This window comes from Desmodus rotundus, chromosome 2, assembly GCF_022682495.2.
Source record: "Desmodus rotundus isolate HL8 chromosome 2, HLdesRot8A.1, whole genome shotgun sequence".
Classification (NCBI taxonomy): Eukaryota; Metazoa; Chordata; class Mammalia; order Chiroptera; family Phyllostomidae; genus Desmodus; species Desmodus rotundus.
In genome coordinates, this window is record NC_071388.1 from 186,626,409 (window position 1) to 186,770,587 (window position 144,179).

General features: G+C 40.2%; 2 protein-coding genes, 1 non-coding gene and 1 pseudogene across 16 annotated transcripts; 1 reads left to right on the forward strand and 3 right to left on the reverse strand.

Moving 5' to 3' along the window:
* Nucleotides 1-24,865: 24,865 nt before the first annotated feature.
* Nucleotides 24,866-64,086, forward strand: CREB1 (cAMP responsive element binding protein 1). 3 transcript variants are annotated; one of them, XM_024564165.3, is made up of 8 exons: nt 24,866-24,987; nt 31,530-31,676; nt 32,439-32,480; nt 39,264-39,364; nt 44,490-44,632; nt 49,009-49,191; nt 51,003-51,153; nt 59,856-64,086. In XM_024564165.3, the coding sequence occupies exons 1-8, from the start codon at nt 24,874-24,876 to the stop codon at nt 59,998-60,000; spliced, it is 1,026 nt and encodes a 341-aa protein (XP_024419933.1). In that variant the 5' UTR covers nt 24,866-24,873; the 3' UTR covers nt 60,001-64,086. The 3 variants fall into 3 exon arrangements, with proteins under 3 accessions (XP_024419933.1, XP_024419935.1, XP_024419936.1); XM_024564167.3 differs by lacking the exon at nt 32,439-32,480; XM_024564168.4 differs by lacking the exons at nt 24,866-24,987; nt 31,530-31,676; nt 32,439-32,480 and adding an exon at nt 34,376-34,477.
* Nucleotides 24,985-83,457, reverse strand: METTL21A (methyltransferase 21A, HSPA lysine). Of its 12 annotated transcripts, XR_008426208.2 has the most exons (6): nt 82,350-82,549; nt 81,221-81,399; nt 79,481-79,592; nt 72,723-73,039; nt 33,092-33,232; nt 24,985-27,732 (listed from the first exon to the last, which is right to left on the reverse strand). XR_008426208.2 is itself a non-coding variant. In XM_053919013.2 (5 exons), exons 2-5 carry the CDS (start codon nt 81,365-81,367, stop codon nt 27,713-27,715), a joined length of 420 nt encoding a protein of 139 aa, XP_053774988.1. In that variant the 5' UTR covers nt 81,368-81,399; nt 82,350-83,456; the 3' UTR covers nt 24,985-27,712. The 12 variants fall into 12 exon arrangements, 11 of the variants coding, with proteins under 11 accessions (XP_053774988.1, XP_053774985.1, XP_053774990.1 ...); XM_053919013.2 differs by lacking the exon at nt 72,723-73,039 and having other exon boundaries at nt 82,350-83,456; XM_053919010.2 differs by lacking the exon at nt 33,092-33,232 and having other exon boundaries at nt 82,350-82,547.
* Nucleotides 83,458-114,023: 30,566 nt separating this feature from the next.
* On the reverse strand, nt 114,024-114,153 carry LOC112308091 (small nucleolar RNA SNORA11). Its single transcript, XR_002975102.2, has one exon. It is a non-coding gene; the product is annotated as a small nucleolar RNA SNORA11 (small nucleolar RNA).
* Nucleotides 114,154-118,651: 4,498 nt separating this feature from the next.
* On the reverse strand, nt 118,652-124,502 carry LOC128780316 (homeobox protein NANOG pseudogene; annotated as a pseudogene).
* Nucleotides 124,503-144,179: the final 19,677 nt, after the last annotated feature.

The window sequence follows — 144,179 nt, forward strand, 5'->3', positions numbered from 1 at the left end:
TGAATGTTAGTTGAATCAGAAGCAAAGGAAGCACTAATGAAAGCTGGCACTACGGCACAGGCATCATAACACAAAAACCCAACAGCTGGAAGGCAGACTAAAAGAAAATTATTTTTTCCATTTCTAAAAAGATGGACTAGCCTGGACACAAGAAAACTCTTCCTAATGCATGGTTACAATTGTAGATATTCTATGGAAATACTACTTTTTTAAATATATTTTATTGATTATGCTATTACAGTTGTCCCATTTTCTTCCCTTTATTCCCCTCTGCCCTGCACACCCTCTCCTTCTGGTATCCCTGCCCCCCCCCCCAGTTAGTTCATATCTGTGGGGCATACATACAAGTTCTTTGGCTTCTACATTTCCTGTACTATTCTTAACCTCCCCCTGTCTTTTTTATACCTACCATTTATGCTACTTATTCCCTGTACCTTTTCCCCACTCCTGCCCTCTCCCTCCCCACTGATAACCCTCCATGTGATCTCCATTTCTGTGATTCTTTCCTGTTCTAGTTGTTTGCTTAGTTTGGTTTTGCTTGCTTTAGTTTTGGTGTTGTTTTTTTAGGTTCGGTTGTTGATAGTTGTGAGTTTGTTGTCATTTCAGTGTTCATAGAAATACTACTTTTTTATTCAATTGAAACAATTGTACTGAACTCCGTCCCCTCACGTAGACTGCAATCTAGAGAACTAGACCATTACACAAATAACAAGTTATGATAGGTGCTTTGATGGAAACAAAAACAGAATTCAAGCACCTAAACCAGACTAGGGTGTTGTCTTAGGAAGTTGGGAGGGGTAGTTAGGTAAGGCACTCAGAGGTAACGACACACCCTTCAGAGCTCAGCTAAAAAGTAGGAGATAGTGAAGCGAAGACAAGGGGAATGGTTTGGCAGAGTGTTTCAAGGAGCCTACTCCTTTGCCTAGGAAGAGTGACGAGGTATCTTGGAAGGTAGTTAGCCTGATTCCCGCATCATTTATGAAAATGGCAGTAAGGCTGATGTCAGAAAAAAATGCATGAAGTACTATGGTGCTTTTCAGATGACAGAATTACATGGCTGGAATTATTACTTTGCTTTCTTTTCAAAGTAAAGTCTGCCCCCGCCCCCCCTTTTCTATTCTACACCCAGGCAGTGAAGCACCATGGTTAAGAATGTAGGCTCTGGAGCTGCCTGCCTACCACCAAACTAGCTCTAAGGCCTCGGAACATTTATTCACCCCTCTGTGCTGCAGCTTACTTATCTATAAAATGTTTCTAAAATTAATATTTTCCTCATTCAGTTACTATGAGGATTAGTTAACATATCAAAAATGTTAGAACAGTACCTGGAACAAAATCTTAACTTGCACTCAATAAATCTTAATTTGCTCCTGCTCCTGGTTTTAATTGCTAACCATTGGCCTTCCTGACATTTCTAGGAGGATGAGAGGCCAGCTTTGTTTACATGGCATTGCTTTCGGTCACAAGGAAGATGAGACTGCAGCTTACAGTTTGGTCCTCAAAATAGAAATTAAAAGCAACCAGAATCTTGCTGATTAGTTCCTTAATTCTTACTCTGGGACGTGGGAAACCAGAAAGCTTCAAAGAGGCCCTCATCTCTTTCAAGTTACAGTTGCCCCCCTTATCTGCAGGGGATGCATCCCAAGACCCCCAGTGGATGCCTGAAACCACAGAGTACCAAACCGTATATGTACTGTTTTTTCCTGTGCATACATATATACCTATGATACAGTTCAATTTATAAATTAGCATAAGAAATTAACAATAAATCATAATAAAATACAATTGTGACAACATACTATAATAAGTTATGTGATTGTGGCACTCAGTAAAATGAGGATTACCTGAACACTTGTAAGACCTGTTTATTTAAACAAACCAAGTGTCAGGAGATCAGACAGAAAAAGGGGCTTGTAGACCTAACTGTAAGAAGTGTGGCTTTTTCTACGTGAGACGAGACACTACTGGATAGTTCTGAAGAGAATGGGGGGGGGGGGTGGTTGGCTTTAGGCTTTGAAAGGATCATGCTAACTGCTGTACTGAGAACAAAATGAAGGTTAAAGGTGGCTGACATAAAATCCTAGTCAAAGGTGACAGTGGCTTGAACGAAGGTGCTATCAGTGGAAATGGGAAGAGTGGTCATATATTTTGAAGAGACTGAACAGGATTTGATGACCGATTGGGTGTGGGCGGGAAGAGTTGCTCAGCTGGCCTCTGCAGTGGGAACGATGGAGTTGCCATAAACTGAGCTAGAGGTTGTAGGCAGAGAAGGGTTTTGGTTTTTTGTTTGTTTGTTTTGGAGGGGAGGCAATCAGTTTAGTTTTGGACAAAATAAAATGGAGAGGTCTATTAAACACCCAAGTAAAGATGCTGAGGTACTTGGATATACAAGTGTGGATCTGAGACTAGGGAGTTGTGAGCATATTTATCATATCTAATGTCATAAAAACTGAATGAGATCACTAAGGGAGAGAGGAAAGAAACAGAAGAGGTACGGGAGTCCTGGGACATTCCAATATTAAGAGGTCAGTGAGCAAAGGAGATGGGGAAGAGTGACAGTAGCTAGGAAAGACCAGGAAAATGTGAAGTGTTCTGTAACACTAAAGAAACAAGTGTAACAAGTGAAGGAACTGTTACAGGGCGGTGGGAGTAATCAACTGTGTCAATTGCAGCTGATGCAGCTAGAGATGAAGACTGAGATCAGGCCCTCGGATTAAGTAACAGGGAGAACAGTTTTGGTGGAACTCTGGGGGCAAGAACTAGCTAGAACATGAGAGAAAAAGGAACTGGAGCTGAGAAGGGAGTACTCTTTCAAGGATATTTTCTGCACAGAGAGCAAAAATAAATGGGACAGTAGCTAGAAAAAGAAGTAAAGTCAAGGGTTGGTTGCTTTTTTGTTTTTGGTTGTTATAGTTTAAGATTAATTTGAAGCAAATAAGCAAATATATTAATTTACACGTGAACCGTAACAGGTAAACACCAGGAATAGTTGTAACAGATCAGTTCTTCCCTCTTCTCTGTTGGAAAACCATTTGGAAAGTACAATTCAAATCACGAGATTATTTCATGAGCATTGATAACATTGATAGCACTGATGCCCAGTTTCTAAGGGGACAGGCACAAGGCAGGTGCTCAACAGATATTTTTAGAACTAATGAGAAAGGTCACCGTGGCCTTGGGGTTAGGTAAGGAAAGCAAATTAAGTCATGAGAGGTGATGCAGCAGAATAGGCAGGTTCATGGAACTTGAGTTTGTAGTGAGGGTAAAAATTAGCTTCTACAGCGGAAGCAAGAGAAAAAAATAACAGGAAAAGGAAGACATTGTCAGAGGAAAGCTCTCAAATACCACTTTCTCCTTGAAGCCTTTTATAATCACTCCATGTGACCACTCTCGAGGCACTTATACTACAATGTAGGTGCTATTATCACCTTTATTTTACACATGGGGAAATCAAGGCACAAGAATGAACAACTCGCCCAAAGTCACATTGTTATTAAGTGGATGAGCCAGGATTTGAATCCAAAGATATTAAGGAACTTATCCTGGGACCACGCAGACATTCTTTTATTCAATAAATATTTCACAAGTTTCACTACATTCTAGACAATGTGCTGGTGCTAGGGATAAAAGCGAAGGGGAAAGCTGCTGGTGAACAAGGCAGACATTGTCCCCACCTGCACAGACCTTCCGTGAATATTAAATTCCAATTATGATAAATCAGAAAAGAAAATGTTAAGTTACAGTTAGGTAGGAGGGATGGGTGCCAGAAAAGAATTCCAGGGGAAAGGGAATGGCATGTGTCCATAACTAGAGGTGAAAGCCTACAGTAGAAAAAAAAGAGAGAGAGAGAAGGGCCTGTAAAAAATAAAAAAGATTAATGTGGTTGGAGTGCAGAGGGCTAGAGAGGCTGGGGAGAATGACAAGCCTGTAGAGGGCCTGGTTTCCATGATAAGGAACTTAGGCTATATTCAGTGAGCAAAGGGAAGCCACTGAAGGATCTCAAGCAGGGTAGTGACCTGGTCAGATTTGTATTTTAAACGTTACTGTAGCTGCAGTTTGGCAGATGAATAGGAATGAGCCAAGAATAGTTTTGTAGGCCCTGGATGGTTGTTATTTGTAGTATTTCAAGCAAGAAATGAAGGTGGCTTAGACTGACGTGGGATGTGGAAAAGTGGCCACAGTCCAATTTTTTAAGGCACACAGGTGATTCTGATGTGTCAGAAGCATGTTGGGTTTCTGGCTTGAGCTGACTAGGTAAGTAGGATGCCCTTTACTGACCCCAGGGCAGTGGGAGGAAGGTTTTGTAGGGAATATACAGTTTGAGTTTGACATACCCCAGTCATCCAAATACTGTAGCAATGGCAGTTAGAAATATGAATCTAGAGTTCAAGAACAAGATCTAGATTTGAGCATGGGATGGAAAGTCTTTGGCAGAGGGTATGTGAAGCTACTGGAAGAGAATGAGACCAGGTAGGATATGGTGGGACTCAAGAAGAGGGCTCAGCTCAGTAGGATTCCAATATTTAAGAGTTGGATAGAGGAGGAGAAGCTGGTTATTGAAAAGCAACCAGAGCCGTGGCCAGTGTGGCTTGGTTGGTTGGGGCGTCATGCCATGGACTGAAAAGCTGAAGGTTCTGTTCCTGGTAGGGGCACATACCAAGGTTTCCAATTTGATCCCTGGTCAGGCACGTGTGAGAAGGCAACCAATCAATGTTTCTCTCTCTCCCTCTCTAAAAAGCAATGAAAGTGCTGAGGGTGGGGGGTATAAGGGGACTAGTGGTAATGTAAAAAAATATAATAAAGATTATATATTTAAAATAATAATTAAATAAAATACAGGGTCCAGCATAACAAATGCCCTTTTGTATTACAAAATTATAAGCGTGTAATTCTGTAACATAACAATATCACACTCAAGCACAGCATATGATATTTTAGGTGAAAAAAACAAAATGAAAAAATGTTCTCAGATGAAAATTAAAAGACAGCGTCCAACCACAGGAGACAACTTTGATATAAGAGCAGAGTAGTGTCAAATGCTCTAATAAAATCTTGTAAGATGATGACTGAAGCCTGTCTGTGACAAATGAGAGCTGCTTCAGGTGAATGGTAGGAACAGAAGTCACACTGGAAAGGGTTAAGAAGTGGGACGTGAGAGAATGCCCATGGGGTGAGGGACAACTGGAATCACAGTTGGAGAGGGACTTAAGGAGAGAAACCTTTTTAAAGAAATGAGAGACGTGAGCGTGTTAAAATACTAGACGGGAAAGCTAATACAGTCGGAAAGGTTGAAAAATAACAGAAGGTGGGTATTCTTCAGCCCAAAGTCCCCGAAAGCAGGTGATTGATCAAGAGACCAGGAAGGGCGACCGTTTCTTTGTAACAGGAAGCCAGTACGGGGCGGAGCTCCGATTTCTACCTTCTGGGCGCGCTTCCTAAAGGGCAGGTTTGCTTTAACCGGCAGAAAGAGAATTATGAAAGAGGACTGCAGAGTTCCATAAAAAGAATGAAAAGTCAGTATCATGACCTTGGGTGACCTATGAGAAATTTCAGTAGCCTCGAGGCAACGGAAGTCACACTGGCTGGTTTAGGGTGGGAGTGGGTGGTGAAGAAAAGGGTGCAGGGGGTGCAAACCGCTGCTGTAGAAAACCGGCTGTGACACAGGATGGTGCCAGAAAAGAGGCGGGCAGACATTTAGAAAAAGTGTCCGAGACACTGGGTCAGAACAGATCATTGTTCAGAGGCTCTGGATGACCCTCTGCAGAGGCTGCCCACGCAGCCGGTTGAACCCCGCGAGGTGCCAGAAGTCCCCACCCCCCACCCCCGAAATAGAACAGTCCTGCGAGCGGCCGCCAGGTTTCTCAGCTGATTCTCGGAGCCAGACTGCTGCGCGGCCCAGAAAGGCGGAAAACCCTCCCCGCAGGAGCTCCGAGCCGCTCTGGGGCTGCACAGCAGCCTCGCGTTGCAGCCCGGCCTTGCCCTAGGCGTTCGGGGCGTTTGCAGAGCCGCAGCTGACTTCCACACTCAGCCGCGTCCCCGCAGCGTTCGAAACTTCCCGGGCCGACCGCGCTCCGAAGCACCGGCCCGGCAGGCCGCAGCCGCCCTAGAGCCCGCCGCTTACGGCCGCAGAGCCAGAACCGCGCGGGGGTTTCCATCCAGTCGTTCACACCCCTCGGGAATTCCCCACCCGGCCACACGCGAGCCCCACTTCCTCCTTCAAGTTTCCGCCGCCAGGTTTCCTCCATCACAACGGCGCGGCGGGGCCTACATCCCTCCTCCCCCGGCGGGTTCCAGCCCACCTTCGCCGTCCCATTGCCGGCGGAACCCCTTCGCCTCGGCCGAAGGATCCCGAAGAGCTTCGGCAAGTTCCGCCTCCAGGGCGGGGGCGGGGCCGCTCGAGCTCCTCCGGGCCGAACTCGGCTGTTTCCGTGCGCAGCCGTTGCGCATTCGGCACTGGGCGGCGCTGGCTGGCTCCCTGGCTGCGGCTCCTCAGTCCGCGGCGGCTGCTGCTGCCTGTGGCCCGGGCGGCTGGGAGAAGCGGAGTGTTGGTGAGTGACGCGGCGGAGGTGTAGTTTGACGCGGTGTGTTACGTGGGGGAGAGAATAAAACTCCAGCGAGATCCGGGCCGCGAACGAAAGCAGTGACGGAGGAGCTTGTACCACCGGTAAGAGGAGCAGGAGGAGGAGGCAGGAGCCGGAGAGAGCCGGGGGGACGGAGGGGGGACGGGGAGGCGCCGGACACCCGCGCTCGGGGCCTTCCCATCGCAGGAGGGGCCGCGGTAAAGATGGAGCCTCCGCCCGAGCCCCACAACCTCGCCGCCGCTCGCAGCGAACAAAGAATAATGGCGGCGGACTGGAGCCAGCGGCGGCCGGGGCGGCAGCCACTCTGCCTGCAGCCAGCGGCGGCGCTCATGGCGGGGGGCGGCGGGCCGCGGGCGGGGTGGGAGCCGGGGCCGGGGTGGCGTGCGGGCGGCCGGCCGCGGCGAGCAGGCGCCCGCGTTCCCGCCGCCGCCGGATCGGGCCGGGCGCGGAGCCGGGGACCGGGAGCCGCCCCGGGGGAGGCCGCCCGCCCGGCCCGATCTGGCTGGGCGCTGCTGCCCCCCGCGCCGCCCCCGCCGCCCGCCTCGCCCCCGGCCCGGCCCGGCCGTCCTCCTGGGCAGCGCCGCCGGGGTGCCCGCGGGGGGTGGAGGAGGAAAGAGGCGACTGTCGAGGGCAGGGGAGGTGAAGGTGCCTGCCTTCGCGGCAGCCTCCGTGTCCGCCCTGCCCGCTTCGCGAGGAGGAGCGCGGCAACGTCTGACCTACTCTTCTCCGCTCTCTTTGTGCAATAAAGTTCGAAACCAAAGGTTTCTTCTCGTGCTGTATTTTATTCCTGCCCTTTCCCTTGCTCCCACTCCATTGGGGAAACACCGTTTTTTCCTCCATAGTTGAAATGAGGAGGGCTTGTGCATTTTTAGATAATTTTGACTCTTTCCCTCACTCTTTCTTTTTTTTTCAAAGTCAGTAGTCATGGAAATGCATTCTTTTTTGGGGAGGAAGGGGGTGTTAAGAAAAAACATTTGCAATAACTTTAAAACTGTTGGGATCTTGTAAAAGGGAAGCTGGTGTTTGAAAACAGTTTCGCTTTTAACCCTTTTCAATAAGGTAATCACTTGAGATCTATCATTATGAAACACTTCGTTTATACTCGATGTACTTTTGCTTTACATCACTTTTTATATTTTTTTGCTAACCAAGCCAACGGCGTTTGGGTCCTCTGGATCTCTGCACCCCACCTCCTACCATTTTCCCACCTATTTCTGTTTAAACATTAGTACTAATTAGTACTATTAGTACTAATTCCAAAAATAGGCACTTAAAAATTTCATTATTTGTCTTCAATGCGGTGGTAACTCCAGGCTGAGACTGACAATAATTTAAGCCACAAGGCTTATTTTTCTTTGCCTATTAGGAAAAGGCACAGCACAAAAGTCATTGACACATTAAAGATTAAAATAAAAACTTTTGAAGGACCTGCAATATGACCTATTTAAGTTCGCCATACCTTAAGTTAGAATATCATTCTGGCCTTAACTTACATCAGTTCTCCTTACAAAGGTTTAGTATAAAAGATGATTTTGGTTGCCAGCTATTAAAAGCTTTTTACACTCACTGCTTGTTTCCTGATGTAGAGTCAAAACGGTTATTTTTAGGGGTACAAAAGATGAACGGATTATTTATTTTAAAAATACTTGGTCTGTCACAGTATGAGAGAATTGTGGTTAATACATACAAGGATTCTGATTAGGAATAAATACTTATTGGCGGTGGAAACACTGTCTTGTTTTTCTGTAGCTAAGTCACTTTTCCAAAACTTTGTTGTATTGCAGGTTTTTAAAAAATTACATTAGCAATTTGTCACTGATGAAAAACTTAAGATGCAATAAAGAGTTTTTCCATAAGGATTGGTAAGATGATTTTATTGCTAAACACTGACAAAGACACAGTACTGATGGTGCTATAAATTAACTGTTTTTCCTTGAGAAAGATTTTCTGCAAGCCAGCAGCATCAGTTGAGTCCATCTTCCCCCTACAGAGAATATAGGACAGTAACTCTTTGTGAAATTTCTTTTTAAAAAAGTTTCCTGATGGATTCTTTCTTCAGTCTTACCCCAAAGATCATTTCAACTTTGTTTTATTTACAAATTCGTAATCTGCAATTCATAGCAATTCAAGGTGAAACTTGTCCAGCTTTTATATTCATTAATATTTGAACACTCACTTGGAGCATGGTACTAAATTATACTGTTCCCCCCTCTCAGGGATCAGTAAAAATTACAGTTAATCTGCTTGAACTTTATTTAATGGACACGTGTTCAGAAAGTTAATGAATCTTTGACACAAATTGAAAATGTTAAAAGACACTTCATGTGATTTAAAACTCTATAGTACCCTTGTTGAATTACTTTTTTTTCACATAAGAGCCCAAGGAAATTTAGAAACCTGATCCATAAAAGGCACCTTCCTTTTTTTGTTTTCAAAATTTATTTTCTTGATTAGATCTGATAAATAGAAGTTTTTTGTTCAGAGAAGTAGCTTTATCTTGTCTCGTTCTAAGATACTGGGTTTTGTTTTTTTGGAGTATAATATGGTTATAGTAAAACCAAGTACGAGGTGAGGCAAAAGTAGGTTTACAGTTGTGAGCACATGAAACAGTTTATTGTGTTATCTGTTAATTATTGTATTGTTTTCCTTATTACTAACTGTAAACCTACTTTTGCCCCACCCTATATGTATTTCCCACTTCACTTCAATTTAAAAATCTTCCACAGTAGAAAAAATTTTCTTGTAACTTAATGTTTACAATGTATCACTGAAATTTACAATTTTATTTAATCAGTACCTCACTAGATACATACACTTGTTTATAGTAGCCTGTGACACATTCTTATAAGTCTATCTTTCTTGATGTACAGTGTCAGTCCCAGTGATGGCCTTTTTATTGAAAGAGCTCAAATCTGAATGTAAGGATATAATAGATAGGGGATGGAAAAAAGGCTGGATTTTTTTTTTCCCCTTATGTGTGAACTTATTTCTACTACAGCATCACTTGAGACAACAGTTGGTGGTAATTAAAATATTTAGTTAGCGTTTACTGTGACAGAATGTACTTAGTGGAAAGAGCATTAGAATTGGAATCCCTGCTGTCACTACTGGTCATGTGCCTACCCTCACGGAAATTAGTGAGTTACTGGAAGTTCCTTAAAATCTTTCTCAGCCTCAGTTTCCTTATTAAGTTAGAATAGTCCCCCCTATTTGATAGGGCCATGAGATAAAGCACCTCCTTAGGGACTCAGCGATAAGCACTCATTTTAAAGCTTTATTTTAACTTCCTAGCTGTGGGAACACTGGGCAGGTTTCTTCTCCATACTTCAATTTGCTTGGTCATAAACGTACAATATCCACCTTGTAGAAATGTGGGGTGAAATAAGTTAACACATATTAAATGGCAGGCATTTCACAAGTACTCAACCAATGTTTACTATTTTAAAATTATTCATAATTAATATTACTATGTTTAATACACTGGAGCAGAAGTTGCAGCAAATCCAAAGATGAATTACACTTTTATTTCTATCCTGAAGGAACTTGAGGACGCCATGACTAATAAGGCAGAATATTGTCATAATAAAGCAATCAAAGGAAAGATCATACTTGGTGAAATAACGGAAAAGAGGAATATTACAGTTTTATATTTCCAATTTTATTTTTTTAATAAGTAATTCAGATAATTCATAATTCAAACCATAAAATATATGGGAAAAGTCCAGTGCACATGTGTGTGTCATCCCCTACCCAGTGTTCCATGTGTTACCAATTTCTTATCCTTTCAGAGGTATTCCATCCATACACAAGCAAATATGTGTGTAGTTTGCCCCCATTTTTATACACATGGTAGTGTAACACATACACTATCATGTATCTTCTCTCTCACTTAATATCACTTAGCAGTTCGTTCACAAAAAAAGAGCTTTGTGCTTTTTTTAAATTATGAGGCATTTCATCATGTAGATGTACCTGTATTTATTACCCAGTTAGCAGATTTTATTTTTTGGTTTTATGTGACCCCAAAGGAATATGGCATTATGCCTTTATTTCTTTAAATGAAAGATACTTCACTTGAGTGGGAGATAGCAGTTTGTAACAGGAAATTGCTGATTTGACCTGCCTCATTACCTTTTTATCCTTAGTGCATGAAAAGGCAAGTAAGCTGTGTAAGAGTTAACTATGAAAGTGAATTTAGTCTGAATTTAACTTCTATTGAGGTTCTTACAGTCCTAAATAGACTACTACCTCCTTGTATTACTGTTTCAGCCAAAAAAGTCTCAATAGTTTTTTCTCTAAATGAGAAAACATTGGTGTTGTTCAGTCCTTGTTTTTTTAAAGCAGGCTATTTTCATGGGATATTATAATCCAGTAATCCTGATAAGTGTACTAGCTTTCTTCCTGTGTTTATTTTTTACATAGTCATTAACTTAATCTTTGGTGATTTTCTAAATTTTTTAGTATAGTTATCACTGAGATTTATATTTTATACCTACATAAATAGTGAGTTTCACCTGATTCTGTACTGAGACTTTACTGCTTAGATGATCCTCCCACACTGCCAGCCCCCTGCCCCCCGCCCCGGAAGTCCTTGGTCAACCAATTGGAGGTAATACTTCAGCTAGGGCACAAAATAAGCTTCAGTATCTCTCTTTTTCTTTTTTGGCTCTTCTAAGCAGCATTTAACCATTTTAAATAAACATGCTATTAGTGTATTTATCTTTAAAATACACCTGCTATAAACTTTTTACGTTGACTAAACTTGGAAAGAAAATGATAACTAATAATCCAGCACCAGGGACATAGATAAGCTTCTTATCTTTCAAAAAACACATCATTAATTGAAGCTGTCGTGGTGTATCTCATTCTTTGTATGCTCTAGTTGACAGTTACATGTTCTAAAGTTTTTAATGTAAAATATCGCCTTACTACTATTTTGAGGATTTATTAGTATTTCATATAAAATACTAATATGTGCTTTTTGATTTTTTTACCTGCTCAGTGACTGAAATGTTTACAAAGCACTTTTTACAGATTTGGGGCGATAGAGATAATGAAAGTTTGTAAAGGCAGAACATTTTTCTTTGGAACATATCTGTACACTACCAGGGAAGTAAGTGATTTCTCAGGGAGTCATGGAACAGTGGATTACCTTTTGTGGGGATGGGGGTGGGAGCAAAGATAATGAACTAAAGTAACAGACTGATAATGTGAAAATGGCTGTTTCCCTCTGCCATTTAATACATATGCTAACTCAGTCATTATGTAGAGGTTAGCCCTGGTCAAATTTCTGAAGTCAGAAGAAAGTATGGTTTTAAACTTAATCTACACTATCATATCTGTAAATACAGGTTTTTGAGACATAGTTGAAACTTAGATAAGGGTAATCATTTGTTTTTCTTACTCAGAATGCTTCTCTCCCCTTAAAATATACACACAATTTTCTCCTGTTTTGTTTTGCCTTTTTTCTTAGCTCTGCCAGACATGGCCCTGTGAAGATGTTTTGTTACATTTTACCCAGAGTTTTGTTCACCTGTCCTACTAGGTTACCAAAAAGAAGGGGGGAAAAGATTAACCATTTACATTCTGATGTTTATCCTAATAGAGAAGTAAAAGACAGTATTTTATGTTTTCAGTGATGAGAAATTACCTCACATATTTATTCTTGAGGCTAGTTACATGAATCTCAAGTTTAAAAGAAAAAAAAAGAAAGTAGGGCTTCTTGAAAAACTTTGAAATACCTGAGTTGCGTCTCCTCAGGGCTGAGGTGAGGTAGTACAGGAGTTTACCATGTGTGAGATGGACTGTCTGAACAAAGATGAAAAGGACTCAGGAGTTTTCTTCCTGCTGCTGGGTTAATCTAGGATCGCTGAGGAATCTAACAAGGGGCAAGGTTTGGAATGTAAGAGATCGATGTTGAGGGTTTGCGCCCCCCCCCCCCCGCAAAAAAAAAAAAAAGGAGAATTAAAAACTGACATTTGGTTGGAGAAGAAAGAATTAAGCAGAAGTTAAAAGAGCCAAGTAATGGCTAGAGTGCAGGGCGAGTCTAAAAGTTAACTTAGGCCGATAGTAATTGTGCCTTTACCAAACATTAGTGAGTCTTCTCTAAAATTAATATTTCTTTAAGTGTATTCCTAATGAGCTAGTTGTCTGCATGTGAGTTTCTGGTTTATTTATATATTCATATTTATATTTATATATTTATATGACAGTATAGATGTAGCTAAAAATGTAGTTCAGCTGAAGCTGATAACCATTATTTTTGAGGGTTTTTATCCCTATTTGTGTAAGTGATTGGTAGTAGGAGACTGAGAAGTATCTTGTCTTTTTATTATTGAAGTAAAAATTGTTGCTTGTTCTGACTCTGTACTCTTAAAAGGGTATTATTTTTATAGCATCAGCAGCTTTATTGTTTGCACTGACCAGTAATAGTAATATCTTGGTTTTACTTAACTGGCATTTATCAATCTAGGTATTTTTATAGTTGGTGGGATAATCATAAGAAAATTTAATCAGTTAAGTATTTTTGTATGTATTAAATGAAGGATTGTTCTAGTTTCTATAAATAATAAACCCTGATTATGTGGCTCCAACCCTCAAGGTGTAGTTGAGGTGATGAAAACAATGTAAGAGAATTTAAACATGGCAGAATATCAGCTTTCACTATTGTGTTAAAGGGCTGTAGGAGCTTAAAAGAGGCAATTTAGTGAGGGAAAGTTTTGTGAGAAAGAACTTGAATTGCATACTGAAGAACTTGAATAGGTAGAGATAAAAAGGTGTGTATTCTATCTAGGTGGTGGCATGGACACTAGAAAGGAAGGCATGGAAGTAGAGTGAACCTAGTGTGCTCACAAGTTGGTGAAGAAAGTATTACATTAACTATAAATTCACGTAATGAGGAACCCTGAGTGTGAGGCAGGAAGTTTTAAATTTCATGTAAGAGGAGGAACAGTATAAACAGGAATGACATAAAATGGGCTAAAACATAGATTTCCTGACTTACAATACTCTCTCCTTTGTGGTAGATTGTATTACAGTTTAAAAATTGGACATCATAGGTTGTTTTTTTTTTTTTTTGCAGCTTTATTGAAATATTCACATACATTATAATCTACCAGTTTCAAGTGTACAGTTCACTGGTCTTTAGCATGTTCACAAAGTTGAGCATCTGTCAGTTTTAGGACATTCTCATTACCCCCCAAAGAAACCCAGCGTCTAGTAGCCATCACCCCTCAATCTCTGCATACCCCTAGCACTAGCAACCACTATGTCTGCTTTAGAGATTTACCAATTCTGGTCATTGCATATAAATGGACTTATGCAATAAGTTTTTCATTGTGATGAGCTTTTTTTACTTAGCACAGTGTTTTCAAAGTTCAAGTTGTTGTATGTGTCAGTACTTCATTCCTTTATATTGCTAAATAATACTACATTTTATGGATACACAACATTTATCAATAAATTCATGGACATTTGGACTTTTTGGCTCTTTTGAACAAAGCTTCCATGAATTTTCATTTATTGCTAATGTTTTTATTTTCCCTGGGTATATGCTTAGGAATTGAATTGTTGCATTATATGGTAACTATGTTTAACCATTTGAGGAACTTCCGTACTGTTTGGCAAAGCTACTGTACCTTTTTACATTCCTGAAGCAATGTATGAGGGTCCTGATTTCTCTACATCCTTACCAACACTTGGTATTATTTTTCATTATAGTCATCTTAGTGGGTGAAAAGTGGTATCTCGTTGTGGTTTTGATTTGCATTTTCCTGATGATTAATGACACTAGCATTCTCTTCATGTACTTATTGGCCATTTGTACATCTTCCTTTAAGAAATGTCTATTCTGATCCTTTGCCCATTTTTAAATTGAGTTAATTGTCTTTCTGCTGAATTGTAGTTCTTATTATTCTAGATACAAGATACATGATTTTAAAAATTTTCTTTCATTCTCTGGATTGTTTTTTCACTTTTTTCCTCAGCCAAGAAAATAAAGGTTCAGTGATTGAGGAAATGGTGCCATACCCGGAGTCACAGGTGAGCTCATGTTCAAAGACCTGGCTCCCTGATGGCCTCTATGGGATGGGTCATATAGGGGGCTGAGGGAGTTAGGGTGGTGATTAGGGTCATGGTCTCTACTGATTGGTCGGTCATTTCACTTTCTTAATGGTGCCCTTTGAGGCACAGAAGTTTTTGATGTCGATGATTTCCAGTTCGTACATTTTTTCGTTTGTTGCTTGTGCTTTTGGTGTCCCTATCTTGGACATCATGAATTCTTATTTAATTATTACAAGCATTTTCTAAATACCCCCGAAAGCCCAGGCAAACAGGAGACCATTATTAAAGAAACAACTAAAACCACTAATACAAATTTTGACTTACACCTTGCTGCCTCTGAACTTCCCTTTATTTTGTGTCCAGATCCCTTAGTTGGAGTAACTGATGAAAAGAAGCAAAGATAAACATCAAGAATAACAACTTTAAGTGAAACATTAATAAGTGCTCTATTTTGAGAATTATTTGTTATGAGATAATTTATTATGCTGCTTGTGTGGGTGTAGTGTATGACTCATAAACTCTACTATATTTGGGGAATTCACACTTCACAAACTTTTACCATGAAGAGAGTAGTAACTCCTTGATTGTTCTTTTTTACAAATAACTAAACTGAGCCCTGAAGAATTTTAATAATTTACTTGCTGATAGAGCCTTTTTCCTGGGCAAGAAATAACAGTAAAAGCATAGCCTTCATCACTTTTTTGTAGCATTGTCTCTTTGTGAAGAAAGTTTTCAAAGCTCTGGCTTTATGATTATTAGAAATTTTATTTCTAAACAGTAGTTTTGGTTTATAAAGTTAACGTGGAGGAAGTCATTCTAGTCATGGTCTTGAAAAAATACACTGATTTTATTATTTATTACTCAAGTCTGTATCGCATGATTAGAAAGATTACCATAAATGGCCAGCCTATGCTTTCCTTTTTTCCATAATTTGTTGTATTCCTATCATTTCAAAATAGTTTATGATTTTAAATCATTGTTACTAAATACATGTTTGGAGGAATTTACAGGTAAACTGGTTACACTTGCACAACTTTTTCATATATATAATACATACAGTGTAGGGTAAAAGTAGGTTTACAGTTACTTGTATGGAGAATAATATAATAAATAATAATAGAAGAACAAACTTTTGTGTACTCACAGCTATAAACCTACTTTTGTTCCACCCTGTATTTTATTTATTATTAGCTTGTAGGCTCATTGACAGAAAGATTCTTGTCTGCTTTTTTTTAGTTCCAATAGTTTTTAGCAGAATACTTGTTGTATAGTAGGCACAGAAAATTTGTTTAATAAATGATTCCCTCTTACAGGATCACAGATTTAAAAGGCAGCATTAAAAACAGTGCTCCTCTAGAGTTGCACAGATTAAAGGAAGTGGACATACAAACTTTAGACAATTAAAACATACTGAAATTACAGATTTATTATTTAAAATCCAAGGAAATTAGTTTCATTTTCCATTACTTAAAAAGTTTTCATACTTTGACTTCTTATTAACGTTGATGCTTTGCTAACACTTCCCACCTCTGTGACATGAGAAATAGCGTGAGCTTGTATTAATCAAAGGGACCTTACCAGGAGTCACTACCAGCTTGGTAAAAAAAAAAATGGTACATCTACCTGAAAAGTTGCACTTGATGCTGATTTTTTCAGAATTAAAAATAAAGATTCCTAAATTTGAAGTGAGCCTTTTATCAAAACTGTACATAAAGTCTTTGCTGTTGTCTGTGCATTGCTTATCATCTTTATAGATTAACCACAGCTAATTTTTATTTATTTATTTAAATTTTTTTTTAAGATTTTATTTTTAGAGAGAGATGAAGGGAGGGAGAAAGAGGGGAGGAGTACACGTTGCTTCCCATATGCCCCCAGCCAGGAACCTGGCTTGCAACCCAGGCATGTGCCCCAACTGGGAATCAACCAGCGACCCTTCAGTTCACAGGCTGGTGCTCAATCCACTGAGCCACATCAGCCAGGGCAACCACGACTAATTTTTAAATGTAGTCCCAAAATATCCTTAGTGCCATGAATATTTGGGCTTTTTCTAGTAAGCAAAACATAGCTTAAAGTGGTTAGCATGTTGCTTCATAGTCCATGTAGTCCCATTGCCAAATACCAAGAATTCTTCACTTTTTATAGTATTTGAAGCTATGTGGTATAGCCCTGAACATTCTTGTAAGTATTTTAACGTCACTGGTTCTTCATCTATGAAGTCAGAGCTAAAAGCAGAATTCCTGTCTTATTCCTACTATACTGTGCTGACTCGCTTGAGGAAAACTGATTTTTCACTCTTCGATGTCTAATTTGTAAATGACTAAGAATAGTGTTTCAAATTTAGTTCAAAACAGAATTGTCAAAATAATAAATGTTAATTTTACAAACATTTTTCAAAAATATTTGGATATTTATTTCCACCTGAATAGTGATTTTCGAATAGTCCCTCAGGTTTTGTTGAGTAAATGAAATAGGAAATGGAAATGGAAATGGAATATTTACAGAAAATGGCTGTAAATATTTAACTCTGGGCACAACTTCGGTGGATCCTTAACAATTTCAGCATTGAATTAGTTCATGAAGCAGAACTTTAATTTGTAGACAGTTTCATTCTTTAGTCAACACAAAAATTGTTTTAGTAGAACAAAAATCCATTTAGTAGAACTTCATATATAGAAGTTTATGTAGGATTACTTCTTTGAAAGGCTGAAGGTGTAAAAATCTAGAAACATCATATCACATGGATGTGTGGAAAGAAAGGAGAATGGGAAAAGATGGGATAAAATGTTAATCTAAAATAATGCATAGTCCTGGTTGCTGCTTTGCTAAGCAACAGTTTTTGTCTCTTGGTTACCAGATACGAAGGCTTATTTCAGAGCCTTGGGTAGTGGTACCTGAAGGAAAACAAAGCATCTACAATTTGCCAATACTTAAAAAAAATAACAACAGCAGCTTTGGTTTAATAAAGTACTAAGGTTTCTTATTGAAAGATACTATAGAATCAATTAGTCACATATTCTAGGATGGCTGCCATAAATCATGCAGTACATTTCTATAAATCAAATAATGTTTTTCTAATTCACTTCCTTTGAGGGGACACTACCTTTCTCATAGTGCATGCTCTACGTTTAAAAGTAACTTCGTTTATTAAAAATCACATTCAAATATGCTGGTAATCACAAACTGCAATAAATTATAAAATATAAATATTGAACTTGAAAACAGTTTCTGAGTTTGATCCAACAAACCAATCAGTCAAGTAATTAATTTTATTTAATAATGTTGAAAAGATTCTCCCTTGCTGTATGCTGCCTTTTTTGGGTAGCAGTGGTTCGGTTATACTGTTGTTCACTGTTAATACAAAGAATTTAAAAAATACATGTAAACACATTTTCAGATTTTGTCTTCTAAATGATTAAAGCTTATCAATTCAAATTACAGAGAATTAACTTCATATGTAACTTTTCTTGCCTTCCTCTAATATCTAGACTACAGGCTGAGGTATGGATTTGTTCTCCAATTAAGGGAGAAAGAGCTTGGTAAGTGCACATAGAAAACTATTTTTGAAAACTATGTCAGAATTTATTTATCATTACCGGGTTTTTTGTTTTTTGTTTTTTGAGGTTTTTTTGCTGTTTCCCTAAAAATGTGTATAACTTCACTTTGTCAAGGTCTGATCAGTATAATATAATAAAGTTTTTATAGTTGAAGTTGGTATGTGTGTTGAATTGAGGGGATTGTGTGTAAATTTATATGTAGTTATGTGTACATATATACATATACAACATTTGAATATGCAGTTTATCTGATTTCAGTGGAGATAGGTTGTATTTAATACCAAAAAACCATTATTAGCATCAGGAACCTGGAGCATTATTAAGTTTCCATTATTGGTTGCAAACATCTAAGTTCTGCTAGATTGAACATACGATAAAGATAAATGGCAAGTGTTCTAGGTTAACAACCAAGGGAAAAAAATTGTACAGGGAAGAAAAGTAAAGGGAAAGAGGCAGTGCCAACTTAGCTATTAATTTCTGGAAAGCTAAAGTCTACTGTGTAGCACCTGAACATTTTAACACTTTCTTTATTAAATTAATCTTAACACTTTAGGAAATTAAGACATGTTGAAGGTGTTAAGAATGTGTTAGCAAGGCTTTCAAACAGTTATAATATCCTAAAAACTAAGTAATAAGTACCAAATAACTGTGTAGAAAGTATTATGTATTATTCAGATGTTTCTAGGTATACTTCTATAAAATATCTTTGGTAATACATTTGAGTATGACCAAATAGTTATTTAGTTTTAAAGTAACGTGCCTTTTGCGATGGTTACCCTGGAGACTTCAAACTTCTGCTTATGTGATTTCCTTAAATCCGTTGACTTTTGGATTGGTAAAGGAGTGCAGGAGGAATCTACTTGGTGTGGGATGCAGAGGAAAGTTTTTTCCTCATTTATAATTGATGTCCATTTGCATTTTAAAAAGTCAGTGCATTTATATGTTGTTTGTAATTTGGTCATAGATTTAAGGGATTAAAAAGTAGAGTAGATTCTTGGGGAGATCGGTCTATTTTTTATAAACTCAAACTAGAATGTTTAGGATTGTAAGGACTGGGGCACTTCTTTTTAAAGATGAAAATGTTTTAGGAAAAAGAACAAAGTGAAGATCTGTAGTATTCTTTCCTTTTGCTTAATGCTTGTTAGCAAAACTGATGAGATGGGCTTGCTTTCTTGTTTGATTAGCTTTAGTTAACTTGATAGAGGCAGGAAGGTACAGAAATAGTGCTGCCAGAAATTTGTCCCTGACTTGGTGTATAGTTGTGTATAGAATTTAAATGCTATTTTAAATTAATGAAGGTTTCACTGGTCAGCTATTAGAATATTAAAAATCCCTCAAACATCCTTCCCAGCTTTATTTTTTTCCACAGCACCTATCACCATCTGATTTGTTATACATTTTATTTTTTAAAAAAGATTTTATTTCTCTTTTTTTAGGGAGAGGGTTAGGGAGGGAGAAAGAGAGGGAGAAAAACATCCATGTGTGGTTGTCTCTTGAGTGCCCCACAACCAGGATCTGGCCTGCAACCCAGGCATGTGCCCTGACTGGAAATTGAACTGGCGACTTTTTGGTTTGTAGGCTAGCACTCAGTCCACTGAGCCACACCAGCCAGGGCTGACTTGTTATACATTTTACTTGTTACACTTTCCTCCCCTGCTCCCACACACTAGAGTATAAGCATGCAAAGTCAAAGATTTGTACATTTTTATTTTGTTTATTTCTTTATCCCCAGTAGTTTGAATAGTGCCTGATATATAAGTACTCAGATATGATACTATAATAGAAATACAATGTAAATGGTTCAAATTGAAGATATTGTTGGTTTTAGAAAAGTGAATCATTCATGAGTGAATTCCCTCAGGATATATTGTTATATAGAGTAGAAGTAAATCCATTGTACTACAAAAATTCTGAACCCATTACTTACCTTAAAAGACATCATTCTTATATTCTTATTTTGCTTATTAATAATTGCTGATTGCTTTGGAGTGACCATTCTGTATTATGAGTCTTTTCTCTTTGCTTCTGTACAAAATCTGACACCAGCCAACGACAGTCATTTCTCTAAAGGTCTACCATAATTTAAGCCTTTTTTCTATATTTTTCTTACCAGAAAAGTTATCCTTTCCCCCCTTATTTATCAGTACTATTGATCCCCAGTGCCTTTTTCAAATGCCCTCACTCTGCCTTTTGCAGAACATATCCTCTTCTTTTAAATGTCTTGGAAGTGCTCGTTCAATATTTGGGATGTTTAAACTGCATTTTAAACTTTTAACTATCTACTGTCTTTACTGTGTAAAGGGTACAAAAGTGATATAGCCCTACTCAGATAAGTTCCTTGAAGATTTCTAAGATGAAAGAAAAAATGTCTATCTTTGAAAATTAATAAACGGGACTTAAATTTTTAAATAACTATAATAGTTATGATAAGAGCAATATAATGAGTAAAAAACACGATCTCCAGTTGTGTTGCATTATCAAGATTTTATATATATAAATGAGTGGTAGTACTGCTATATTTGCCCACATTCAGTAGGCTCGATGACCTAGTCTTAGTCAGTCATCTTTTATCAGATATATATGGAAAATACTTCCTTTACTATATATATTATTTTATTAAGTGGCCTGCATAATATGTGTGTGTACATATATCTTGTGTCAGTTCCTAGGATCAGAGCATTTAAATATCTTTTAATCCACCTCCCTTATTACAGGTGAGGAAATTAAAACACAAAAAGTTTAATTTGTCCAACAGCCACTTGGTGACAGATCCAGAATTCCCTTTCTCAACTACTTATAGCAACATTCATCGTTTCTCTCAGGATTGGATGAATAATACTACAGGATCACTTCGCTTCTTATTTTTCATATTAAGAAGTAGAACTCAGATGATTATAGCATAATGATATGTGTCTTTCTAATTGGTTTAAATTTTGTCACTTGTTTTAGGTATCTCAGTATTTTATTTGTTATAAATTCATAATTTCCAAAGGATTATGTTCATTTTTAAGGGTAAGTCATGAAAATCTCCAAATCTTATATATTGAACCCAAATAAATTTTAATATTCAGAATTATTGGAAGAACAAGAATCAAAACCATCAAGCTAATACTAGATTTTCAGTGATTTCTAAATTCTATTCTTTTTCTAAAGTTCTGGGCCCATTATTTATACAACATTTTCTCTTGAGTTCATATAGGCATGGTCTTTTCCTTATTTTATGTTTTGCACCCATTGATTTGTGTAGTGAATTAGGTGGGACTCTCCTTTCTTCAAACGACTTTGGAAATGCACATTTTGGCTCTGTAATTAATCCTGTGTCTGTGTACTACACTGCTGGCTAGACTGCTGCAGAGTCAATAGAAAAATAAAGATTGTACACATGATACTGCAGCATCTCTTCCCTCTCCATCTGAAGATACAAACCAAAAGAACAGAAGTTTTCGAAGTCCAAAATTAATGCACCTACTTCAGATGCTAGTTTAGTCTAGTTGGGATGCTGCTACTTCAGTACCTTCTAGGTGCAAACCAAAGAAAAATGTCTGTTTTAGGTGAGTGATGAGTGAGTTTCTCATCTGATACAGGTTTTCTTTTGATTTTTTTTTTTTTTAAACTTTTAAAGTAAACTTTTATTTATTTTTCAGAGAGAGGGGAAAGGAGGAAGACGGGACTGGGGTGGGGGAGAGGAACTTACATGTGTGACAGATACATCAACATCAATTGGTTGACTCGCACACTCTTAGCCGGGGACCTGGCCCACAACCCAGGCAGGTGCCTTGACTGGAAATCAAACTGCAGACCTTTCAGTTTGCAGGCCTGCGCCTAACCCACTGAGCCACATCAGCCAGGGCCACAATTTGTTTTAAAAAGAAAAAATATTGTCTAGTTGGGGGAGGAAGGATATAAGTCACACTTCTGTCTTGAATGCAGCTATAATTAACTTATGTTAGATAATGGCTTTATTCCTTTATTAAAATACAATCATAAATATTTTCTAAAACAAAAGTTGTAATGATACCTTATGTCTCAAATGTCAAAAAATTTAAGTATCCCAGATATCAAATGGTGGAGTAAAACTATTATCAGTGACAGCTTAGGTTAGAAAAATGTGGCTATAAATAAAGTCTTTTTAAAATGGTTGCATATACTTGGAAAGGTGGCATTGTGATAATAAATTGTATTAATCTTCATTTTCATTAAAACGATGACGGGGAGAAGTAGAAAAATAAATGGATTTCTGCTCATATTTGGTTTGACTCAGTATTGTTCTCAAATGGATTTATTTACCTATGTTATTAAAGTTAGGTTTTTTATTTTCACATCTATTTCGTTCCAGACCAAAAGTATGCACAACATTTAGGGTACACACACTGCTTTGTTGTTACTGCTGCTTTCTATTACTTTTGATGTCTTTCTTAAATTTTTTCATTTAAAAGAGCACAGCTTGTAAGTATAAACTTAATAAATCATCATAAATGCTAATCAAAATTATTTGATAACTTTTAAAATAGTTACTCTTTGGAAATGTAAGGTAAACAATTTAGGCAAAAATTTAAACAAAAATAATAATTTCATGTAAAAAGTGTCTGGGATTTAAAAATTTTTTGTAAACAGGTATCTCAAAATCATGATGGAAATAATAGTTTTTGGTTCATAGTTTCAAAATGTTATCCATGATTTCTGGTATTAATATTTTTTGTATTGTACAAGTAATCCTGACATTGCTCATGGGAAGAAAAAAATAATACTAAAATATGTAAAAAGAGGTGAAAGCCATCATCCTATACACGTCTACCAAATCTTCCTCTATTTATAGCTACCACTTAAAGTTAGTATATAACCTTCCACATCTTTTTCCATGCATATAGCTTTACAACAATTTGGTTTACTTGTTTTTAACATAAATGAGGGGTCTGTTTTATAGTATGTTCTGTGACTCACCATTTCACTCTGTCTTGGAAAGCTTTATGTGTTATTACATTATAGATAGATTTCTTTTTTATTGCTGTAAATTCTTTAATGGTCCTCCTAATGGTGAACACTTGCTTCTAGTTTTTTGCTATTATAAAAAATTTCTTTGAACATATACCTTTGTGAACTAGTCAGTAATAGTTCAATAAGATTTCTTATTGACTAGTACTTTCTCTGTATTTTAGATGTTACTGTGTTAATTGTATATGTGGCAGATATTTTCTCCCTGTGCACTTGTCTTAGTGGCTTTTGCCATATAAGTGTTGAAAGTAATCATGTAGTTAAGTTGTTGATCTTTTCCTTTGTTATCTGTTTCATGGATTCTGTATTTCTAAATTATTTATATTCATTTCCAGAGATACTTTTACTTTCATTTTTAACTGATACTTGTAAAACACTTTTTTTTATAGAACCCTGTAAATGATGGCAAAATGTACTAGTATGTGATACATTCTGATGGTATGTAGTAATCATATAAGGAACAATGACAATTTTTATTATTTTCAGAGTTATAAAATAAATGTAATAAATTCTGGAAAAGCATTTGGGTTTTGTGTTATTTATGGAATCACTATGGGTAATCCTTACTATTAATAAATTCTTTTTTGACAGGTAATATGCTAGGCACTGAATGATAACAGTAGTACACAAGAAGTAATCCCATTCATTTATACATGGCTTTCCCAGTTATCAGAAAATTTCTCTAACCTTCATGTGTAGCTGCTACTAAGACGATTTCCATTTACTTTTGCTGCCATCCAGTGCCAGATTACCCAACAAATATACTAAGCCAGGGGTGTCCAACTCACGGCCCATGGGCCGCATACAACCCAACACAAAATTGTAAATTTACTTAAAATATTTTGAGATTTTTTTGTTTTCATTAGTGTTTGTGTATTTAATGTGTGGCCCAAGACAACTCTTCTTCCAGTGTGGCCCAGAGATGCCAAAAGGGTCCAAAAGTAAAAAAGGTTAACCTTAATTAACTTAACCACAATTTTGCAATTTAATATTTAAAACTTTTCATTTTGTGTGTGTGTGTGCATGAACATAGTGTTACATACTATACATAGGGGGAGTAATCAGAACACTAATGTTTTCAGTGACTGGAGCCTCTAACTTGGCTCTGTGGATAATGATCCCACCTTTCTATCTTGATACCCCAAAACCTGGGCTCTTGAAACTTGTGCTGATTTTGTCCTACCTCCAGTAATTTCCTGTGGAAGTAGCTTAAATTTTTCTGCTTCTTCCCTATGATAGGAGGGAATACCCTTACAGAATGTATCATGAAGCCCATATGTCACAGACCATGTCATCAGTTCACTTCTCTCTACCCTTGCTTCATACCTAATTGGTACAGTTTGAAAAAATTATAACTTTGCTGTCAGCCCTCCTCTTGTTTATAGGGCAGATTCATGGAAGAGAAGAAATCTCTTAATCTAGATAGAATAGTATCTCCTCAGGAAGAAATGATAAGGGAAAAAGCTTTTTCTTTTTTGAAGGGACTAAAACTTTTACAGCTCAGCAAATTTGGACAAGTTTTATTATAATTAAGCTACATTGTGTTTTAATTAGATTTCTTAGTGCATTTGCTAACCTAACCACCACATGTACATACTTATAACTTGAAATTTGCCTTTAAAGTCACAAAAGCACAAAGCACTGTAGTGCTTGTAACACTCTTCCATATTATTGTAGGTGACTAAATGACCATGGAATCTGGAGCAGAGAACCAGCAGAGTGGAGATGCAGCTGTAACAGAAGCTGAAAACCAGCAAATGACAGTTCAAGCCCAGCCACAGATTGCCACATTAGCCCAGGTATAAAATACGTGGAGAGATGCCAAGTTGCATCTCTTCCAAGAGGAATATGTTTGAGACCAGAGAATTTAGGTTTTGGGGGTTTTTTTTGATATATACATAGAATGAGCAGAGACATTCTTAGAACATCAAAATTCCTATTTTACTTAAATAGTATTAATTTTAGAAATGACAATATTCAGTAATATAAACAAAATGTATTGTTAAACACTAATACACTTTATATCACCATGATTCAGAAATAATGACATTTTAATTGATGGGTAGATTGATTGCATCTCTTAAACAAGGGAAGAAAACTTGATAATTTTTTTTCCATATCACACAGGTTTATTTCGGAACATGGAAATGCAGATAGTCTGAAAGGCTAGGTTTACATGTGCCTAAACTAAAAAAATAGGATAAGTAAATAAATTGACACACAGGAAAGTATTAAGGATGATAGTTTTTGTTTTTCGTATATTTTAAATGAAATTCATCATTCATTTTGTCTTTGAAACATTCTATATCTAAAGTTATATTCTCTCATCCTTATTTTTTATATATTTTTCCTCAAGTTTTTTTTTTTTAAGATTTTATTTATTTATTTATTTTAGAGAGAAGGGAAGGGAGGGAGAAAGAGAAGAAGAGAAACATCAATGTGTGGTTGGCTCTCATGCACCCCCTCCTGGGTACCTGGCCTGCAACCCAGGCATGTGTCCTGACTGGGAATCGAACCAGCAATGCTTTGCTTCACAGTCTGGAGCTCAATACACTGAGCTACACCAGCCAAGTATTATATTTTATTAACAACTATTTGAATATATATGAGAAAGGTGGTTAATATAAAAACCAAATAGCAAACAAACCTGCTAGGTAAGAGTATGATATTGCCTCTTTCAGGTGAAGGCTCCCAGGAGAAAGTAATCCTAGCAGAGGCTCTGGAATGTTTAGCATCAGCTTTCCAAAGAGTTTTAAAGCTCTCCCAGGGGCCAGAGGAGTCACTGAGCAAGAATAGGGTCTTGGCAAATAGAGGGTCAACCACAGATAGAGTTACCACTGAACTAAAGTGTGGGCCAAAACTGGACCTCCAGCAGAAGGAGTGGGCAGCTTTGTTTTCTCTTAAGATCACTAAGGCTCACCTCCAGCCCTTAGGAAGAAAAGACACTTGGGGATGAAGTAAATGTACTCGGATGAAGCAGGTGCAGGAACAAAGTGGGAGAGCCAGGACTTGATCAGTACTTGGTCAAGGAGAGCATACACTAATAGGAATCTGGGCTCATCCAAGCATTCAGCCCGCTGGTAAATTATAACACCAATGGTGATTTTGATGGTGACAGCCTTCAACGTATCTTTCTCTTGTGTCACACTGTTCTCTGGTCCAGTTGTCCTCTAAGTCTGCCATATAATATCATTCTGGAAATTCCTTCCCCCCTACTGACTTTCTCTTGAGAGTTTTGTGTTCTTTAGATAGTTAAACATGTTCTTCAGTGGTTTCTTGAACAAAGTTTAGGTAAAGAATTCTTTATAAAGAAATCGTTCTTCTTTCAAATTTTGAATTTTGAATTTTGAAGTTGATCTAGTCAACTTCCAGTGTTGCTGTTTGAAAGACTAAATACATTTCTTACTTTGTATCTCTGGTATCTTATAAAAATCTTGTCTGTGACCATACTGCTTCATTATCTCATTGTCAAGTTCATAGGACCTTGATTTGAATAATTTTTATCCATTTTCCTACGTATTCAGAGGGTTCTTCTGTAGTGGAAACTCACGTTTTCCACTACAATTTGTTTGGTGATTTCTCTCTTTTATTCTCTAGGATCCTTGTGATACAAGTGTTATACCTGTAAGACTCTTTATCTGATTTCCTCATCTCTTTCCTGTTTTTAATCTCTTTGTCTTTTTGTTCTGTTTTCTGGGAGATTTCCTCAAATTCACATTGCAACCTATCTGTTGAAACTTATTTATACTGTCATGTTTCTAAGAGTTCTTTTTGTTCTCTGAATAGTCCTCTTGTGTTTATATTTCACAAAGGCAGTATTTTCTATCAGAATATTAATTAGATTTTGGGTTTTTTTTTTTTTTTATGTTTTCTTCTTCCCACATAGGTTTTTCTCTATCGCTTTTTCCCCCTTTCCATTTGTTCTGGTCTCCATCTTCCTTATTAGAAACTTTCCTCAATAATTAGTGGTTGTCTGCTCAGGTTTAAAAGTAGGGGACCAAAAAGCTCTGGATACGTTTGGGGTCTAACATGAGTTGTGAGCTTTACTTAGGTTCATTGTGGCAGATTCTTCAAGTTTTTCTTCTGGCCCTTGGTGTTGGTCAGGTTCCCCAGAGAAAGCTTTACTACTACCTTGCCCATACGTAAAGGCCTGGGAGCCAAGTGAGAAGAAGACTGAGGTTCAGTACCCTACCTTCAGGAACGCCTGGTGTTAGTGCCCGTCAAGGGAGGCCCTGTATCCAGAAAATAAATCTCCACTTCAGCATGGCCTATGTTAGTTGTGTTCCCCACAGGGAGTTGAGGAGGGGATCCAAATGCTTCTGAAACAGCTTCCTTATTTTCAGCTTTCCCTTTCACCCCACCTTCCAGGGTGTTTTAGATCCTGAGCCACTTAAGGATTTTGTGGTGGAAATCAGTCTGTCCCTGCCTCCTCCTCTGGAATTGCCTTTCTGAGGTCTTCCAAGTTTAATACCATTCATTCATCCGCTTTCTGGCCTCCAAAATTCTTACTCTTTCCCATTCTTCTTATGCTTGCATGGTTATACCTATAAAAAACAAAATCAGTTTCGTGAAGTTTAATTGAAGATTCAGAAAAGGAACAAAATTATATACACATGTTCAGGCTGTCATTCTTATCAAGCAGTCCTTTAGCATTTAAGACTGAAGCAGAATGGCATGATATTTGAGTTTTACTTTGTTTATTCCTAATTACGGAGGTTTTTTCACTTGTTCATCCACATTCTTAACACATATATCATACATTTTGACATAATTTCCTCATAATTTTGATGCCTGCTATTTTTTTATTGTCAGTCTTTTTTTTTAAAGATTTTATTCATTTATTCTTAGAGAGAGGGGAAGGGAGGGAGAAAGGGAGGGAGAAAAACATCATAGGTTACAGCATGCACCCCAGCTGGAGACCAGGCCCACAACCCAAGAATGTGCCCTGACCAGCAATTGTACTGGCAACCTTTTGCTTTGCTGGACAACACCTAACCAACTGAGCCACATTGGTCGGGGCTATTGTCAGTTTTTAATACTAGAAAAAGATAATAAAATTGTCAAATCCAAGATCATTGTAATTTAATAAATAGGAAAAAAATTCAGCCTAATAAAGAAAATTTAAAACGACGATGTCTTAATTTACTTTTGGAATTCACACAAATTTTTTTTAGTGAAAAAAATGTTTGTTTTGACTGTGAAAGTGTAAATTTTTGTGGACTTAGCTAAAGAATTGAATAAAAGGATGATAGTTGTAACTATTTGAAATAGGCAAATTTGAAAACCTAAATATGCATAAGGAATTTATGCAGTCATTAAAATGAAAACTGTTAATGGAATGGAAAGATATTTATAATGGATTTGAAAGATAAAATAGATTCCATGGTAATGTGTTATAAAACTTGAATGTATATATGTACCTTGAAAAACACCTAGATTTACAGCAAAAATATTAAGAGTGATTAGCTCTGAGTGGTAGGAATATAAGTGATTTTTATCTTATTTTTGTGTATCTGTATTTTAAAACTTAAGAGAAGAGTCATTATGTAGAATGATCAGGATAAAAGAGGGATTATTCATTGAGTTAGCATGTTATATTCACCTTAGAGAATACTCAGAAAGGACATAACAGTTGCTTCAAATATTAGGAGGCCTTTTATATGAAATTGAGATGAAATACTCTGAATAACTTAAGGTGGTGGTTCGGTGTAGGGAAAAGTGTCTTTGGGTCTATCAGAGTTTATAAACGGGTCCCTGTGTAACTCTAATAGAGGTGTAGTCCACAGATCACATTTTGAGAATCAGTGAAACTAAACAATATTTATAGTGGCCAGAGAGAAAGTGATTTAATAGTGATTAACTGTCCAAAGATGGAAAGCTTATGATTTTAACCTCTGCCCTAACAGGGATCTTCCCCCTAAGCTTCACAATCAAGTATTTAACTGCCTGCTAAATATCCGCAAATTCAGATGGCAGATCAATTGTCATCTTCCACCACCACGCCAATCACTCAAAAGTTTCTCGTTACTTGTCGTGTTCTCTGTTTCAATTGATAATATAGCCTACCAATTCTTACCCAAACATGAAATACTGGGATCATCATTGATTCCTTTCTCCTGCATCAAACAACCATTCATAAAGCCCTTACTGGTCTGCCTCCTGAACTTTCATTAAATCAATTCTCTCATTCCCATTTCTACCACTTGTAGTGCCTTCTTTCTGCCCTTCATCCTCTCACCTTAACTACTATATAGGTTTTCTCAGTTGTTCTCTTTGCCTGCGCTTTTTTCTTCCTGTGACATAAATATTTTTCACCTTGCCACAAAAAAAGATCTATTTAAAGTACAAACCTCACCATGAATTTCAGGAGTTCAAAACCCTTCAATGCATTTCCCAGTCTCCTCAGGATAAAATACAAGTTCTTTAATAGGACATCCATAAGATTTTTCCTGACTAGCACGTCTAGCCCCTGCCTGACTTTGTTCTTTCACCTATCCCCACTGTCCACATCATGGAGGGAGGAAACACGTACGTGTGCTCGTCAGCCCTCTCTGCCATGTATGGGTCATGCTGTTTCTGCTTTCACCAGTGCTCGCCTCTCTGCCTGGAATTCTGTGCTTATAACAACATGTCTGATTTGTTTTCTTCATTTCAAATTCATATTCTTTCCTGGTAGCCTCCTCTCTTTAGTGGGGTGGTTTAGCTCTCAGTGTGTTCAATTTTATCTTTGCAGACCTCATTACTTCACTGAATTATATTTTTGTTCTTTTCCCCATTTCTTTACACATACCCCAATAATATCCATAAGGGCAGGGATCTATGTCTTTACCATTTTTGTAGTTTCAAGTCTAACATTGCTCTTGGTATATAAGTCCCCAGTAACTTTACTAAATGGGCAAATACAAATCCCTACCCATAAACATGTACGAGCATAGGAACAGTTAAGTACCACCTGATAAGACATGTACCTGGATATTTACTCATTAAAATTGCTGCCTTTGTGGGTCAGGAAAAATTGGTTTCTCTTATATTTTCTAAACTCTGCTTTATTAGAGAAAAATAAATCTTAAAAATATCAACTATTTCCAGTTGTGATTTATTTGGGTAGGGTAGCAATTTTCAGATTATAATTCCTATTAATACTTTCTCACCAGTGAAAGGCATACTTGTAATTAGTTTAAGATAAAACTATACTGTATATTATAAAATGTGTATTTGTTCTAGACATACTAGCTAAGTTTGCCCAAGATTGACAGCAGTTATATTTTAGAACATGGGTTATTTAATACATGATATTAAGTCTTTTCTTTCTTAAAGTCTAGCATATCACCTAAACTTCATTAAATTACTTAATCTCTTTGAGCACTTAATAGTTCTATTTCTAAAATGGAAATAATCCTGGTTACCTGGTTTTGATATCCTTGAAGAACAAAATGAGAAATTGGGTATGAAAGCAGGTGGGAAAATGTAAAGCACCATACAAATAAAGTAGTATTTAGTGTTCAAAGGAAGTCTGTTACATATTGGTTTGGCCAGAAAGTCCGTTAAATTTTTTCCATAAAATAAGACACATTTTTCATTTTCACCAATAACTTTATCGATGTGGATATTTTGAGTATGTCGGCTATCTCCTCCTGTTGGCTTCTCGTGGGTAGAGGCGAAGGGTACTGCTAAACATCTTCCAGTGCATAAATAAGACAGCCCCACAGCAAAGAATTATTTGGCCAAAATGTCAATAGGACCAAGAAACTTTGCAAACCATTTTTGACACGTTTAATCAGTAATAGCACCTTCTCCATACACTGCACAAATCTTTTTTCATTTCAGTTGCATTTTTACCTTTCTTGAAATAATAAAATATAATATGCCGCAAATGTTGCCTATCTTCTTCCATTTTCAATATTAAAATGCCTACACAAAAATTTACCAATTTGGTAAAGTTTTTTTTAATGCACACTGATATGGCAGCTGTCACAATACAATCTAACAATTGTTTCAAATGAAGTTAAAGACTAAGCATCACTAGAGCCATTGTACGAAAAAAACGTAATGGACTTTTTGGCTAACCCAATATATTGATATTACATTAAAATAGTATTTGGGTTTTCTCATTTGGAAGGAGTTGAAAAGTGGGGTGGGGGAGGCATTTGTAGTCTTCTTTTTTTTTTTTTTTTTTTTTTTGAGAATGTTAAATTTAATAATTAGTTTCTTTTACATCAATGAAATAATTACCAAGCAAAAAGGTCATCTTTTTGCTGCTAAAATCTTGCTTTATATTGAACATGAGTACTCCCAAGAAGGTATCTGTGATGGTAATTTTTTTCCATGTTCAACACAATAGGTATCTATGCCAGCAGCTCATGCAACATCATCTGCTCCCACCGTAACATTAGTACAGCTGCCCAATGGGCAGACAGTTCAAGTCCATGGAGTTATTCAGGCGGCCCAGCCATCAGTTATTCAGTCTCCACAAGTCCAGACAGTTCAGGTATGTGTATAAAAAGTTCTGCATCTACTTTTATAACTGTGGTTTATAGTCATATCTCTCTCCTTTCATTAGTTACGAAAATAGGGACATAATCTAGTTCAGAGTTTATTTTACTTTACAGTAAAGGAATATGCTGCATCTGTATAGTCACCTTATGTATCGGAACATATACTCAAGAACAGACATGTAAGAAAAAGACTTTTTCTTAAGCTATAGAAGAAAAAAATTGATTGGGGAAAATCATTAAGTACATGGGATAAAATGAAAAATGTTTGGGAGAGACTGTAAGGCTGATCTACCTCAATTAAGGAAAATAGAGATAAAAAAATAATACCTTTGTAGTAATTTTCTAAACATGCAACTGAAAAAAAATAAACCCTTGTTAAAAAGTAACCAATAACCTTACCTAAGATATTACTTCAATTTCGAGATTACATAAAGCATTTGTAATACCAGCTATGTTTAGGGTTCTAAGTTACAGTGTATAACTGTGAAATAATGATATATTCAGAAAATGCACCTTAAGAATCAGCGATTATACTATACATTATCTCGTTCTGTGGAGAGATTATTCCTTTGGTTGGATCCAAAGGAATTAAAGGCTTGTAGACCTCTGAAGGTGACTACTGTACTTAATTGTAGGGAAAACCTAGAGCAGTATACATCTTTGCAGTCAGCTTATTAAAGAAAAAAAAAAAACTTTAACATTCATTCAAGTAGGCCATAACCCCAGCCTCCCATTTCATATTTTTTGCTTCACAGTCTTCCTGTAAGGACTTAAAAAGACTTTTCTCCGGAACTCAGGTGAGTCCTAGGTCCTAGATTTGGAGAGAACTGTATATAGAAAGGAAGGTGAGAAATTATTCTTTATGTCTTTGTCCTTCTCTGTAAACATGGGATTCAAGTTTGAATAGAAATCTTAAACATCTAGGTGTAGGCCAGACTTGTTGCTTACCCAGCCCTTAGTTTGTTGCTTGATTTCCCTACATGTCTTTTCTTCTGCCCTCCAAATGGTAGCCCAGCATTACCTGGACACTTTCAGAGGAAGGAAGTTCATACTATCTCCTGAGGTAACCGATTTATAATTAGGGGTAATTGCTAAAATATTGTTCCACGTGATAAACCAGGATAGGCCCTTATAAAATTTTCCTGGTGGTCCTAGGTCTCTCAGAAAACTGGTTAAGCAAGTTTAACCCCTTTTTTGTTGGACTGCTTTCTTTTCCTCATCTCCCACTCCCTTTCCATTAAAAAAAAAAAAGTCCAGACTAAACAATTGTTTTTTTCTTCAGCCATTTATTGTATGATATAGCTTTGATTCCTCATTGCCATCCTTACTGTCTTTTTGTGGGTGAGCTGTTGTGTTTTCTTTGGGTATGGTAGCTAGACTGATTAATATTTGTAGAGGGGAGAAGTACCTCCTTTTTCCCGGAAGCATTCTGCTAACATTGAAAGGACATGTTGGGGTTTGTTAGCCATATAGTGTACTGTTGGGTATTGAGCTGCCGGTATCTCCCTCTGCTTCATTCTGTCCTTGTGCTTTTGGCTAGCTTGAACACCTAGTGGGGGGAAAAAGAATGTTTTCGTGAGAAATCACTAATTTGTATGAATTTCCATACTTAAAGTTACCAGGAATGGAATTTGTTACCAAGTAGGTGTCAGTGTTGTCCATGTAAAGACCTAAGAATTTAATATTTCTGTGGAATCACAGTGGCTGTATTGTAGTCTCTTACCCTTTGCCTCGGTTTTCATTTCACTGAATGCTACCTTACATTCTCCATCCTATGCCATTACTAATTCCCTGCTATATCTTCCTCCTGGTAATAGTGGAAAGAAACTTAGTTAGGAGACTAGATTTCAAACCTCACATTAATCTTTACTTTTTCTTTTTCACTTATAGTAGGAGGTCTTTCTATAAAGAACACAAAAAAGTTATACCCACAAATTTGTTAAGATTACAGTTTTTAGTTAGAATATGTGATGTTTACTGTATTCTTAATTTTAACCTTTGTGGCAATAATAATAATAATGTGGACCTGGGGGTTATGTGGCCATTAACTACAGAAATGTGTTCATCTTTTCAAGAACACATTTTCCTGTTAAGGTGAGCTATGTCTATAATTGAAAGCCTGAATTCTACAAATAGAGACATACAGTGTTTTTTCTTTAAAGGGCCTAAACCATAAAGAATCTATTAAATTTTAATGGTCACATCAGTGATAATAATCCTAACAGTGATTAGTATTAACATAACTAGGAAGAAGTTTACAGCAAAGAGGTGATCAAACAAGGAGAGGAATGGTTCCTCAAACTTCTAGGTGGGAGAATATTATTATTCTAGAATAGCATTTCCAAAATGTACTAGGTACATTTCCACAGGTGCAAAAATAAGATATTAGGACTTCTGTTTATATTTTTTAATCAAAGAATATTAGAGACTAAGCTGTAGTCATATTTATGGCTTACATTGGTGCCCTAACTTAATCCTTATGTATGAGTCAAATCTCACAGATTATGGGAGTGACATAAATGCATAGAAGTTAATAGTGGCATCCTCGCTTTTCATTTGTTGGTTTTGGATGCATTTTTAATACAGTGTAGTTTAAACGTATCAGAGGATATATGGATTATGTTACCTTAAGTTACTACATTCATTCCTTCGACGAATTCTTATTGATCACATGCTATGTGCCAGTCACTGTTCTAGGTGCTTTGAAAGACAGCAGTGAACAAATAATACTTCCCTATTCTCATGAAGATCACAGTTGAGCGAAGAGAAACAATGAAAAAATAAAATGTGTCAGGTGAGGATAAGAGCTGGGAAGATGATTAAAGCAGGGGAAAGTGATGGAGAATGATTTGGAGAGAAGGGTGTTCTGTTTTATGTTGGCTGGTCAGGGAACATGGTAAGCAGAAGGCAGTAAGTGAAGCTAACCCATATAAATAATAAAAGCAAGTCCCCAGGCTCAGAAGTGAGCATATGCACCACATATCAAAGAATAGCAAGATGTGACTCAAACAGTGAGCGAGGGGAAGAGTGGTTGTAGGTAAAATTTTTGATGGAATCTTTACTTCGTAATGTGATGGGAGCAATGATAAAAATCTCTTGTGAAACTTAGAGGTACAGTGGTTATCATGTGTTTAAGAGTTATCAAATGAAAGGATGAATTACTTGTTTTTCATGTAAGACAAGTGTTCAAAAAGTTTTGATATTTTTAGTGATGGCAAGTAAAGACTTGCAAGTGATATATTACCTAATATGTTTTTGGAAAGAAAATCCCTTTCAACTATTTTTTTGGGAGGAAAAGTGACATTTTAATGAGTGAGAGAGTAAATGTTTTATATACTATATATTTTTTAATTGATTGCTTTTAGAGAGAGGAAGAGAAAGAGAGGTATCGATTTGTTGTTCCACTTATTTATGTATTCCTTGATTGATTCCTATATGTGTCCTGACCGGGAATGGAACCCGCAGTCTTGCTATATCAGAACAACACTCTAACCAACTGAGCTACCTGGCCAGGGCTGAGAGTAACTACTTTTTGAAAGAAACCTGTGCTGTGGAGACAGCATTTTGAAAATAAAAGTTTGGTCCTGAGCAGGCAGCTCAGGTGGTTGGGTGTTCTACTTCAAAGCGAAAGGTCCCAACCAGCAGGCCTAGGTTGTGGGTTCTGTCCCCAGTCAAGGCCTATATGGGGCGCAAACTGATTGATGTATCTCTTACTTCGATGTTTCTCTCCCTCTCTTTCTTCTTCTCTTCTCTTTCTAAAAATAAATAAATAAAATCTTAAAGAAAGAGAAGTTTGGAAATGTTTCCATACCTTTTTTTAAATTGATTTGAGAGAGAGAGAGAGAGAGAGAGAGAGAGAGAGAGAGAGAGAGAGAGAGAGAGAAACATCGATGTGAGAGAGAAACATTGATTGGTTGCCTTTCATACACACCCCTACAGGGGATCAAATCCACAACCTTAGGTATGTGCCCTGACCAGGAATTGAACCTGCAACTTTTTGGTGAATGGGATGACACTCCAACCAGCTAAGCTACCTGGCCAGGGGATCCTTATGTGTGTGTGTGTTTTTTTTTTTTTAACTGCAAACAAGGTAAATTTGGCACCTAAAAACTCAAATCTGTATACTTTTAAAACCCTGGAGATAGAATTTTCTAAACTATTTAGAAGTCTTCTAGAGTTTCAGTAGTGTTGAACTTATTTGTTGAAATATGAAACCATAGTCTTTTTTTATTAGCTAGCTGACTGAGAGCCAGGGAAATGAAACAATACAAGGTAAATCTCATCAAATGTTTTTATAACTGGTAGATAAAAAAGAAAAGTGATTATTTTATTACGTAAGTCTAGCCAAAATGTACTTATCTACATCTCACAAGTTCTCTTTTTTCAATAATAGCAGGTTTTAAATCACATTTCAAAAGCCCAAGCTTAGAATCATTATTCTGAGTCATTATTATAAACTACTAAATGATTTTTTTAAATTATATTTATTTATTTTTAGACAGAGGGGGAGGGAGGAAGGAAGAGGAGGAGAGAAACATCAATGTGTGGTTGCCGCTCACGTGCCCCTCACCAGGGAACCTGGTCTGCCACCCAGGCATGTGCCCTGATTGGGAATTGAACCAGCAACCCTTTGCTTTGCAGTCTGGTGCTCAGTCCACTGAGCCACACCAACCAGGGCCTGTTAAGTGATTTTTGATGAAGCATATTAAAGCATATCATTTACTATTATAAAAAAAATTAATGATTTAGCTTTAAGAAATTTACAGGTATATTTTATTTATATTTGATCTATCTCTAAAAATAATTTTGTTTTATAATATATAATAACACATTTACAAATATATATGCTTATGTAACTTTCTTATAAGAGAGATCTGAAGATCAAAAAGAGTTTGGAAATTATTGCTGTATACTTATATTAAACTTCTTCATCCATTGAGTAAAAATCTGTACTAAAACCATGAATGTGAACTCTCCCCAGGAAAAGTACCTAAGTTTCAAGGGGAGTTTGTATAGTTTGAGAAAGCATCTAATGTTACCATTACTTTGATTTTCGCTGATATTTTATTTTGAAATTTCAAAAAAAAAATCAAAATAGGAAGTTTCCTCCCTTATAAACAGGAGGTACGGGTTTTTAACAAAAGAAAGTTGAGAGATACATATCTAAAACTTTACATTTATAAGTGGTAGTTTGGCTTTCTGAAAATGTCTTGCCTTATAAGTGGCCAAGGTTAATAAGGACCTATCTGAGGAGCTCAGGGAGAGCATATAAGTGAGGTGACTGAGGTGAGGCCCAAGGAAGTGGCTCTTATTATTGGAATGTGGTGTTAGTCTCTGATACCTAAAATAGGGATTATGTGTTAATATAATCTATTAAATACAGATTGAACTATAATTAATAATTTGTAATATTTATAAAAAGGATTTTTGACATGGTTTTTTAATAGTCTCAGAAATGTGGATCCACTGTGTGTTTTTGGGTTTTGGTTTTTTCTATTTGGTGGCTTTTTATTTGGGTAGATAATCCATAGGAATTGGTTTCATAATTCTGAGTAATTACTACATGGTAAGTTAATTCCTATTGTCTGAATTGACAAAATCTTTTAGATCAGAGAAAGAGGGGATGGTTTCTACTAAGAGCAATAGATCCACTGAGTTTGGAAAAAAAATCAGACTATATAATAAAAAGGAACATTCATTTATTTCATTTTGAAACTATCATATGGGTGGTTGTTATAGCATGTTTTGAAGTTATTTTCATGACTTTCAACTATATATCCTTGAAAGAAGGTTGTGAGGATGAGAGTTAAACAAGGCAGAGAGAACAATAGAGGAGCTAAGGTTCTGAGAAGTATCAATGAAGGTAAACACTTTCCACACCCAGTACTGTTCAGTCTTGTTATTCCTTGAGATTCTGATCTTCTGTTAAGGCTTTCTCACAGCTCCTTATCTGCTCTACCTCTATGAGAAAGTCCGTGCAGACTACGCCGAGTGGGCTGGATACAGCAGCTGTAGATCAATGAGAAATTGTTCTGTGTGCTCCTTTGGTAGTAACTGTAGCATTATTACTCTGCAGAGGCTCACAGACTAAATTCAGCCTTGCCATTCTTTTTATCTGTCATTTCTGGACTCCTTAAAGTGTTTCTGTTAATTTTTATGTCTTTAAGACTATAATGTGTTTGGATGAAGCAAATTACTTTATTGTAAGTACAGTTTGTGAAGTATTACTAGATTTACCTAATTTCGTTTTAAAATGAGTGCATATCACAAAGCTCTGTTAAAATGACTACCTGTTCACTAGAACCCTTAGGCCCAGACCATGTACGTAGTATCTTTGGGATTTCTCAAGTTCCTCTGAATATGTTTTTTCTTATTGCTATTGCGATAAATTTTTACCTGGAGCTAACCCACATAGACTTGGTTAAATCTAATTTTCACTCGACAGCCTCATGTGCACCTAGTTCAGGAAAGAACAGGAGGCTCCTGTTGAGTAGACTAGGGAAACTTGGCAGTGTAAATCTAACAGACAGATTTGCCTAGGTTGAATGAACTTCTAGTCTAAAAATGGTCTAAAAGCACCTGTGGGTTTCTGCTTCTGATAAAACTGGTTTGAGATTGGAACCAGTAGGATTTTGTTGCCCATAAGGATATCTAAAACTGAGATGCCAAGTATTGACAGTGACTCCACTACTTCCTAGCTTTGTGGCTCGGGTGAGTTACTTAACTTCTTTGTACCTTAGTTCTTCTATTTATAAAATGGATATAATAATTGTACTTATCCATTACCTAATGTTACTGTATTAGTAAGTATTAAGTAGTATCATATATGTATGTGCTTTAGCAGAGTACCTGGCACAAAGTAAAAAGTGCTAGTTGCTATTATTATTTCTCCATGTAAAATCTTTATTCAACTTAATCTTTATTATCTTTCAATCCAGAGATACTCTCCAGAAAGGCACAGTTCTTTTTAACTTGAGTGTTTACTTAATAAGAATTATAGAATGCAAACTTGGAAACATGTCTATATGTAGCAGACAGCTTCTTCCTAACTTGCTAGAAACAACCATCTGGAACATGATAGGGTATCACCAATCTTATTTGTACATTTGTAAATATATTCACAAGTGTTTACACTGTAGTTAAAGGAAAATATTTGTATATTCACTATATAAACTTATGACCAAATATTTAGTTGTTTATTCTTTCCTCACTTCAGAAACTTTATTTTACTTGGTAGTCTTGTTCTAACAACTGTAAAAAAACAACTGACAGATAGTATTGATGTATTCATGATTGATTACATGAAGTCCTAGAATAGATTGAGCTGAATTTGGATATCACAAAAATGTGGTTTTGACAAACTTTTTAGATCCTCTTACTTCTATAGATAAGTAAATGGAAGAGGAAGGTGATTGGTGTGATTGTTTTTCATAAAAATGTGTTTTTTAAAACTCTACTGAAGCATATATACGGTTTACGTATGTCGTAAACCGTATTTTGTAGTTGACTTTTTCTTAAAATTCATAAAAATTTTATGGGAACGAAATTTGATTATCAAGATAGTTCTTCATTCTTTTCAGATTTCAACTATTGCAGAAAGTGAAGATTCACAGGAGTCAGTGGATAGTGTAACTGATTCCCAAAAAAGAAGAGAAATTCTTTCAAGGAGGCCTTCTTACAGGTATGAAATTTAATAGTTAAAAGATGTCAGAAAACCAATTAGCTGTTCAATTCAAGACCATATGGAAGCTTACTTTTATTCATCTTGAGTTACTTCTCTCCAAATAAGTTGAAAGTTTATTGTACAGAGTGAGAACACTTCTTACTCTGCACAGTCCTGGATAAACACTGATATGTTGTTGTTGTTGTTGTTTTCTGCTTCTGTTCTTGTAGATTATGCTGGCAGCTGCTTTTCTGTTTAAAAGTTTGAAATACACTTGATAAGGTTATAGCATTTTCTAGTTACATGACAGTTCTGAGACTGCTCTTCATCTACTTAGCAACATATTTGCAAACCATTTCTTTTGCAGTGGTACTTAATGTAACTGTTAATTTAATAGTTGTTTCAGAGTGATGCTTTGCTGATATCTCCTAATTTTAAGGGTATCTTACTATAGTTTTTATATTCAGCTAGAGAAGTTGCCTGGTCCATGCCTTGCCTCCAAGATGGACCAAAACCATTTTTTTAATATGACTATACTGGCTCCATATTCAATATTTCCAGGAAGAGTAATTCCTTCCACAAATCCTCATAAGTTTACTTCACAGTTTAATATAAAATTGAAACTTACAATATTATTCTTTTTTAGTAGTCTGAATTCTTTCGTGTATATTTCTATTTTTCGGAGGAATGGTTAATTTTTTTTCTACTTGGCTACTAAGCTAGCCCTTTTCTCTATCCTCACGATTAAATTCAGGATTCTAAATGAATTATCTAATTGATTTTGAGGTCTTAAGAGATTTTACATTACCAAGTATGTATTATATGCATTTATATTTGTAATTTTGTAACTATAACTAGTTTTAGATTTTAACTTTGAAGTATATCTCATGTTAGTATGTAATACATTTGATCCTGAAACAAATCCAAATGAGGTATAAAGAAACAAGCCATGTGGCTTCTCTGTATATAAATTCTAGGCAAATCATAGCTGTAAACCTTATAAAATATGAGCTTTCTGCTGAAAAAAGTTTTTATTTGCCTTAATGGGCTTGTAGCGTATGTTCCAGTAAAGATTCTTTAAATAATAATACCTTGATTGAAAACCATACAGAAGATGCCTGAGACCACGTATATATAGAGAAAGGGCTATTTTCTTGAAAGATAGTGGTATCTTCCCTTATAATCCAGCCTCCACAGTGGGATATCATTTTGTTTTAAATTTACGAATTTTCAAAACCTAGCCTCTAAGTCTTGATTATAACAAGATCTCCAAAAAGGTCTTTATCATATTCTTGTAAGGTTGAAGAAGTGGGGATTAATGGATAGTACAAGGTGGATTTTTATTAGAACAACCCAGCTTTAGAGTGATTAATTTGTACCCAGAGTAGTCCTTGAAGAGCTCTTACTTAGTCTCATCTGGCTTGGTATTTTTACCACCAGTTTAGCTGAAAAACATAGAAGCCATGCTTTTCAGATCTGCCAATGACAGAACCTTAAGGGATTAAGTGTCCTAAAGGATGGGAGAAGTACTTTGAAAGATCACAGCAGCCAAGGGGAAAAGACCGACACAAACAGGATGAAATGCTAGTGAAAATTGTGAAATTTATGAACTTGAGTTTAATAAAATCATTTATTCAAAGTACAGGATTTTGAATTAATTCATTTTTCAAAAATAATTATGTTCTCTAATCATCATTGATGAGATGTGTTTGCCAAAAAAGCCAATATACTGTAAGACTACATTGGTAAAAACCTAGCGTCTCAGGTAAGGGAGGGAATTACAGTTGACCCTTGAATAGCATGGTCTGATGCAGGCTCTGAACTGCACTGGTCCACTATGTGTGAATTTTTCCTAGTGGACCCGTGCAGTTCGAACCTGCGTTGTTTAAGGGTCAGCTGACAGTTGGGACTCCATGTATGTGAGAGAATACCTGTAGTTATAGCAGCTTTTCAACTGCATAGGCATTTGGCATCCCTAATCCCCTCTTTGTTCAAGGGTTACAATAATCCTGCTGATCAGACCACACCTGGAATATACTTGAAGAGAAAGCGAACTGTATTTCCAGGGGGAGAATTGACCAAGGTGGTCTGGAAAGAAAAGCCTAAGAGGGATCACTGGCTTCATGCAAAAGAGAAGTAGATGTATGTGTACTGCAGGAGTTCAGTAATGGCTTTTAAACTTTTTCAAACCACAATCCACAATAAAAAAATATGTATTTTTTGTTTTGTTTTTTTTAAGATTTTATTTATTTCTTTTCAGAGGGGAAGGGATGGAGAAAGAGAGGAAGAGAAACATCAATGTGTGGTTGCCTCTTGGCGTGCCCCCCACTGGGGACCTGGCCTGCAACCCAGGCATGTGCCCTGACTGGAATCAAACCAGTGACCCCTGGCTTCTCAGGCCTATATTCAGTCCACTGAGCCCCACCAGCCAGGGCAAGAAATACATCTTTTCAGTTCTCTATATACACATACATCTAATTACACATATTCATATATAAAAATGTAGGTATATCATATATATGTGAGTGTATATATCTATACACAGGCATCTAAAATAAAATTTCCACAAAGCAATACTAACTCTTATCATGGGTAATGTTCAGCTGTTCTTGTTTTACAATATGTTGTTTGCAACATACTGAATTGTTTCCATGATCCACACATGGATTGTGACCCCAGTTTGAGAAATATTGCTCTAGAAACAATATTATTCAAAGTGTAGTCCGTAGACCAGACTGATAAATCAGCATCTGGTTAGCAATGCAAATTCTTGGGTCCCTCCCCCGTATTTCATGAATTATACTCTGGGAATGTGACCTAGGAACCTGTGTTTTTAAAATTACTATTTTTTTATCCTCACCTGAGGACATGCTTACTGATTTTAGGGAGAGGGGAAAGAAGGGAGAGAGAGAGGGAGAAAAACATCCACTGTGAGAAACACCAATCAGTTGCCTCCCCTACGCTCCTCAGTTGGGGACAGCCCAGCAACCTAGGTATGTGCCCTGACTGGAAATCAAGCCCGCTACCTTTCATTTTATGGGATGACGCTCCAACCAACTGAGCCACACCAGCCAGGGCAGAATCTGTGTTTTAACATGCTTTTCAGATGATGGTTTGTATGCTGAAGTGGGGTCTGTTGACCAGCAGTCAGTTTACAAGCTGTTTAAAATAGTTGTTTCCCAATTGCAAAGAAATAAAGGAGAAAATCTTACAATAAGAATAGGGATTTACTTAAATGAGAACAAGCAGATATGGAAAAAAATAAGAAATCTTGGAAATGATAAATACAAACTGGGAAATTAAAAAACAAAACAAAACACCAGTAATAAACTGGAAGGGAACTGAGAAGGTAACTCAGAATGGAGAACAGAAAGAGGTAGAAAATGTGAAAAAGTGGTGAAAAGTCACTGGAGTATATAAAAGTGAGGTGCTTCATTAGAAGCATTTATAGAATTTACAGAGGGGAAATTGGGAGAAAGAAAATTATTTAAAGAGATAATAGTAGAATATTTATACAATACCAGTAAAAGTAATTACATAGGTAAATATATATATAAATATATATAGTTTTGCTTTGTAGCTCCTCTTTTTTCCCTATGATTTGAAAAACCAGTACATAAAATAACAATTATAAAACCTGTTAATGAGCACACTGTATTTCATGAAGATTTACTATGCAACAATAATAACATAAAGGGGCAGAGCTTGGGTAGACCATTAAAGCTAAGTTATTAATTCAGACTGATTTGTTGGAAATTTAAGATGTTAAAAATTTCCTGAGTTAGGGCTTTTTCCTCTCTTCTGTGATCATTATTCATTTGAAATATGGTAAGATTTGTTTTTGTTCATATATCATTTTTAGAATTTTCCCCATCTTTGTTGATGTATTTTCTTTTGTTTTTAGTGTGTGAAACATTAACATAATTCCAGAAGTTAGAATTGTGTGTGTGTGTGTGTGTGTGTACATACTCAGAAGGACCCCTCCCCATCATTTCTTCTATCCTTCTTTACTTCTTTCCCAACCACTCAGTAGATGCTAATCTCATGAAACTTTGGTTTATCCTGTTGTATTCTTGAACAGATAAACAGATACATATATATGTTCATATTTCACTTTATTATACAAAAAGTAACCATGTGTATCTATTATTGGGATGGACTGTAATTTATTCAGCCATTCCCCTGTGTGTGGTTATATAGATTGTTTTCAGTATATGCTGTTATAAACAGTACTATCATGAGTAATCTTATGCATATATACTTTGTGCTGTTGGGAGTATATCTTAGGGTAAATTCCTAGAAGACTGCTATGTAAACATGTAGTTTTCTTAGATATTACCAAATTACTTCCATAAGTGTTCTTCTGATTTTATATTCCTAACAGCAAAATACGAAAATTTTCTCAGAGCTTTGCTAATAGAATATATTGTTACACATTTTTAAAAAAGATTTTCTTTATTATTTGTTTTTAGAAAGAGGGGAAGGGTAGGAGAAAGAGAGAGAGAGCAACATCAATGTGTGGTTGCCTTTCACACCACATCTCTCCCCCCACCACCCTGCCAACCCACACATGTGCCCTGACTGGGAATCGAACCAGCGACCCTTTGGTTCATAGGCTGGCACCCAGTCCAGAGCCACACCAGCCAGGCTTTGTTACACATTTTAATTTTGCCAGTTTGAAAGTTAAAAATCAGTATTTTGGTCTTTTATTCCCTGTCAGTTCTTTATATATCAGGGATAATTAGCCCTTTATATGTAATACAGGCAAACATTTTCTCCTAGTGTTGTTGATCATCTCTTGACTTAATTTTTGGTGTTCTTTGTCACACAAAAGGGTTTTTTTTCTGTAGTCAAATTTTATTAATTTTTTCTTTGCTAGCACCTGGATTTTGAATCACAGTCTTTCTTTACATTCAGGTTAAAGAAAAATTCACCTTCGTTTATTCTGGTTCTCATATGGTTTCATTTTGACATATATATTGTAGATCCCTGGCCCTTTTTTAGTTTATTTTTGTAAATTCTTGTGTTTTAAACTTCTGTCCTAAGCAGTAGCAGCTTCCTACCAGCTTTCAGATCTTGTCCTATTATATTTAGCCAGTAAATATTACTTTATTTTAATTAATATAATTCTCTGTTTTTCTAGGAAAATCTTGAATGATTTATCTTCTGATGCACCAGGAGTGCCAAGGATTGAAGAAGAGAAGTCTGAAGAGGAGACTTCAGCGCCTGCCATCACCACTGTAACGGTGCCAACTCCGATTTACCAAACGAGCAGCGGACAGTACAGTGAGTAATAGATATTTCTGTTTTGGAAAGTGAGATGAAAACTGTTTCTGCTGAAAAGAATCATAGAAGTGCCAACTCCTTCTCAGGCTTGCTGCAACTATTATATTTCCTTTATTGTTCAGTATGCAAAGTTCTACACAGAAGTATTTTGTTTTCTTTGGGGTTTTAATTAGGGTTACTCAAGTATGTAAGCCCTTTAGATGATGGTCCTTTGTTTTATGCTGTTGCTTGGAGAGTCGTAGAGGTTTTCAAACTACTCCTTGAGCATTTTAGTCCTCATAATGTATGTGATATTAATAGAGAACATACGTTTTTTGAGATCTTTTGAAAGAAAATAATCACTCTTTGGTTATATTTAAGGCCCAAAGTGGTCTCATTATTTACCTATTTAATACTTCATTTTTCCTTCTAGCATTGTAAAGTCGTATTTCGTGTTTCATGGTGGGGGTGGAGAGGCTTGGTTGCAATCTACTAGCACATTCTCCTTTTAATATGAAAGCCAGTGAAGTGAATATGATAATGAAAGCATACGGACTGCTGAATTAAGTCCTTTTTGGCTCACAGAAAGCAAAGATTTCTTTTGCAAAATTATCAGTTTCCATTTCTGTGATATCTCCAACACTTAAGTGTGTCTTAACTTTCACCTACATCTGTTGTAAAGTACTTTCGAGTTCTGCCTTTATTAGATCGATGGCATTTGTGTGAAGGGTGCTTTTTGTCCTCTTTTCTCAGTATCTTTTTCCCTCGCAAAGTGCCTCACATATTGGTCTCTTCATTTTGATTTGTTCATTACTTCATTACTGCCCATTTTATGTTTTCTGTTCTCTGTTCATTAATTACAAGTTAAATACAAACATTGAAACTTCTTTGCTGCATTAGTTTTTAAATTCCCTGGGGCCTGTGTCAGAAATGAATAAAAGTTTGACTTCCAAGTTAATAGTATTTCAGTTATAACTTCAACTTGGTTTGAATTCCAGCTGGATTAACAACAGATTTGCAAGTAGCAGACTTTTTAGCTCTCTCAAAGCGGAAACTTTTGATAGTAAGTAGAAGGAAGGCATTTTTGACGAAGCTTCTTGTCCACTCTGAGTTTAATAAAGTTCTGTTCTCTTTTTTCTCTTTAAGTTCTTTGTTGGCAGAGATGAACAGGTGCTGTGTTTATATGTGTGTGTGGGTTAGCCCTACATCCAGACAGTTTGAGCGGTTCAAGCCGTGCACTCTAAGATGTGGGTACATGACCGTTCTTCCTCTCCGACTTTGTCACACTGGGGGTACCGCATACTTCTGTTGGTGACAGTGACTCACTCAGTGTAGTGATTCTCACTTGAACTAAAAAGCATGTTCCTTTGGCAAGGGGCATATCAGAATCTCACATAGGGAAGTGAAGTTCAGAAAAGTAGATGTTTAATTTGGCACACCGCTCTCCTCCAGCAACTGAGGATATTACTAATTTTAAAAGGTTAATACTTTCAGATTTTTAAAGGTTATTATCTTTGTCCCTTATTCTCTGTGTATAAACACACATGGCCTTGATGGAAGTGACTTAATATTACGTTCTTGATTTTCATTAACAAGCAGTATAATGACTACTTACATACACAACACATTTGTATATTTCTTACCTTATAAAACAAATATATTGTTGTGAAAATTCAAATGGTAGAGCTTCATAGCATTTATAAAAAGTAAACATCTTTTTCATCCCTTCCCAGTAGCGTTTAGTATTTATCTTTCCATTCTTTTTCATTCCATTTGTACATGTTATTGTGTATTTTTATATAAATGAGACTTCATTATTTATATACCACTGATGATATATACACATGTAGTTATGTATATTATGTCTTTAACAGCTATATTATGTTTCACTTTATAAATAGAACATTTACCTAAAAATTCCCGGCCCCCCCCCCCCCCCCCCCCCCGCCCCCAGACACAGGTACTGGTGAACATTCAGAACGTTTCCACTGTTTCAAACAATGCTACATGAACGTTCTTACTCATGTTGTACTACCTCAGTGGAGTTGCATTCACAGAGTAGAATTGTTAAATCAAAGAGATCCTGCCCAATTGCCTTTCCCAATGGCTGGACCAATTTTTGTTCCTTCCATAAATTGGTTCTTTTTTTTTATTAATACTGTTGCTAGTTGTATCCATACTTTGTTCACTATCTCCAATAATAAAGTCTTGTTTGAGAGATTCTGTTTGTAGGTAGAAAAACGTGTAGGTTATTTTGAACTTCAATTTTTTGTTTCACTAAACAAAACTATATATAACCAATGATATATTCCCCTTTATTTTAGCTACTGAGTATCTCAGCTAAGTTTATGTTTAATTGTATTCTTTCTATCTAGATTTTCTGGTAGAATTATTGAATACACCTATAGACACATCAGTCACTTGACTTCTGTGTTCTTATTTTAATGAATTTAGTTTTGGGTTTTTTTTTTTTTTAAGATTTTATTTGTTTATTTTTAGAGAGAGGGGAAGAGAGGCAGAAAGAGAGAGAAACATTCATCGGTAGCCTTCCTGCATGTCCCGACCTGGGACTGAACCCACAACCCAGGCGTTTGTTCTGACCAGGAATGTAACAGGCAACATTTCACTTTGTGGGAAGACACCCAACCGAGCCACACTGGTCTGGGTTTAATGAATTTGTTTTGTTGAAAGCTTATCTAAAAATTATTTTGGAATAATCAAGTGTATAAGTAAAGAAGCAACCATGTTTGATAGCATCAGGCATCAGTTTTCAGAGTACTTTTATATACATTATCTCATTTAATTCTTGCAGCAATTGTATTTTAGTGGCTAGAACCAGATATTTTTATTTTTACAGAAGACATAACAGATTCAAATAACAGTTTAGTGATGGAACTTGGACTAGACCCCCGATCTCCTGATATATAGTTTTCTACTTCTTTCTTCCCACCATGAGTTCATTGGTATGTAGCCGAGAAGAAAGCTCTGTGTGTTAAATACAGTGGAATTTGCTTATTAACTCTATATGAGAAATTGTGGTTTGATTTTTTAACCTCCTGATTCTTTCAAGTTATCCTAGAATATTAATTTCAATAGTTCTTACATATTCTTTTTTTTTTGAGACATGTCTAAGATAAGTAAAACGGAATTAGCTAAAGTGAATGGATTGTATTTGCCAGTATCTTAATTTCCATAGATATCATTTGTAAACCAGATGATTAACTGTTGTTATTTGTTGATTGAACAGTAGATAATCAATTTTTCATACACAGATGACTCAGGATATTAGTTACCAGAGCTAGCTGACAGTTGATTCCAAGTTAATTCCCTTCTAACAGACAAAAAGTAACGTGCTTAGGTCAGACATGTTGACTTACTCAGTTAAAAATGCATTGTGCAGTTTTATATGTAATACAATTTTTAGTCTCTTTTTGGAAAACTTCAGCTCTGCCAGGGAGAGTATCTAGAGAAGGATCCAACTACCTATCTTAATGCTGACATCTAAAGGATCGCTCCTTCCAAATGAAATAATGATCTATTTCTTTTTTTTAACTTTTTCCATGTACTCTACCATCAAGATGAATTCACCTTTTTTGTAATGAAGTGAAATGTCTGTGTAACAGATGATTACTTTGTAACAGTGAATGAATGACAAGTATAGTTAATTAGTAAATAATCAATAAAAGACCCTAGATGAGAATGTTTGGATACATAACTTAGAAATAGCAGTGAGGTATTTTTTTCCTAAATGATGATCACAAGCTCTGATTTTAAACTCCCTGAGAGACTCTGAAAATTAAGTTCCATAGGACATTTCAGTTGTTTCATTGAGTGGACTTTTGTTATAGTTTGTGCATTGCTGGCAAGTTAGAGAAAACGCACTACTGAACTGTTTTTTTTAAATTATGCATTAAGATAACCTTTTATTACATGCCTATTATTATACTAATAAGTACGTGAAAGTAGAGAAAACCACATTTCCTACAGTCAAGAAATTTATTTACTTGTGGGACAGCAAATACTAAACAGTTAAAATATTAGGTAGTTAACACTTGAATAAAGGAAGCATGGGTCAAAAAGTGGTGCCTCCTCTGAACCAAATAACTTCAAAAAGGAATTTAATATTTTCTCATTTATTTACTTGTTTTTAAATTATTAGTAGATATTATTATAAATTATAATGTAGTTTATTGAGTGCACTTATATACAGAAATTGGATATGGGTTTCCTGAGCAGAAAAGTACTTGAGTGTACCAAATCCTTCTTGGCATTGTTATTTGCTGTTACAATTCTCTGAGTTTATGTCTTATAAATTACTCTACTTTGAGTTTAGTGTGTTGTAAAAGTCCTACATGGTATTGGTTAAACTTGTAACAATAAAATCCATTGGGTTTTAGTTGCCATTACCCAGGGAGGAGCAATACAACTGGCTAACAATGGTACCGATGGGGTACAGGGCCTGCAAACATTAACTATGACCAATGCAGCCGCCACTCAGCCGGGTACTACCATTCTACAGTATGCACAGACCACTGATGGACAGCAGATCTTAGTGCCCAGCAACCAAGTTGTTGTTCAAGGTAAGAGAACTCAGATTTCACAGATATGGTAAATTCTTTGAAAGGTTTAAATTTTATAAACTCAAAAAAAGTAAGTATGATACTGTAAAACATTGTTAAAATATAAATTTTTCTTCACTGTAGATATTATTTTCTATGAACTCTTCCATTATTACAGTTGGACCAAAATGTCATGGCATAAAAACAACTATTTTCTGTTTTAAAAATAGAACTGCTATCTTTAACATCTCTAGAATTTTGGGGTAGGAGAAACAGCATATAGGTTACAGGGAAGCAGTGAAACCAGGGCTAGATTCTAGATCGAACTCCACAGATTTGCTCTGTGACCTTGAGTAAGACCCTCCCTCTCCAGGCCTTTTTTTTTCCGTGTGTCAAATGAGAGTTGTACTAAATTATTGATCAGATTCTTTGGAGATTCAAAGTTGTTTCTCTACTTTTTTAGTCAAAAGAAATTTATACCCTCATTTCTAATATGGTCATTTTTTATTTCAAATGAAGACATATACTGAAAAAATCTTGTACCAGTATGCAACTATAGAAATAGCTTTTTAAATTTTGTTTTCTTTTATTCCATTTTGTTTCAGGAATCTTTATGGATAAGAGTTGACCATTTTTCTTTTTAACTATTTCAGTATTTTAAGAATATGGCTAATGCCAGATTGAAAATTTACATATAATTAAAAAATGTTTCTAAAATGTTCTCATTAATAATATATTTTGCCTCTGTTAGGTAGTGACAGGTGTACCCCTTCATTATGGATGAAAATTTTTGAATAATTCTAAAACATCAACTAGAGAGACTCATAATTTATTTAAAAGGGCCCTAATGTATTCACAGAATATATTCTGTTACTGAAATATTTGAAGAAGATAATATTTTGCTTGTTAATGGGAGTAAAACACCTTTTCACTTTACATGCAGGTACTCAAAAATTGTAAAGCAGGATGTCAGTGAATTTGAATTCTGAACGTCAGTTTGAAGATGGTAACATGTTTAGTATATAAATCTTTTCCACTCAAACTACACATTTTAATTGATATTAACAAACATGGATAATTTTATAAAGATCTTCAAATTCTCTCAGATAATGTTAGGTTTCTTGTTCTTAGGTGGGCATATTATTAAGCTGCTTTTAAAAGCAGTTTGACAAGTAGTGATTGTATTTTCTTTTCACAAGTGATGGATCATTTAATTAGAATAACACTTGAGTTTATTTAGTTGTTATCATTTACATTAAAACAATGTTTACAGATGATATAATTGGCATCACTTGGTACACTTTCATACTTACAGTTTTGTGTCAATTAGAAATTTATAATAGTTGACCATAATGCTTTATTTTCTCTTCCATTTTGCTATTTTATGAAAAATCATGGTCGTTTTTATGTCGTGGCAAGAGTCTACTTGAAATTTTTTAATATGAATTTACCAATATCAAAGGAAGACATTGAGGACTATATCTAGGAAGATGATCCAAGCTGTGCCCTACTTACCTTTTAGACTTAAGGTTGGTAAGCATGTTAACAGAATAGAACTGCATTCCAATGAAAGATAAATAACCCAGCAGATGTGTATAGGTTAAGACCTCTTTCACCCAAGTGCCTGTGCTAATAAACACATTCAATTGGGAACTATTCTCAGTAATGACCCAAAGAGTGCTGACTCTTTCAACTTGTTAGTCAGAATCACCTGTTCCTTTTTTTCCCCTTTTAATCCAAAATGTATGTTTAGATTGATGATTGCTATCCCTAGTTCTACCAGGTCACAGTGCTTCAGTGTCTTACACCATGTTCACCATTTTTCTTTTCAGCTGCCTCTGGAGATGTACAAACATACCAGATCCGCACAGCACCCACAAGCACCATTGCCCCTGGCGTGGTTATGGCGTCCTCCCCAGCGCTTCCTACACAGCCTGCTGAAGAAGCCGCGCGGAAGAGAGAGGTGCGCCTCATGAAGAATAGGTATGTACATTGCATTTACTGAGGTTGGTGTAAGTCAGGTATGTCTTCAGATTCTTCAGATGTGTGTCCTTCACATCTGCTGACAATAGGGTCTTCGTGTTAGTTTTTTTCTGGTAGAATTGGTGGGTCTTGATAAACTTCATTTAATGAGCTGCACTTATGACATGGCCAACAGGATTACGGGTCAATCTTTGATCATAAAGTAGTTTTCTTTCATGCATTTTCCCCAGGAGAGATTTAGTGCACAATTTGCTATATACTTATTAGGCTTCAACCAACTGGCTAGGTTATTGTTTCTTTCCATGAGCAGTGTATTTTAAGATCAAGAGTTTCATGTATGTATATTAAAATTAAATGTTAAATTTATTTGCAATATAGTGAACGTATGTTGGCCAATCCGTGTCTTAATGAATATTACCTTTACTCAAAATAGTAACAGTTTAACACCCAAATAGTCTTTGAAAATGGATTGTCTAAGAATACCTTGTTATTAACAAAATCTTAAAATAGAATTAGCCTTGAACAAAATGCTGCAAAAAAATGCTGCGTATCAAAAATCTATGGAAAATCCACTTCTCATAAAGTAAATTCATAGCTGTAAATGGTTTTGTCATCACAAAACAATAAAAAATTTTTATTTACTTACATTTACCTTAGTATTCTTTATTTTGCTTAAGATTTAAATATTTAGTTTAGAATTTTAATATAGAAATGACAAGACAAACCGAATAAAATAAAAATAAGTATATAAGATATAAAAAGTTATAAATTGGTGAAATATTCCTCTGCGATTTGCCCCAAGATTCTTCAAACATGATGAATAAGGTCAGAGAAACATATTCTGTTTCTTTTACTGGATTCAAGTTCTGGTTCTGTCCCTTTTGCTGTGGCTTTGGAAGAACATAATTAACCTTTTAAACCTCAATTTTCTCCTTTTTAAAACAGGATTCCACAACCACCCAAAAGGCAACCCTTTTTTTCCCCCCCAAATCTTATATAACTGGAATCATACAGTACGTAGCCTTTGGGTCTGGTTTCTTTCACTTAGCAAAATGCATAAGATGCATTGACAGTGTTGCATAAATAAATAATTGGTTTTATCACTGGTATTTCATTGTATGTGTGTATTGTAGTTTGTTTATCCATTCACCTTGAAGTTGATTTTAGTTGTTGCAAGTTTGGGAGGAGTTTGAATAAATTTACTGTAAATACTTATATATACATTTTTATATGAACTTTCAATTCACTTGAGTACATATCTAGGAGTGGTCTGGCTGAGTGGAAGAGTAAGTATATATTTAACTTTATAAGAAACTGCCAAACTATTTTCCAAAGCGGCTATACCATTTTGCATGCGCACCAGCAGTGTATGAGAGTTCCATTTACTCTGTAGCAAGTGTTAGATTGTTTTTGCACTTAGGTCTATGATCCCCTTTGAATTAACTTTTATATTAGTTGTGAGGTGTGTTAAGGTTCATTTTCTGCATATGGACATCTATTTGTCCACCATTTTTTGAAAAGACTATCCTCTCTCTATTGCCATTGCACTTTTGTCGAAAACTAATGGACTGTATTTGTGTGGGTCTGTTCCTGGGCTGTCTAGCTATTTTCATTGGTCTGTGTCTGTACTTTCTCCAATATTACGCTGTCTTGATTACTGTTAGTGAGTTTTGAGTTTGCTAATGTGAGTCCTCCAACTTTGTTGTTTTATAGAATTATTTTAGCTCATCCAGTTCCTTTGCATTTTTATATAAATTTTAGAATCAGTTTGTTGATGTCAGTGAGAAAGTTTGCTGAGATTTTGATTAGGATTATGTTGAGTTTATAGATCAAATTGAGGAGAATTGACATCTTAACAATACTGATTGTTCCACTCTGTGAACACACTACATGCTCCATTTTTCAGCATATAGTTCCTATACATATTTTGTTAGATTTAAACCTAAATACTTAGGGCTTTGGGTTTGGATTTCCTAGGGGGTGGGAGGAGGACTATTTTAAATGCTATATATGTTTTTTAAATTGAAATTCAGTTGTTCATTGCTGGTATATAGAAATAAAATTGACTTCTCTTTTAACCTTTTATCTTGTAACTATTCTAAATTTACTTATTATTTCTAGGAGCCTTGTTGTAGATTTTCTACAATGTTGCTGGCAAATATGGACAGTTTTATTTTTTCCTTCTAATCCATATGCCTTTACTTCTTGCATTATTGGCAGTCTTAAGGACTTCTGATAGGCTATTGAATAGGAGTGGTAAGAGGACATCCTTGCCTGTTCTCCTTCTTAGGAATTACATTTGTTTTCTATTGCTAAATTACCACAAAATTAGTGACTTAAACAACAAAGTTACTGTCTTAAAATTCTCTTGGATCAAAGGTTACCATGGATCTCACTGAGCTACAGGAGATTCAAGAGAAGAATTTGTCTCCTTGCCCTTTCCAGCTTCTGGTGGCTACCTAACATTCCTTGGCTTGTGGCTCCACCTTCAAAGTTAGCACTTTTGTATCTCTGTGTGTCTTCCTATTGTAGTCAGATCTTCTCCCTCCCTCTTCCATTTTTAAGGACCCTTCTGATTGTATTGTGCCCATCCAGGTAATCCAGGAATATTTTCCTATTTAAGGTCGGCTGGTTCTCAACCTTAATTCTGTCTGGAACTTTAATTTCCCTCTTAACATGTCGGGTAACATATTCACAGGTTCCGGAGATTAAGACTGGGCATCTTTGGGAGACCATAAATATGATGATAACTGTAGGGTCCTTGTAAATACTCTTTATTACAGTAAGAAGTTCTCTTCTATTCCTAGTTTTGTGGGAGTTTTTGTCATAAATACCATATTTTGCTGTGTATAATGTGTACTTTTTGCCCAAAATTCTGAGGGGAAAATAAGGATGCACATTATACACAGGAGCAGCATCTTATATGGCAAAATATGGTAGTAGTTAAATTTTGTCAAATGCTTTTTCTGAATCTATTGAGGTGAACATAGGGTTTTTCTTAGTCAGTCTATTAATAGGGTAAAGTACATTGATTTTTTTCCCCAATGTTGAGCTGTGAATGCATTCCTGGGATGAACCCACATATGATCGTGATGTATTATCATTTTCACATATTGCTGCATTTGATCTGCTAGTATGTTGTTGAGGATTTTTGCATCTGCATTCATGAGTGATAGAGAATTTTAATTTTCTTCTAATGCTTTTGTCTGGATTTGTTATCAGAGTAATGCTAGCCTATAAAATGAGGTGGGAAGTGTTCTGTTATTTCTGGAAGACTTTGTATAGAATTAGTGTTGTCTATTCCTTAAATATTTGGTAGAATTTGCCAATGAAACCATCTGGGCCTGGAGTTTTCGTTTTTTGAAAGGTTTTTAGAAAACTGTGAATTGAATTTCTTTAATAGATAAAGGACTGTTCAGACTATATTTCTTCTTCATTGAGTTTGGGAAGTTTGATTTTTAAGGAATTGGTTTCTTCTAAGTTATCAAAATTATGGACATAAAGTTGTTTGTGTATTTACTTCCTTTTAATGTCTTGGGTTAGTAGGAATTTCATTCCTAATATTGATCATTTGTGGCCTCTCTCACACTCTTTTACTCTCATTCACTGTCTGACTTTATTGGTGAGTCTGACTAGAAGTTTATCAGTTTTAAAAAACAGGCTATGTGGACTGATCCATGGGCCATAGTTTGCCAACCCCTGGTATAACCCAGTTAAAAGACATAAAAACAGATGGAGAAGGATAAACCATGCAAATAGTAATCTAAAGGAGGGGGAACATTATCAAGGATAAAGAAGGACATTATGTAATGATAAAAGGTCAGTCCTCTTAAGAAGACATGATTCTACATATGTATGCATCTCATAGAGCTTCAACATACATGAGGCCAAAAGCTGATGGAACTAAAAGAAGAAATGAACAAATTCATAATTATAGTTGAAGACTTCAAGACTTTTTCTCAGTGATGATGGTAAATAAATATATGATATAGAAAACCTTAATGATATTATCAATCGACTATACCTATTTATCATTTATATAATACTTGTAAATCTAAGAGAATAGAAATAATACAAAGTGTGTTTTTCAACCATAAAACATCTCGGAAAATCTCCAGTCTTTTGGAAATTAAATAAATACTAAACTTTTCTAAATCTATAGGTTAAAAAGGAAATCTCAAAGGAAATTTAAAAAATTATTCGAACTGAATACAAATTAAAATATGACAGTGATTTGTGGGATGCAGCTCAATCAGTGTTGAGACAGAAACTTATACCCTTAAATATTTATGTTAGAAAAGAAAGTCTTAAATCACTAATTTGTGTTAGGAGTTAGCAAACTGCACTTCACTACCTGTTTTTATAAAGTTTTACTAGAACACAGTCATGCTCATTTAATTATGTATTATCATTTTCTGCTTTCATGATACAATGGCAGAGTTGAGTAAGTTGTGACAGAGCCCATTGGGTCTGAGAGCCTAAAATATTTACATTCTGGCCCTTTGCAGTAAAAAGAAAAACAAAAAATAATTGTTTGCATTGGTTGGACATTGTCCTAGAAAGCAAAAGGTCGCTGGTTTGATTCCTGGTCAAGGGACCAAAAATGAATGAGTGAGTGAATAAATGAATGATTGAGTAAATAAATGAGTTGTTTAAAAAATCAGCGCAATTGATAAACTTTTTTGAATGCAAAAGACAAAAAAGAAGGTAGTATGGAAGAATTGGAGATGCCAAGAGAAGGAAGGATAAATGAAACAATTAGTATCACATATAGGCATACAGTTAGTTCAGTAAATACAGGAGGAGGATGTTATGTGAAAGAACTTTTTTCTAAAAATGTGTATCAAATTAATTTCAGAATGTACAGGCCATCTGTTTACATAAATGCTTGGAATCGTGAAATCCTGTTTCTGTACTGGCAGAGACATTGGCGATCAATTTAATCTTCACCCCACATCCTCATCAATCCACTGGGGGAGTCCTTTCATTTTCTTCTGCTCTTAAAAATATTCAGATCAAAATTTTTGAGAAGCTTTAAGAGGCATTCTCCACACTCAATAGTTCTTTAAATTTTTTGTTTAAAGTTCATTTGAATTTTGTATTTTATTCCAAAATATAGTGATGCTAATTTTAATATGACCGTGCTTAATTACCCTCTGCCCTATCAATTAAAATTGGTGCTTTAGAATAACATGCCAGGTTTATTCTCTGGTTCTGCATACTCCTTAATATAAATAAAGCTAATGGTCTTGGTTTGGGATGGGTTGATTAGTCCTTTTTTTTGAGCTGATGAGGAACAACCCTTAAATGGAAAGGGCTGGAACCTACACAAGTAGTTAATGTTGAAGGCAGGATCTGAATCCAAGTTTCCTGATCCTCAGTTTAGAATTCTTGCTAGTCTGACATACTGTATTAAGTTGTTACCCACATTTGCTTATTTTAAACTGTGCCTCTACTGAGCATCATTCTTCATGACAGTGGTCCTCCCACCTCCAAACAAAAAAGCATCATGTAGTCAAATTCAGTTTGGGTCATGCTACACATAGACTTTCCCTTTGGAGATTAGTATATTGAAAGGATCAAAGAGAACTTGCATTGAAGAAATAAGTTAATTTCCTTAGCCTAGTGTTTTCACTTTTATGAGAAACATTGTAGTCTTTCACAACAATATAGTATTCAGCTCTCTATATCTGCAGGCTCTGCACCTGCAGATTCAACCACCTGCAGATCAAAAATTTTTGGAAAAAAATATTGTTGCTCACATGTTATTAGACCTATGATGGTTGTGTCTATACTGAATATATAGAGACTTTTCTCTTGTCATTGTTCACGAAACAATACGGTATGACTATTTACATAGCATTTATATTGTATTGTAATAGTCATACAGTATGACTATTTACATAGCATTTACATTTTATACACAAGTAATTTAGACATTTTTTAAAAGAGTTTACTTAGTTTTAGAGAGAGAGGAAGGGAGGAAAACAAAGAGGGAGAGAAACATCGATGTGTGAGATATACATCAATCAGTTGCCTCTCACATGCCCCCAACTGGGGACCTGGCCCACAGCCCAGGCATGTGCCCTGACTGGGGATCGAACCAGCAACCTTTTGGTTTACAGGCTGGCTGGCACTCAGTCTACTGAGCCACACCAGTCAGGGCCTAGAGATGATTTAAAGTATACAGGAAGATGTGTTTAGGTCATATGCGAATACTGTATTTCTTATATAAGGGACTTAAGTATCCATAGATTTTGGTATCTGTGGGGCCCCTTGCTAATGAGAGACAGTTGTACTGATTTTGGTGGGCAAAAGTTAGGAGCTACTTATAGGGTCATAGTAGTTTAACTTTGGAAACTACCAGTTTGGAAACTTCCTGGCTTGTCTTCTCCACTGTTCAGTAGAATGTTGGGCCATTTTTAACTCATTTCCAAAAAAATTTTCTGCAGTGGATCATACATTGTCCATATCTATCATGGACATACAACATTGGGTGCAGTTTTTTAATTCCAAAAATTAGCTTGCATTATAAGAAAATGCTCCCTTTCTTTGAATTGATAGGCTCTGTAGGGATGAAGGCATTAATGGGATAATAGACTGCCATTTGAGTTATCTAGAAATAATAATAGTTGATGCATATGTAGCATTTGCAAAATGCCAGCCACTATATAGTGCACTTTTCATATACTAACTCCTTTAATTCTCATAAAACTTTTGAGGTAGGTAATATTATCTCTCTTCAGTCAGGAAACTAAGGTTAAATAATTTGCCTGTGGTCACATAAATCAATAAGGTATAAAACCACTTAAAACTAAATCTGACACAGTGAAGGTACTACTCTAACTGCTGTACTGTACTGCCACTGTGGTAAATGAATGATTATAAATTGCTGAAGGGGGGAGGTTCATTTTTTTAAAGACTTAAAACTTTTTTGCTTTCAACTCCTAAATTCATTCAACAGTAAGTACCTGCCTTGTGCCAGTCCATGTGCTTTAGGAGCTTGCTAAAAAATATTTTTTATTACTTTTAATCTGTTGGATTTAAAAAAGTTTTTATATTGTAAAAAAAAAAACCCCAAATTTGCCATCTTAACCATTTTTAAGTATGCAGTTTAGTAGTGTTAAGTATGTTCACATTACTGTGCAACAGCTCTCCAAACCTTTTCAGCTTCTGAAACTCGCTAACAAACGACTTCCCTCATTTCCCCTTCCCCTGCAGTCGTTGGCAGTCATCATTCTTCTTTCTGTTTCTGTGAGTTTGACTACTTTTAGGTATGTCATATAAATACGGTCATACGGTATTTGTCTTTTGTGACTGCTTATTTCATTTAGCATAATGTCCTCAAGTTTCATTCATGTTGTGGTACATGACAGGATTTCCTTTTTTAAGGCTGAATAATATTCCATTGTTTACTTACACACCACATTTTTAAAATGTATTATCTGTCAATGGGTATTTGGGTTGCTTTCCTTCTGCCTCTTGGCTCTGGTGAATAATGTTATGAACATGGGTGTGTAAATATCTCTTCAATGTCCTGCTCTAAACTCTTTTGGGTATATTCCCAAAAGTGGTATTGCTGAGTCATAGGGTGATCCTGTTTTTAGTTTTTTGAGGACTTGCCGTAGTGTTTTCTATAGTGGCTGTATCATTTTACATTCTTACCAACAGTACACAAGTCTTCAAATTTCTTTGCATCCCCATCAATACATGTTATTTGCTGTTTGCGTTTCTTATAGTAGCCACCCTAATGGCTGAGAGGTTATTCCTCACTGTGGTTTTGATTTGCATTTTGCTAATGATTAGATTGATGTTGAACATCTTTTTATGTGCTTGTTGGCCATATGTATATCTTCTTTGGGAAAATGTTCAAGACTTTTGCCCATTTTTTAAATCAATTTAATTTGTTGTTGAGTTTTAAGAGTTCTTAGTATATTCTGGCTATTAACTCCTTATCAGATACATGATTGGCAAGTGTTTTCTCCCATTCCGTAGGTTGTTCTCTCACTCTGTTGATTGTGTCCTTTGGTGCACCTAAGTTTTTAAGTATGATGTTGTCACATTTTCTCATTTGCTTACTTTTGCTTTTGTTGCCTGTGCTTTTGGTGGCATAGCCAAGAAATCACTGCCAAATCCAGTGTCTTAAAGCTTTTTTCCTTGTGTTGTTTTAAAGAAGTTGTATAGTTTTTCGTCTTGGTGTTTAGGTCTTTAACCCATTATGATTCAGCTTTTGTATATGGTATAAGCTAAGGGTCCAACTTTCTTCTTTTGTGTGTTTTCTCAACATCATCTGTTGATGAGACTCGTGTTAGATTTTTCTAAATGCCTTGAAATGAGCTTGTGAGATCATTAAAGGATGTTTTTCACACTAAAATTTAATATTTTCTTAGTTACTGATAATTGATAGGTTTTCAAGCTTTATAGGTGTGATGCATTTTTAAAATGTAATTTATAAGTGATAGTTCAGCCCTTTTGTTGTTTGTGGGGTTTTCACATTTGGGTTTTTTTTAATCAAACTTCTGTGGTATATTAAAATTAAATGTTTATATAAGGCAATTTCCAACTGATTCTATATTTTTTCCAAATGCTAAATTTATAATGTATTAAAATGATACGAGCTAAATGTCTAAGAAATGTATTCTAACCCAGAATAAGTGATACAGCAATGTCACATACTTCTTCCTATCCTTTTTTGCTTATAGGGAAGCAGCACGAGAGTGTCGCAGAAAGAAGAAAGAATATGTGAAATGTTTAGAAAACAGAGTGGCAGTACTTGAAAACCAAAACAAGACACTGATTGAGGAGCTAAAAGCACTTAAGGACCTTTACTGCCACAAATCAGATTAGTTTGGGATTTAAATTTCACCTGTACGGTGGAAAAAGAACTGACTTGGCCACAACCAGAAAGACAAAATAAACATTTTATTTTCTAAACATGTCTTTTTTTCTATGCGCAAAACTGCCTGAAAGCAACTACAGAATTTCATTCATTTGTGCTTTTGCATTAAACTGTGAATGTTCCAACACCTGCCTCGACTTCTCCCCTCAAGAAGTTTTCAGCGCCAGGAATCATGAAGAGACTTCTACATTTCATCCCCCACCCTCCTCAAGAAGTAATAATTGGTTTACTTGTAAAATGATGGGGGAAATGAGGAAAGCAAACCTTTTTAAAAATATTCCAAGGTTAGTGCTGAGTGCATTGATTGCCTTAGGGACAGAATTACCCCAGCCTCTTGAGCTGAAGTAATGTGTGGGCCGCATGCATAAAGTAAGTAAGGTGCAACGAAGAAGTGTGATTGCCAAATTGATGTGTTTTCACATTTTCATTGTGAATTATGTAAAATCATTAAAAGACTTACCCCCTAAAAAAGGATTTTAGTATGGTGTTGAAGAAATTAAGAATGAATTTGGAGTGCTTTCTATGTATATTCTCTTCAATACTGAAAAGTTGTCCTTGATTCTTAAAAACATTCTGTATTAACTACAGCTCTTCCATAGGGCAGTTGTTGCTTCTTAATTCAGTTCTGTATGTGTTCAATATTTTTGAATACATTAAAAGAAGTAACCAACTGAATGAAAACAGCATGGTATTTTAATTTTAAGTTAAAATGAAGTAAATACAAGTACAAAGCTTGTTTTAGTTAGTACTAAATTCTTAGTAAAAAGATGCTCTTTACTCAAACCAGCCCTCTCAGTTATATGACAAGGTTTTTAAATAAATGTTTTTTGTCATTGCCTTCAAAAATATTTATATTGTCAATCATTTACTTAAAAAAATTTCTAATTAAATGGTTCCCATTTGCACTTACATTAATACCACCAACAGGAAAGCCTTCAAGATGTTAAGTAAAGCAAAGTGATGTATTTGTTTATAAAATGTTGTGTTGTAGAAAAGTACTTAATTTTAATTTTTTTCCATATTAACACACTTTAACAGTATCTCTAGTGAATTTTTTGATGGAGAAGTTGTAAGATACAGCTCTAAAAAGTACACTATTACATGTGGCGAAGAAAGTCATTTTCTTCAGACGTATTTGAATGACTGCTGTACTACATATTTCGAGTGTCATTCTTGGAAAACATTTGTTTTGTTTTCTTCTAAAAGGATAATTGTGCTTTAGGCTTCCAATATGCTATATAGTCTTTGTCATTCTATAAAGGAGATACATTTTTTAACTACTAATTATAACAGCCTGTGTTTGTATGTATCATACATTGTTTTCATTACTACTTTTTATTATTAATCATTTTATTCACTAAGCCTGATAAATCGAAAAGTTATCCTTTAAAGGAAAAATATGACTAAAAGACTAAGGTGGATTTTAAAAATTAGAGACTGACATAATGTTAGATATAATTTTTCACTTGAGAAAGATTATTTCTTTTAGAAGAGAGTCTAGAAAATTAATGTTTTATATTTAGTCATGGTTATTTTTTAAAGTTGTTAACGTGTTAAAATATGCAGGTGGATGTTAATTATTGGGTCCATTTTGAAAAGTAAGATTTTAAATTAATATTTGTAAATGGTATATTTTTGTTTGTAACAAACCATTGTCTTTTTTCAAGGATGAACAGTTTATGAAGGAGCATCATTCTAAGAATTGAGTGATGTAGTATATTTGGACAATACATCAGATTCTCAAGAAGGCTTTCAAACGACTGTAACGTTTGATGTTTATCCTGCTGAGCTAATGGGGAAAGTTATAGCATAAAAGTTATTTGTATACTAGCACACTTATGTCATTTTCCAAAACTGGTTTAACAGAAACCAAGCAAAATCACAACTCTATTCACCAACTAGAATTCTTTCGTAATGAGTCAAAATGTTAAAGTGAACATTTTAAATGTCATAAAGCTTTATAAATGAAAATTGCCTAGTATTTAGCAAGTTGTAAACTAAAGTTAAACATTTCTTCAAAAGTTGGGGCTTTCTATCTAATTAGGAAGTTGGTGGTCCTCTTAGTCCCTGACACATCAAGGCGCAGTCACGTCCGTATTAGCTGGTTGCGTTTGTAAGTTACAAAGATGGAGTCCTTTGTACCTTGAAGATGATTGCATGGGTTTGGTCAGTTACTTAGTGGTGAGGTAAGAAATGTATTCTGTTGATAAATCTGTTTCAGACCCTTGGAGAGACTTGAAGATTTCAGTTTATGCAGATAGAAATTAGGCATCTTTTGTGCAGACTTTTTTTTTTTTTTTTAACTAGCATTGGGGGGAAAGGTGTTTGTTTTTAAGCATGCAACTTGGAGAATTTTTATTTTGAAAATGACATAATAAAAAAAATCTTGTAGCCAAGAACATATGTGGCCATGTTACCAGTAATAAATTTTTTTTCTCTTCATATTGGCCAAAAGGGAATGAAAACGTCATCATAGGAATCTGTACATAGCTACTGATTTGCCTAGAAAATAGTTTGGTATCACTTTGCAAACATAGGGCCATGTGGCACTTTTATCTATAGAACAGATTAACTAATGAAAATGAAGTGGGAGGGGTTTATTTTTGATATTACTGTTAGTTTTCAAGCTTTGATAGTGTTTAACTGAACAGTGGTTTAGAAAGGGCTAGATCCAATGTGTTCACATTGTTAAAAAAAATTGCTATCAGATGTAACTTTACGTTCATTCTTTTTCAAACTCAAGTACCATATTGGCAACCATAATACTGTCATAGGTGCTCTGTTCATTTAGATATTCTTGGGGGGGGGCATTTGTATAATATATGTGTACATATATATATATATACATACAGTATATAATCTGAAGCTCTGAGAGCTCTTAAGTCAGGAATGCTGAGTATTATAGTATATTGAGGTCAGATGAATTTTTACATTTTGCGTGTCCTTTTGCATATCTTTTTGTAGTTTCTTGGGCTGCGTTACTCCAGCACTCATAATTGATATTTTGTCCTCTAATTTTCTTCCAAGTATTTCTTTTTACTGTTTTTTTTTGGCTTGATACTTTTAAATATGTTACTAGTCACTTGAAAACTTCCCTCCACCCCCCAAAGTATTTGGTTTTTATGCTTTGTCTCTGGCAGCTATAACAGTGGTAAGAACATTTTAAAGATAGCTTCTAAAAGGTGCCACTGATATTTCAAAAAATCATCCTCGGGGAGGATTTGGGTGTCTTCATTTGAGCAGGGATTTTGTCAGAAAGCGTGTGTGTGTGGTAGGTCAGCAGCAGTGCTCGTACTGGAAAGCGGCAGGCTGTCTAGTCAGAAGCTGTCTGGCGGAAGCTCATCTCTGTCTCTCAGGCTGAATCCCTATCATCCTTTTGACCATTTGGGTGACATATGGAATCATACAAAGGCTTAGGAAGAAAAAGCAAGTCTGTTTAAATCAGGATGCTTTTACTTACTTGAAGTGATTTCATCTAGATTTCTTCTTTTCACTTTTAATATCTTTTAAATTCTATGATTAGCTACAGTCAGCATAAATTGGTTTTAATTTTGAAGATCAAGGAAGCTGCTTCATTTTGCAGGGTTAAATAAAGCTTATGTCTTAAAGTTAAGATTTTTGAATTAAAGTGTGTTTCAGAAACAGTGCTTATATACCTTTTTGGTTATTTTTCAAGAGGCTTTATTTTATTGTCTTCGTAGCCCTGAAGACTGTTCGTGTAGTGTGTCCCATTGACTTAATACGAAAGTTGTGTATTTATTTGGATTATATTTACATTATATTCTTTGTAAATGTTTGGTGTAACTTGCACTTTTAAAAATGACCCAGTTTGGGTATTAGCAACTTGAGAAATTCCCTCATCAATTAATTGTCAACTTACTTAGTCTTTCCTTTCTTCAAATAACTGGACATTTTTTAATGAAAACTTTTCATTGGGTCAGGAAATTAGATTCGACTGGCCCAGTTAAATAGAAGATGGGTCCAGATCCTTACTCTTTTGCATTATGGATAAAGATAGAAAAAAAAAAAAAACCCTCAAGTGAATAAATATTTACAATTTCAAAGACTCTTATCCTCACCCTAACATTAATACTGTCTATAGGATGCCAAGATATCCATGGATTTGTCTAGAATGGTAAAAGATTTTTCAAGGCAATTACTGTCATAATGGAGACTGCATGTAATCATTCGACTAAATTCATTTCACCTAAAATTGGCCTTGTTAACATAAGGGACATGCTGCCTAGTTTTGACTGACTTTAGATGAGGGAGAAAGTGAAGTGTGCTGCCTGTAGGTGAAGAGTGGTGGGATACATTTGCTCACTCAGTTGTACAAAGCACAACTAGAACTTACGAGTGGCTTACATACATCTTGAATACTTTAATGTTGATATGTTGACTTTTTTTTAAGTTGACTGCATAGTCACTGTATGTACTGGGAACTGGTTTCCTTGACTTTCTAGAATCAATGGCTAGTAGAGGCACTAATCCCTGAGGGGTTGAACATATCGTGAAGCTGAGTCAGTATGGAAGAATTTCAAATAAATCAAACAGGGTGCTGAAGTTCCATCTGTCTCATATGCTTATGATAAGTTCTTGCTGATTAGTGAATGTAGCTTAAGCCTTTGTATGTGTCCTCAGGGGGCAGACAAACTTTAAGAGGGACCAGATAATGTTTGAATGGAAGGATTGTATTTCAGGTGTTTTAGCTTGAAATTTATTTTTTAAAAAAATAAAAATAGAAAAAAAAAAGAACAAAGCCTGTGAAGCAAAATTGATACCATAAAACAGGCAGAGTTGGTTAGCACAGGGAGAAAGTATTGACCTGTCTGCATTCTGGTACTGTGGCTGCAGGTCCTAGCTTGGTATATAACATGATACGTTTTTAATTGTCACCAGCAAGAAAAAGGAAAACAATCTTCAGGAAATGTCTTTAAAGAGGGTCAAGCAGTAGGAAATTCAAATTGTACCTACTTTATACAGGCATTATTTATTACTTGCCTACAGAAGTGTAGCATTTCTAAGCTCTGTCTGAGAAGCATGTCAGAGATGTGAAAGTAAATCTGAGATAGTTGAAAAATTGGTAGGGAAGGAAGGAAGTCCTTGCAGATACGATCTTACGTTAGTTGGCCAAGTGAAATGATCTAGCATTGTGTTTGGGAGGTTTTATTTTTTTATGTTATTAAAATCGAATTGGTAAATGCTTTATAGATGTATTTTTATCCAGACACCACTCCAATTTGTGTATGTAATAAAATTATTTATATTAAAAGTGGAAAATAACTTGTCAACATTTTTCCGTGATTGGATTTATTAGGGGTGGTAAGGAGTGCTAGTTAGCAGTTTTCCATGTCAAGTTGTCTGACTGATCTGTCCACACGTCAGTTGTCGTCCCCACCTCGAAAAGGAATTATTTCTAACCTAGAAGTATCACTTGAAACTTTTTAGAAACAATAATCAGGGAAGTTTCTAGAGAAAGAGGTGTTTGCTTTTTTTTTGTTTTCCCTTGAGGATTGGGGTAACGAATACCTCCCCCCAAAATTAGCACAAAACAGGGTATTGATTTTTAACTCTGATGTTGCTATTGGAGTTCAATACTAAAGAACTATAAGGGATATACATTACATTTCTAGTAAAATTTCCTACATTCTAAAAGCACCCCTGTTTTAATTTTACCTAAATCTTTTTGTGCTTCACCTGTGTAAAGAAAAAAAATGTACTAAGTTCTAAAGCATTTTATTAACACTATGTACATATTAGCTGCTTTGTGTTCAGAATAGTAGCATTGCTTTGTATATTAAAGTGATCCTTGTGAATTTGTGAAATATTGTCATAAAGTGCTTTTTCTTACTGTAATCTTTGTGGTAAAACTGTCATAATGCCCTTTTACACACATTTACGTGCAGTCACATAAACATGCTTTTAAAAACTGTTGTCTCTTTTTTGGGGGTGGGATCTGTATTTGTTTTTCTCTAGTAGTGTTCAGCTGTATTTTCTTGGACTTAACATTTATTTTATTAAATGAGCAAAGTTATGTTAGAATATATCACAGGCTTGTGTCGCACACCAGCAGAAAACTATTCAAGCAGCAAGAACATATCTTCAGTTAATGTTATTGTCTTCCTAATTTTTAGCACAAGATTTCTATGCTACGTAGACTGAACAGTGCCTACTTGGAGATTTGGAGATGTTCTCACTGTTGAAAATATGACCAGCTATCTCCAATGTCATAAAACGCATGTTTGCATTGGAAGAACACTAAGAATAGATAACTTCTCAGGTCCCCTTACAATTCCGAAGTTTTGTGATCATATAAAAGGAGGGAATGTGGTTAATCTGCTCTTTGCTTGAAGCATAAGAATAAAAGACTCATACTGATTCATTTTCTGAAAGTAACAGTTGAATTTATTCTACTGTACCTCTGTTACACCAGCGATTGTATTAAAGGAATTACATGATTTTCATTGTTTTTTCTTCTACAAGAGTGTCCACATAATTTATTGTAGAAACAGGCATTTTTGAGAATGAAAGGGTGATGTTAACAGGGGCAGCAGGCATGAACCGGGGTTACCCTGCTTGTCAGCCGCATTTAGGAGCTTCGGGTGGATGTCCAATAAAAGCACAGGGCGCCTATCTTCTCTTCATGCGTGTCTTTGCTGTCATTCATTTACAGTTTCAGTCCCGAGCTTCAGACTCACTTGTCATCTGCACTCTGACTGTAAAGCACAGGTCCAAAAAAAACTTAATTTCTCCTCTACGTCTGTTCTTCCTTTGGCTTTTTTCCCCGATAGGTGATGCCACTGTTTGCTACAGCTTAAGCCGAAATCCAGCAAAGCCCTGATCAGTGTTAGCCTTCATCTCGTCGTGCGTTTTAAGCACATTGACTGGACTGGGACTTGGAACTCTAATGGCCCAACGAGTGGAGAGGAAAGGTAAATTTTCAGGAGTTTGAGTGCTATTTTCATTTTTTAATTGAGGTGCAGTTCATGTGACAAAACCCGCCATTCTAAGTGAACAACTCATTGGCATTTAGTGCGTTCACGATACACTACCACCACCTGTTTCCAGTTCCAAAACATTTCACTCTAAAAACCCTGTGCCCCTTCTTCATTTCTCCCGTCCTCCAGCCTCTGGCAACCAGCAATCTTTCTGTTTGTATAGGATTTGCCTATTCTGGATAATTCATATAAATGGAAACCTACTATATGTAACTTTTTGTGTCTGGCTTCTTTCACTTAGCGAGTATTTGAGATGCTTCCACATTTATCAGCACTTGATTCCTGTTTGTGGCTGAATATTCTATATGTATCATAAGTGTATTCATCTGTTGATGGAAATTTGGATTTCCACCTTTTGCCTATTGTGAATAGGGCTGCTAGGAACATTCATGGACAAATAATTTGTTTGAGTCCCATTCTGTTGGGTCTACATACACTTGTATACCCACTAGTAGAATTGCTGGGTCCTACAGTAACTCTGTTTAACTTTTTGAGGAACTGCCAAACTTCAGTGGCTGTACCATTTTACATTCCCACCAGTGAAGTATGAGGTTTCAATTTCTCCGCATGTTGACAATCACTTGTTATTTTGCTTTTTAAAAAAAATTGTAACTGTGCTCATGTGTGAAGTATCATTGTGGTTTTGATTTGCAATTTCTTGCTGCCGACTTTAGTGTCTTTTCATGTTTTTGTTGGTCATGTATCATTTGGAGAAATGACTGCTCAAGTCCTTTGCTGATTTTTAACGACTTTTTTTTTGGTCCAGTTTCTTGAGTTCTGTATATATTCTGGATATTACACCCTTCCCAGATAAAAATGGTTTGCAAATATTTCCTCCCATTCTCCAAGTTTTCTTTCCACTTTTGTGATAATTTTATTTGAACTCAGTTTTTAAAGTGATATGTACATTAGGAAAAAACTAAATGAGAAACGGACAAACAGTAAAAAGTTTCTTGTGTATCCTTCCAGTGCAAATCTATATGCACGGTGGGGCAAAAGCAGGTTTATAGTTGTTTGTATGGGAAATAATACAATAATACGTAACAGTATAAGAGCAAACTGACATATTCACAACTAAACCTCCTTTTGCCCCACCCTGCAAATGTAATGGAGATCCTCCTCCCCTCCCCCCTTTTTTTACATAAATGGTGCTTTTTTCACTGAATGTGTCTTGGCGATAGTTCCATTTCAGTATATATATGTACATATACCTGTCTATTAACAGGTATGTAGTATCCCGCCAAATAAATATAGCCAGTAACCTCTTTTGTGGACATTTAGGTTGCTTAAAACTTTTGACTGTTACAGATATACATGTTAGTAGAGATACATACCAGCTAGTAAATCTAGATACTGAGAAGTAGAAATTAAGTATGGTTTTCTTCATATTTGGAAGTCATTTCTTAAATATTAATCTGCTAAATTAATAAAAATATGTTAGTATTCCTTTATGTCAAACTTCAGCTTGTTTTTTTTGGTGGAGGGTTTTTTGTGGGGTTTTTTTTTGAGGAGGAAAAAATCAGAAGTGGCAGAGCCGGGCTTCACGAGGTTATGATGCAGGTGGACCTTCCTGTTCCCATCTCTGTTATACTGTTTTCCCTTTAATCTCCTGCAGAAACAGTTCTTTTCACCAAGGAAACAATTTCTCAATATGCTGTCTGTTCTAGTGTTACATTTTAACCCTTCCCAGGTAGTGGAGAAGAAAAGCATAACAAAATTTAATAGTGCAAATAAACTTTGGAGCTAACAAATCCTTACTTTTTAAAGTGACATTAAAAAAAAGAACTGAGGACCACCCTGATTTCGTGCAGTTCCCGTCAGTGCTCAGAGGCCCCAAGCCTCCAATTTCCCAGAGCAGGGCTCTCTCTACCCAGGGCCATGTCTCGCCTCCTTCTTGTTAAAGAACTTCATGAATTGCTTCTTCTGTCTAGGTAGAGGTTCCGGGGAGCAGAATGAAGACAATTTCTCTGACATTGAAATAGATCACATGTCTGTTTCACAGTGTTATGTCAGACTATATTTAGGACCTCTTACCAATACTGGAACATTAAAATGATTTTTGCCCTGGCCAGGTGGCTTGGTTGGTTAGAGTGCCATCCATACACCAGAAAGGCTGCAAGTTCCATCCCCGGCCAGGGCACATACCTAGGTTGTGGGTTTGGTCCCCTGTTGGGGCAGGTAGAGAGAAGGCAGCTAATTGATGTTTCTTTCTTTCTCTCCCTCTCTCTCCAAAATCAAAAGTAATTTTTAAAGTACTTCAAGCCCTGGCCAGTGTGGCTCAGTTGGTTAGGAGTGTCGTCCCATATACCAGAAAGGTCACAGGTTCAATTCCCAGTCAGGGGACATAGCCAGGTTGCAGGTTTGATCCCCGATGGGGAAGCATGTAAGAAGTAAACCAACCAATGTTTCTCTCTCACATTGATGTCTCTGTCTCTCTGTCTCTGTCTCCCTGTCTCTGTCTCCTTTCCTCTAAAAGCAATGAAAAAAAATGTCCTCAGGTGAGGATAAATAAATAAATATACTGCCAAATTTACTCATTTAAAAATTGACAGGAAATACTTCTACCTTTCAAACACCATAAACTGAAAGCCTGATAATTTGATAACCCTGATAATGTACTTATCCCTTACCTTGGTCAAGGAAAATTAAAGCACAGAAATTAGGCAATTTAATAAACAATTTAGTAAGATAACTTGTCTGTAAAGGAATCTGTATTTTTCATGAGTAAATGTTTCTTGAACTCCCTTTATGAAGAGGGCACCGTGTTAACACTTGAAATATAAAATATGAGGTATAGTTCCTGTTTTCTAGGAGCATAAACTGTATTTGGTAAGATAAAACATTCCAGACAATGTTGTTATTCTGCCCTGAGTTTTAAATCGAGTGTTCAGTTAATTTAGATAAAGTATTTTGATCTATTAGAATTCTGATCCTTTTGTACAACAGAATAAATGTTCTGCTAGAAGCTACATGAAGATGCTACCAGGGCTTCAGATGGTTCTTTCATGAACTAAAGTAAGAGGCCCTTAGGAGGTAATCATCTTAGGAAACAGCAGCAGCACGCTTTAGAGCACTAGTTCTCAGAACCTGATGTCGCCCACACACTGGAACGTAGCGCCATGGCAGCCGCATTTACTTTCAGTTGGGGAAAAAGTTACTGATACCCGCTGGAAAACTCAACTCTGTAACAGTTCAGAGAAACAGCAATGAGAGAATCAAGGCTTAGTACAATCAGTTTGGACCAGGTTTCTGTCCTTAACTTGAGAATACAACAAGCACACTTAAGATGCACATTTATGGGATACATTAATCCCTTTTAAAATAAGTGGAAAAGGTCACAACTTTCTTGATTGATACTTATGGTGGATACTGTGGCATATTCTCAAGATACATTCTGCCCCCAGCCTTCCCACACACAAGCCTTCTGAAGCACTTCCCCAGCTTCCAGGAGTGGTGGCTGATGGCTCAGTCCCTCTTCCAGTATCGGTATCGGGTGTGTCTTCAGCTCAAGGTTAAGCCCCTTGGATCCAAAGACTTAATCTACACAAGGATATAAAGCCCCACCCCTTGCCTTAATATGGCCCAGCTGCAGGGCCACCCCAGGTCTGAATTCACTGGGGATTTCCTGCCTGTGTCTTAGAACAATATGCCCCTCTTTCCAAGTTCTACTACTTTTACTCCTGCAGAGACATGGATCTCCAAAGCAGTCCCATTTAAAATTTTTGCACCCTAACCTCCATCTCTGAGTCTTTTTCCCCAGGGAAGCTGACCTGTGATAACCTTGTAAAGCCAAAGCCAAAAACATCACTGGATTTTCACTTAGACAACCAAACTATTCCTACTAAATTTTTCTTGCCTGTATTTTATTTTAGTGGGATAAGGGAAAAAAAAAAAAAAAACAACCTTCCATTTGTTCTGGCAACAGAATTCTTAGTTAATGTTTTATGGAAATGTAAGACAACCCAATCATTCTGCACTTGGTAGCGCATCCAGGCACCTTGAAACTCTCCAGCGCCATCCCATCCCATCCCACCCCAAGTCATTTTAGTACCTATCTCCAAAGGTAGGGATTTCAAACTAAAGGAGCTGAACTCCAATGAATACAATAATTTCTGGTACCTAAATGTGATTGGGCTTTCATTAGTGCTGATGGTATTGCAGGGCGTGTATTGTTTTAAAAGACCTTCTGTGCTCATGCACAGCACTGGCATCATGTGGCTTGGGTGAGCTCTAGGTATTTGTATGTGTGCACTTATCAGAACTGTGTTAAACTGGTGCCTCCCAGAATGCTCTGAACTTTTAATTCCCCTTTATTAAAATAATTGTAGAAAATAATGTAGCAGGTATTTTCATATCCAAGATACTCATTCAAACGTTAAGAGGAAAGAGGAGGTCTTATTTCTGATGTTTTACAAAGGAAATCCAACTCTAATATCAAATACCATACTGAGGTTACAATATTCTTGTAGTCTAAATTTGTTTAAGCTTGTACATCATAAAAAGGGGGGCTATGTTGATCTGTGTGACTTCATAAACTCCATCAGTGGTAATCATGAAACAATGTAGCAATCATTTAACCCAAAGATCAATATCCTCTAAGTGGAAGGTATCTTTGTCACTCAATAAATATTTGGTTTGATATACTAGCTACTGGGGAGGCAACAATGAAAGAGGTGGGGGCATTCCTGGTCCTCAAGAAGCTTTGTCTTCTGGGGAATCCAAACAATGAATAAGCAACTACAAGTGCAAAACGGAAGGAACTTGTACTTGGGGAGCTAACCTCTTGTGGAGGGATGATACTTATTTCATTGTCATCCTGTGCACTACAAGGAGGCAGGGAAAGCCTAAGAAAGAAATACAAAATCATTTGAGAAAGGGGAAAGGTGAAGGGAAAAACTATGGCTTTTGATTTGAAGGTGATAACCTATTCACAGCACATGGAGGACCCAAGATTTTATACGCTTTCAAAAATAACTAAAACTTTATTTTTATTTATCCCTTTGTTTACATACCTAAAACTGAAATTAGGCTAAAATGCATGATATGAGACCTTAGAGAACTCACATCCCTATCTCAAACAACCAGAAGTACTGAAGACCTAAATGGGCAGACAAAAGATTTCAAGAGCATTAACGGTTCAGGGAGTGGATGTTAAACCTCCTGGTTTTATATTCAGAAAGTGAGGGAAACTGGCTGAACACATCTCAGAATGTATTTTAAATGATTTGCGTGATTCAGCCTCTCGCACTGCTTTGAAGACACCTTACTACCAGCCCTTCCCCACTTCATCCATGACAGCTGCTCACGGAGAGGGGGCAGTGCGAGATTGCAGACACAGCGCAAACCAAAGCTGCGTGCTTCCCTTTACTGCTGATGGAGTTTCTGAGTGGGTAACATGTGACAGAAAAGTCACAGCAGCGGGACAAAGCCTGTTGCTGCTTTGTTTTTAAAACCGTGCGTTTGCTTTGTCCCTTGAGAACCTTTGGGTAGGTTTTGTGTACAGTAAGCCATTTCATTCAATATGGTTAGATTCCCCGGCTAAGACCTTAATTAACGCATTTAATGATGAGATTCCTATAAATTATAGCCAACTATAAGCCCTCCCTCTGGTTTCTCTTCTGTGCTTTGTAAATGTGGACATCTTTTTCAGGATCATAGTGAACGTTACTCACTGTAAATTGCGTCTCCAGCATCACTAAGAAGTTGTTATCCCGTTCGTAACGAATTCGGCAAGCTAAAAGAATCACGGAGTGGTGGCTACAGAGATGTTCCAAAGTCCGAAGAAGGTCTCTGAATGTTTCTTCTAAATATATGATATCAGCTCCAAGTATCAGGTCAAATTCTCCAGGTGAAAAACTCCCCAAATTCTGTCCCCAAGTCAGCTCCTTAACAACAGCTCTGGGTTGGACATGAGGAGGTAAGTTGGCTTGAACATTTGATTTAAGAAATTCTAATGCTACTTTTCGATCCGTGATAGTCACGTGAGCACCTGGAATGTGGGACAGAGAGAAAGTAATGGGCACATCAGTATAACTAACAGGAAGTGGGGTCAAGTTCAATGGCAGATAAGTGTGTCTAAAGACTCCACCTGATATGCAGATCACACCCTTCATGGATTGTTGCAATAGATTAGAACAATGACCAGTAGCTCTTTCTGCACTGCCTGCTAGTAAAAGTGAACCTTATAAAATGCAGGGTCCCCAAGTGACGATTGCCTGAGGCTTCTCCCTTCAGCAGGCAGGCCTGGCCCTCCCTCCAAAGGTGTCCACCACTGTATCTCAGTCGTCAGGTTGCAGTCTTCAAGCCCAGCTGGCTTCAGCGTGGAATGGAATCCAAGAATGAAAAATCTGGGAGCAAATAATTATGAAGACGACAAGATACCAAAAACAGAGAAGGGCTGCTTTCTGTGATGAAAGCTTGAAAAAGAATCCAGGAAGAGAGGAATTGGCTATGAAGAAATCCTAGTCCACTCCTCCTCATGCTATTATAAAGCAGCTGCTCTATACGTATTTTATACATGTATATATAATTATTGAAAAACAGTAAACTTACAAATTACTAGATTGCGGCAGGCTCTCCCTCTTTGGAACACGCCCACACGTTTCCCATCCCCTCTCCTTCCCTGTTGGGCAGGTCCATTACACCCTTACCCTTCTCTCTCCTAAACTCCAAGGCCCTTCTTTTGCTCCTGTAACTTGTCTCCCGAGCCCATGAAGCCCAGCTGGCTCACTTCTCCTCCCTCTCTCACTTTGTAAATAAACCTTCACTTTTTGCAATTTGGAAAAAAAGAAGTTCCTAGGTTGCGTTGCAGTACCATAGTTAACGTGTGAAATCACGCCCTCCACGTGCTACGTTTCTGCATGCAGTGTATAAAATGAACGAGGCAGTACTTTATTAACTGCATTCTTGTGGGTTTTCACTGTGAACCAAGGATCCAGTTTTCTGAGCCAATGTAACTGAAAGAGGCCGTGCCCTTAAAATGAAGCCACCACATAAGGTCAGCTCAGAAACACTTCATCTCTATTATAATAATGATACAATATGAATAACATTATCTCATTTTTGCCCTGTACATTCTGAAATTTAAACCGTTGTTCCATCCCTTCATGAAATGATTTCTCACTTGCCCCTCGCTCCAGTGTGTGATGCTCACGGGCAATCCCCCACAGGCTTGCAGAGCAGCTACAGAAAGCATTTCAGACGCTTTCAGCTCCTACTTGACGTTTCTTATCTTGACTTGTAACATCTGGTCAAGACAGCACGCGATTCAATCCGACATTTACAGTCCTGAGTGGCAGACTGGAAGTGTTCGAGTTGTTAGATTTTACAAGCACAGGCCTCCCACTTCGTCCATCCATTGCTAGACAGTGAGTTGCCGGGTGAGCAGTACTTTCATCTCTCCTGATACACATCACAGACGGCCTTTTCCTGGTTTGACTCAGAACTTTATCTCTGGATTTCTCAACAGTCTACAGAGCACTGTGCTCAATACTGAGCCATCGAGCGCTCTGCATATCTTCTCGGTGTTGACTTCACCAGTGCGGAGGCGCAGACCTCCTCCGCTGCCTGTCTCGGGGATTTCTGAGGCTCCTCCCGACCTGCTAGGTGTCCCAGGAGTCTTCACAGGATCTTGATGGCAGCTGACCATTCCTCTGTGACATCCCTCAGTCCTACAAACACTTGAGTGGCTGCTGCCAGACCAAACCCACCCCCCTCACAGAGCCTGCCTTGCAGTGAGGAGGTAAACAAGGGAGGTTTTTAAAAAGAACACCCAGTACATTACAGATGTGCCCTTAGGAAAAAAGTAAATCAGGAAAGACAGACATGAGATGCCACAAAGCAAGGGAGGCAGGTGTGAAATTTCAGACTGGGCAGAAGGGGAAGGCTTCTGAAAGATGAGGGAGGTGAACACCTGAAGGGAGAGGAAATACCGGGGTGCATGGGGCGTGGATGTTCCTGGCAGGAGCAAACAAAGGCCTAGAGGGGAAGGAAGGGAGGGGGCTGGAGGGGCTGAAATGAGCAAATGAGGAACAAACCAGAAGGAGTCCAGGTCACAAAAGTAACAGGAGGGAGTCAGATCACCCAGGGTCAGATCACATCAGGGCCACTGGTCTTGATTTGAAAAGGCGTTGGGTGAAAGAGGTGAAGGGATTAAGAAGCACAGACTGGCAGTACAGTCACAGGGATGCAAAGTACAGCATAGGGAATACAGTCGATAATGTTGCAGTAACTACACAGGGTGTCAGTTGGGGTACTGGAAATAGCGAGGTCAACACTATAAAGTTATTAACTGTCTAACCACTAAGCTGTATACCTGAAAGCAATACAAAGTAAAATTGAAAGAAAAAAAAAAAAGAAAAGGCTTCGGCTTTTTCTGATAGAGGTGGGAAGCCACTGGAGAGTGCTGAGTACAAGTGTGAATCTCACTTTGGAGTTAACAGAACTCCCAGCAGTGGGCAGGAAGCAAGGGGACAAGTGAGGAGGCCAACACATGACCTGGGTGGAGGCTGGCGGCTCGCACCTTGCTGTTACCACCCCAAACACCCGCCACAAGCCATCTTCCAAATGCAGCACCCACGGGCAAGCCCTCTCCTGCTTCTCCTGGGAACCACTCCCTCACGGCTCAATGAATTTGATCACCCAAATGTCCATCCATGTGGCTTTGTTCTGGGGTTTTCTTTGTTGGTTTGGGGGGAGGGAGTACAGGGGACATCTTAAGTTTCTTTTAATCTATCACTTTCTTTTCTATCTTTTTTCCTGTGTAATGTGGGGAAGAAACAGATCATTTGTCCCACAGTTTCCCATAGTCAGGATTTTGCTGATTGTACCATTTGTATCGTTTAGTAAGTTCTTGTGTCCTTTGTATCTCCTATAAATTGTTTTGATTTGAGTTGAATTTGTTGAACAAGACTATTTTAGAGGTGGTTGGTGTGTTTTTCCTCAAGAGGTACCTGGTAGGCCCTATTTTTGTGATGTGAGCAGCCCAGATCCTTAATTCATTAGATTCCTTTTGCATTATTTGTTAAGAAACTTTGATAAAGAAAAGCTTCTTTCCACTACCTAGTGAGGCTCAGTGGATTGGGTGCCGGTCTGCACACCAAAGGGTCACTGGTTCGATTTGAGGTCAGGGCACGTGCCTGGGCTGTGGTCCAGTTCCCCAGGAGGGGGTGCGTGAGAGGAAACCACACATTGATATTTCTCTCCCTCTCTTTCTCCTGCCCTTCCCCATCTCTAAAAATAAATAAATAAAATCTTTTTAAAAATGCTTCTTTCAATGGCTATTTATCTATTTGTTGTATACAGGAACTGTCTTAATATGAAAGGAAAGATAACTGTTGCTCCTCCCTTCTCTTTTATAAACCAGGTTTCAAAATAAAGAGTTGGTTTCTCAGCGTCGTCCAAGACAACTGTTTAGGTTCTGCTGTGGTGGTTGTGTCATGAACTCATGGGTTACACAGTTCTGGTGTATGTAAATCCATTGCCGTTACCATGACCGATGTTCTCACTGTCCTATCTCTTGCCAGTGGAGTTTTGACTCAACCCCAAGTCATTCTTGATAGCTTTCTTACCATCTGGTGTAACAAGATATTCCAGGGCTCTCTTACTCATGCCCTGCCACAGACCTAGAATCAGCCACTTACGAAGTTTTTAATTTTTTGTTTTTAGGTGGGAAAAATGCCAGCAAGCTTGCATGCATGGTGACGGGGGTGAGCAGGTGGAGAGTGGGAGACGTGGCGACAGAGAGAACCTCTGGAGCAAAGGCAGAGAATCTGGGGCCAGCCACCGCTGGGGCAGAGGCAGTGCCCAGAGGCTGCAGCCGCTCTCCTGATTGCTTCAATCTTCTGCGTGAAAGAAGAGTCAACATCATCAGCGAAGAGTGAGGATGGAGGAAGGACTGTGGGCTTGCAGGGGAGGAGAGGCAGTGGTGTGACTGCTCGGCAGCATTAACCCCCGAGGCTCCGGATTATGAATTTAAAATGAGGCCAGCAGCCGTGCACCTCCTCCCAGCACGTCCGGCTGCCCAGGTCTGTGCCTGGAACAGGTGGAGAGCTGCACTGAACCTTGTTTTTAGCCCAGTGAGGACGATGAAGCGAGGAAGGACAGGATGTTGATGGTATGTGAAAACGGTGGTAAAGATGAAGATGAAATTACTGCCTGCGATCTGTGCTGGAGGGGGAGGGGAGTGAGGCAATATTTCGTTCATAAAAGACTAAGGGAAACCCACCCAGTAAGACAACAGCCTGCTCTCGGTCTCTTGGTAATGGAAAAAGAATGTGTAGACATTTGTCCTCATTTTTGGTTTTTCATTTTGTAAATAATAATTTATACAACTATTCAGGCACTTATCGCATGCTAGAGACACAGAGAGGAGCAAGGTAAACCTTGTCTTCCAGGAACGCAGCCTCATGAGGGAAAGAGACATAAACATATCGCAATACAACGTGTGAAGTAGAAAACAGGAACAGGTGTGCAGAGCCCGCTCCTCAGGAGCCAGGAGAAACAGATACATGTAACAACTGCCCACGAGGAGATGGGACCCTGCTGGGACAGAGGTGGGGAGTACACCAAGCACTGAGGGGAAAAGAACTAAGGCAGCAATTAATTTTGCTCTGGGGCAGGAAAGAACTCCCAGAGGTGACAGGGAAGCTGGGCGGGGGAGCACACACCTCCCAACGGTGAGAAGGCTGTCTGCCATTCTAACTGCTCCTGTAGCCACCCAAGTCTTTTGGCAGCAACAACTCACTAGTCCCTGGCTCTATGATAGTCTTTGAAGAGCCTTATCCTGACTTTTCCCAACCGCACAGATCCACATTTCTAGACCAGAAACAGAAATACTCAGAGAGGCCATCAATACTAGTTGAGCATTTACTTTGTGCCAACCGGTGAGCTAACAGATTTCTACGCCCATCTCATTTGACCCTCAGCGTGGAATGAATGAGATTACTTCCCAATTATATCAGAAAATTGCAGTTTAGAAGTTCAGCAACTTGCCCAAGGACACACAGTTAATGGAAGTTAAGAGGTGTCATAGCCAGGTATCATTCTAAACCTATGCATTACATTACCACACTAGGATTTCACTATGCCAGCCGGTTACGTTTTGCAGGAAGCCCTTGTTCCCGGGAGGAAGCCTCATTTCCTGTCCCAGTTAACTCCTCACTTGGCAGCAGAGGGAAGTCAGCATCGCGGAAAGAGGAGACCTTGGGCTGCTGTGTCTGACGGGCCTGGTTTGAGTCTCCGGGCTTCGATGATCAGGATCTCAGAGAGGCTTAATCTCCGAGAACCCCAGTTCCATTTGAAAATGAAAATGGAAAATAACGTACATATAAGTACGTTATTAAGGCGAATCCCAGCAGCATACAAAAGGCAGCGTAGCAGCAAGAGCCTTATCGGTGGCAAAGTGCTGCGTCTACAGACAGAAACTTAAATCGGTTCATTCGTACTTTTAACCACCACCCCGGCCACGCTCCCCATTAAGTTTTGGAAAACAGAATTTCAACAGAGAGGAGTGCTGAAAGAGAAGTTAGGGGAAGGGCAGAAATAAGTTGGGAGTCCCGTTACCCTCACCAGGGGCCTCATTAGAAATGCAGACTCTCAGACCCTACCGTATGCAGACCTTGGCAATCAGAAACTGCCTTTTAACAAGGGCCCCAAGGGACAGCACTGAAGTAGGAATATTCCATACGGAGTCTTAGAAGCTGGTCTGTCCTAACATTGCCTAACTCAAACTGTATGACTGTAGAAAGGAGTTAGTAATGAGCAATCAAATGACAATGAGACTTAAAAATACTCCAGACCTACATTAAGGGATAGAAAGGAGTCAGTAATGAGCAATCAAATGACAATGAGACTTAAAAATACTCCAGACCTACATTAAGGTCTGTATACCAAACAAATAAGAAAATGACAAACCTTGATATTAATCCATTCAGACCTGTATACTGTTAAAACCATTTTTTAATATAAGATGCCAGTACAAACTGAGGCAGGGCTGACCCTTCCTAAAAGGCAAAAGCCAGTTTCCTTAGCAATGAAGGAGAAAGACCATCTGCTCTACCACCTCACAGGGTTAGAGGCGATTGTGTATGGGAAAGCACCTCAACCGTGAAGACGAACAAACAAAAACCTACGTACATGAATAAGATACTTCTCTCTGAGCTTAAAGTCACCTTCAGATTGTACTATCAGCATCATAAAAGTGAAGGGGGGAAAGCAAACACCCATGAGAAGTAAAAGTGACAAGATAAAGAGAGAAGAAGTTAGCCTTACTGGAGTTAGGAGCACCAGCAGTTGGCCTGTAACGCATCATAAGTACAGGGGAAAAACAATTGAACGAGAGAGTGAACAATGGGCTTTACACGAGAAAGCAGCAAACGCACCTCCCCACGAGCTGCACTCACAGAGCAGTGAGCTAACGAGTCACACTCACCCAGCAGGGCGGCCACTATGCCCACCAGCCCCGTGCCAGCACCCAGCTCCACAGCAGAGCGGCCCCTGAGCTCCACAGCTCCCGTCTCCAGGTACGTGGAAAGAACAACAGCCTGAGTCAAAACACAGGGGGTTATGAGGAAGGTCAGCACTGCTCCAGGTCAGAGCCGAAGGGTTTCGAGTGGGCTCTGCACTGGCGAGAAGACATCACACTCCCCCCTCCCACTGCATGGTTGGAGTCCCAGCTGGACAACACACAGGAGCTCAGGGGCTGCTGGGAGGTGGGCTCCCAAGAGCAAGCACAGACACAGCCTCCCACAGAACAGGTGCCGCAGGCCCCACTGAAGGCTCTACCAGGCACGGACACTAGTGGTCAACCACACTGCCCACACAAGACAGGGTGTTGTTGAACCTGGGAAGATTACCGTCTTAATGTGTCACCGCTTTACACTTGAGGCTTACAGAACTCCTCCGGCAGAGCTGGCGGGAACAGTCTCTGTGGTTTTGCTTAAGGGAACGTCTAGTTTCTAACCCAAACTCAAATCAGCAAGGCCACAATGTCCCCCGAAGGGCAAAAGCACAGCAGCAGCCAAGGCTCCTGGAGCTGCGTCCCTCCCTCTGGCATCCCGGACACCCCTCACCCCACGGGAGCCCTCGCCACGTACTATGGGGCAACAAAAGGTACGTTTTAGCCAAAGTTCTGGATACTTGCTGTGTGAGTTAGCATTTGTGTACTAAATCATTTTAACATGATTTTAAAATACAGTTTGTTCTCAAGGCCACATTCTATTACCATATTTTTCAGACTATAAGGCACACACACCGGACCATGAGGCGCACCTAGGTTTTAGAGGAGGAAAATAGAAAAAAAAAACAAAAAACCCGCTCCACTGCTGCCCCCGGCCCCCAGTGAGCCAGATAAGCTACATTCGGACTATAAGATGCACTACCCATCTCCCCCAAATTTGGGGGGAGTGCGTCTTATAGCCCGAAAAATATGGTAGTATAATTAGCACTTCCTCTTCTTGGTGGGTGTTTAGGAGATTCATCCATTCTTCACTATTACGTACCTTTATTATTTGGTCTAGGAATCCTTTTCATGGACTTAGACTAGACTCCTTGAATTATCCCTGGGTTAGAATACATTTTTTATTCCTAAACTTTTTCTCTCACTTCCCTAATACAATGCGAAGACTGTGAAACTGTCTACACCAAGCATCTATCCGACCCTAGGGGAGCTCCCACTGAAGCCCAGGTGTGGCGCCAGATGCTCAGAGCCCGCCACTGTCCCAAGCAGCGGACAGCAGCGCTGCGAGAGGAAGTGAAAGAGCAACTGCAGTATCATTTTGCACCCATGACAACTATGGGGAACTTAAAGAAACACAAGATCATCCTTCCCTATGGGCTTTGTCATTTTACAATATTCTTTGTGCAGTATTTTAGTTTCCCTCAACTTTCCTTCACTCACCCTAAATGCAACCTGTTTCTGGGAAGAGGGGCAGGGAAGTGATTCTGATGTGTAGAAGTTTTTTTGGATGGGGGTAGGGTGATGAAAATATTTTAAAATTTAGTATGATTGCACCACTCTGAATTTACTAAAAAAAATCACTTAATTGTACACTTTAGGTGAAGTGTACAGTATATGAATTATATCTCAATAAAGCTGTTTTATTTTTAAAAATAAAGACCAGTCTTACAATCAGTTGCAGATGTTTTCAGAGGCCTCCCAGGATTTGCTTACCGCGTCCCAAACCACCGCTGCGACTCCCAGTTGCCTCCAGTCCTGCCGGATCTGGACCGTGTGGTTTGCAAAGGAGAAGGTGGCCAGAGGCTTGTGGAATTTCTGCAACCCCATTCCCGCGGTCTCCTCATAGGGCACGAGGGCCATTTCGACTGTGCCAGCTCTCTGCTCCCTTAAACCTGTTGGGCAAAAAGAATCCTGCGTGTTCTGGCCAGAAAATGCATTATCTCTCAGGCGGCCCCACATGCTTTTTTAAAGGGTTAGGGCTTCAAAAGAATAGTCAGAGGTGGGGGAAGCTTTTGCCTAATTCCTTGTGCAACGTTCCTCCTCCCAGTCCTCTGGGACGTGAGGTTTGGCTCTGAATTCATGCCAAAGGATGTCTTTAGGCAAAAGCACCCGGAACGGTACAATTGCTACAAGATGGCCTACGTACTTCGCTGTTAGGGCTCAGGGCGGCCTTGAGGGTGAGCGAGACTCGCGGCTGTGCCAGCCCAGGACTAGGGAGAAAGTAGCGCTTTCTAAACTGCCTAGGCCTGCGCCGGCTGCAGCTGGACCTCGCCGCAATCGGCAGGGTAATTTTGGTTGGGGCTTTTGTTTTTGTTTTGGTCTTGCCTCCGCTCTCTCCTAAGCAGTGCGTTCACTGGTGACCACCGTGGACCCGCACCTGCACGAAGACAGTTAACGGCTTCACGACCCTACTCTCTGACCCCTGCTGAGCGTGAACCGTGGACGCAGTTCCATCTCTTAGAGACTGGAAGTGAAAGCCGCTGGGGGCTTCCGAGTCGCTCGCGGGGAGAACGTGGCCCCGGGTCCTGAACGCACTTGGGGGCCCGCGGCTAGGAGGCCTCCCTGGAGTCCCCCAAACCTGCTACCACCCGCCCCTCTAAAGCATCAACAGGTGCGCACTTCCTTCCCGAGGGCCCCAGAGCTCCGGGAACCGGCGGAGGAGGACACGGGAGACGGGGGAGAGGTCCACAGGAGGCTTTGCGACCCCCCCGCCGACCGGGACGCCCACCCACTCCGGGAATTCTGAGAGCTGCCTGGAGAAGGGCCGAGGGGGCGCCCAGGCCGCCCCAGAAGCGGGCCCCGCGGCCCACCGGCGCCGAGGCGCGGCCCGTCCGCTACTTACGGCTCGCGGGGCAGGCCGGCGTGGTGCGCGCGGCGTTTCCCCCGCCCGAGGCCGCACGCGGAGTCGACCGGCCTTGCAGGGTAGGAGGACCGGGAACTGGGCCCGGCGGGGGCTCTACGGGCAGGCGGCAGAGGAGGGAGGCCCCGCGATCGGCGTTTCCGGTTTCCTCCCTTCCCAGCCTTCCCGGCAGGTACCCGGCGAGCGCTGGGGGGCGCGAGGCCGACGCGTGTGCCACGAGGGGCCGGGAGGGGAGCCGTTGCGTGGGGTGCGGGGTGCTTGGCCCTTACCCCAGTGGGTTCACAAGGTTTGCGGGCTCCCAGGTCAGTTCTTCCGAGGCCGAGGGCAGCGTTGGCTGCAGGGCGAGGTGCGGAATAGCGGGCCGATGCGGAGAAGGCTTGGGGCACTCTGGCGACCCGTGAGAAGGAAGCCACCAACCTGGCCCTGGCTACGCTGTTATACTGGTTGCACTTTTCTATCTTTGTGCTCGTCCTCGCGCGAGCTTTGTTTTTTTATATTTTTGTGCTTGCTTGTTTTTAGTTTTATACGTGGCCCGTTAGCGGGTGTAGGAGAAAGTTTGTTCCAAAAAATACACGGTCACCCACCCATTCGTCCACGAGTCACCAAAGTGAAGTTAGAAGCGGTGTAGTCGCCCGCTTGGTGACAGTACAGTGGGAAAGTGACAAAGTGTTTAACTAGAGCGCAAACGCGTTGCCAGCACTTGGTCCGGCTCCTGGATTGTAAAATGTGTTTGGGGGGTGAGGGGGATCCCCGACCATGCCTCCACAATTGCTGCAGACCCCAGGCCCTAGTCCCCCTCCTTTCAGGCAGGTGGCTAGAGCATCTATCCTGGGGACGCCAATCCTTGACGTGAAAGCTGCTCACAGCGTGGCACCCAGGCCGCAGGCCCTTGGAAAGCGCGCGGCTGCAGTGAGCACCCAAAAGTGTGATCACGCGGGGAGCAGCTTTCTCTTTTCTTTTTTGCTTAGACCCTGACCCCCAGTCCCCTCACCCCACTGCGCCGCCGCTCTCTCACGGAGATTCTCAGTCCCCGCTGCACGTCTGAATGAATGAACGCGAATGCTTTTCAGGTCCTGGGACTCAGCTACCGGCAAGTCCCAGCTGGTGTGCGCCGGGGCGCAGCGTTGGTATTTTGCAAGCTTCCATGGTGATTTCCGCGTGCCGCCACCTGCTGGAGGCTCAGGCCGGGCCCGAAGCAGCCCTTCTCCCATCCCGCAGGGGGCGTGCCAGGCCTCATTCTGATTTCCTTAACCCTCCCACGGAAGGCTGGACCTGGGGCCCCAAAGGTGACAAGCGAACTTTGACGGTCTAAGGGAAGGTCAATTTTTTTTCTTTGCGCAGTTTATTTTTATTTTTTATATGCTGGTATCTTTTTGAAAGCTACTTTACGTTCACAGCAAAAAGGGAGGGAAGGTACTGAGATTTACCTTACAGTCCCTGCTCCCACCCATGTGCGGCCTCCCCCATTATCAACATCCCCACCAGAGTCACACATTTGTTACAACTGATGAACCCGCGCTGACTCATCATTACCACCCAAGATCAGCTCACTCTGGGTGTTGTGCAGTTTGTGAGTTTGGACAAGTGTATGGTGGTGCGTATCCACCATTATGTTATCATGCACAGTAGTTTCACTGCCCTAAAAACCCTCTCTTCCTCCCTCCTCCACTAGTCATGGCAGTCACTGCCCTTGTTACTCTTTCCAGAGTTTGGTCTTTTCCAGAATGTCATATAGTTGGAATCACACAATACGTGGCCTTTTCAGATTGGTTTCTTTAACTTAGTATGCATTTAACTTTCCTCTAAGTCTTTTCATTGTTTGGTAGCTCGTTTCTTTCAGTGCTGAATAACATTCCATTGTGTGGATGTAGGACAGTTTATCTACTTACCTACTCAAGAACATGTTGGTTGCTTCCTAGTTTGGGCAATCATGAATAAAGCTGCTGTAAACATCCACGCACAGGCTTTCGTGTGCACATAAGTTTTCGCCTCCTTCGGGTAGGTATCAAGGAGCATGACTGTGGATCATGTGGTGAGAGTGTGTTGAGTTCTGTGAGAATCTGCTAGACTGTCTCCCAAAGTGGTCTCACCGCATTGCATTCCCAGCAGCAACGAACGAGAGCTGCTGTTGCTCCTCAGCCTCGCCAGCATTGGGTGTTCAGGGGTTTAGATTTTGGCCACTGTTGTTTTAATTTACAATTCCTTAATGACATATGCTGTGGAGCATTTTTTCCCAGTGTTACTGAGATATAATTGACATATAACATTGAATTAGTTTAAGGTGTACAACATAATGATTTGATATATGTATATATTGCAAAATGATTACCATAATAAATTTAATTAACATCCACCACCTCACATGGTTACAATTTTTTCCTTGTGTGAGAACTTTTAAAATCTACACTCAGCAAATTTCAAATACCCAATAAAGTATCGTTAACTAGAATCACCGTTGTACACATCACATCCCCAGAACTTACAACTGGAAGTTTGTACCTTTGACCATCTACACCCATGTCCCCCACCCACCACCCTCTGCCTCTGGCAACCACAAATCTGTTCGGTTTCTATGAGTTTATTTGTTGTTTGTTTTTTTTAGATTCCACGAATAAGTGAGACCATCCAGTATTTATCTTTCTCTGCCCAACTTACTTCACTTACCGTAATGCCCACAAAATCATCCATGTTGTCACAAACAGCGGATCTCCTTTCTTATGGGTGAATAATATTCGTGTGTGTGTGTGTGTGCATGTGTGGGTGACACACACCATGTTTTCTCCATCTGTTCATCTGTTGGTGGAGTCTGGGTTGTTCCCATGTCTGAGCTACTGTGAGTAACCAGTGAACACGGGGGTGCAGATGGCTCTTCGAGACAGTGATTCCGGTTCCTTCAGATACATACCTAGCAGTGGGATCACTGGATCACATGGTAGTTCTATTTTTAATTTTTTGAGGTCTGGCCATACTGTTTCCCATAGTGGTTGTACCAATTTACATTTCCACCAACAGTGCACAAAGATTCCCTTTTCTCTGTGCCCTCACCAACACTGGTTATCACTTGTCTTTTTGATAGTAACCATTCTCACAGGTGTGAGGTGATATCTCACTGTGGTTCTGATTTGCATTTCCCTGATGATTAGTGATGCTGAGAACCTTTTCAGGCATCTTTTTCATATGCTTGTTAAGCATCATTTCATATACCAAATTGTTTGGACCATTTTTAAATCTGATTGTTTCATATTATTGAATTTAAGAGTTCTTTGTGTATTTTGGATAACAGATTTTGATCAGACATGTATTTTTCAGACATGTCCTCCAAGTTGGTGGTTTGTCCTTTGTCTATTCTCTCACTAATATCACACTTGATTACTGTAGCTTCATAGTTAAGTCTGAAGTCAGGGAGTGTCAGCCCTCCAACATTGTTGTTCTCACTCAGCGTTACTGTTTTTCTGTTGATCTTCTCTCCTTCCTTTTTTCTCTCCCATTATCTCCTTTCTCTTACCTCCTCTACCTCTCTGTGCTGCTTCGCCCTCTCAACTTTCCTTCCCCCCTCCTTCCTTATCTTTCCCTCTCTTTGTCCCTTTCCTTTGGGGTGCCATCCTGGGGCACAAGAAAAAAGTATAAGTTCTGGAGCCAGAGAAACAGTGCAAATTTTAATTCTGCCTCTGACACTTTACCTGGGATGAGATTGAGGGATCACCAAACCTTCCTAGATCCCAGGTCTGTCGCCCACAAAGCCCGGCACATAGATGCTGGCCCCTCCTCCATCCCCTCCCCCGTTCTCCATCGCTTCTGCCGAAATCATGCATAGGACTTCACAGAAGAAAACCTTTTCCATCCTCTCCAGCACTCTACCAATGTAGGACATTTGCCTCAGTATATTACTTACAGTTTATCTGGAAAGTTATTTTCCTCAACCGTAATAGGTAAGAATGCCCTTAGTGTTGCCCATTGGCTCAGGAAGCATGAGAGGAATGTTTAGGAACATACGCATCTTGTATAGCGATGTAGATTTTAGGTGGAGTTCTGTTTTTATCATAATAAACCCAAAACAGCCAATGGCTCCCTGTGATTACTTGAAAATAAAATTTTAATCTTCCAAAAAAGTTGTGTATGTGGTTGACTACATCGTTCAAACACCCACTGCACCTTCTGCCCAGGCCTGTCCTTGGCGCCCCTTCCCGAGGACGGGCTGTCTCCCCGCCTTGCTGAGGTCAGGCGTCGCCAGGTTCCTTTCTTTGGCCAATGGAGCATGGGTGGAAATGACATTTGTCACCTCCACAAAGGAACATGAGGTGTCTGGCCCAGATGTGTGTGTCATTGCTCCTTTTCCCTGTGTGCCAAAGCAGAATGTCCCAGACTGGGGTGCTCCCTTACCTGCAGTCCCAGGTGGAGCAGACCACAGCTGACCTGTGAACTGTGAGTGACAGGTAAACCTTTGTTGAGGTATCCATGAGATCTGGGAGTCATCACTACAAGATGACTCAGCAGAAGTTGACAGAACACAGGTGTGAAAGAAATGTCAAACGGAAGTTTTTAGGATGGGCGGCTTAGTGTAGTTTCTCAGTGAAGAAGATCCATTTTTGGAGCTTGGCCTAGTGCATAAGGACTCCTTAATCACCCTACACCTGGGCCTCCATTGTCAGCCTCAGCTCACGATCACTGACCACCTTTATCCGGCTGTGATTCCCAGGCTTGAAGACAGTTCTACTGCCAGTCTTGCTAGGGTGTGGAAAAGGTAGCTTCACTCTGCATTATCTGCAATTCCAAAGTGCAGTGCAGTCATAGTGTACCGATCTGTAAGCTGTACTGTTTCCTCTAGCATGGGGAACTGGGCTGCTTCCGTCTCCTGGACCCAGACAGCTCAAAAGGGAACATGCATGGGCATCTTCTCAGCCCAGGGGGCTCCCTGTGGACCTTCAGGCTGTTGGAATCTTCACACCCACTCAGCCCCTTGTGGGGAGCAGAATTTAGGGTTGGGGTAGAATGTAAATAAGTACACCCAGAACCTCTGGTTGATGGCTTTATATTTTTATCCCCGAGACTAAAATGGCCTTTCCCCAATCCTATGACATGTCACCAGAGCATAATTGTGGAAGGGCACATATTCTTCTGTCCCTCCTGTTTTCTGGAACCAGAGCCATATATGAGGTCATAATAGAAACAGCCACCTCTCGGCTGGGGGTGGGTCCCCAACCCAGGCTGGGTAAATAATTTTCTCTGCAGAGTGAGAAATCAGAGTGGCCTTTGGACATCTGCTGTTGCTATTATGTTTATTAGCCCAGCATCTAAATATTTCCCATTTCGCTGATGTCAGTTCTCTCCTGCTACTAGTGAAGAGAAGAGCTCAGTTTCTGGAGCCCAAGAGTCTAGGTCAAATCCCAGCTCTGCAACTTAATAGCTGTGAGGCTTTGTGGGTAAGATACATTCACCTGTGCCTCCATTTCCCCGCTTATAGAAAGGGGATGATGTGCTGATTGCATTAGTGAACAGATAGTAAACTGAGGTTAAAATGAGTTAATTTATCTAAAGTACTTAAAACAGTGCGCAGCAAGTAGTGAAGTTCATTTAGCATTGGTTCTTGTATGTTTGGGCGGGGCTGACCTTGGCCCTGGCTCCGAGACCAGGTACACATTTCCCTTCATGAGCATCTCCGGGCCATGGGAGATTCCGAAGTGGGCAGTGTGACCAAGTCTGGGCTTCCCCGCCATCCATCCTGAGACTTGCCGGGGCTCTCGGAGAACCAGTGCTGGGAAGGATAGAACCAGAGTTCCTGTAGGTCATCCTGTCCCAGGGGGCCAAACGAGCAGAGAAGGGAGCCAGTGCAGGCGCTGGTGGATGGAGAGGCTGCCCGCTACTGTGCCCTGTGACCACCTGGACCCAGCTGGCTCGGAATTTTTAGTTATTTGAACCATTAAACTCCCTAATTAGCTTAAGCAGGTTTGTTTTATTGTGCCCTGCAGAAGAAACATGACCCATTGAATCTGGGCTGGTCCCTTGAACAAAGGAGATAGAAAGTCGCACTGGGTGGGGCCATCCTCTGCATGCTGAGCATGGAGAAGCCAGGCTGCAGAGAGCTGCTGGAGGCAGAGGCACCAGCATCCGGGTGGCTCTCTTCCCCTGAGCCTTTCGTGGCTGCACCTGGGCTCCTAGGACCTATGGGACACCAGTGTAACCTGATAATAAATTTCCCTTTCTTGCTTAAGCTGGCTTGGGTGCCTGATACATGCAACCAGAATTCTAATGGATAGTATGTCTTCTGTTGTTTTCATTTTTATCTATCTATCTATCTATCTATCTATCTATCTATCTATCGATTTACTTTGAGCGATAGTGGTAAGATTTATTGGAAGTGGAGGGGTGAACCTCTGTGCCCTGCATGCTAGATACCCCTGAAGAGGCAGCCGCACTGCCTCATCCACACCCAGATGGCTTAGCTTTGTCTCTCTGTGGAGGAAGTCCAGCCTCTGGGTCTGCAAACTGACACATGGCCTCACCAAGCCCAGGAGGACAGCCAGGACCCAGACCTGCTGTGCCATTAGCCTGGCACCCGAGGCTCCAGTAGTTCAGCACAGTCTCTGTTTCCCTCCACTCCGCTTTGGGTGCTGTGCTCCAGCCCTCGGGGCTGCTCTGGAGAGAGAGCATGCAAATGCTGGTTGTTTGTCTTTAGGAAGTAGTGTAGACAGAATACAAATATTCTGTAAGGTCCTTGTATACCTTTGGTGATGGCTAACTTGCTATCATATTTGCCAAACAACAAATATGATTTTAACAGATGGATGTGTGTAAGAAGGACAAAAGTCTCCTCTCCACACTCATCATTAGCAGATAATTTGAGTTAGTACAGACCCTGATAAATGCTGGCAAAATGGAAGCGTGATCTCTGGCTACATCTTTCCCGTCCATTCTAGTATGAAGGAGTGGCCCCCTGATCCCCCCAGTACCACCACACCCACCCTGGGAGTTCTGTCCCACCTCCAGGCCTGAGGAGGCTGGCTCCTCAACCTGTTCCATCAACAGCTTCTTTTTGCCGAACAGTCCCCAGTTAGCTCCAAGTTCAGTATTTAAGAGTGATGCTTGCTCGCTGCTTATGGGTTTGTGGGGGAGGAACAAACTTTCCTCTGCCCTCAAGGTTCTCCTGGCTGGTCTAATAAGAAAATAAACATGAGACAGATCAGCAAGAGAAAATAACCAAATTTAATACATACATACGTACGGGACCCTGCATATGTGAGCGAGTCAGAGACCCCACGTGCAGGAGAGGTTTGGAGAGAGAAAGGGGGGTGGAGGTGTGTAAGGCATGCTGAGCTAGGGATGAGGGGAGGGGCCTTGGGGCTGCAGAGGGTCATTACAGGCTGATAAGACCAGCACATGCTTGGTAAATAGACGTTTTCTTGCCATATATATAGGTCAAGGCTCATAATTTAAGTTCTTCTAGGTAGTAAAGAGAGGAGTAGAAGTTTTTTCAGGCTGTGGCTAATGTTGTCTTCAGCTCAAAACAATCTGCATGCAACAGAGGCACATCTTGGGGTGACTTGTTCTGAACCCCCATTGGTTTTCACTGCTGGGCCTTCTGCTTGCTGTCTGCCTTCTGTTCTCTGGCCCTACTGCAACGCTGTCTCAGAGCTACTTCTGACCAATGGCAGGTCTTGTCTCTGCCCCAGACACCAGAATTCTCTGCGGCATTGGACTTAAAGAGGCCCTGGGAGAATTCTGTGCCAGGATACTGGAGCCCCAGCCTCTGATCTCTCCCCTCTCCCATCGCCTCCACTCTGCCTCTAGGCTCCCCCAGGCTGCTGCAGCCTCTCTGAAAGCTGGACTTTTCTTTCTACCCTCTTGCCCACTTCGCAGATCTACTGTGACTTCAGATACAACGTATTCAAAAGTACCACTTCCACACCAGTCTGGTGTTGCATGGAGCGGCCACAGGGGTGCAGTGAAAGAGCGGAGGGTCGGAGGCTGCGCAAACTGAACCCAGTCCCAGGTCTGCTAGTCCCTGATCACGCACCCCAGGGCAGGCGCTACCACTCCTGGATTTTACCTGCTTCCTTATCTCTAAATGGGAGTCTAGGGACCAGTACCCACCTGGCTACATCCTATCCTAGCTCTCAGACCTTGACTAATGGATTAGTATTTCCCTTCCTCATTTTCCTCATCTGCAAAAGGGAGATCTGAACCACTGTTGGCGTAACCTGTAGAGAAATTTTATGAGCTTATTTGAGACAAATAGACGCCAATGGCAATGAATTGAGAAAATGCTCCTGAGAATAGCACTTTGTACTTTATTTTTTACATTATAATAAATGGAAGGTTACATGAAATCCATCTGTGGTAGATTAAGGGAGGCAGGAGAAAGCAAATGGGGAATCTCTGGGTAAAGAGTAAAATGGAGAGAGACTTCTCTTGCATTGGTGGGTATAGGATAGCTAGTAATTAATGTTACAGCTCAGAGAGATGGTATTCAGGGAAAAGATAAGGCCGAGGGGTCCTGTGGCCTGGTGCTCTGATGCTGGTGGTTTTACCCTGAGGGCCCCGAGCAGGAGACACTGTGGCTTTTCAAAGGTATGTCCCTTAGATGAAATCAGTGGTAGGCAGGCTCCCGGAGGTAAACACTGACCTACAGGGCTGGGACGTGACTACCAGCACGACTGGCTGTTAGTTAGGAATGTGCTTGCTCAGACCATCCTGTGTGGTTACTTCCAGTCTCTGAGGTGGTAAGGCCTCCACGCAGGCCTCCCCCGAGCCTGTCAGGCACAGAACGTGGCCCCTTTTTGGTCCACTCCATGAGCCTGGCGGCTTGATGTCAGGAGGAAGGGGGGTTACCACGCTCAGTGCTTAGACCAGGCCTGGCACACGGGAAGCACTCACTGAACACTCGCTGTTGCTCCTTTCCTCCTCATTGTCTGCTGCTCCAGCTTTTCCTAGTTAACCAGGCTGGTAACCTTCCAGCCTTTCAGTGCCCATATTTTCCAGTCTGTTTGGTCATTGCTGAGGTGGCTGTGGTGACCAAAGTGTCTTTAAGGGACTGGACTTGGTGGTCAGTGCACACTCCGGGAAGGAGAGGAGATTTTCGAACTACTCAGCCTTCTCCTCGACCTCCTCTGCCGCCCTGGCTGCTGCTGTGCGCCCTGCCTCAGACCAGAGATGCTGTGAGGGACTGACACCATTTGCCATCCTTAGTTTATTTATCAGCCCAGGAAGTCATGGGCTGCCATAGCTAAGTTCCATAGCCTGAGTGCCTTATAAAAGCCAGAAATGCATTCCCCCTCAGTGGAGGAAGCTAGGAGTCTGCAATCCAGGTTGGGTAGGGCTATGCCCCCAGCAAAGATTGTAGGGAAGAGTCCTCCCTTGTCCCTTCCAGCTTCTGGTAGTCCTTGGCATTCTTTGCTGGTGGCAGTGTACCCCAGTTTCGGCCCCCATCTTCACATGGCTGTGTTCTCCCCATGTGCCTGTGGCTCCAAACCTCCCCCTCATTATTACAGCACTAGTCATTGGAGTAGGGTCCATTCTAGTCCACGATGACCTCTTCTTTTCTTTATACATTTGCAAAGACACCCTGTCCACGTAAGGTCACCTTACATGGGGTTAAGTACCAGGGGTTAAGACTGGACTTCCACATAACTTTTGAGGGGACACCGTTTAGCCCATAATAGTCATCAATCAAAGTAGCTAGGACTAACAAATAAGGGCAAAGTTTTAATGAAAACACCTTTGTAAGAACTTTATGGGTTGCTTTAAAGAATCATAGCATATGAGTTTAAATCAATTTCTTCCCTTTTGTAAAAACAATGGTAATGCCTGCGTCATTGGGCAGGTGGGTGCTGGTCATGGCAAATGAGCTAAGAACGTGTGAATCACCATGTGTAACACCTGTACATAAGAGTTTCCTAGTAAGACTTACCTATTATTAACTCCATAGCAATATTTGACTATTGATTCTTATTTATCATTTACCATTTTAGAATCTTATTTTCAAATTCATTATTTAGAATCTTAGTTTTTCCAAAAACTAGAAGACACTAAATAAATTCACCAGTAGTAAGCCGTAAATGAAGCATCAATGTGCACTGAGGCAGGCCTTATCTGTCATTCTGTAAAGGCCGACTTGGCGCACAGCATTCCATCCACTAAGATAACAGGGAGGGTAAATATGGAGGTGTACCGCCATTGTATTCCATTGCAGTGAACTTTCTGACCCTGTGGCTTACCCCCTCTGTGAAGGTAAAAGGATTATAAATATCACGTTATTGTGACATTGTGTGGCCACTGCATGGAACTGGAAGGGATTGGCTACCTGATTTAATTTAATTTAAGTTTACTACAGTGACAGCAGCATGGGACAACGCAGCATAACCAAGTTCAAGAGCTGTCTTCACACCTGTGCAGTCTAGGTGAGTCTTCTTACCGTGGAAACTTACCTGTAGTAATGTTTCATGAAATGAAGTTTAGAGAAAAGTGAGAGAAAATTGAGGAAATGTCTTTAAAGTTATTGTTAATGTTTCTCATAGTTTTTTCTTTAAATGTTCCATTCTAACCCAAGCTACTGTACTTGAGGTTTTAAATTAATCTTTTATTCAATGATGGAATCTACAGGGTCCGGCAGAAGTAATGCCACTGAGTGTGGTTGTAGGGGACATGAATGTCTCTTACAAGATGGACAGCAGTTTGAGCATTTCACCTTAAATGTCATGTGGTGTGCTTGAGTGTGATATCGTTATGTCGCAGAATTCCATGCTTATGATTTTGTAATAAAAGATTTGGTATAGATTCCCAGCTCATAAGAAGGGGCGTTATTTGTGCCGGACCCTGTAGATTAGTATTATGTTTGTGCTACTACCTATGTTAAAGTTAAGGAAATGAGATATAGTAGTTTTGCATACATGTTTTTAAAACAGGGACTCTTTCAGCTCTACACTACAGTTTAATTTGATATCAGAAAACACGTGGCCTTAAGCTTCTAACCTAGAATTCCTTGACTTCTTGGTTGGAACTCTCACACTGTTTGAAATGATTGAGGACCCTGAAGAACTTTTGATGGGTTATAGCCCATGATATTGATCATATCAGCTTTGAAGAAATTAAAATGGGAAATGGTAAACATTTTTGAATTCATTTTAAAGTAACAGCCATACCTCCCTTAATGCTAACATCACAGCAACAAAATCATCCCGTGCAGGGAGCCCCTGAAAAACTCCATGGAACATTCATGAGCAGATGAGAGTGAAAAGAAGCAAATGACATGCGAGCATTATTATCAACGTAGTTTCGGTATCCTGGATCCTCGCAAATGGTATCAGGGTTCCCCAGAATCTGCAGACCATATTTGGAGAAACATTGTTCATAACTACTCCTTAGCCTTGTTAGCAAAACTCGCTTTTTTGTGTAAAGTGCTATTATTCAGGGAATAAGTAACAAGAAAAGTCTGAGTTTCTAACACTGGATGTAAACATATCATTGATATGTTATTGATTGTCTTTTATTTTTAACTGCAAGCAAGTAGGCAATGCAGGTTTTTGTTGGGAACTGGCTCAGGGAGGCCGGTGCCCTGGGGTGGGTCCCTGAGCCTCTGTCAGCCACAGTGTCCCCTCTGGGAGATGAGCAGGCTCCTTGTACCTCAGAGACTTGCTGAGAGGGCTCATGGGAATCCCCTCTGTACAGGAAGGCTATTTCCTCAGCCCCCTTTCAGGTAACTTGGGGCCATGTGGTGGGGTTCTGGTCAGTAGGCTGACCTTAAAGCCCCTGCCTGAGAGCCCTCCACTCTGAAAGGTGGACAAACTGGAGGAACTGGATCCCTGAGTCACTGGAATGTGAGCCTGGCTTGTTTCACCTACACACAAGGAAGGTCCTTTGAGTGCAGTGGAAGGAGAGGGTTCTAAGGGAGTGGCTTTTGGCATTTGAAAGATGAGAAATGTAAAAGATTAAAAGCTAGAAGTAGGGTAGGGAGGGGAGGGGAAGGCATTCTGAGCAGGGGAATGGAAAATGCAAAATCCCCCAGGCTAAGAGAGAAACATTCCACAGACCAGGCTAGAGCAAGGGGAAGAGGCCTGAAGAGTAAGCACACCCAGAACTGAAACTGTTTAAGTACCCAGACTCCCAAACAGCCTGCCTGTAGGAGAGGCATTTGTGCACCATCACTACCGAGTCCTCTGTGTGAGTCCCAAGCTCTAGGTGACTCCAGGGGTGAGGCCAACTGCCCTGGGTGACACTAATATAGACCCAAAGAGTCATTGTCTTTGGGCTCTTCAGGAAGCTTAAGGAATGAAGCCCAAGTTGGTGTCACAGAGAGGTAGCCATGTGCCACATCCAGGGTAAGGGCATTCCCCACCAGGATTCCCCAATTCTCCTGTAGCTTCTCAGGGTCAAAGTTTTCAGAAGGCCCCATTGCATGGAGAAAAGGAGAGAAAACTGCCCACTGTTGCCCCGAGGGAATGTGTGGCATAAATAGCCACATTTGGACTTTTCATTTTGCCAGCACAACCAGGTTTGTTCACGGCTGCACGGCAGCTGGTGCGGTGGTCTCGTTCAACAACACACTGGTGGTAGCAGCTTGGGCAGGAATTCCCAGGTTGGGCTCTGGTGGGGTTTGCAGTTCCAGCTGTGGTTTTCAGACACGTGCTGAAGAAATATCTGTTGATGAATGAATGAATGTGTGGGGGTTCAGAACCAGACACTTCAACATATGCCTCGGTGGTATGAAAATTACTTTGAGCTAAGGGCCAGGTCAGCTTCAGAGTCAAGAGAAGCTTCAGCCCCTCTCTTTCACCACCTAGGAAACTTAGGTGCCTTGTTCATAGTGAGAAATTGTCAGAGATAATTTATTGTGACCAATCTATAGGGCAGGACAAACTTCTATTTGCTACGCATCTGCTCTCCTTGTCATCCTGCAATGACCCTCTGCAGCCCCAAGGCCCCTCCCCTCATCCCTAGCTCAGCATGCCTTACACACCTTTGTGCCCCTTTCTCTGTCCGAACCTCTCCTGCATGTGGGGTCTCTGACTCGCTCATCTATGCAGGCTTCCCATACATATGCATGGGTTAAATTTGGTTATTTTCTCTCACTGGCCTGTCTCCTGTTTGTGTGATTATTTGACCAACTAGGAGAGCTTTGAGGCTACAGGGACATTTGCTCCTCTTGCAGAAATGCTGCTCTTCAGAACCATCCATCCAAATTATTGCCCATCTCAATGTGAGAGTTTTGAAGTCCAAATTCCACTGATTAGATATGTTTGAGAGGCTGATCATTTCATTTTGTTACAGAGCTATTTCTCTTTTTCATACTCTGCATGTCAATTTGTGTGTAACTCTAAAGGTGGGTTTCTTTTAAGGAAGCCCGACCAAAAGCCATCATCAAAAAGAGCAGTAAATTATCAAATAAAATTGCTAACTTTCAGTTCCGCAATACCTCCTTCACTGACAGCTGTGCCCCTCCTCAGGTGACACAGGGCATCTGGGGTGCACTTTCCCTGATGGGATGTAGGAAATTTTCCTGACAGGATGATGCATGTGGAATGACATGCAGGTGTGACCAGGAAGGATGCAGCACTGAGGGCCTAGGCAGATGGCCTGCAGACAGCCTTGGCCTATAGATACATTTACTTTGTTCCACACCAACTAAGGGTGTTTTGTTGTTTGTGTGTTTAGTTTTGTTGTGAGCTGTTAAAGGTATGGAGATATCAGATAAAAATCAAGAGCTCTGGATTTCCTTGAAATTTGGCAATATCTGGGAGAAGTAGGTCCCAATGCCCACAAGACGGCCGTAAGCTGGAGCTGAGTTGGCTCTATTCTCTTTGCATAGTTCACTTTCTTCAATTTGCCACAGTCTCCTTATTACTTACCCCTACCCTGCTTTGTTCTATGACAATACTGTTGGAGATTTGAGAGGGCCCAATAAGTAGCATCTCTTTTTTCTCTATAGGTTCTAAACCATTTGAGGAACAAAACAGTGAATAAAGCCGAAGGCAAAATATTTAGGAGGGAAGAGGTTGGGGGACGTGGCTCTTATCTTCAGGCAAAGACAAGCTGGGTTATAGGGGATACAGGGCCAAGGCTGTGGGATTCTTCCATCACGGAGGAGCAGGGGAGAGCGCGGGCCTGGTCCTACAAGGGAAAGACATATCTGAGCCACACGTTCAGTAGTTGAGTCTTCCCAGAGTGTGTCAAAGGGCAGAGAGGCTACAGTGACAGGCCTGGAGCTCCCAGGGAGGTGAGGAAGCACTCCCCACCAGCCTGGTCCTCAGCAGCCCCAGTGCTGCTGAGGCTGAAGGAGAGTGTAACAGAGAACACCTGGTTTCCTTACCTAACTATGGTGATTTTGTTCAAGAGGATTTATTTCCTTCAAGGGAATTAAATATGGTAACATTCAGTGACTGTGTAAACAAAGTTTCTGGAAATAAAGAAGCAGAACCCAGTGTCTAGTGGGGAAAATCAACTGGAAGGAAAAACCTTACAAACAAAGGCAAAAGACTGAAAAGACAAAGAACTGACAGGGAATCCAGGACGTGCTGATGAGAAGGATGCTAACTTCAGGAAGGTGGGAGAGAGCTGGGCACAGAGTGGTGATGGGCAGAGTCCGCAGGCCAGCGGCTGAGGTTTGCTCATGGCTTACTGAGTGCCTAGTAGGTGCCACGCATGTTTGTGACCCCACAGAGTAGGAACTGTTAACCCCTTCAGAGACCAGGAGACCAAGGCCCAGGCTAATGCCCAAGAGCCAGGGGAGAGATTCTAGGGCCCATCTCACTGCTCCAAAATCCTTCCCCACTCTCCTCCTGTCCTTTTGGTGAAGTGTGAATGGTTTCTCCTGTCAATGTGAGAAAAGTCCAAACCTGTAGAGATGTTTTCTGAGTTTATTTGAGTGATACTGACAATTGTGGGGAGGCAAAAACTCAGTGGGTACGAAAATGCTCCTGAGAATGGCAGTTTTGCAGCTTATTTTATACTTTAGAATCGAAGAGGGAGACATAAGGAGGGTTACATGAAATCTCTTGGTGGTAGACTAATGGGGGCAGGAAAAAGGAAAGTAGAGAAATCTATGGAATTGGATAAAGCCTAAAATGGAGAGGCTTCTTTTACTGGGTGGGTAAAGTTTAGCCAGTAATTAACATTACAGCTCAGAGAAATGGTATTCAGGGATCAAGATAAGAAAGAGCAGTTCTGTGGTCTTAAGCTCTGGTGCTGGTGGTTTTGCCCTGAGGGGTCCGGAGCAGGAGACACTGTGACTTTTCAAAGGTATGTTATCTCAGGTGCAAAATGACAGTAGACAGGCTCACTTGGGGTAGTGAATGACCTTTGCCAGGTAACCTACAGGCCTAGTGCTAGAGTACCTGCCAGGACTCGCTTTGAGTTAGGAATTTTTACATTCAGACCATTGTAAGTGGTTACTTTTGGTCTCTGGGTTGGTAGGGCCTGCCGTGTTGGCCTCCCTTGAGCCTGTCAGGTTTAGTTTGTGGCCCCTTTTTCCTCCACACCTCCCTGAGAGCAGGAGCAGCCTGAGGCCTATAAGGTGACCAGGGAAGGTTAGGAAGGTTAGCTAGTTAAAGACCTGTAGTCCCAGGTGAGGCCCCGCTGCCTGGCTGGGAAGCTCTGGCCTCCCCTGAGCCTGGGGAGTAAGTGTTGGTTACCTCAGTCTGTGGTGTTGTGAGCCAACGTTTCCCATTCTCCAGCTGTCCACATCCTCTGCACACGGAGCAGGGAAAGTGGGGAAGGGGAGATGAAATAGACCTCCACAGTCAGCAGGCTTGACACTCTCTGGTCATCAGCAAGTTTTCCAAAACATTGGGAGAATACGCAGCAGGCAAACGTCTGTCTCGGGCCTCTGCGATTCCTGATTTAGTTGTGATTCCTGAGAGTTGTGGCAGACCACTCTCACTCACCTGCAGTAGTTCTCCAAGAGGTCAACTACTGAAAATTCCTTAATGGGAAATGTTTCTAGAAGGGCACATGGAGAATCAAGGTGGGGCGGAGGGCTAAACATAGGTTGTATTTACAGAACTGAATAAGGAGCAAGGAAAAACTGAACAGAAGGAGCTGAATGAAGAAACTTTCTCTGAAAGCAGGTTTTTCAGAAGGTGTCAATGTACGTTTTGCTGTCCATTGCGAATTGTGAAACGTGAATTTCTGGAACACTATAGTTATGTATAATTTTTAAAAATCAGTTAATGATGCTAAAAATAATTCTGATGACTGTCACATTATGGGATTACCTGAGGCTACATTCACTCATTTTTATTAGAAGTAAACCCATTTAATTGCATTAGAGACTTAGGAATGATCAGATGGAACATAGACTTTTTTCCAATGGAAGTTTCAAATTTAAGACTTTTTTAGGTAGTTAAAGCAGCTGGTGGAAAACCACTCTACATCATTAATGCTAAAAAAGGCAAGCTTTGAAGTTAGGACATAAGCAGGCATGAAAGAAATTCCCATGCCTGTCTAAAAACGATGAGGAAGGACTTGTTACCAAAACAAACCCAGAACCAGTTTGGGTTCTTGTCTCCCGAAATAAAAGAATTTAGTTGAGGGATGCCAATAATAAAAATAAGACTTATTTCAGCTCTGCAGAGGGTGGAAACTCGGGGAATCAGACCCAGAGAGTTGCCTGCGTGTGAGTGCTCAGGCTTTTTATTGGAGTCAGACGGGGCGGGAAAGCTTTTCCATTTTGGTGTGAGTTTCTGTGGCTCCCCGGCACTGAAGAATGGTTATTATTTTCTCCCTGAAGGTGCACCCTGGTCTTGTTTTTCTCCTTCTTTAAGTCCTGTGAATAAGCTCAATGAAAGACAGTTGTTTATCTTGTGTTTCTTAGGGGTCTCATGCTTATAGCCAGCTTCTAGGTTTCCCCATCCCTTCCTTTCCCTGGACACCTGTGGTATTTCACAACTGCAAGGAGAAGTACAAAGGAAGTTCCCACACCAGGGTGATTTAGGCTATGTATTCTCTAGTTATGGAGGAGAAGTATACATTACTTGTTCTCAAGTGTCCTTGGTTAGGAGAGATAATAAAAGCTGTACGTTGCTCAAACCGGTTGGTTTTGATGAATTTTCTTGTCTCAGTTTCCCCATTCTACTTGCGCAGGAATTGTCCTACCACCTTACTATCCTGTCTCAGAATGAACAAACATTTATTGAGCAGCTACCACATGCAAAATGGCTAGTGGGCATTCTGTGGTTTAATTTTCATAATATTATAAGGTGAAGGGATTATTATCCCCTTTTTGTAGACCAAATCTCAATGTTGGAAGTCACACTGCCAGCAAACGGCAAGCTTGCATCAAAAGCTGGTTCAAATCCAGGTGTCTGGCCCCAAAGCCCCTTGCCCTTTCAAATACAGCATCTTCCCCCAAAGTTTCAATTAAAATGTATTGAAGGGTTTTTCCTCTTTCCTTAGAGAAAGCTACTTCCGTGAAAGCATTTGGCCTTAAAGAAATTGCCTCAAAACTTTTATTCGAGTACTATTGTTTCTTTTATTATTTCGGTTAAATTTTTACATTATTTTGCATGAGTGTTTCTCTGTATAGAGATTACCATGTGTACACAGTATGATGTGATGTAAATATTTCATTTAATGGGATCAATATGATGCAAGCTCCAACTGCAGAGGAAGGCTTTGATTCGGCTCCTGCCTCTGCGTTTTCTGGGCTCAATGTCACAGCAGTCTCCGAATAAGCAGACTGGCCTTCGAGCGTGAGGCAGAAGAGGCTGAGAAGAATGGGAAAGACTGCCACTTCCTTCACTGCTCTTTCTTTGGCTCGCATATAAAGTCTGTATCAGACGGCACTGGGTTCAGTTTACTGAACAGCTGTTTAAAATGCCCTTGTATGGCAGGCACCCCACGGGAAGTGCTGGCCTGTGCAGTCAGCTGGTCAACGGTGGAGAAAGTCCGACTCCCTAAGAACTCTGGAAACAATGCACCTACTCAGACAGGAGACTGTGCCACAAAAAACTGAGAGCCCTAAGCTCTAAGGTGGGGGACTCCAAAAAGGAATATCACTGAGCAAGAAGGAATGCTGAAGCCACCAGTTGTGTATATCTTTTAAAACTTACCTTTAAAAATTTTGAGTTTCAAGTGACAGGTGTATATGTATTTAATACATTAGTATTTTAGTACACACATAGATTTTATTGGTAGACATTTATTGAAAAAACATGCTTGAAAACTGTTCGCCAGCAGGGGCGCAAAGTCAAAAAAATTTGGAGACTCCAATAGAAGGTGAGCGGCAGCGGAGGTGGGGTCTCCAACCGGAAGGTGGACGTCAGCGGAGGTGGGGTCTACAAAAGGAGAAGCAGAGCAGCAGCGGATGTGATTTCTTCAACAGGAGAAGGTGAGTATCAACGGAGGTGGTATCTCCAACGGGAGAAGGAGAACTGCATTGAATGTGGAATCTCCAATGGGAGAAGGACAGCCGCAGTGGAGGTGGAAACTCCAACGGGAGGACAGCCGCGGCAGAGGTGGACTCTCCAGCGGGAGGAGGACAGCCGCGGCGGAGGTGGAAACTCCAACGGGAGGAGGACAGCCTCGGTGGAGGTGGACTCTCCAGCGGGAGGAGGACAGCCGCGATGGAGGTGGACTCTGCAGCGGGAGGAGGACAGCCGCGATGGAGGTGGACTCTGCAGCGGGAGGAGGACAGCGCGGCGGAGGTGGAAACTCCAAAGGGAGGACAGCCGCGGCGGAGGTGGACTCTCCAACGGGAGGAGGACTCTCCAGCGGGAGGAGGTGAGTATCAGCGGAGGCGGTATCTCAAACCGGAGAGGGATAGCTGCATCGGATGTGGAATCTCCAAAGGGAGAAGAACTGCATCGAATGTGGAATCTCCAGCGGGAGAAGGTGAGTGGCAGCAGAGGTGGGTATCTAACCGGAGAAAGTGAACATTAGTGGAGGTGGTGGCAGTGAGAGTCTGTCCCAAAGTTCCTGGAATCCCCAAGATAAACCTGAGTATCCTGGGTCATGGGTGCAGGGAGAGAAGAACCTGCCAGGAGAAAGGTACGATTGAATCGCTGCCTGATGGTCTTACCACTGAGAATAACACCCTGTGGGATTACCTGAGAATCAGACCAGGTGTGACTGTCACAGAGCAGCCGTCTCATTCCCTGAGCAGCCACAGGCTGTGGTCCCCGGGATTTGGAGACAGCAGCCCTCCTTTCTAAAGTGATGAGCTCTGCTGGTCAATGGAGCAAATGGCAAAAGACATTAAAAAGTTCATCACTGCTTATCCTACAAGAAATGTACATTAAAACTGTTAGGAGAGCCCTATTCTTCAACCGTCAGTTACATAAATTTAAACAAGTCAGTAGTTGGGGAGGTTGGAGAACAGACATTCCCGTATACACCCAGTGAATGTGTAAACTGACAAAATCATTCTGCATGCAATTTGAAAATACTGACCAAGTGTTTAAAATATATACAGATCTGCCTACCCATCAATTTCTCCTTGGGGTATTTTTTAAAGGAACTAATCAAATTCGTAAATAAAAGTTTAAGAGCTTGTTATTCAACCATTTATTCATTCTACACACATTTTTTAAAAGAATTTTTAAAATCATTTTATTTTATTTATTATTAGAGAAAGGGAGGGAGAAAGAGGGAGAGAAAGATCAATGTTTGGTTGCCTCTTGAGCGCCCCCACCTGGGGACCTGGCCCACAATCCATGCATGTGCCTTGACTGGGAATTGAACCAGGGACCCTTTGGTTTGCAGGTGGACACTCAATTCACTGAGCCACATCAGCCAGGCTTTTTTTTTTTTTTTTTTTCATTCTACACACATTTATTGGTATCTTTTATGAGGCAGGCTCTGTGGCATATGCTGCAACATAATGCAGAATAAAATAGGGCTCCTGCCCTCCCGCAGGTTGTTAATAATCATTGCAGTGTTGTTTATAATAGGGAAAAATCAGAAACTAACAAAATAAGCAAAATTAGTTTCTTTTTGCAGCTATGAATTACTATGCAGCCATTAATAAATTGTATTTTGGAAGACACTGGAAAATATTCACATTAGGTGATTAAATGGAAGAAAGCGTTTAGCAAAACAGCGTGTACAATGTAAGCCTTCTCATGGCCTTAAGTCATCAGAGAAGGGTCACAGCTCAGCCTAACATTTCAGCAGAGGTAATTTAGAATGAAAAGACTTCCGTTTAGTGAGAAACAAAACAGAAAAGGATGAAAAAAATGGGAAATATGGCCATCATTTCTTCCTGCTTCATAAATATTTTCTGAGGTAACTCCAGGCAGAATTAAAGGAGGAGATCACAACAGCATTGATGGAACATTCTGAGAGGCAATAAGACACATCGAAGGAACTATTGCCCAACTGCAAATAAGTATCTCATCCAACATTTTAAAAGAATTTCCAGTGTAATCAAACTGTCTAAAGCAAAGATGGGAAGAGAATCTGGGAAACAGCCAGAGAAAAATGACACATCATGTGCGAGTGGCCACCAGTGAAACTGAGAGCCTGCCGCTCATTGCAAGGAACTGTGTAGGCCAGTAGTTCGGGCGTGACAGTCAAGGAGCCGAAGCAGAAAAGGCAGAATCGCACACCAGCAAAACATCCTCCAGACATTGAGATATTTAAATAAATATGAAAAAACCTGAGGTAATTTTTCACTAGTGGATCTGCCCTACAAGAAATACTAAAGGGGGGTCCTTTGGACTACAGGAAAGGACCCTAGATAGTAACTGAATTAACATGAAGACATAAAGATATCACCCTTGACCCTACTAAGTGCCAGGATGTGTAGGGCAAGGACAGACGTGCCACATACTCAGGACAACTCTACCAAAGATTTCCACCTTCTACCTTTAAAACGGTATCATGGTATAGAGACGAGCATTATACACTATGACCAAGTGGAATGTATCCTAACAAAGTAAGGGTGACTTAATGTCCAAAAATAAATCAATGTAATACCATGTTAATAGAATAAAGGACAAAAACATGATCTGAATACACATAGGAAAAACACACCAAAATGCAAAACCATTTAGTGGTTAAAAACAACAAAACCCCAATAAACTTGGATAGAAGGGAACGCCTTAGCTGATAAAAGGCATCTATTAAAAAAACACCCAAACACCCCATACTTAGTAGTGAGGGACCAAATGCTTTCTTCCTTACAGCAGAGCAAAGATGTCTGCTTCCACCACTTTCATTTTGTATTGTACTGTAGGGTCCAGCCAAGGCAAGAAAAAGAAAAGGGCATCAAGATGTGATAGGAAAATGTATATTTGCTGATAACATGATCTTCTTTTAAAAGTATATCTTATTGATTATGCTATTACAGTTATCCCAATTTTCTTCTCCCCTTTTTCCCCCTCTACCCTGCATCACCCCTCCCTCCAGCATCCCCCCGCCCTCCCCCTCTTAGTTCATGTCCTTGGGTCATACATATAAGTTCTTTGGCTTCTCCATTTCCTGTACTATTCTTAACCTCCCCCTGTCTATTTTGTACCTGCCAGTTATGCTTCTTATTCCCTGTACCTTTTCCCCCCATTCTCCCCCCTCCCCATCCCCGCTGATAAGCCTCCATGTGATCTCCATTTCTATGATTCTGTTCCTATTCTAGTTGTTTGTTTAGTTTGCTTTTGTTTTTCTGTTTTAGGTTCAGTTGCTGATGGTTGTGAGTTTGTTGTCATTTTACTGTTCATAGTTTTGATCATCTTCTTTTTCTTAGATAAGTACATTTAACTTTTCATGTAATAAGAGCTTGGTGATGATGAACTCCTTTAACTTGACCTTATCTGAGAAGCACTTTATCTGCCCTTCCATTCTAAATGACAGCTTTGCTGGATACAGTAATCTTGGATGTAGGCTGTTGCCTTTCATGACTTTGAATACTTCTTTCCTCTAAACCCCTTTTTGCCTGTAAGGTTTCTTTTGAGAAATCAACTGATAGTCTAATGGGAACTCCTTTGTGGTAACTCTCTCCTTTTCTCTTTCTGCTTTTAAGATTCTCTTCTTTAATCTTGGGTAATTTAATTATGATGTGTCTTGGTGTGTTTCTCCTTGGACCCAACTTCTTTGGTTTTGAGCTTCCTGGACTTGGCATGTCTAGTTCCTTCACCAGATTTGGGAAGTTCACCTTCATTATTTTTTCAAATAAGTTTTCAATTTCTTGCTCTTCTTATCCTTCTGGCACCCCTATGATTCAGATGTTGGAACATTTAAAGTTCTGGAGGTTTCTTAGCCTCTCCTCATTTTTCTGAATTCTTGTTTCTTCATTCTGTTCTGGTTGAATGTTTATTTCATCCTTCTGGTCCAAATCTTTGGTTAAAGTCCTGGTTTCCTTCCCTTCACTGTTGGTTCCTTGTGTATTTTCTTTTATTTCACTTTGTATTGCCTTCACTTTTTCCTCTATTTTGTGACCATATTCATTTCTGTGAGCATCCTGATTAACAGTGTTTTGAACTCTGCATCTAATAGGTTGGCTATCTCCTTGTTGTTCAGCTCTGTTTCTGGAGTTTTGATCTGTTCTTTCATTTGGGCCATATTTCTTTGTCTCCGTGCACCTGTTACATTATAAGGGGCGGAACTTTAGGTATTTGCTAGGGCAGAGTAACCCACTTTGCTGAGTTGTGGCACTGTATGTAATGGAGGGGTCAGAGAGGAAACAGGGCCACTCACTCTGCTCTTTGCTGGCTTTTAGTCACTTTTCCCGCTACCTACAAGCAAATTGGACCCTTCTGGTGCTGATTCCTGGGTGGGTGGTTTTGTGTATATTCTAGGATCCTGTGGGTCTCTCCAACGAACTCTCCTATGAGGCTGAGAGTTTCTCCTGCTTCTGCAACCCCCACAGGTTTTTACATCCAGAGGTTTTGAGGTTTTTGTTTCCTGTGCTAGCACCCTGGGTTGTATGGTCTGTCTCACTCACCAGTTATTCTTCCTGGTTTATCCACCTGCCAATGTGGGACTGCCCTATCTGCTAGCCATGGCCTTGTCTTGTGTCCTTGCTGACCCTCCTACCAATTTGGGAATGTTTCTTGAACTCCTTGGTTGTTGGACTTCCGTACAGTTTGATTTTCTGGCAGTTCTGGTTGGTTTTTGTTTTTAAATTGGTTGTTATCCTTCTTTTGGTTGTATAAGGAAGTGAAGTGTATCTACCCACCCCTCCATCTTGGCCTGACATGATCTTATATATAGAAAGTTCTGAAGACTCTCTCTCTCTCTCTCTCACACACATACACACACAAACTATGAGAACTAATAAACAAGTTCAGCAAGGTTGCAGGATACAAAGTTAATAAACAAAAGCCAATTGTATTTCTATACACTAGCGAACAATCCAAAACAAAATTAATAAAACTATTTTTTTACAACACCAAAAATGGTAAAATATTTCTGGGTAAATTTAATAAAAGAAGTGCAAAATAGTATTGAAAGAAATTAGAAACCTAAGTAAGTGACTAGATAACCCATCTTTGTGGCTCACAATGAAAAACTTCAGCCCACACTGAAATATATGTTATTTTGCCTCATAGTACATGCCAAGCATAAGTAACTTAAATAGAAGATTGCTGAATGAATATTTACCCACTACTAAGTATAACACCCTCTGTTACACATGTATTTATTCTATTTTATTTAATTTTTGGAAATGCTGGTTGCAATTCAGTAAACTGATTTTTATGAGCCACTAAAGGGCCTCCAAAAGTGGGTCTCATAGTCCATTGCTATGAGAAAGTATGGGTTCAACTTTTGTTTTAGGGAAAAAAGCCAAAAAAATTTTGGAAAAATTATCAAAAACAAATGTATACATGTTTATTAATGTTTTTATTGGAAATAATCTGATGGCACAGTGCAGGCTACACAAGTGAATCAAACAATCTAGGCCTAAAGATAAATAATACGAAAATGTCTCTGAACAGAGATAGGGCTCCATCGCTTATTGAGATGGAGGAGAAATAAAATGGGTGAAGGAGGGTGAAAAAGAAGCACACTGAAAGGAGATTAAAGAGTAATTCCAAGAAAAGCTGTAGCCAAAGTTCGGATAACCTTATTGCCTTCCTCCTACTCTTTGAGTTGGCACTCTGTTTTTCTAATGCAGTGTCCCATCATAATGAGTGAGACTGAAGTTTGCTTTGGAGAGATGCTGACCCAGTCGTATTTTGTCCTGATGACATTTTGGTCAGAGCTAATAAATACCTCCCTTTTTTATGCCTTAGCTCAACCTAAGAAATAATACCCGCAACAATAACATCATCGTTTTACAGTGAAAGTCTAATTGGAATGTGAACAGAAGTGCTATTGACCAAGGGCCTGTAGCCACTGCGTATGTCTTATTTGAAAATCTGACCCAATTATCTGACAGAGAGGAATATCTTCCATTTTGTCATTATTTGTTCACAGTTATGCCATCTGGCTCATTTAACTAGAAGAAAACTTGGCACCCACATTCAACCAGAATGACTATCAGTTATCAAAACATCTTATTTTCTCTTTGCCAAGAACAAAGTGACAACTAATTTTGAAGTGTAAGTACTTACCATGTAAAACAAATGACTTAGGGTAGGGGTGGTTTTTTTTTTTTTTTTTAAGAAAATAGTGTTTGGAGAACATTTTGGTGTCATCAGATATCTCAAACTATGTTTTAAAGTATAAACTAATTTATATTTCTTTGTGTTTGTCTCTGAATTTTCAGTGTAATTTAACAAATACTTTTGGAGCTCCCGCTATGTGAAATGGAATGAGCCAAGCACTAAAGTTTACCAAGCAGTATTAGTCAGGGAAATGACTCTAACTCTCTAAGAAAGAAAACATCAGATTTCTGTGGTTTAACCCAATGGAAGCTAAGTTCATGCTTATTTACCATCTCAGCGATTCTGTTCTAGGTCAGCGGGCAACTTTGCTCCACCTGGTGATCCAGGGATTTGCCTCTTTCCATCTTTGGTTTCTTCCATGCTCTCTTGCTTGGCAGAATCTTCTTCCTCAAGCTGCCAAAGAAGTAGAAGATGAAGAAGGCAATGTGTGCTTCTTAAAATGCCCAGACCAGAAGTGACACCCATCACTTCCACTTACATGCAACCATAAGAACAAGTTACTTGGGCACACCTGGGTATATGACATATTACTGACCTATGTAGTCCCTGGCAGGGTAGTAACTTCCTGCAACAATTTTACACTCGGGGAAGGAGAGGAACAAGCTTGAGGTCTCTGTCATTCATATTGTGAAGGGTGTGTAGCTTCTACCTCCAGAGAACCTTTGTCAGAGAAGAGAAAAAAGTTCACAGGAGAGAAATATTATGGGGGAGGTGGCATTTAAATGATCCTCAATTGACAGAACTCCAGGCAGTTTGGTAAAAAGGGCTTTCCAGATGACCTGAGGGCACTAACCAAGCAGGGGGTTAGGGAGGGAAACGAGTAACTAGTTTTCCTGGAGCAAAGCTTTGCATAAGGGAGAGATCAAGCTTTAAACGGTGGCTAGGTCCATGTTATATAGGCCTTGAATGTCAGAAGAAAGAGTGTGAATTCCATGCCTCCATTATCATGATTGTCATGCATTCTTAACACAAGGCCCCTGAACAATGATAGCATTAATCACTGACAAGTAGCAGAGAAGACATTCAGTATGAAGGGATTTCATTTTTCTGATGGCAGCAATGATGACAGCATCATATTGCATCCACAGGCTGTAACAGATTCCAGAATTTTGCATTTGTTTCTCATATGTCTTGATATTTACGAACACAGTCCAAACATGTCCACTTCACTCTTGCTCCTTCTTCAGGGCTTATCTCACATGGTTATCTAGAGATGCCAGGGGTAGCTGTAAACCCTGCCAGCACAAGCCAGCAGGGCCTCCTCTCAGGAGGGACAGAGGACCCTCCCAGGGCTTTGAACTCTGAATACTGACACCAAACACTGCACCTCCTGCAAATGGGATTCCCCTCCTTCAACAGACCAGGTAGCCTCAATATGGGGGTCAACAAAGGTATGGGATTCATATCAGAAACTTAACAGGCGTAAGTATTTGTTGAAAAAGATGCAGGTGCAAAGGGTCAGGAAGGGCATACCCAGCAGTACTAGGAGGCTTAGGAAGGTAGTAGCTGGACTGGAAATTAAACTTTTTCTGAAGGTGTTAGGAGTTCTCGCTCCAGTGTTCTGTGAATTGTGACTTTGATGTAGATCCCTTCAAGTCAGTGGTGGCTTTAAGATATAGCCAGGCAGAACGTTTAAGAAATTCTGGTTGCAGGTGAGGTCCTACTGTTTGCATTGTGCTGATACAGCGATGTATTATTTGTCTTCCCTTTTTGGAACAGGGTGGGAAAGAAAGAAACGAATTACAGAGAGATGCTGCCGTCATCTCTTCCACAGAAGTCTTACTTGAGGCTCTTGGACCCACCTTATCTGGTACCTTCTTACTCTTCCTATTCCATTTAATATAACGCGGTTTTGCAAAACTATTTTCAAGCCATTGTTACCTTGGTTTAAAGCAGTCTAGATAGGTATGGTATACTAGAGTTTGGATATACAGAGTTGTTACCTTGGTTTAAAGCAGTCTAGATAGGTATGGTATAAACTAGAGTTTGGATATACAGAGCTCTTCATACGTTATATTTAATCTTATTTGCTTCATAAAATAAAAATTGTAAGTAGTGATTTTCACAGTTAACTTTTTAAGTAAATTCACATTCACAACCATTGCCCATTATAAAATTAACAAAATTTTTAAAAGATAATATTTAAAGTTGGGGAGGATATTATGAGATGAATAGTCTCATTTACTGATACTGTTAATTTAAATACGAATAGACTTTCTGAAAAGCAGTTTGTCAATCAGGGGTTTTAAATATCTGTGCCGTTTGTCTTGGTTATATACACACTCAAACAGAGCCAAAGAGACACTCCTCCCTCCAAAAACCCAAAGTGGTAATGGGGGTTTTTACTTTGGAATTATGTACATTTAAAAAATTTTTTCTCAGTAAGAAAGTATTACTTTCATGATTATAGTAAAAATACTTTCTACTAATTAAGAATATTTATTAAAATGTTTAATAAAATAAAGTATAAGATTCAGTGAGATGAATACCATCTTTTATAAAGAATATAATATCAACTAATTGTATATATACGTGTGTATGTACATATATAACAATTCTCTTAATAAATACATCTGTTTTCTAAGGCCTAAAATGAAGTTACAAATGAACTAAGTCTAAACCCATGTCTACTAATAAGTGTTAGGCTTATCAGAATATGAATTATGAATTTTTAAATTTATTTAATTTTATTGTTTATGCTATTATAGTTGTTCCTGCTTTTACTCCCTTTCCCTACCTCCTCCCAGCCCCACTCACTCCCCTCCCCAAGTCTATGAGTTGAATTATGGATTATTTTTAACTTTCCTGTTTATTTAACTTTCAATTTGAACACTGAGTTTTATTGCTTTTACATTCAGGGGGGGAAAAAAAAACACTTAAAAACCAAATGGAAAAAAAATCTCTGCAGAGCATGATTGTACCGTTCTATTCACTCCACAGTTTATAAATCATGTCAGGTTGTCAGCTTCCTCATTTGTAAATTAAGGGAATTAGACTAGATAACCTCTAAGGTATCTTCCAGGTCTGAATGACTCTTAAGTCTATGAAACATATAGCTGATACCTAATAAATAATTATCAAAACAATGGATCACACCCATTGTAAATTTTATAGTGTCATGATATAATAATGAAAGCATGGCCTTAGCATTAAAAAAATCTTGGTTAATATCCTGGGTGGGTCTTGTTCTCCTCATTTGGAAAGTGGGAATAATAACCCTTTTCTCAAAGGATTCGAAAGGGGGGTTGAATTGTGATAACACATCTGAAGGCCTTCGCATGTTGGCCAGCATGGGGTATATGCTCAATAAATGGTAGTTTTCTCAATGACCCGAGACTCGTTGGGGTATTTGCTTGGTTGCACTGGACCACCGGTTTGCAGTCCCTGGGTCTAAACTCTCATTTGGAATGCTGCAGGTAGAAGTATTGTGTGACCTTTGTGAGGACTAAGCCATTTCAGCTTTGAGAAGTTGAGACAGGGGGTCAGGGTTCTCTAGACTATGCTGAGAGAACCAGGCCGCACAGGGAGTGGGACCCGGGCACGGAGGAGAAGCCTCAATGTGTGTTTCGCCTTTGTGCCTGCTTGCTCACCCGCCCACCAAACTTTCTTCCTCCTCTCCTCCCTTCCTTCAGAAAATATTTAACAATACAGGTTATGTGGCAGTCTCTGCGCTTGGCATTGGAGTTGGAATATTCAATAAGATATTGGGTCCGATCTGAATGAGCTTGTGATCTGGTGGGAGAGGCAGATGATAACAAAAATCACAAACCCACATGGTCAGCCCTGCACAGGACAGACGGGTGGTGCAAACGAGGGAGAACTCAATTCTGTTTGGAGTGGGCTAAAGGACATGGTGGTGAGAGAAGACTTTTCAAAGGTAATTTTTTTTTTCTGGCAAAAGCAGATTTTTCTCCAGCAGCCGGGGTGTGTCTGGGTAGGAAGGGAGGCACCTGTCAGGAGCAACACATGCAGATGTAACAGTGTGGCTACTCCGTTAGGGAACCTCACGGAACTGCGCTTGCCAAAGAGAAGCGTGTAAGGGAAGGAGAGGAGGGAAATGAGGGTTACGACCAGACCTTGAAGGGCGTGGACCATGCTTAAGCGTTATAAACAGCAACTCAGCAACAGAAAAACAAAAAACCCATTTAAGAAATGAAAGTGGACCCAAATAGGCATTTATCCAAAGACGACATGAAACATGAAAAGGAGCTCTGTTTCACTAATCACCCAGAAGTGGCCAGTATAAAATAATAATGATAATAATAATGATGATAATGTTTTGGTGAGGATGTGGAAAAATTGGAGTCCTTGTGCAGCCACTATAGAGAACTGTGTAGCAATTTCTCAAGAAATTAAAAATAGAATTTCCATATGATCCAGCAATCCCCCTTGGTATTTATCCAAAGAATTGAGAGCAGGATTCTTTTTTATTGTCACCTGATGACATTTTTTTCCATTGCTTTTTAGAGAGGAAGGAAGAGGGAGAACACTGAGGGAAGCGACATTGACTGGTTGCCTCCTGTATGTGCCAGGACTGGAGCACCCAGGGAATGAACCTATAACCTAGGTATGTACTTTTACCGGGAATCAAACCAGCAACCTTTCAGTTACAGGAAGAGGCTCCAAACAGCTGAGCCACACTGACTAGGGCAAAAGCAGGTCTTGAAGAGGTGTTTGCATACTTATGGTATTAGCAGCATTATTCATAATGGCCAAGTATAGAAGCAACCCAGATGTCCATTGTTGGATGAATGGCCAAGAAAAATGTGGTAAATACATACAATGGAATTTCATTCAGCCTTAATGGGAAGGAGATACTGTCACATGCTAAAACATTGATAAATCTTGAGGATATTATGCTAGGTGAAATAAGCCAGTCTCCAGAGGACAGATACACTGCGTGATTCCACCTATGTGGTATCTTAAGTTGCCAAACTCACAGAAACAGAGTAAAATAGAGGATGGGGGAAATGGGGAGTGGTTTCATGGATACACAGTTTCCGTTTTGCAAGATGAGAAGGTTCCAAATAACCGTTTCCCAACAGTGTGCATATAGTTACCACTAGTGTACTGTACCCTTAAAAATGGTCAAGACGGGGGGAGAACCAAGATGGCGGCGTAGGTAGACACACTGCGCCTCCTCGCACAACCAGAACCGACAGAGAATCGAACAGCAAGGGGGACCAACACCAAGGAAACGGAAAATAATCATTCATCCAGACTGGTAGGAGGGGCGGAGACGGCACTGGGGTGGAGAGGACTCGCGTGGCTGTGGCGGGACTGAGACTGGCGGAGTGTGGGACAAATGGCACAGGCAGTCCGAGCACTAGCAGACCCTGCGGTCCCACATTTGCACAGATAAACCCAGAGGGCCAGACTCAGAGTGGCGGAGAGTGGGGCAGGCAGAGTGGCAGGTAGCACCCTGCGGCACCACATTCGCCCACAGATAAACCGGACCAACGGCGGGCAGAGAAGCAGACCGCTGCGCAACCCAGGGCTCCAGCTCGGGGAAATAAAGCCTCAAACCTCTGATTGAGAGCGCCGGTGGGGGTTGGGGCGGCAGGAGAGACTCCCAGCCTCACAGGAGAGGTTGTTGGAGAGACCCACAGGGGCCTAGAGTGTGCACAGGCCCACTTACTCGGGAACCAGCACCAGAGGGGCCCAGTTTGATTGTGGGTAGCGGAGTGAAAGACTGAAATCCGGAGGAGAGTGAAGCGGGCGCCATTGCTCCCTCTCGGCCCCTCCCCCACGTACAGCATCACTGCGCAGCGACCAGCATTACCCAGCCCCGGTGAGCACCTAAGGCTCCTCCCCTTAAAGTAACAGACGCGCCAAGACAAACAAACAAAAAAAATGGCCCAAATGACAGAACACTTCAAAGCTCCAGAAAAAATACAACTAAGCGACGAAGAGATAGCCAACCTATCGGATGCACAGTTCAAAGCACTGGTTATCAATATGCTCACAGACTTGGTTGAATCTATTCGAAAAACAGATGAAAAAATGAAGCCTATGCTAAGAGAAACAAAGGAAAATGTTCAGGGAACCAATAGTGATGAGAAGGAAACTGGGACTCAAATCAATGGTATGGACCAGAAGGAAGAAACAAACATTCAACCAGAAAAGAATGAAGAAACAAGAACTTGGAAAAATGAGGAGAGGCTTAGGAACCTCCAGGACACCTTGAAACGTTCCAACATCAGAATTATAGGGGTGCCAGAAGGAGAAGAGGAAGAACAAAAAATTGAAAACTTATTTGAACAAATAATGGAGAACTTCCCCGATCTGGCAAAGGAAATAGACTTCCGGGAAGTCCAGGAAGCTCAGAGAGTCCCAAAGAAGCTGGACCCAAGGAGGAACACAACAAGACACATCATAATTACATTACCCAAGATTAAACGCAAGGACCTACGTCCAAGATTACTGTATCCAGCAAAGCTATCATTTAGAATGGAAGGGAGGATAAAGTGCTTCTCAGATAAGGTCAAGTTGAAGAGGCTCATCATCACCAAGCCCTTATTATATGAAATGTTAAAGGGAGTTACCTAAGAAAAAGATCAAAAATAGGAACAGTAAAAATGACACCAAACTCACAGTTATTAACGACCACACATAAAACAAAAACGAGAGCAAACTAGGCAAACAACTAGAACATGAGGGTTGTCAATAAGGGAGTGGGAGGGGGAGAGGGGGGTAAAGGTACAGAGAATAAGTAGCATAGATGATAGGTGGAAAATAGACAGGGGGAGGGTAAAAATAGTGTAGGAAATGTAGAAGCCAAAGAACTTATAAGTATGACCCATGGACATGAACTATGGGGGGGGGAATGTGGGAGGGAGGGGGGTGGGCAGGATGGAGTGGAGTGGGGGGGGAAATGGGACAACTGTAATAGCATAATCAATAAATATATTTAAAAAAAAAAAGAAAAAAAAAAAATGGTCAAGACGGTAAATTTCATGTTATATATTTTTTTCTTACCACAATAAAAAAGGAATTGAGGGCAGGGGGCATTTAAAGCTGGGAGGGACGTGGCCACACCTGCATTTAATTAAAGTAATTAATTAATTAACTAATTAATTACTTTTATATTTTATTTTACGTATTTATTTTTTATTCTATATTTTTCACATGTAGGGTGTTTGTTCATAGGAAGGGCACAAGCTCTGTGACCCTCGACACAATGACCCCAAGTTCCTCTTGGGTGTGTTGTAAACTGAGGTGCCAGCTCTGCAGGCCCCCTGCTCCGAGCACACCCCCACACCTGCATTTTAGACAGCAGCCTCAGTGTTCCATGGATTGGCACTGGGACAGACTGGAGCTGGCCAGAGCAGCTGGAGGGCCTGCGAGCATCGGACCTGGGTTGATGTGGGTGTGACAGGAAGGAGATGTACCAGCCCGAGGAGTGCAGGCGTGGCTCTTTATTCCCGGGGTGTGTAACTGTGGACACTGTCCCCCTTGTCGTTTTCCAGTTTGGCATGTGGTTAATATTGCCCAGAGAAACCATCTGATTCAAGAGGACTCCTGGACAGGAATTCACATTGACTGCTTGTGATTGTTATTCTGTAGGACTCTGGGGGTTCTCTGCCCCTCCTGTGCTCCCTCCCACTCTTTTATTTCTTTTTTTCTTCTTCTTATTTTTTTTAACAGTAGCAGTGATTCCCCTGAATACCGTCATTCATATTCGAAGTTGCAATTCTTTTAAAGCCAATTAGAGAAAGTCCTGACTCAGGGAATATCTCTAGAAATTCAGTAACTTTCTATTTATCTTTCTTTTATCTCCATTCCATGGAATTTCCCAGCAATGATATCATTCTCCAGCAATGCATCCTGGGCAAAACCTTTTTGAATCTGCACACTTGAGAAAAACCCTTGTAGTGAATGCTTTCTTTTGTATAAATGCCATTAACATGTGCCTTCTGGAGAGTGTGTCATAAGTGGGTGAAAAGGACAAGGCTACCCTGAAATTCAGGTGCTGGGGTCAGATAGGGTATTTTCAAGTGAGGGGCTCTTTCAGGCATACCATGCTCTTGGCACAATTCGAATGTTGACTTAACAAAGTAACATAGTTCTGTAATAGGTTGCAGATTGGGGGTCCCTGAATTGGGGGAAGGGGGAGGTGGACTATATGAAATTTAAGATACATTGCATAAACATGGCAAGTTAATAACTGTGCTGCCACCGCAGGCTAAAGGATTCCCGGCTTTGGGAACGTTCAGGGACTCGTGACATAGCTGAGGGAGCTTATATAGTGCCTGCACAAGAGGCAGGAGCTGGATGCCCCTGCATCACAGGAACTCTTGCCCGACTAAAGATGGCAGCCAAAAGAAGGTAAAAGATACGGGGGAACTGGCAAAAGTAGCTCATCATAGGAGGGGCCAGATATGAGGTCATGTAGGCAGTTCCAGGCCAAGCATTTAAAATAAGGGGGGTCTGAAAGAGAAGCGGATTCTGCCATGAGGCCTGGTGCAGTAAGGAAGAAGCAGATTCCACCATGCAGGAGGTTGTAGTGAGGGTTCGGACATGCAGTCTGTAGCGGAGTGGAAGCCATTCAGGCTGAGAGAGGAGGAAGAAGCCATGCAGGAGGAAAGGGTATAAGGAGAGAGAGCTTATGGAGCTGTGGGGGCCCCGGCAGAGCTGATGGAGCTTTGCAGGGACCTGCTAACCAAGCACAGATTCGTGGGAGGTGCTTGGAGCCAAACTGGGATTGTTGCGCTGCAGACTTCTTCTGTGAAGGACACATACTGAGAAGTCACTCTCTTAGGACATGCGCCTCCCCTAGACTCCACTGCGATCCAGTGCAACACGGCACATGTTTCCCTGAACCACTACCCTTATGGAGGCTGAGAACGGCGTACCCCAGATCCTGAAGGAGAGAGCTGCTTCAAGAGGATGGCGACTGAAACCCATGAGAGCACCTTCCAGAGGGGATGGAGACCTGTTTGCACAGCTGGCCTAAGCACAGATAAGGAAATGGGAACTTCTGGGCATGGTTCTGGCTTGTAGTCAGGAGGGGAGCAAGGGAAAAGAGTAAGATATTTCCTTACTTTAGGTCACTTAAAAAAGAAACAAAAAAGGAAACATAGTATGTTTTTCAGGAAGACTTGGAAGTGTTACCAGAAGGTGAAATTTGATGGTACGCACACAAAAGGAATTTCCACAAAGAAATCAGAGATTATGGTATAAAAGGTCTTTTGAGAGCCACCAGCAAGGTGAATTTTACCTTTAGTTGACATTTCTACATAGCCAAGGTGGAAGGACATGCCAGAGATGACAACAGAAAGACATTTCCTGGGGTGGTGGGGGAGGGAAGGAGTGGCAAAGGAGAAAAGCAGTTTTTGAATTTCTTATTTTGTTTAATGCATTAAAGAACTATTAGTAAGCTAATAAAGGTCCATCTCTATGAGCCTATATAGACTATTCGGATAGCATTTCTTTGATGTTCTCTTCTGCTGCAGCAGTATTCTGGTCTGTAGATATTAACCCCTGCACTCTACCTGTCAGAGTTCTCCAGCCCTGCCTCGGAGGAGCTGCTGGCCTGGGCACAGAGGAAGGAGCAGCACCGGGAGTTCTTTAGCACGACTGGTGTGGAACAAGGTATAGGAGTCAGTAACTGGACAAGACAATGCAAGAGATGTTGCAAGGCAGCATGGGATCAAGGGTGCAGCCGGAAGTAGTCCCTCCTCTGAATTTCCAGAGCACTGTATCTCTGTCTCTAGGGCACCTTCCTCTTTCTTTGCGATGTTGCTGCAGTTCTCTCTTTTCCCACTACTGGACTGCGAACAACTCAAGGGCAAGCTCCAGGTCTGATGCATGTTTGATCTCCCACCCATGGGCTTGCCTGGGATTGCCGCAAGCAAACATTTGTTGTTTGAATAAAATGAGGGACCCAGAGAATAAGTTTGGGTGTAAAGAGGATGGAGGAGGGGGAGGGGTTTGTGTGAAGATTCTCACGTGGGACAAAAATAGATTTAAACAGTAAACGTCTGAAGCAGACATTGTTTCTGACCTCTGTAGCTTCCATGTATCCTTCTTGTGGGGAGAATGCCTCGATTTTCTTTTGGATTGCGTTATCGTTATCCAAACATGCCTTGTTATCCACGTTTTTTGCTTCACTTTCTATTTTGTCTATTACTGTACTGGCTTTTTTCTCTTACTATTTCCTCTTTTATATTTGCCTTCTATCCCTCTTTTTAAACACTCCCTTTCTGATTCTTTTTTTTTCTTTCAAATTTTATATGGCTTTGTTTTAGGTATAATTTGGTGGTTTTTCACCTCGGCTGCACATTGAAAATCACCTGGGAAATTTTTAAAACTCCCTACTGCTCCCTGTCCCTGCACTTTGCCCACCCACACAGAGAAGTTAGGGTGGGATTCCTCGGGATCTGAGCACAGTATTCTTTTTTCCACTGTGGCAGGAAAACATGTAACATAAAATTTACCATCTTCAACATTTTTAAGTATATTTCAGTGTGTTCAGTGCATTCATATTGCTGTGTATTGGATCTCTACTTCGTTTGGACCAGTCCTGTACTGATGAGTACTGTATCAGCCCCAGTCTGTAGGTGACTAAAGATTCTTGGTCTTATCCTTTGCTATTTGAAAACAGTTTTATTTTTACGCCCGCATTGTGAAAGTTTAGCAGTGTAGAGATCTGTTTTCCCTCAGTACCCCGAAGACATCACTTTACTGGCTCCTCTGTGGCATCTCTATTGCCACAAAGAAGCCAGTAAAATTGTGGCATCACTAATATAATGTTATTGACTATATTTCCTATGCTGTGCTTTATCCCCATGACTATTTTGTAATTATCAATTGAACTGGCTTCTTTGTGGGAAGACTGTGGCCTAATTGCACATAATCTATCTCTTATCTATGATAGCATTTAATATTTTCTTGATGGTTTAAACCCTGTAACGATTTTATTTTTTTATCCTTTTGGTATGTACAACACACTTGTTGTTAGAAACAACTATAATAGATATTTCATTTACTTGTACTTAAACTTATAAACCAACCAGCCAAACTGGTACAATTATTATCGTGATACAGCAAAATACAAAACATCTTTTACAAATATATGAGTAATAAACAAATTAGGGGTTATAGTGAAACAGCAAAAGGGGCAGAGGAAATCAATGAATCATCTTACAGCTTTACCCATCTCCCGTACTAAGGTTTTTTGAAAACATGCTAGCACTTTCTATGCTTATCTTTAAGCCAATAATCCTTACATTTTATTAGGTATATTTGTATTATAATTTTTAACTAAAATTTTCAATTACAGCTTAAATTCAATATTATGTATTGGAGTCTATATTAGTTTCAAGTACACAGCAGAGTGGTTAGATAATCACATACTTTACCAAGTGTCCCCCTGATTATTTCCAGTACCCCAACTGGTTCCATACATCACTATTACAATATTATTGACTATATTTCCTATGCTGTGCTTTACATCCCCATGATTATTTTGTAATTATCAATTGAACTGAAGTTGTTAACAAGCTTCCCAGTCTCAGAAAATGTGAACGTCCCTTCATCACACATCTTTGTACTTGTACTTGAGGTTAAGATTCTAGATCCTAGAATTACCCAAAGTAGTATTATGTCTAGTTATCTATAGCCAGAGACATCTTTTATGATTAGTCGATAGCAGCAAGGCTATAGACACCTCTTTGATTAGACTCCAGTCATACCCTACTGACACCCCACCCCTCCAAACTGGCATAATAGGTATAACCAGAAGCAGGATATCAAGGCAGGGATACACAGAAAGGTCCTAGGGAAGGTAATACAGCCACTGCCTGAACTGAGATTGAATATTCCCATCGTCACACACGATCAGGCTGTATGTTCATGGAGTAATCTGGGAGTAAATCCATGGTTTCTGGGAACTACAGTACTTAGGGGTTTGCTGCATTCCTTCATAGCTTTCCCCAGCACTTTCCAAAGGTGGCCTCCCAATCACTGGTAGGACGATTTTGTTGAAACTGGATCTGGGGCTGCAGGGATTTCTCTCCATAACTGTAGAACTGATTGTTCCAAGTCTGGTTGTTCCAAGGCCGGTAATGGCAGGCTTGGGAGCACCAGGTCTGGCTGTTCCAGGAATGATAGTTCCAAGATGGGCTGTTCCAGGAATGGTTGCTACAAGATGGGTTATTGCAGGTCTGGTCACACCACACTGAAAGCATTCACCAGGCGTCCCTGGCGATAGGGGGTACTCTGTAGTTGCTGAGCCCTGAGTCCCATGGTTGCTATTCTCTGGCCAGTTGTATTTCTGCTACCACTTACATTTCATTCTCTGGCTCTGGAAATAGGCTGGTTTTGTTGGAGGGTTCTTGCATCTACTGCAGGCTGAGATGTTTCTGTCTCTGAAATCTCATTGAGTTTTCACTGAGCTGGGTCTGTGAGAAGATGGTTCTGATCCTCTGTTTCTTGACATGGACCTTCTCTTTTTTCTCCAGTATTACCTGTTCTCCAGGGCAGTATTCCACAGGGACTGGTGGAAGACTCAGGGCTGTTCTGAATGAGCAGATCCATGGAGGAAGGGAGAGGGAGCCTCTGTGTGGAATGTCTCAGCAGATGCCATTTGCAAAAATGCATAATTTTCTTCAGGCCCATAAATCTCAGGCACAGGTGAAGCTTCCCTGGAATTAGATACTTCTGGGCAATACAGGCTTTGGGGAGAAGCTGGATCCACAAATATATTGCTTTGCAGTAGTAACAGGTGCCAAACAGCCCAATCTAGCAAAAATCTGTGTAACACAGTTTTGATAGGAGGATTCAACTCTTTCTCTTCCCTTCATTTTCTTCTTCTGGAATTCTCAAAGTCAATAATACTTCTTAATTGTTCTCTCATAGTACTCTTTCGTTTGTTCAGAGCCATAAACTGGGTGAATCCTCTCTTCCAATTCAACAATCCTTTCTCAGAATATTTCTGGCCTAAAGTTCATTTGTTCAATTGATTTCTTTATTTTAATGTCTATAGTTTTTATTTCTATTTGTTTCTCTTTCAGATCCACCTGTTTCATTATTGATTTTTTTCTTCATACTTTCTTTGTCTTTTTTAATGGAAAGGTTGTCTTCATTTATCTCTTTGAGCATCATCAGCATGTTTATTTTCAATTTCTTGTCAAACAGTTTGGTAAAATTTTTTTATCTAGAGTGAACTCATGTTCCAACTGGAGAAGTTAGGCTAATCTCTTTCATTTATTTTAATACTATTTCTGTTGTTTATTTTTTTAAAGATTTTTATTTATTTCCAGGGAGAGGGGAAGGGAGGGAGAAAGAGAGAGACATTGATGTGAGAGAGATACATCTATTGGCTGCCTCTCATACACCCCCAACCAGGACCCAGCCTGCAACCCAGGCATGTGTCCCTACTGGGAATCGAACCAGTGACCTTTCTGTTCACAGGCTGGCACTCAATCGACTGAGCTGCACCAGCCAGGGCTATTTTTGTTATTTTAATGTGGTTTGAAATGTTGTTTTGCAGGAGGGTCATTTTTAGTAGGAAGGTTTTTAGTTTTTTATGTATTTCCCTTCTTTCCCTTTCCCCCTACCTTCACACCTTCCTGTTTGACAATTTGCCACATTGGACCCTGGGCCCCTAGTTCAGAATGGGCTACACAGTAGTAGTTGGATATTCCTGATTTACTGTGATATTGTAGAGATGACAGAGATCTTCACTACATAAGGCTGTGTGAATTCCTACTTCCCAACATCCACAGCTTCCTATGAATCCGTCCGTACTTCTAAGCAATAAGCGAGCCAACTTTTTTCCCAGTCTCATATGGCCAGAAGAGGGAACTCCTGCCCTAGTCCTTGTTTGTAGAGTTCTCCTTAGATGCTGGGCACTGTTCGTATTTTGTGTTCGTTTTATGTTGGTGTTTGTACTTAAGCTTTTTGAATCCAATTAAGCCATTTTGATTTCGTCTTTATATATCCTATTTATTATTGCTCTGTGTTTGACCAGGTACAGGGACTGAAGGTGGGAGGGACATTTCATCTGAGCTGAAGCTGCTGCACTTGACCAGACAACAGTTGCTTCCTTCTGCTTATGTTTCTTATGCAAAAGGTGGAGACCTATGTGATCAGATATCACTTCGTTCCTCTGCTGACCCCTCTTCATTCTTCTAACCCGAATGAACCCTCTCCTCCAGACACTGGGTAAATATTTACTTTTTCTGCTTTGTCAGAAGATCTTACTGTTTTATTTTCATTTGTAGTTTTTAAATTTTCCTTACAACACACTTTATTACAAAATACAAGCTAAACTAAAATTTAATTCCGAGCTACGTCTTTTGTTTTATTAATTTATCTCGCTAGTCATCTGCCAATAGCATTCTGTTTTAATTCTTACAAATTTCATATGTCTTAATATCAGGGAGAACCAGTCCCACTGCATTATTTTTTATTAAATTTTTAAAAAATTGAGTTATAGTTGATACGCTATATTATATTAGATTCAGGTGTACAATATAGTGTGATGTTTTTATACATTATGAACTGATCACCATGATAAGTCTAATTACCGTTGTCAGCATACACAGTTACTAAAATATTACTGAGTACATTCCCCATGCTGTACATTATATCCCCATGATTTATTTATCCCCTTTCCTTTTTCAAAATGTGTTTTACTGTTTAGTTTTTCTTCATAAACTTTACTTCATTTTTCTCATTTAAAAATCACATTGGAATTTCTATTAGTATTTGCATTGAACTGATATATTAATTTGAGGAAACTTTATAGGAATATGGCATGAATTAATATGTCATTTAAAGATTTTCCCATCAATAAGTTTTTGATTTTCTTATTGTAGATCACATTCACTTTTATGTAATTCTAATTTTTTTTTTAATTTAAAGTCTGAGACTTTTATTTTTTTAAAGATTTATTTATTTATTTATTTATTTATTTATTTATTTTTAGAGAGGGGGGAAGGGAGGGAGAAAGAGAGGGAGAGAAACATCAATGTATGGTTGCCTCTTGTGCACCCCCTACTGGGGGCCTGGTCCACAACCCAGGCACGTGCCCTGACTGGGTTCGCAGGCTGGTACTCAATCCACTGAATCATGCCAGCCAGGGCTAATTCTAGCTTTTTAATGCTTTTTTTTTTTACTTTTCCATTATTTAAAAAAAATTACTTACAGCCCATAGGACAACTCTATCTTCTAACTACTTTGTAAAGTTGTCTGGAATTAACATCTATTTTTTTCTTGTTAGTGAAAGCATTTAAAGGTATGAATGTACCTCTTTGGTTCTGAAGGAATTCCTTGCCCTTTTCAAAACACTAGGTTCCAGTATTACTTGATATTATATTAAGCAATTTTTAGTTTTAAGTTCTAATTATAAAAGTAATTACCTTTAGTTATACAGAATTATAAAAACCCAAGAAAGAAGGGGAAATTCCAATTTGGAGAATGGTGGCAGGCTGCTTTCTGGATGCCTTTAAAAAAACGTGCCTTGAAGAACTTTTGACAGGTGGAATTAGGGAGAGAGGAAAGATAGCAGAGCATTCCAAAGGTGGGGGGTGGGAGGAAAATAAAAATAACATGGGTCATGGGATACTACTGGGTGTGTGGAATAAAGATGGAAACAGACAAGGCTAGAGTGAGCTGGGATGAGATTTTGAAGGTCATGACTGTTAGGCTAAAGAACTTGGCATTTATATTCTGTAGGAAGTGAAAATCCAAGTTTCACATTTGTGCTTAAAAATCTCAACTTCAGGAACAGCACAGAGAAGCACAATGTTACATTTGAGACTCACTGTTTGTTCATTTCCTGTGAGACATTTTTGACTATAAAATGGGAGGAAAGACTCATATTTAAGTTCCTTCCTGACTTTTTTTCCCCCAAAGGGAAGAGGGAAAGTTATACATTTATCTTCTGCCATTGAACACAAGCAAAATTCCACATCCATCCCCAAATGTAAAACAGTCACAGACCTCTGTAACTATAAACACAGAAAAAATTGTATATTGCTGGAAGAGTAAACTTGCAATCAGTAAGGCTTCTTTGTAATGTTATCTAAAATCTGAGAAGTCCGTAGTTTTGATTGTTTGTCCAGTAAGTTGAAAGAACTTTTTTTTTAAATCTCGGATTTCGTTTTTCTTGGTGTAAGGCCCAGTCTGCTGCCAGCGGTGAGTCGGAACTGTCTGACGTGGTCCATGCGCGGTCATCTGTGTTCATGTCTTCTCTTCCTTGGGCTGCCAGGCCTGTTTCTTACGCACCTACTTACTTCACAAAAGCCCAGCAAAGTGTTCCTATATTAAATGTTTGCTGAATTATATAAAAAGGTTTCAACGCTCTTTCAAAAATATGAGACAGCAAATAGCATTTTGTGATGTGTATGTTGGTATGAACTTGAAGCTGGTCATTGGAATCTTAAGGACAAAAGTAACCCAGAGGTTTCCTTATCCCTTGTCCTTGACTGGGAAGAACTGCTCAATAAAAGCTATTAGCTGAAGAGGAAAAGTTCTGGTGAAGGTATTTTTTTAAAGTAATAGTAAAAAAGTAAAAACTTTTACTGACAGAAAGTGATTATCATTAGCTAGAAAGACCGAATTACACAGGAAATAGTGATATCTGTCTTTGGGTGTAAGATTGAATAATGGAAGCAGGATCACTAAGCTCCCTCCCCAAAACCCTAAAAAAATGAAAAATAACTTGGCCAGTAAGTAGTTTACCAGCAGTGTGCAAACCAAGGAAGGCTGTACATTTTGTAGAATGTCATCCTGAGTGAGAGGGTTTAAGGAATCTTCTCACTTTGCATTTCTACCTCACCCTCCACCAGAGCACTCTGGCCATCAGAATACTTCTCAGAGGTGCTATAAGTATTTCTGTAAAAGTTTCTCATGTCCATACACATGGGTATCAAATCCAGAGAGCATGACAGGTGAGGAAGGAAGGATCCTTCATAAAAGTTGTCGTTGAACCAGCCCAAAGACAAGAAATACGCCTTGTTCTAGGTTTGTTTTTGCAGGAGGTAAGTTGGTGTTGTTCTGAACTAATGAAACAGAGGGGACTCTGGGAACTCTTCCTCTCTGGTTATCCTGGACATTCTTCATCTTTCCATCATTACTGTATATCCCCTAAACTACCCAGTAGTACTGGATTAGAAAGTGTCGTAAGACACGCCTGTTAGAGTAGATTGGTGGTGGTCAGGGTCGGGGGTTGGGGGGGTGGAGCATAGGGTGAGATGTAGGTCAAAGAGGACAAACTTCCTATTCTTCTGCAAATAACTTCTGTGGTCTAACGTACAGGATGGTGACAACAGTCAACAGTACTCTATTGTATACTTGCAAGTTGCTAAGAGGAGATCTTAAATGTTCTCACCACCCACACGAAAATGGGTGCCACATCACCCCTAAATACTTCTCTGTGTTTCCCTGGAAATAAGAATACTCTCCTATATAACCATAAATGACAGCCAAAATCCAGAAATGAAGATTGATAGGCTATTACCATCTAATAATAAGTAGTTCCCAGTCAAGAGTGGCCAGTTGTTCTGTTAGCTCCTTTACGGCAGAAGCACGTGATTCCGCACCAGGCATTGCCGTTAGCTGCCATGTCTCTTTGGTCTCCTGGGTATCGGAACATGGTTTCAGCCTTTTCTTGATCTCATGGGCTTGGCACTCTGAAAAAGTGTAGGACCACTATTTTGCAGAACGACCTCAATTTGGGTTTAATTGAGGTTTTCTCATGATTAAATTTAAGTTGAATATGAATTTTTGGCAAGAAAAAACCCCCAGAACTATTGCTGACTATATACTAAAGCAAAGAGTTCTTTCTTTACATCCTACCAGGTGGTGCTTGGTTTAAATTTGTCATATTACTGATGATGTTCCCATTGATCATTTGATTAAGGTGGTGTCTGCCAAACCTTTTTAAAAAAATTTTTTTATCCTCACCCAAGGACATTTTTTCATTGCTTTTTTAGAGGAAGAGGAAGGGAGAGAGGCATCGACGTGGGAGAGAGGCATCAATTGGTTGCCTCCCATATGTGCCCGGACTGGAGATCATATGTGCCCTGACTGTGGATTGAACCTGCAACCCAGGTATGTACCCTAACCAGGAATTGAACCTGCAACCTTTGGGTTACCAGATGATACTCCAACCAGACTACTTTATTATAAAATTATTTTACTACCTTTGTAATTGATAAATATTTTGTGGAGAGATCTATTCTTATAATCATTTATGTTGTTGCTCAAATTGTCTTCAATTTGACAACTGGGAGCCTATTAAAGTTGGCTTCTGTGTCCTTTTTTACACATCCCTTTTATTCCTTGGACACCTTTGCTTTATGATACAACAAAGTATTTTGGGCTTACCTTGTACTTTTCTTGCATTTCTCCAAAGAAACCTGATCCCTTTAGTGGGAAAGGTTATTTAGAGGCCAAAACCTGGGTGCTAGGTGTATTGTGTGCACTGCCATTGGGGTGCCGCTGGCCAGTAGACAACATGTGCACATACATACAGGCAGGAATTAACATCGGGAACTCTTTCTAGACCTACCTATGTAGTGTATTGAAAGTCATGCAGTCACAATTTTCCCCGTCCACACCTAACTCCACCACGGTGCTTTTTCATATTGTTCTCCAACAGGATAATTTAAAGCATTCATTATCTTTAAGTTAACTTGTTTATTTGATCAATTTCCTATATGTAACTGTAGTGGTTTGAATGGTGTTCCCCCAAAAGATATGTCCATGCCCTAACCCCTGGAACCTGCGAATGTGGCCTTATTTGGAAAAGGAGGCTTTGCAGATGTAATTAAGTTACAGTTCTAAAGATGAGCTCATCTTTGATTATCTAGGTGGGCCCTAAATCCACTGACAGGTGTCCTCATAAAAAAAAAGATATACGCACAAGGGAGAGGCACAAGAAGAAGAGGGGAAGGGCACCTAAAGACAGAGGCAGAGATGAGGGTTCTGCAGCCACAAGACAAGGCAGGCCTAAAGCCACCTGAATCTGGAAGGAAGAGCAAGGAAGGATTCTGCCCTGAGCCTCCAGAGGTAGCACTACCCTGCAGACACCTTGATTTCCGACTTCTGCCTTTTAGGTCTGAGAGGAGGGATTTCTTGTTTTAAGCTACCATAACTGCGGTAATTGGTTTCAGCAGCCTTAGGAACCTCACGCCTCCAGCTCTACCCCATCTCCGGGGCCAGCCCGCTTCTTTCTCTGCTCCAGCTCTGACTCCGCATCATGGCCCACTTTCCACCTTCCTAATGGATGTACTTCTCACTGCACTTGAGCTCCAACAGGCCAGACTCAGGGCCACCCTCTGTGTGGATGCCCTTCTCATACTGTTGCCAGATGAAATATAGGGTGTTCAATTATATTCAGACTTCAGATAAACTACAAATAATTCATGCAAGATTTGAGACCTTTCTACTAAAACATTCATTTTTTATTTGATATTCAAATGTCACTATGTCATGTTTTGTTTTGTTGGCTTCTTGGGGGCTAAATCTGGCAACCCCACGCCCTCACCCTACTTCGGCTAGGACCTCCACCCCACCACACCAGGCCACTTCTCCACGGCACGGCCTCTGCCCTCCACCGGGGCCCTGGCGTCCACACCAGCCTGCGTCTCTGACAGACACCCCTTTCTCTCTGCTCAGCGGGCTGTCATGGCTCCCTACTCCACCTGCACTACCACAGACATGTGCCTCCCAAACAGCTTTCACCCTGAATGTTTAGGAAAGGAAGAGAAAGGAAGGAAAAGGAATGGAAGAGGAAGAGGAAAGAAGTCAGATTACACTTTTAAGTGTGGTTTATATTTTCCCTATAATATGGTTTTTAGGTGAAGAAATGTCCATATCAGTCAGGGTTCTCGAGAGAAGCAGAACCAATGGGATATAAGTAGATACAGATGTATAAATGTGAGGAGATTTATTATCAGGAATTGGCGCACGCAGTATGGAGGCGTCCCACGGTCTGCCCTCCACAAGCTGGGGATTTCTGGGTAAGCACCAAACTCTGAATTTCCTGCCTTTTCCCACAACAGTCATTGTCTTGCCTCAACCCATCCTTGCATCTAAAAAAAGCTGGGGTGGGGGATTTAAAACAGATCTATTACATCTCTTAAGAACTACAAAAAAATTAATAATGCCACTCCTGGTTATTTTTTCTGCCAAGTTCCGTTGGTCTCCTTTTGAGTCTACCCCAAAGCCTCCCTACCAGCGTCACAGGCCGGCCACCCCTCAGTGCCACGGCCTTTCCTGTGTTCTCTTCGGACTGGTGCTGCACTGCTGGTTGTGTGCCAGGCATGGGGCAGGGCCAGGGGCCAGGCCCCTCTCCTGCCTGTGCACTTCCTGTCGCTGCCTCAGGTGTTTTTATCTTCGTACTATAGACTTGTTGCTCGTGTTCTTTTCCCTCTGTCTCTCTGCTGTTTCTTGCCCTTCATGCACAGAAGTGTGACCCTGGACAGAGCCTTCTCTTTAGGCCAAAGCCCTAAGAGGACACTTTGTGGCCTTTTAATTACCTAGTTAGCTCTTTCGACTTATCTGTATAACTTTGATAAAGTTGCTGGGCAAAAATCAAAACTCATGCAGGCTTTTGACTTAAAATAATAACTAAGTTAATAAGTCTAATTTAGGAAAGCAGCTCAGTTTCCTTGGTGGTCTCTAATTATGTTTTTACATTTATTGTCAACTCAACTATGACCATCAATTAAAGTGCCATCATGAGAGGGCCCATTTCTGATCAAACAAACCACAAATTCAAGTCATCCAGTCAAGCCATAACACACTCTTTTTAGTTTTTATAGTCATCGAAAGCAATAAATGACAAGGGCTAATATGCAACAGAGCTGTTATCAGACTGTGAGAAAAGCCCCATTATTAGTAGTTACATTGTAACTGCACCAACCTAATAAATTCAGATGCCTTTTGTATGTTAGGATATTTTCCCACTGCACCCTGACTGGTGTGGCTCAGTCGGTCCAGCATCATCCTGCAAAGCGAAAGGTCACTGGTTTAATTGCTGGTCAGGGCGCATGCCTGGGTCACAGGTCAGTCCCCAGTCAGGACACATGCAAGAGGCAACTGATCGATGTTCCTCTTCCTCTCTTTCTCCTTCCCTGCCCCTCTAAGAATAAATAAATTAACTATTATTTAAAAGGAATATTTTCTTGTCACGAATGAAGTACCAAGTAATGTTTGTCTTTTCAAAGATTTGTCACAGTTGCTTTCTACCATCCCTGCATGAATCACACTGGTTCATCTGTTCCAACCTAGGAGATTCTGGCCAGTGGTCAGCATGAGCGGAAGTGACAAATGTGCAGCTGGCTCATGTGAGAGCCCGTGTAGACTGGTTTAGGGAACACTGGGGAAGGTTTATGTCGGTAGGGCAGGGGTGCACGTGGGAATTTCAGTAGTGGTGGAACTGAGACGCGGACGGATTGGAATGAGAGGGTTAGACCCACCTGTTGAGCTAAGAGAAGGAAAATACAGAACCACTGAACCAAGGTCATGGCTGAACAGGGGGACCTTGAATCAATGAAGGTTTCAGGTCACTAGTAGCCTGGATGGCTCAGGTTTGCCCAGTGGACACCTGAGGGCTTTCCATACTGGGCAGCTTCTGCTGTGAAATAAATAACAACTCCCTCTCCTTTCCTTCTGGGACTCTCGTAAGCCAGCGAGGTGACAGGTGACAAAAAGAGCTTACAAAAATCTTGGTGAAGTACTACACAGCAAGAAAAAAAATTTAGGTTTTTTAAAAAGATAATTCCTACCATTGCTCTGTCGAGGTGTCATATAATTGAGGAAAACTCATGTTGGTGATGGAACTAAAAATAAGAACCTCACAACCAGTTGTCCCTGGGTTGTGTTTATCTGTATCCAGTGCCTCCCACCTTCAAATTTTCACCACCAACGTGGAGAACGTGGGTGTGAACGCCGGAGATCTCAGGAGCAAGGGTGGCCCTGGGAATGGAGAAGAGGCACCGGTGAGGGATACCCCATTAAGGTGGGTTTCATTTTCCCTTAGTGGGCTCTTTGCATAGGTTCAGCACTGGACCTGTGATGGAAGAAGCTCAGTTCATTTCCCTCTTATGGTAACTAGGCAACCATACCACATATTTTACAAATTATGTTTTATTTGGATGAAACGGCATTTTGGAATTAATCATAAGAAAAATCTTGGAAAAGGTACAGAAAGTAAATCTAGTTTTCTGCTTGTCATTATGAAGCATGGTGTTTACTTTGTGAGAATTTGGTAAGGTTTGGTGTGGAGGGTGTCTTCAGATGATAACTAAGAGAGTGGTGAATAGAGTCCAGAGTAACTTCCTTGCTTTTGTCCCTCCTCCACACACGTGAAAGGTGACATTCTTAGAGCTTTTCTACCAGGAAAGAATTTAAGGAAGCGAGGATCACGTTATCAAATTAAAAGAGCCTTGCATTTATTTTCAAACGTGAAAAACTGGAAAACTTTGACGCTGTAATTGTTGTTAATGCCTAATCTCTGTGAGTCTCCTCAAAATAGATGGTAACACACCAGGTGAGCTAATAATATAGTCTGAGACACTCTTGTCTAGAAACACTTTGAGGGCTCGAAATCCAGCTGAGGCCACTCTCCCCACTCCAAAGTTCCAAGGGTTCTGCAGAACTATTCCCACTCCAAACAGGATTTCTGAATAAAATGCAATATTTTTTTTTCCGAAAGAAAATATCTAGGAGCTGAAACAGAAGGTGGACCTCAAAAACAGAGCAATACATGGATGAGATGACGTCAGAGCAGCCCCAAGGATGCAGCACCCAGACGTAGGTCTGAATGACAGTGGGCTGGCATTTTAGTACAGGGATGAATAGCATCACTGATGGCTCTCACCAGTGACGTAGCTGGAACCAAGACCTGTGCCAAGAACAAAATCCTGGGAATGCTGTCCCCTTGGTGACAAGAGCATCAGACAGACCACATCCGTGGTCTAAGGGAAGTCTGTGCCTTGGGGACTTTGTGCATAAGAAGTAATTTCCTTTGAGAAATTAAAACCCCATGGGGGGTGGGGGAGAACCCATGCAAATGTGTAAGATCTGTATTTTGTACTGTCCGTGTGGTATGAGAATGCCAAGCCCAGATATTAATATGAAAATGGATCTTGAATGGGATGGAATCCCTGAGAGTGTCGTCAATAAGTGGTGCAGGGAACACTGGAAAGCCACGTGCAACAGAATGAAACTAGATTTCAGGTTGTCCATAAGTACAAAAATGAATTCAAAATGGATCAACAACCTAAATGTAAGATCTGAAACGATAAATTACATAGGAGGAAACATAGGGGCTCAATTTATGGACCTTGATCATAGAGAACATTTTATGAATTTGACCCCAAAGGCAGGGGAAGTAAAGGCAAAATAAATGAATGAGACTATAGTGAACTAAAAAGCTTCTGCACAACAACAAAAAAGGCAATCAAACAAATAGGAGATAATAGTTGCAAACAATGGCTCTGACAAAGGGTTAATATGCTAATAAATACATAAAGAACTCATACAACTCAACACCAAGCAAACAATACAATTAAAAAATGAGCAGAGCACCTGAGCACACTTCTCCCAAGAAGACATACAAATGGCCAACAGATACATGAAAAGATGCTCAACTTCACTAGCTATTAGGGAAATGCAAATCAAAACTACAGTGAGATACCACCTCTTACCTGTTAGAATGGCTGTTATCAACAAGGCAGGTAATAAGTGTTGCTGAGATTGTGGAGAAAAAGGACCCCTCAGTCACTGCTGGTGGGAATGCAGGCTTGCACAGCCACTGTGGAACATAGTATGGCAGTTCCTCAAAAATAATAGAGTTACTGTATGAGCCAGCAATTCCTCTTCTGGTTATCTGCCTGAAAAAGTTGAAAACATTTATTTGCAAAAATACACATATATGCACCCCTGTGTTCATTGCAGCATTATTCACAGTGGCCAAGACATGGAGACAACCAAGTACCCTTCGGTAGGGGATTGGATGAAGGAGATATGGTCCATATATACAATGGGATACTACTCAGCCGTAAGAGAAGATGAAATATTGCCATTTGCGACAACATGGATAGACTTTGAGAGTAGTACGCAAAGCTAAATAAGTCAGTCACAAAAAGCTAAGAACCGTACGATTGCACTCATGTGGAATATAAAACTGGGACTCAGGCACAGACAACCCTGTTGTGGTTACCAGACGGAAGGGGGGTGGGGAAGGTAGTAAAGGGTCAAGGGGGCCATATATGTGATGAGAGAAGATTCTGGGTGGTGAGCACACAATGCAATATACAGACATGTATCATAGAAATGTGTACTTGAAACCTACATGATCTTATTAACCAAGGTCACCCCAATAAATAATAAAAAATAAAAGGTATAATGTTAAAATCTGGAAATAAGGTAAAGTGTTGTAGACAAACCTGGGGGGAGGAAATCAAAGAACAGTCAATTCCTGTTATCAGACGCTCAGCTGCAGTACTTGGCTCTGGCACAGAGCTCTGACCGCAGGGGCCCTGCGTGGGTACGTGCATTTGTGCACTCCGCGTCCTGGGGGACAACGTTGGAGCGGCCCCGCTTGAGGACTCCAGCGCTGTAAGTCAATCTGTGTTATATATAGAAATAACAACAGACTGAGATGACCTCAGAAAGAGGAGATGACAATAGTTTATTGTAAAAAGGGACTCCATTTCTGAAGAAACAAAGAAAAGTGACAATTGTGTACACAATTCAAGAAAATAAAACACTTTTTTACAGGGGAAATGTCTTTTGCACCAGGCCGGGCTGGCTCTATTGCCAAATTCTGTCAAAGGCTGAGGCTATGAATGTATGTCAAAAAGTAATGTAAAGAAATAGGAATTGAGGGCATGTAAGTATCTAGTCACGATGTTGTGTGCCTGAAGCTAATATATAATATTGTAAGTCAACTATAATTGTGAAATAATAAGAATACCCCATGAGGAAAAAAAAAGAAAATAGAAATTACTGCAATTTAGTACTTAAATAATGTTCCTTAGACAATGTCCAATGGTGAGGAAGAGGAAACTCAAAATGAATAACAGGAAAACAACAAGCTGGTTTTCACTCTGCAAGAATAGTTTCTCTTGTGTTTCCAGTGCTGGCCTGTGGCTTGAGCCTTTTCAAACCACTGGCCTAATCAAAGGACTCAAAAACCTAAGAAACGGCTGGAATCAGGACCCAGGAGGATAGAATCTGACCCTGTGTCTTCAAGCCTGAGCAAGCCCATGAAAAGTCAAGCTCACCACAGCACTGATGGATGCCTTCTAGGCTGACTTCTGAAGATGGAAGCTGCTTCATTCCGTTTCAGGGGCCAGCGCCCTGGAAGGCGCAGGGAGACAAACAGGGAGTGTGCCATGGCATTCTTAACTCCTCTGTGTCTTACGTGTTTATGGGGTGTTTCTCCTATTTCAGAACCTGATTGGTTGGATTCTCACAGTGCGTATCCTCTTTCCTCAGAGTCTCCATGCACCTTTGGAACCCATACTCAGCACCGGGGCCTCCTATTGCATACTTTCCCTGTGCAATAAAATGGAAGCATATGAGGTTGGGAGGCAGGTGAGACCAGGCCTTAAGTCCTGAGCAAGTGCCCTGGGCCCTCCTTGCCTCATCTGAAACATGGGAAAACAATGAGCTCCTCAGGGAGGGATCATTAACACATGGAGATCATTCCACACGGTGCCTGACACACACAGACTGAGTAGCTTCTTAGTGAGGAAGGGACTGAGCTTGGAGCCAGACGGCCAGAGTTTGAGTGCTGGCTACGTCACAGTGATGTGATCTTGGGCGGTTCACTTCAGATTTCCTGAGCTTTCAATGTTTTGCCATTTGAGTGAGGCGACAATATATTTGTTTCCTCCACAGTGACTTGAGTCAGTGCCCTGGTATTCAGCTAAATTGAACTCCAGCGTTTTGAAACAGTGTCTGTTGACAGAAATATATTTGGCATCACCGGGGAATTTCAAACTACATACAGTCGGTGTCATGATCCCTCAAACTCAAGATGACAGTATTATTACGGAGTACAAGCGTTGCCGCCGTTCTATGCTGTCACCACGGTACTGCACACAGGGTCGTGTCAGTGCCTGGTTAGCAATGGCAGTCCCCAAGATGCACTGAAGTCTTGCAAGCAGGTGAAATCAGTGCCCTCCCTCCCATCCCCCGAGAGGTGTATCTGATTCCCACTCATGCTGGGAGCCAGGGTGCACACGAGATTTTCTTTTGGTCTCACCCAGATATCTCCAGTGTAGAAAATTCCCTAATGCTGAAATTAAACTGAAAATCGAAGAATTCAGAAATGGGTTGGCCTGGGAAGAAGCTTTGTGGCTCTTGGTCTTCTACCACAACACTTACTTCTCTGAGTAAAGGAGTAACGTGAGGAGGCCCCAGTGCTGAGTGACCAGACTCTGTCACCTCGCGCGGTTTCAGGTTTTCAGAGGGCCTTGCAGAGGTCAAGAGAAGCACAGGCCACGTCTGTAATAAACCAAACTGAACCAAAAAGAAAAAGAAAAAGAGGAGAGAAAGAAATTCCAAGATGGGGTTACAAAATTTGTGGTATTTAAAAAAAAGTTTATGAGACTGTATCTGAGTCAAGCTGATGACCTGTGTAAGATCTCATAGTGCCCCTCTGTGGTAGACTTTAAATGTCAGTATCTAATAAGGAAACAATTCAGCCCACACATGCGCGCACACACACACACTTAGTGTAATGTAATTACATCACTCCCAAGATGATTAAGGGAGTCATTGGGGGATTCATTAAAAGCATTGGTCCATAGTTCATGACAGGTAGGATCCAGGAATGAGATAATGAGTTAAGTTGGACGGTGATACCGTCTGTCTTCACACCAGCCAACACTTTGCTGTAACTGTAGGTATAATATGGTGGCACTGAGGCCCTTCGTGGCAGTGAGGATCCAGGCTAGTGGCCCTCTGTTGCCCCCCTTCTCACGCCCTGCATGTTTGCAGTAGGGAGTATCCAGCCGACAGAAGCACCACTGCCTGACTTCTTAATGTCAACACTCACCTGTGGTCCAGGGAGTGAATCAGCCCGAGAGTCTGGGTGGAACTGGAGCACTTACTTATGGCATCCGTTGTTTGCTTTTTTTAACCAGTTTTATGGGTTCATTGCTCTTTGAGAAAGAGAACCCGTTTGATCTCTTGTTTTCAATGAATAATAAAATGCAGCCTGGAGAAGAATGATAAGTAAATGTTAATAGAGTCAATAGGCCTTGGGTAGGGGGCTGTGGAGAACATGGAAAGAATAAATAGAAGGCAAAAATAAATACATGCACTCTTTTTTTATTGATTATGCTATTACAGTTGTCCCAATTTTTCCCCCTTTGCCCTCCCCCACCCAACACCTCCCAAAGGACGGGGAGGCCCCGTCCTTTGTTCACGTCCATGGGCCATGCATGTAAGTTCTTTAGCTACTCCATTTCCTATACTTGCTGTTAACATCCCCCTGTCTATTCTGCAACTACCAATTTGGATTTCTTAATCCCTTCACCTTTTCCTCCATTTCCCCAGACCCCCTCCTCACTGGCCACCATCCCAATGTTCTCCATACCTATGATTCTGTTTCTGTCATGCTTGTTTGATTAGTTTGTTTTTTAGGTTCAGTTGTTGATAGTTATGTATTTATTGCCATTTTAATGTTCAAAGTTTTGATCTTCTTTTTCTTAAATAAGTCCCTTTAACATTTCATATAATAATGACTTGGTGTTGATGAACTCCTTTAGCTTCCTCTTGTCCGGGAAGCACTTTACCTGTCCTTCCATTCTAACTGGTAGCTTTGCTGGATAGAGTAATCTACGTGGTAGGTCTTTGCTTTTCATGACTCTGAATACTTCTTGCCAGTCCCTTCTAGCCTGCAAAGTTTCTTTTCAGAAATAAGCTGACAGTCTTATGGGAACGCCTTTGTAGGTAATTATCTGCTTTTCTCTTGCTGTTTTTTAAGATTCTCTCCTTATCTTTAACCTCTGGCATTTTAATTATGATGTTTCTTTGTGTGGTCCTCTTTGGATCCAACTTGTTTGGGACTCTCTGTGCTTCCAGACTTCTTTGTATATTTCCTTCACCAAATTAGGGAAGTTTTCTTTTATTGTTTTTTCAAATAGATTGCCAATTTCTTGCTCTTTTCCTCTTCTCCTTCTGGCACCCTTATTATGCAAATGTTGGAATGCTTGAGGCTCCTTACACTATCTTTGAGTTTTGGGATTCATTTTTTTTCTTGTTGTACTGATTGGATTTCTTTTTCTTCCTTATGTTCCAAATCATTGATTTGATTTTCATCTTCATCCACTGTGCTGTTGATTCCCTGTAAATTGTTTTTATTTCAATTAGCATCTCCTTCATTTCTGATTGGATCATTTCTGTGCTGTTGAAGAACCCAATAAGTTCCTTGAGCATCCTTATAACCAGTGTTTTGAACTTTGCATCTGCTGGATTGCTTATCTCCATTTTGTTTACTTCTTTTTCTGGAGTTTTGCTCTGTTCTTTTATTTGGACCATAGTTCTTTGTCCCTTCATTTTGGCAGCCTCCCTATGTTTGTTTCTATGTATTAGGTAGAGCTGCTTTGACTCCTTGTCTTGGTAGTGTTGCCTAATGTAGTAGGTGTCCTGTAGGGTACAGTGGCACAGCCTCCACTCTCCTCTAAGCTGGGTACTTGAGGTGCACCCTCTGTGTGGACTGAGTACTCCCTCCTCTTGTAGTTGAATCTTGATTGCTCTCAGCAAGTCAATGGGAGGAATTTGCCCAGTCCAGACAGCCGGTAGGACAGGCTGTGATTCCTGGCCAGCAGCCACCTCCATCCATGGCTTGCGGAGGTGGTTGGGTGGTGGTACTCCGATGTGGTCTGTAGCTGTCTGCCGGGTGCACAGGCTGTGGGGTTTACCCGGTGGTGCAGGCCAAAGTCAGACACCACCTGTGTTCTGTCTGGGCCCCTTGGCATAAGCTATAAAGAGATCTATCTGCAGATGGCTGCTGCTAGTGCCAGGCCTGGGGCCGCTCAATGAGAGGTACAGGGGCTGGGCTCAGTTGTTGCTTGTTGAGTGGATTTAGGAAGGTCTGAAGCCTGTGCCTAACCCAGCCATTCAGATGGAAAAGCCACTGTTACCAGCTTGGGTGGGTTGGGGTGGAGCTCTAGGTAATCTGGGCGGGGCTAACCCTGTGTGTCTGCTGATGGAGACTCAAATATGGCGCTACTGCACGTGGCTCTGTGGGCAGAGAGCTCAGAAAAAGAACAATGGCTGCTGTCTACAGTTTGGTCAGGGAGGAAGCTGTCCCCTAGCTCTCGTCCTGATGCCAGACACTTCAGTTCTTCCCTGTACACTACTGGTGCCCTTCAAGGTTGCCCTGGTGCTGGAGCCCAGATGCAGTGAGTCTAAGTAAATCCATGTGTGGAGCTCTCCAAGAGGCCTGAGAATCCCACAGTTTCTTCCACTGACCCAACCCCCACTGGTTTTTACAGAAGTTATGGGGACCTATCTTCCTGGCACTGGAACCTTGGGCTGGGGGTTAGGGTCCCTCACTCCTGAGATATCCCTCCATTTTATATCCACCACACGTGAATTTGGGACCAGCCCATTCTGCGTCTCCACCTCTCCACCCCTCCTACCCATCTGGATGAATGTGGTTTCTTTAATTCCTTAGTCGTTGGACTTTCTGATGGTTTTGTAGTTTGGCTGTAATTTTGCTGTGGTTGTGCAAGGAGGTGAGCCATGTTTACCTCCACCTCCATCTTGACCTGAAGTCAGTATATACATTCTTTTTTTTTTTTTTTAAGAGTTTATTTATTTATTTTTAGAGAGAGGGAAAGGGAGAGAGAAAGCGAGGGACAGAAACATCAATGTGTGATTGTCTCTCACGCGCCCCCTACTGGGGACCTGGCCTGCAACCCAGACATGTGCCCTGACTGGCAATCGAACTGGTAATTCTTTGGCTTGCAGTCCAGCACTTAATCCACTGAGCCACACCAGCCAGGGCAGAAGTCAGTATATGCATTCTTAAAGAAAGATACCAGTGGGGGCCCCTTCCACAAGAGAGGACCCCTCCGTGACATAAACGGGGTTTGTAAACTAACAAAAACATCCTGAGAGAAGCATGATGGTCAACGTTTGGTCCAACACTGGGCTATGTTATTATGCAGCATTATCTTCGACTTGATAGGAAGTCATATTGGGTGGGATGGCCATTAACTTTGTTCCCGTATTTGATTAATGGAGATTGTCTGCTTCCCTGAAATTTTATTTGCAGATATCAGAGGAGGCTTTCACTTTTTCATTCTCAGGGAAATTCAGGAATGAGGAAATGAGAGAGGGGTAGTGGGGGAGAGAGAGAGAGAGAAAGGGAGGGGAGGGGAAGGGGAGAAGAGGAAAGAGGAGAAGAGGGGAGAGGGGAGTGAAAAGAGGGCAAAGAGCAAGAAAGGTGAGTAAGGTGGAATCTTGGCAGTTGGAACCAGTGAGTTAGGAAGGCTTGAATTGGGGTGGAGGGAGCCTGAAGATTGGGAACTTGGGTCTAAGACACAGGGAGAGGGAACAGACACAAGGGAGGGGAAGAGGCAGCAACCAGCTGGCCTTGAACTGGGGGAAGAGAGGTCCCACTGAATGACCTTGTGGGGAAGGACTCCATGGAAAAGCCTGAGGCTTATTGGAGATGACAGTTTATCAGTCTGTCAGATTGGGCAGTAGGATGGCCAAGTGGGATGGTGGGGGTACCAAGAGGGCTTAGGACTTGGACCCGGTGTCCCTGATGCCTCTCCCCCTGCTTCTCACTGCAAACTTTTAACATGCACTGCTAAATAATATAGTTGATCAATAAGACGGTTACAAATATTTTGATACATCTAGTCTAGGTTTCACACAGGATCCAAGGACCTCTGTTAAAATGTCAGGTTTGATGGTTCTCCAGTGGTTTCCTGTTTCCCCCAGAATATAATCTGGAGTCCTTACCAAGGCCTGCAGGGTGCTTTGAGGACCTGATGTTACCCTGCTTCCTCTTCTGACGTCATGTCTTCCCATTCTCCCCTCAGGCACTCTTCCAGAAATCTGGCTCTTTGCTTTTCTCTATTGCAAAGAACCAAGCTCCACTTCACAGCCTTGGCCCTCGCTGTTCTTCAGGTACTGCAGGGCTTGCGCTCTCACTTCATTCAGACTCTTTCTCTGCCCCCGTGTTAGTGTGTCGGTCCGCCATACAAAATCCCACAGACTGGATGGCTTACACAACAGAAACTGATTTTCTCACCGTCCTGGAGGCTGGAAATCCAAGATCCAGGTGCCAACAGGATCGGTTGCTCCTGAGGGCCACGGGGGACAGATCAGTTCCCATTCTCTCTCCTTGACTTATAGACGGTTGTCTTACCCCTGTGTCTTCCCTCTATGCGTCTAGGTCTAACCTTCCCCCTCTCAAAAGACCACCAGTAATAATAGATTAGGGATCACCCCAGTGATCTCATTTTAGCTTGTTACCACTGCAAACACCCGATCTCCAAATATGGTCACATGCTGATGTACTGGTAGTTTGGACTTCAACATGTGAGTTTGGAAGGTTGGGGGAGGTGGCACACTTCAGCGCCTAACAGCCTTTTACCGGATTCCCTGACACATTCAAAATAGTGTCCCTATTAATTGACACACATTTATTCATTTATTTTTTTGAAGGCCTCCCTTTCCTTAAATGTCAACTCCATAGGCCCCAGAGAGTAGCAGGTCCTCAATAAATATTCATGAACAAATGAATACATATTACAAAGCCGTTAAAAATTACTCTGCAAAAAAAGCAATGACAGAGGAAGATGGTCAAGGCATATTGTTTTAAAAAAAGGCACAGTTTATAAACTGCATGTGTAGCATAATTTCATTTTGAAATCAGATGCATATAATTTATCTTTATTAAAATAAAGCTTGGAGAGAGATACAACAAAATGGCCATAATAGGTGGCTCTTGGGGTGAGATTTTGATTTCTTTTGATATCTATCATTTATGTGTATTATCTAATTTCTCTTCAGTGAATACATATTACTTCCATAAGAGGAAAAAGACAATACAACATATTAAAAATTATTAGAAGACATTTTGTCATAACTTTTAACTAGCTGTGAAGTGAGAAAAAAAAAAGACAATTTATCTTTTTCAGTGGGAAACACAGCAATTTCTCATAGCCCAGTGGCTGAGAGTACAACGTATCAAATCTACCCAGGCTGGATTCAAGCTCTCGATTGCCACTTTCTAGATTGTTCATCTTGGCTATCGGTCACGCACACTGAATCTCAATTTCCCATGTGTAGAAGAGGGTGATAATGGTGCCAGACCTGGGACAGTCTCTCATCTCTAGAGCGGGCTGTACTTTTATTCTTTTGATCTCAAAGCCTTGGAAATTTCAGGATATGAGGAGTGAAAGACTGGCCCGAAGATGTGGCTTTCCCTTTATTCCTTTTAAAGGGCAAGTCAAGCACTACCTAAGTACTCCCCACACTGCTCTGGGCACGAGGCCTGGACGGGGGGAGGTCAGTGAGGCATGTTTGCTAAGGGTGCCACATTTAAGGGAGCACCAAAAAACTCAGTAATCAATATCAATACTATTTTAATGGAACATTTAAAAAATAAAAAATTATATAAAAATCTACGATGAACAAAATATTAACCACTTTAATAAAGACAGGCTAAGTATTACTGATTTCTCCTAAGCCCCAGACTCCATTACGACTCAGCCGGTCACTGCAGCCAGCCCGCAGCCTGAAGGTAGGAAACCTTCAATCATTCAAGTCATTATTAATTACTACTTACTAATAATTAATTATCTAAATTATCCTGAGCCTCAGAACTGGCATGGCTCACCCTGTGACTGGCCTGCAGTCAAGGCCCTGGAAGGATGCCAGGAGGGAATGTGTATTTTTCTGACCCTGCTTCTTTCTGCTCTTCCGTAGGCACACTTAATCACGATTGCTACCTATCACAGCCTTCTTAGGTCATTGAGGACTCTGAAGAGCAAGTTTTTCCTATTCTTTTATAGAAACATAAAATGCCAGCAAAGCGTGATTTCTACCCCAGAGAGCGCTGAGCAGAATTTGCAGATGTTACAGACCACTCCACTGGTGCTTCTGGGGAAGGGCACCCTGACCTTGGCACACCTTGCTTCACACACAGGCATTAGCGAACAGCATGTTCATTCCATCTTCATCCCAGGAGAAGGGAAAATCCTTCTGTGATGAGGTCAGCTGGGTTTTATGTGGAGTGTTTCCCTGAGTGCCTTTCATATTACTCCATCATGGGATTTTTGTGGGTATTAGTTTATGCATGTAAAGAACTTCACAGTGCATTCACATGGAAATTGCTAGTCAAAAGTAGCAAAGACGACATTTAAAGCATGGTTTTTCATGCAATGGTTTTATTTTACATAGGACAACTTGCATGCTGAGACCATAAATTCTAAGTTGCTCTATTGAGGTAATCATTAGAAAAATGTAGTGTTCTTAGCATGTTTTAGAAAACTTTTGCTCTTAGTTTGATGGAATGTAAGTGTTATTTTCAAACATAGAAGTTGAAATATCATGAAATAATCTTAACCTATGGCAAATTTGTTTCAGAAAGTACCTGCAGAAATCTGTGTTCTTTCTAGCTATTAAAAAACTCAGAGACCAAAGGGGGAAGAGGGGTAGTTTGGATGCTGAGTAGTGTATATGACTTAGATTTGGTTTGGTTACAGTAAGTTTAGCACAATCCATTGTAAGGTGACGTTCTGGATGCACTTTACAACAGTGAAGAAACTAGCTTTGAGAGATTTTTTCTTTAATTGAAGGAGTGTTGCTCACCACACTTTTCCTTTTTTAGATTCATGTGTTTACCAGAGCAGTGAAACATGCTCAGATTGTATATCTGTGTCCGGTAAGCGAACTGACTACTCTGAGACCAGCAGGCTGTGACGGGAGACCAGCAGGCTGTGACGGAAGTCCAGCCAGGGCCACATGTTCCAGCCTTCGCAGGCCAGGCACCTGACATGTGAGTGAAGGAGCCATCATGGACTTGGGAGACATGACGTGGAGAATAATCAAGGAACCCAGCTGACATCTGGAACTGACACTTCAGATGTATGGCCCCGGGTGAGCCACCTGGGCCATGTCCAGTGGCTAGATCCATACCAGCTGAGGCCCCAGTCATCCTGGAAGAGGGACGAATAGTCCCTCAGTGTGCCCTATCTGATTTTCTGACCCACAAAATTGTGAGCATTATAGAATAGCTGTTGTTTTGAAAAATGCGATAGGGCCACAGATACCAAAAGCAGAGGCATGAGTATAAAAAAGCACTGAAAAATGAGAAATAGTTATAACAATTCTCAAATTCTGATTGTTTGTACTCTCAATTTAACTTCTTAATTTACTTATCCACTCATTCAAGAAGTGTATTGAGACAGCTGCAAGCCAGACATTGTACTTAGTGCTGAGGATACAAAGCAAGGAGGAGGAGGAGGAGGAGGAAGTAGTTCTGTCCTCAAGAAGTGTCTGGTTTACTGAGGATGTCAAATAAGTAAACAGTCACCATACAATGATTAAGTTTTTATTTATTTTTTAAATATATGTTATTGATTATGCTACTACAGTTGTCCCCATTTGCCCCACTTCATTCCCCTCCACCCAATACCCCCACTCCCTCCAGCAATTCTCACCTCCCCCTTAATTCATGTCCATGGGTCACACATATAAGTTCTTTGGCTTCTCCATTTCCTATACTATTCTTAACATCTCCCTGTCTATTTTGTACCTATGAATTTATGCTTTTTAATCCCTGTGCCTTTCCCCCCATTCTTCCCCTTCCCTCTCCCAGCTGACAACCCTCCAAATGATCTTCATATCTATGATTGTGTTCCTTTTCTGGTTGTCTGCTTAGTTTGTTTATTAGATTCAGTTGTTGACAGTTATGTATTTATTGCCATTTTTATGTTCAAAGTTTTGATCTTTTTCGTAAGCAAGTCCCTTTAACATTTCATATAATAATGACTTGGTGTTGATGAACTCCTTTAGCTTTCTCTTGTCTGGGAAGCACTTTATCTGCTCTTCCATTCTAACTGATACCTTTGCTGGATAGAGTGATCTACGTGGTAGGTCTTGCTTTTCATGACTTTGAATACTTCTTGCCAGTCTCTTCTAGCCCACAAAGTTTCTTTTGAGAAATCAGCTGACAGTCTTATGGGAAATCCTTTTTAGTTAATTATCTGCTTTTCTTTTTCCGCTTTTAAGATTCTTTATCTTGAACCTTTGGCATTTTAATCTTGATGTTTCTTTGTGTGTTTTGTGTGTTCCTTTGGGTTCAACTTGTTTGGGACTCTCTGTGCTTCCTGGACTTGAATGTCTATTTCCTTCACCAAATTAGGGACGTATTCTTTCATTATTCTTTCAAATACGTTTTAACTTTCCTGCTCTTCCTCTTCTCCTTCCGGCATCCCCATGATTCAGATGTTGGTACATTTGGAGATGTTGCAGAGGCTTGTTATACTATCCTCATTTTTTTGAATTCTTTTTTCTTCTTGCTTTTGTGATTGAATGCTTTTTTCCTACTTATGTTCCAAATCATTGATTTGATTCTTGGCTTCATCCCCTCCATTGTTGGCTCCCTATAGATTTTTTCTTTATTTTGCTTAATGTAAAATTTCTTCATTTCTGCCTGGGTCTTTTTTATGCTGATGCTGTACCCAATGAGTTCTTTGAGCATCCTGATCACCAGTGTTTTGAACTCTGCATCTGATAGGTTGGTTACCTCCATTTCATTTAGTTCTTTATCTGGAGTTTTGTTCTGTTCTTTCATTTGTGCCATATTTCTTTGTCTCCTCAATTTGGCAGCTTCCCCATGTTTGTTTCTGTGATTTAGGTAGAGCTGCTTTGACTTCCTGTCTTAGTAGTGTGGCTCATTGTAGAAAAGTATACCTGTAAATTGTGTGAGGTGGAGCCTTAAGTAATCACCAGGGCAGGGCAACCCATGTCACCACTTTGTGGCCCTGTGTGGGGGAGGACTCAGAGAGGGGACAATGCTGCCGCCTGGCTTCTGGAGATTTGCCCAGGAGGAAGCTATCTCCCGGCACTCTCCCTGTTTCCAGTCACCTCACTTTCTCCCCGTTTGCCACTTGTGCCCTTCTAGCTGTTGCCTTGGTGCTGAATCCTGGGGGTAGGGTGGGGAGGGGGCAGTTGTGTATGTCCTAAGTCCAGGCAGGCCCTTTAAAAGGAGTCTCCTGAGAATCCAGCAGTTTCTTCTGCCACCCCAACCTCCAGTGGTTTTTGTAGCCAGCAGTTATGGGGATTTATCTTTCTGGTACTGGAACCCTAGGCTGGGGCTGGGTGGTCTGGTTTGGGGCTGGGACCCCTTCTTCCCGAGGTTTCCCTCCTGATTTTTATCTACCACATGTGCATGTGAGACTGCCCATTCCACCACCTCTCTGCACTACTCCTTGGTCTCGGTGCCTCTTCCCCTCTCCACCCATCTCCGCATCTTCGCCCCTCTACCCATCTGGACATATACGGCTTCTTTAAATCCTTGGTTGTCAAACTTCCATACAGCTCAATTTTCTGACAGTTCTGGGTGATACTTGTTTTGTAGTGTAGTTGCAATTTTTTCTGTAGTTGTGGGAGGAGGCAAAGCGTGTTTACGTATGACCCTATCTTGACTGGAATTCCTGTTCTCTTTATTTTTTAAACCTTCACCTGAAAATATCTTTCCCTGGTATTTCCTGGGCTTTGGGGCCTCCTTTGTTATTCTCCAGCGATTAGTTTTAGTACTCAAGATGGAACCCTATTAGTCACAACACACCTACAATATGCAATCCCGATCACTTGGCTGCCATAAAATCTTTCTTACGTCTAACCTTGTTTTTCTATAGCTTAAGACTTTCTCCATTTTTCTGTTCCATTAGCTCAATAAAAGATCATTATAGACCTGCTCATATACATTTTATTTATTTATTTTTAGAGAGAGGGGGGAGGGAGGGAGAAAGAGAGACATTGATGTGCGAGACCAAAATTGACCAGTTGCCTCTTGCATGCCCCCAACCTGGGGCACCTGGACCACACCCCAGGCCTGTGCCCTGACTGGGAATCCAACACCAGCAACCTTTTGCTTTTCAAGACAATGCCCAATCCATTGAGCCACACCAGCTGGGGATATTGTGATTATTCCTGAAGTTTAAATTTTCCTAGTCTTTCCTTACAGATTGTGGCATAGAGTGATAGTTACCTTCCAATACCCAATTCTCCCTTCTGCATTAGTTACTCCTCTGTATGATTACATTTTAAA

What these genes read in the sequence shown, in the direction of transcription:
- CREB1 (XM_024564165.3), top strand. Translation starts at nt 24,874, where the DNA reads ATGACCATGGAATCTGGAGCAGAGAACCAGCAGAGTGGAGATGCAGCT. An exon ending in AGATTGCCACATTAGCCCAG is followed by an intron (nt 24,988 to 31,529) that starts GTATAAAATACG and finishes TCAACACAATAG; the next exon opens with GTATCTATGCCAGCAGCTCA. An exon ending in CAACCAAGTTGTTGTTCAAG is followed by an intron (nt 49,192 to 51,002) that starts GTAAGAGAACTC and finishes TTTTCTTTTCAG; the next exon opens with CTGCCTCTGGAGATGTACAA.
- METTL21A (XM_053919005.2), bottom strand. Translation starts at nt 81,367, where the DNA reads ATGGCCCTCGTGCCCTATGAGGAGACCGCGGGAATGGGGTTGCAGAAA. An exon ending in CAGCGGTGGTTTGGGACGCG is followed by an intron (nt 79,593 to 81,220) that starts GTAAGCAAATCC and finishes GTTTTGACTCAG; the next exon opens with GCTGTTGTTCTTTCCACGTA. An exon ending in CATAGTGGCCGCCCTGCTGG is followed by an intron (nt 73,040 to 79,480) that starts GTGAGTGTGACT and finishes CCCACATTCCAG; the next exon opens with GTGCTCACGTGACTATCACG.